This window comes from Apus apus, chromosome 2 (assembly GCF_020740795.1).
Source record: "Apus apus isolate bApuApu2 chromosome 2, bApuApu2.pri.cur, whole genome shotgun sequence".
NCBI classification, from domain to species: domain Eukaryota; kingdom Metazoa; phylum Chordata; class Aves; order Apodiformes; family Apodidae; genus Apus; species Apus apus.
The window spans coordinates 29,079,512-29,210,596 of record NC_067283.1 but is presented as its reverse complement, the minus strand read 5'-3'; the positions used below and the strand labels follow the sequence as shown (position 1 = coordinate 29,210,596).

At 37.8% G+C, this 131,085-nt stretch overlaps 1 protein-coding gene across 3 annotated transcripts; it reads left to right on the top strand.

The window, feature by feature from the left end:
- The first annotated feature begins 10,480 nt into the window (after nt 1-10,480).
- On the top strand, nt 10,481-77,894 carry ETV1 (ETS variant transcription factor 1). 3 transcript variants are annotated; one of them, XM_051611782.1, is made up of 13 exons: nt 10,482-10,628; nt 11,152-11,285; nt 12,068-12,155; nt 13,874-13,921; nt 23,815-23,868; nt 44,701-44,830; nt 46,415-46,600; nt 50,315-50,562; nt 63,369-63,437; nt 65,703-65,771; nt 68,742-68,911; nt 72,595-72,696; nt 75,175-77,894. In XM_051611782.1, the coding sequence occupies exons 2-13, from the start codon at nt 11,241-11,243 to the stop codon at nt 75,394-75,396; spliced, it is 1,431 nt and encodes a 476-aa protein (XP_051467742.1). In that variant the 5' UTR covers nt 10,482-10,628; nt 11,152-11,240; the 3' UTR covers nt 75,397-77,894. The 3 variants fall into 3 exon arrangements, with proteins under 3 accessions (XP_051467745.1, XP_051467742.1, XP_051467746.1); XM_051611785.1 differs by lacking the exons at nt 63,369-63,437; nt 65,703-65,771 and having other exon boundaries at nt 10,481-10,628; XM_051611786.1 differs by lacking the exons at nt 10,482-10,628; nt 11,152-11,285; nt 12,068-12,155; ... (4 more) ...; nt 50,315-50,562; nt 63,369-63,437 and adding an exon at nt 63,456-63,766.
- The last annotated feature ends 53,191 nt before the right edge of the window (nt 77,895-131,085 follow it).

Sequence of the window (131,085 nt, the reverse complement as noted above, 5' to 3'; positions counted from 1 at the left end):
CAACCATCCTTCCTTACTGTACCATAGACTGGAAACTGGGCCAGTATTCCTCTTTGTAGCCATTGGTCATTCCAGTTTGAAACTATGTAAATAACTGACTTTTCTTTGGGCAGTTCCAAAAACTTGAAAGGTGAATTTGTTTCAAAACAGCTAAAGTACTTTCTAAAATTCAGTAGTCAAAAATATCAATAAAATTTAAAACTATCACTTAGGGAATTTGAAATATTTCTATCTACTATTTTCAAACATTTTTTTAAAAGTGTCAAGTAAATTTCTAAAGGAAACATAATATTTTTAAGCATCAAAACAAAAAAATGTTTTGATTTGTTCAGATTTGGGTGGTTGGCTTTTTGAAAGGAATTGACTTTACGTATGTATCCGTGGCATACTTGTTGTCAGTAGTTTGAGCTCAGCTGCTTTATACATGGCTTTAGCAATTTACTCATAACTTGAGCTCTTGAGCACTGTCCAAGAATGTCCTAACAAACAGAGGAGTATCTTTCAAGTACATCATTTTTACTTCCTAAGGGTAGAATTGTGATTGCAATATTTGGGTTTTTTTAACAATCTTAGGTGTCTGTGTATATTGGTCCTTTGTGTATATTACTGCTTTATTTTATCTGTGTCATCCAAGGAAGTTTTACCAAAGATAACATCTTTATGATGATACCATGAATGTCCCTGGGAAGCAAAGATAATTTTAATTCTGTATCTTCTAGTTTTTGAAATTAATATTTTGACACTATATGAAGAGAACTTGACAATAAAGAATGCCATTCGGTCCAGAGAACGAGGCATTAAAATAATTTCTTCAACTTAGAAGACAGAAAGTGCTCCCTGGATGTTTTTTCTTTGACTTGTAGTCCAGTGCTAGCCCTCAAATGTTTGGTATGTATTTTTGCCAAGAATTACACTTTTAAAACATAACTTATTAATCAGACTTGATAAATCAACATTTCGAGAAAGAAAGCAAGAAAGTTCCATAATTCAAGTACAGGTTCTTTTGTATCTTCCCTGTGCAGAAAAAAATAAATTAAAAAATAAAAATAATTAAAAAATCACAGTGACTCAGGAGACTGTGCTTAGTAAATCTGAGCTTCCTTTGTAAGATGTGAATAGAAGGCAGCTTTCTTCTTTAGGCCATCATTGAAAGCATAGTGATGATAATAGAAAGAGTCAACAGAGTTTGTAACAGGAACATCCTGAATAAAAGTACCACATTTCAGAGTCTGTAACCTTAGATATAAGAAGTCTTACATTCTTATGGTTTAACTGAGGCAAATCCACAGTCTGAGGACTTCTATGCCTTTCTGAGCTTCTGTTCTTATTTGCACTGGATTCTAACTGAATGAAAAGATTTTTGGGTTGTTGTTGTTGTTGTTGTTTTTTAAATATAGCCTGGCCCTGTTCACAATGGGATTCCAGCATTTCCTGTTAGAATGTGATTTACCAGGAATTTAATTAATCTCCAGTTCAAACTGTACTGCAGGCCTCTAAAATTAAAAAGAAAAATAAACATAGCAATTAACATTGAAAGAGAGCTAAACTTAGCACTTGAAACTAAAATGACAAAATAAGAAAGATGAACCCAAACTAAAACTGAAGAAATTAATGCAAGCGAAGCCTATTATGTTCAAATCTGAATTTGATTACTGTATCTTAATTCTTAGGTTAAGAAATAAAATGGATCATTATATGAATGGCATAATGTAATTACATAATCTGAGTCCTGTCAAACATGAACTGCACCTTTCATCTTGCTGTTTTTCTTAGAGATGTTTATTTCTTCTCCTTCCCTCTTTCTCAACCAAGATGTGATTTCGAAACACAAGCAAATAAATGTCAATTCCTTCTGCCTCTCTTCTGCCATTCCATTTCTGAAATTCTGCCAAACAGAAAATTTCCATTTAGACTGACTGGCAATTGTTGAACTTATTTTTATTATTATTATTATTATTATTATTATTAATTTTTTATTATTTTAATTTTATTTTATTTTGACTCTCTTTTTCAAAAGTAGTGGAAACTTTGTGCAGCCCTTGTGTCTATGCATGATATTTTAAGAGCATCTGCTTCTGTGGATCTTTTTTACAATGGTATATTTTTTCCTGCAGACAATCTGAAAATGCCTCACAAAAAAATTTGTTACTTTTAAGTCTTGTTCTATGGTGTTTCCAAATTTGTATGTAGAGCAGGTACCACCCAACACTATGTGTTAACTATAGTTAACACTATGCCAACCTAAGGAATACTGAAACTGAGTAAAAAGCTACAGTAAAGAGTAAATAAGTGTCACAGTGGAAAACTTATTAAAATCTCTACTCCCTCTTCCTCCTTTAAAACAAAACAGAAGATTGTACAGACTTTGACTTTAAAATCTTTACTACTCAGTTACATTTTTTTATTATAAAAATGAGGAGGTACAATAATATGCACAATGAAATAGATGGAACACAATGGCTTATGAGAAATTCCTTATCTAAAAAAGACTTTTCATATTTACAGTAGAGTAATTTCTCCAGTCTGTGATGTCTTAGAAAGACCATGAAATGTCACTATGCTACAGGAATACAGAACTATGCTCTCCTTTTGTGGACAGTACACAGGCTGTTTGCTGATTAAGGCAGTGGACAGTTTTCAGAAGATGTATTTTAGTTATAGAACAAATTTTAAAAAGATAAAATAATGGAAAGTCACCAGTGAACACTTCTCCTAAAAAGCCTGAAACATTTCTATGGGGACCCATAGAAAGATATTTCTGAGAGAAAGATGCTCCTTTTCTGGGCAGCTTCCTTTAAGGTGCAGTCATCTAATCTTGTTTACTTCCCTGTGGTGAACTTCTAGCTGTAACAGCAGCAGTAGCATGAAGGGCTGCACCATATTTGTCCCATTTGGCCCACATATAAGAGGGCTTCAATCCCACCTCCTGCTCTCCAGTTCTTTTTTGTTTTGGTTTGGTGTTGTTTTTTTTTGAAATCAGGAAAATTTAAATATGTATTCTTCAAAATAAAATCCAACGTGAACCTGTAATTTAAAGAAAATGATGCCTTATTAAAACATGATACTTAAATGAAATTCCTAACATTCAAAAATTGCATGTTCTTCCCTTCTCCCTTCTTTTTCAAATACTGAAAGCTAATGATTTGCAAAGTTCCAAATGATGGTAACCTTATGCACTTTATGTGGAAGAAACTGTAAAATCAGAGCTGAGTTTGATGACCCAATACAGCTAGGTCAGAGAAGCAATGAAGTTCTTGAATATGACTGAAATCCTCCCAGCATGCAACATTTGTCCTTCTTATTGACCCTTGGTATACTCACAAGAGCCTCATTTTCCTTTTTCGAAAACAGGGTTAATTATGACTTCCCATCTTGCTAACAGATTTTGGGAGGTGCAAATGAAAGTTTTTGAGCACATTAAATTCACTGAATGAAAAGATCGCTTCCTGCTTCTAAATGTTCTGTGGCTGTTATGCCTTATAATTCTAAGGGATGAAATGTTATTGTGTTGATATATCCTCTGTGACATTTATTATTTCTGTGAAGACTTGCACAACTCACTCGGGCTGACTTTGGTCTCTGGTTCCTGTACATCTTATTCCATCTCTACCTATAACTTTAGGATCAATTTTTAGGTGATTTCTTCCCAATGACGAATTCACTTACCATATGGCTAAAGTAGTTGTTAGTCCTCATTCTAAACATTGATAAACATTAGCTTTTACCAGTCACTGCCTACCTGCATTTTTCTTTCCTCTGAACTTCATTTTTTCTTTTGGCATCTCCACCTGCACATGTCATCATGTAGTGCAACCAAGGACTAGCTCCTTAGCTGTTTCACCATCTTTCTCCAGTGTCTGTGCTTCTCAACCATCTTTCATAGAAGCACTCTGCTCTTTGGCTCTTTGCAATGTAGTTTACCCTTACTGTAGTACTGTCCACTCTAGCATTAATAGCCATACAAATAACAACAGAAGTCTGCAGTGCCACCCGTTTCCTACTTACTTTCTACTTTGTATGGGAAAAGTCCCCATAGAAAGCTCAGGAAACTCATACATTGTGCTCTTTCAAATGCTGCCTTAAAACTTCTGATTTAAAATGCTTCTGTCTGGCACAGATATAGGCAGTAGCTAGGTATGGCTTCTTTCATGACCTCTGCTTCTGAAGGATACCGGTTTTGGACAGGAGGGAGGGCACATTTTCATTTCTCTTTGATGAATGAACACAAATGCTCTATAGGGCAGAGACCAGCATCTTTATTCAGTACCTTCACAGGCACAGCAGGGCTCTGCTGCAAAGCTGGCATTCTCAGCAGCTAAAAATGACATAACATATTTGATATGGCAAACCGAACGTAATGTTTATGAACTGAGTATCCTTACAGAAGTTAACCTAGTCCTTTTCTCCTACATTAGCTACTCCATAACAAACACATGCTTACTACTGTCAATGGACACAACAAATTAATTCCTCACCTGAACACAAATGGCAACACATACCTCTCACCCTCTTGTCAGCAGAGCAGCTTCCTAATTAACTGGAGATTGGGCCAGGGTTTGTCTCTGAAACAGCATTTACAACAAATATGCTCGTCAAGTAATGTAATGGTTTACCTAAGCCTTTATTAATTGTTTCTGTTACTACGCCAGGTATTTGCCATTTAGAAAAGCATTAAGAAATTTTTATTTTTTTTTTTTTTCCTTTATCTAAATAATCTGTATCTGCTCTTCAGTATCTAGTTACCTTATGTACTTGGAGCTGGCCTTAGATTTTGTCCTTTTTCTTGACTTCAGTATTGTTTCTCTTGGAATACTCAGAAGTTGTATTCAGACATCTGGGTTTCAGAATGGTAGGCATGAAAAACTGAACGGTTAAGTCTTAATGTTTGTAGGTGTTTATGATTTCATGTGTATATGCAGCTCAATTTAGGAAGACTAGGATGCAAAGAGGAGTCAGAAATAGTTGACATATTAATAGTGAAGTACAAAAATGACAATACTATTATATAGTATCAACATAGCCATTGCCTGCTAATAGTAATAATTTTTATTATCACTGTAACTGTCAACATGCATTAATGAACATTTGTAGATGGAGGTCATGTTTTTGTACTAGCCCAGTTGATGCAGTTACTACAAAAAGAACAGAAACTTAAGGCCCTTCTTTTGGGTCCAAAAGCTTGTTTGGTTTTTTTGTCATAGCTCATGTAATAAACGGCATTGCTTTTCCTACAGACCCCTTGCTGCTATGCTAATATCTGTACTCAAGCTCTAAGCATGTCCAATAGTGATCTTGTGTAAGAGTCTGTAATTCTGCAAGGGCACTTCGTATCATCTTTGTGTCTTCTGGATTTGGGGCTGTCAGGAGGGCTTAAATCATGACCAAAGCTATTTAACACGTACTGAACAACTTCTAAAAAACACATTTTCCAGCAAACTTAGTAAACACAAACATTAAGCAGTTTTCTTCCTTTTGCTTCCTTCATATTTGTCTTAATCTATAACTGCACCAGATTTGAGGTTTTCCGCAACCCAAATGAACTATAGTTAGGAAGAAATTTCACATGATGTATGTGAAAGATTTTGAAGTGTTTGCATGATTCTTCGTTGGTATTCATAAGGGAGGACATGCAAATTGCAGCCATCTGTGAGGTTAGGAGTTGTGCAGAAGTTCTTTGACTGGCCTGATATCCAGATAATTTCTATGCTACATCCTTATCACCTAATTGTGGCTGGCCATTTTGTGAGTTTAACTGCAAGGAGAGCAAGCTGGGAACTTCACTGACCGTGCAAGAACCGATTTCAATTTATACTTCCATGTTTTTACTTGGTTTGTTCTTCCAGTGTCTCGTATTTTACAATATTACATCCTGGCCTAGTATCTTTTTTATTTGATTTTGATTTGCTCAGTTGGTCAGGAAATGAGCATTGCTTATACAGGATAGTGATGATTTACACCAGTCAATCACAATGTCATTTAACTTGCTTTTTGGTATTTTGTGGCAGAGGGCTTGCTTACTGCTTTAGTCATGATGGTATGCAGAGCTGAGCATTCTTTCCTGAGCATTGATTCACAGGTTTGGATGATCCACTTCTTCAGCAACTGTTACTGAAGTTACTATGTATGCGTAGCACAATTTTTGCCTTTCACTGACTCAGAAGGAGCTTTAAAAGAGTTGCCAGGCCTCCTTCCTGAAGTTTGTATAATAAGCTCTAAATTTGAAGTCTTAATTATGATGAAAGCTGAAAGTACTGTTAAAGTAAATTTACTTTTCACCTTTCTGCAATAAAAGATTTGTTTCAAATTTGGTTTCTTGAACTGTTTGTGAACATCTTAATTTTTGTTAATCTGGCTAGCATAATTTTCTATTACATAAATGTTTACTGAAACTGACCTTGCATTGCATTATCAGGTAAATACACATTTAAATGCAGTTACTTATGGAGGCCTTTAGGTTTGTGCAATGCTAGTTCAAATTACAATGATGTATCCAATGTGTTATTAATCCATACATTAAAACCAGTAAAATTGGGATTACTTATTTTGTGTTTTCTTTCCTTTTTTCTTTAAAGATGCTTGGTTTTATGTACTTTTAATTCCACATCTGATAATTTAGAATACGGATATAATAATTTCTTCCCACTGGTACTTTCCTTTTTTTCTAGTTTAAGGGTCAGTCCTGGATGCTGCGTTCGAAGAATAGATTTTACAAAAAGCCATGCTGTTGGGTATCTGCCCTATTCATTTCTCTGTAATTGTTTTTTCTTTTTGATTTTCCTATTATATGCTACTTTGTTGTATCCCAGTAGCATCATGATAAAATAAGCACTGTTAACCTGCTGAGAGTCAGCATCAGGAGGTTAATATGTGGTCAAGGGTTAATTTACCAGACAGAAATCTCATTAGGTTTTCAAGGTTTTCCTGTAGTCAGTCACAGCTGTTATTTTATTGAGTCTACTATAGACTATGTTTTAAAAGTTGCTGCTCAACAGTTGTTTGGGTTGATGGCATCCCTTTTGTTGTACATCAGGCCCATAGGTATAATTGTTTACCGGGGAAATGCCTGAAAGGAATGGTTAGGCTAAACCTTTTCAGAAAAATAAGTGAGATTTTTTTATTACTATTATTTAAGGTTATTCTGAAACTTATTTGCATATTACAGTTCAATTAAGACTATCATTTTTTGGAATAATTTACTTGGATGTAAGCATAATTTTAGGAAGGTGCCCAAAGGGTTTGCTTTTTCAGCACAAAGAAATTTTGAGTGTAATTCTTGGTCTTGTTATCAAGTACTTTCATTTCGTTTTTCATATTGAATTTAAATTTAATCACACTAGATTATGATGGTTTACTTTTTTAAAAATTTGAAAACATGGTTAAATTCTTCTCACATTTTCCAGGAGCAACTGTTGTTTACCAAACCTTCTCTGTGCTCTGTCTGTCTGGATTTACTTCAGTTTTTTATGTTACAGGAATTATTTGTAGTTCCATAGTGTGTAAAATTAAGCAAGAAATATATATGTCATTGTCCTCTTTCAGATTAAATGTGTGGAATATATATTGCCATTATAAAATAGAAATAATAGATAATTTTCAATATATAGTGAAGCTTTATAGTGTAATTGAACATGAGTCTTTTTAAAAGAAAACAAATGTCTTGCTTCAAAAACAGTACCATTAGAAAAGCTGATTTTTTAAGCCGTTTTTTCTAGTAAAATAAATTCAGCACATTTAAAAAAATATTTTCAATATGGTAAAAACTCTTCAATCTTTTAAAATAAAAAATAAATCAATTTTTAGGTTACTTTTTACTTCTATAAAAAGATTATTATTTTTAAAAACTGCTGTTTTCTGAAAACAGTGATTGAAGCATAAAAACTTTAATAACAAAGAACCAAAACAAAGTTACAAGAATTTTGAACAAACTTGCAAAATTACAAAATTATTACGGTGGCTACACCACCTTACATGTAAGACAGGTGTGACTGGTGATGGTACAAGACTGTATTTCTGCACACAGGCCATGGAGTTGGTTGCCAGTAGATATGTGAAGTGGGTTTTATTTATTTATTTATTTTTCCTGTAAGCATCTACCTCTTAATAGTTAATAAAGTTTCCCTGAGTACCACTCAGCACAGTGGATAAACAGAGTGGAGGATAAAGAGGGCTTCAAAATAGCTTTACTCTTCCTTTCCTCTCCAGCATGTGTGAAAGGGCCAGAGAGGGGGAAGAGGGAAGGAAGAGGCATGTGGTGTAAGGAGCAACAGCAAGCAATAGAGTGTGTCTCCTGCCAGGACACCTTTTAATGCATTGCTTCTTCTGGAATTACATGTTGACCTCCTCTGGCTCTGGGGTGCCAAATCTGTGGCCATGGGGGTGTGTGTGCTGGAAAGGTGGCCACAGTGCTGTGCTAGCAGCCTGTGATGTGCAGAGAAGCACATGATGGGATTCAGAGATGCAAATGTCACAGGTGATGCCTAACAGCTGATGGGCCTGAGGTCCCTTGGAAACTTCAGTTGGGGCTGGTTTAATAGCTGCCAGGGATGTCGTGAATCCAAACAACTGCTGAGCAGCAACTTTTACAACACACCAACAGTAATGAGTGCACTGTTTAAAGGTAAGCCAATCTATCACTGATTTTGATTTAGAAAGAGTACACAGTGAAGTCTGGTGCTTTAGGAGCTGGTTGACAAGTTGCTCATCAAAGTGGCATGGATGACTGGAGACAGAAGTTTCTTCACTTCTGCTGGTCCATGAGTTAAAGTGGTCACAGGCTCTCCAAGGACAGATCTGTAGCCATGGACTTTCCACAAGACATCATCATTGACTTGGCAGCTGCTCTAGTCTGGGTAGGAGTATAAATAAGAAAATGATGGCCTCATTATCCAGGAAATTTAATTTATACCTGGAGCATTTTGTAGAGTTTTATTTCCCTATTATGTCACAAAAGTGGCTTACAGGAGTAGCAACTCAGAAACTTGGCCAAGAACAGAATAAAATTATTATAGGTTTATGCAACATTTAGAATATATTTACTTTCTTGTAATTCCAAGTGTGCTGGGGTGCATTTGTGGAAACAGAAGCAGCAAGAACACAGAAAATAAACTGCTGGAAGTGGACATTTTCCCTGTTGAGGCAGTATGGGAAGGACAGAAGTGGTGGGAAGGCGATCCTTCCCCCTTCCTTGGTTGGATAGGACAAGTAGCAAGTGAGTATGAACAGTGAGATCAAAAGGAGGGGACAGAAAAAAAGGTTGTGGTTGAAAGTAATATGTGCCAGAATGGAGTGTAGTGAAACAGCTGTGATTTTCACAACATAGTATAGAAGAAGTAGTCTGAATGTTGTTAATACCACTGCAGGCATTTTATGCAAAAGTAGGTTTCTTCGGTTGCCTTTTCACCCCTAGCTATAAAGAAAACCCTCAGAAAGGTCTGAGGGCAAAGCTGGGCTTGCTAGCTTGGGGCTGTGCCTGTTAATTGTTTTAACTGTATCAGATCATAAAAATCTGAAACTTTGTATCTTACAGCAAGGCAGTGTCATGAATACCCACCTGATTCCTGTGATACCTGGAATTCAGTGCTCAAAGAGAGGACAACTACAGATGCTATATAAAACCACACAATCTGTTTTGCTGTATTTTGTCAGTGTAAGACAAAGCAGAGCTTTTGGGCACAGCCCTCCAACAGCAGCATAAAGAGAGAAGAGAGCTCACTTCCTTTGAGAAGTCCTCAGAAATCCTGAACTTGATAGGTCCTGGCACCACTGAACCAAAAAAAAAAACCAAACACCAAAACCCTAGATCCGGTGCCTGGATGCTGCCAATTCTGTCCACAAAACCTAGAAATTATGTCATCCTAGCAGAAATAACAATTGCTTTCTATGATTCATCTATAAAACCCCAAAACAATCGCGCAACCACTCTGGGATACCACTAGATCCTGACGGAGCGGGGCAGTCTCCGCCGATGTGGCTTGAGCCCCTGGCCGCACTCACCTTTTCCTCACCTCTGGGCTCCCGCGAAGTTTTGCGGGACTGCTCTTCCACCAGAGAAGGCGTCTGTTTGTGTGTGGTGGTGGGGGGGGATGAGGTGGGGGATGGTTTGTTTGCTTTTCGCAGTTAGGAAGGCGAAACTTTTAATTTTTGTTATTATTTTAAAATAAACTACGTGAGGGGAGGGGGTTGCCTTGCCAGCCGAGAGGTGTAAGGAACATAGTGTGCCCGCAGGAGGATCCCTGGATCCTCGTGGGGGCACGGCCGCGCATCCGAGTCGCGATTTCCCATCCCCCGCAAGGTCCCCCCTCCCTCCCGGCAGGAGCCAAGGGGAGAGCACAGACTTGCCCCTCGCGTTGGCAGCGGGGCCGGGGCGGGGGGCGGCGGGGCCGGGGCCGGGGCCGGGGCGGGCGGGCGGCGATCCGGCGATCCGGCGGGGGGCGCGGGGAGCCAATGGGCGGCGGGGATCCGCCGGCGCGGCTCTGGGGCCCCTGGAGGAGGAGGAGAGGAAAAACCACGGGATTGAGCTCTGTCAGTGGCGCTCGCTGCTTCCAAGGGGGAAGTGCCGTGGAATAATTAATGTTTTTATTAAATTTGGAGGGAATTTTTTGCAGCCGATCGCCGTGCGTGGCCTTCAGGTGGGTCTTCCCCGCAACTTTGTCCGCCGCCCCGCAGGATTGCGTGGTGGTGGGCTGCAGAAGGGTCCTGGGGGAGAAGGTGACTCGGTGCGTGGAGATGGGGGGGTTGTGGGGGGGGGGGGGGGTGGGGGGCGTGTGTGTGCGTGGCTGCTGCTGGCGGGCGCTGCCGCTGCCGCCGCCGCTCCGTGAGGTGCGCGGCGAGCTCCGCCGTTCGCCATTACGAGTTGAGCAGCACACGTTTGCCTGAGTCGGGGCTGCCACTTGCGCGGATCGCCCGAGGGATACGGCGGGGAGTGTAAATAAAACCCTGCCTCTCGCCTCGCTTTCTGCTGCTGCCTCGAAGTGCTTTTTGCTCCGTGTTTTCCTGGCAGAAGCGTGTAACCCAGGTGAAGGCAGAGAAGGGAGGGTTGTTTTTATGAATGGGACTCTTTGAGGTTAGTTAGCTATGCAAATGCAAGCAGTTCATTCATGATTTTTTTTTTTTTTTTTTTAAATCTAAAAGCCATCTTGTATTCCCCTCTAGGCTGATTGGAGTCCAGATCCCGAGGAAATCTCCAGATCAAATGCCCAGTAAATAAAACACTGAGCTAAGACTTGTGGAAGAGCTGCAGAATGGATGGATTTTATGACCAGCAAGTGCCTTACATGGTCACCAATGTGAGTGATCAAATCAAAGTTGTGTTTATAAACTTGACTCCGACTTATTTCTGTGGGGGAGTTCTGCAGACAAGAGTTATCTGCTTTGTTACTGCTCTAGGGACGACTCTTCGTCTGGGAGCTTTAGCCTGCAAGATTGAGCCTATCTTCGTAGTTATTTCAATAAAGCGTCATGTCCTTTAAAAGACAGTTTTGGGATGATTAAAAAATCATGCTCATGATTAGCAGATGAGAGAGGCGAGAGCAGCAGCAGCTGCAATCAAAGTTTCTGGCTGTGTTTGCTTGCAACACTCGGAAGAATGGAGTTGAGGCAAACGTTAACATTTTTTTCCTTTTTTTTTTTCCTTTCAGAACTTTGCAAACAATGTTATAAGTAACAAAAGGAAACAAGGCAGTCTATTATAATTTCATATCTGGGTTCTCCTGCTTAGCTTATGCAGAGAGGATTTATGTGGTATTGTGTAGGTTTGTGTACTTTATACGCTAAAAATACATGGTTGGTATTGTGTTACTGCTTGAGCACATATATGTATCTGTACAAGTAGATGTCTACATAGATAGCTAGAAATGTGTTGCATTTAGACACAGGGATCTTTTGGAGGATGTTAAGTGTGCTCAGCAGTATGTTTTGCTAGAAATCGGAGGCTGAAAGATGGTAATTTCCCAGTTTGAAAATGTAAAGAATTCGTGCCAGCTTTGAGTATTCTTGATTAAATAAAAAACCCACAACAAAACACAGAAAACTTCAGATTTCTAAAGTAACTGATCTTTCCTGTTTATAGAATCCGCGTGGGAGGAACTGTAATGAGAGACCAACAAATGTCAGGAAAAGAAAATTCATTAACAGAGACCTGGCTCATGATTCAGAAGGTGAGGGTTTGTTGTTCCCCCTCCTTTCCCCCTGCTTAATTACTAATGCAGAGAAGCTTCTTGAGAGATATTTATTTATTTATTTAGGAGATAAATATATCTAGAGCAGTCTGAACGAACAAGACAAGAGAATTGCATTTACTACTGCAAAACGAACTGGGAAAGGCAATAAACTGATCAAGTTGATATTCCTTACCGGACTTACCCTGTTGCATTTTAGGTACTGTTGCACATGTGACACAAGGATTTCATGCACCGAGGCCAAGCCTTTTCATGGCAACTGGCCTTTTCACCTTCAGGGCTTCCAGGTTCCTCCCCTCTTTTAACATCCTTTTCACTGGTGTGTGTGTTCACTGGTGGTAGCAAGAGCGAGAGTGCTGTTGGGGCAACATAGGTTTTTCCCTCTAGCTTTAATGTAGAGCTGGTAATCAGGCTCCTGTTGTGTGGTAGCCTGTTTCTGTTGCTGTGTAACACTGGTAGGGTTAAAAATCCTGGGAAATTTGATTATGGAAGTCTCCAAGTCTGGAGTGGATCAAGTTTTGGAGGGCCGAAGACGTGTAACTTGGTCCCATCAGTAGCCACACACGTGGTTGTAGCTGGAGAACTGCAGTCTAGCAATAGCTGCTAACACTTTTTTAGGTAACGTGGTCAGCATAGATGCTGCACCTACACACCTGTAAGTGTATTAGACATACAGGAAGGTACATACGGCCCTACAACTTACCCCTATGTAGAGAACACATTGATACACTTCTAAAAGTTTATTTTAGGGTGGTTTGAAAGGAAAAGAGTTTTCCAATTTTCAGTTAAATGATTTCCCAACATAAACATGAGGTATCAGCCCACAGGATAAATGAATAGCTCTGCCATATCAGTGTATGTAAATAGTTATCTATGTCAGCATTCATAAAAGAGGAAGTCTCTCTCAAAATACAGTAAATTAAAAATAAACCATTTGTCAGTTGAAATATCCTACTTAGTAAACAGAATTTTCATAACTGAGTTTCTGAGCTTTGCAAGTAAGCCAAATGCTGCTCTAGTTTACACCCATTAGCAATTGATTTCAATGAACTGCAAAAAAACCTAAAAAGATAAGCTGCTGCAGAACTCAGTCCGTGGAGAAAGTGGTTTCTCTTTAAAGAAGTACAGTGAGTACAGCATAGAGGAAATAGTGATGATTCTCTTGTCATACAAAGTAAAACATAGGGGGAAGTACAAAAGATTCCCATTTCTATTTGCTATTGCAGCATCTCAGGTCTTTTCTTCAGAGTTTTTATGATATTTACAACTCTACTAATAAAAATACTCAGTCATTGCTGGGTCAGAACATCCATTGAAGTCTAAGACAGATTTATCTGGAGCTGATACTGCAGGAGGAGGCCTGAATTGTATAAGGAGAAATAGTTCACCTGTAAGAAACATTATAATTTTAAAGTTTGCTATGTATTTTTGAATGAGCTTTTTATACTTAACTTGATTTAAGATTCTGGTTATTATTTCAAGAGTTGATAAAATAATACAGTAAGTAATTTTTTTTTATTAACAAGTGTATAAAAATCATTAACTGCAACCCGAAAATTTCTATTTTGTCTGTATGTTTGCCAAAATAGAATTCACATACATTGTTTTTTGGGAAAAAAATATTTTTGAGCATATGTTAATCTTATGAAGAGATTAAAGGTATGAGTCTTTTATCCATGTCTTCATCTTTTTTGCAGAACTCTTTCAAGATCTGAGCCAATTACAGGAGACATGGCTTGCAGAAGGTAAGGGAAAAAACTGCTTGTAAAAAGAGGAAAATCAACTCTGGAGGGAAAAAAAAAAAAAGTCCTGAACTTGCTGTCTTAATGTTCAGCCCAATTAATTGAGCTCTAAAAGAGCCACCTCATGTGTCATGCATACATTAGAGCCTCTGATGAGTTTGTCTTTGGGGACTCTGGGGCTGCTCTACCCAGTGTCATCACAAATTACCAGGAGAAATTGCTTCCAGCTCACAATCACATCTGCTTTTGGCAAGAACTAATGCACCAAGACTTCAAGTTCTAAGCCTCTGTTCAGATTTTAATTGCAATTGATCAGGTTTATATTATTGTACCTCGAGAGACTACATACAGCCAGAACTAGGCTTGCTGTTTCCTTTAGAGCAGCACATATAATTATTTGGTGTTCTGGTGGAGTACTTTTCTGATGGCAGAAATTAGTTTCTCTGGGTTCATCGGGACGGGATGCTTCAAGATTTAAGTGCAAGTGTCTTCTTTCCACCTTGTTCACAGCACAGAACAGTAGGTGTGTATGGAATACTTAAAAAGTATTATTTCTTTATTTCTTCCTTCCTTTCTCTCTTTCTTAAATTCTTTCTTCCCTTCTTTCCTTTTTTAAAAAATTTAATTTTATTTTTTTCTTCTCAGGAACCTTTAAATATTTTGCATGTTATTTTTGTCTTCATATTTGTAGTTGTGAGGTTGTGTACTTGGTGATTAGAATACTGACATCGGTCTGTTTTACACCTGCTTGTGCTTTTAAGTATTTCAGATAATCTTGCAGAGCACATGCTATTAAAGAGAGAAGGTTTAAGAACAATAATACAGAAATTTCAATTTAGAGTAGCTGTTGAGAGATTCATTTAACAATAACAAAAAAATGAACTGCTGCATTAAGAGAACTTTAATAAAATGCAGTCTAGCTTTCTGATTATTGAACTGTATTTGTTCTCTTCAGCAATATTTCCTGATTTTATTTCCTTTGATATTTACAATACTATTTATTTCAAGCATAAAGGTTTTAATGCATTATCTGTTTTTAATATTTCTGGTTGAAATTGTTACGTAAAATTCTGCATCTGAAATAAACATCATTTTTATGCTAGTTAACATAATCTCTCCAAATTTATCCTGATTTAAATGAACGTAAGTATTCACATATGTTTAATTTTTATCATGTACTGGACTATGCACAATTGTTTATAGAAGAGATGTTATGCTCTTTCTTAGGAAAGAAGGGATATTGGGGTGAACTGCTTGCTGCTGGTTTTCATAGAAAGAGGGAAATATTGCTGATGACTACTTGCCTACATTCTGTTTTTGTTTTAACAGCTTTATATATAATTTGTCAGGTTCTTAGCCTGTAAGTTGTGGGGTATTGGTTTATTTTGCAGATATTATTACTCTCCTAGCATTATTTTTAGCCTGTGTTTATTCAGTATATAATCAAAAAGTCCACTTGAAGTTAATAGATCAGAGGATATATTTTTATGAATTAATATGCTTCATTCCTACTAATTGAAACCAGAATGTCCTGTACTAAGGTCATTTTTGTAGTATAGTGATCAGATACAACTGTAACTGTCACCCTGTGGTAATTTTCCTATGTCTCTCCTTATTTTGTATCATCTCATTCATTCTAACAAGCCTGAAGTATGTTAAAATACTACTCCAAAGATACTGTGTTTTTTTTTTAATGAAGAACTTTTAGTTTGGGTTTTTTTTTACTGGCATGGATGTTTCTGTTTCTGGAAATGATTAAATTTCTTTGATCATAAGTCAGAAAAATACTGGGAGATTCATAATGCATGTGCAGATAATTTAAGTTTGAAAAATAATAGGAATTAAAAACTGATTTAATAATTTCTGCAGGTACATAAATTACCGTAATGGCAATTTTTATTCTGGAGGCACTGCTTATTTTAGACTAGAATGAATTGTTTGAGAGCCTTTTTTTCTCTTTAGCTGAGTCTATGTCTCTTAAACTTAGATAGGTTTTGAGACAGAAAGGTGTCTAGTCCTGTGTCAGGTAGGTTGAGGAACCTTTGTAAAAGCAGAATGCATCATCGGGTAAGTATTTAAAAATGGAAAAAAAAAGTTTCATGTAGCAGATGAGAATAAAACTGAATAATGTTATATTTTCCCATAGCGTATTACAAATAAATATTACAGATTTTTCAGTGTTCTAGAAATATTTCAAGAAATCTGTTTCAGGCCCTGCCATGGTTTTGCACACCTTTTCTAAAGGCTAAACTAAAACTGAAATAAAAAGATAAGAGGAGAAAATGCAATACTGAGCTATTAACGTGATCACAAATATTTATTAACACACCCAAAACCAACTTTTGGTGGTCTCTAGAATATACTGATGTTTGAGGATATTGTAGCTTTGCTGATATGTCTAAATGGATGAGCTTATCAGGAAACAGATTCTGAAATTAAACTTGTTTACCCATTGCTAGATAGGTCCATTTATGTTCTTCTGGACCTTCATAGGCTAGAAGTCTGCCAATTTGGCAGCATCAGTAATGTTTACATATTTCTTTTCATAATGCTCTGGAGCCAGGGAAATGACCATGAAATTTTAAAACATCTTGACCCTTTTTGAGAAAAGCAGTGGCAGCTGACCAGGTTTCTCCCACGAGCTCAGATCCCCACTGGGGAGTAACCAGGTCAAAAAAATCTACTTATGAGTTAGAGAAGAAAGTGAGTTGCATTTTGACAGGCAGAAAAATGCTTGTGAATTTTTTTGTTTTGCTTTTCCTGAAGCTATCCTTACTACATCACATATTTTAGCATGGAGATTTTTACAGTTAGTGATGCCCATGACAAGCTTGTGGTAAACAAGTGAACACAAAAGAAACGTATTCTTTTCCTGTTTAAAATAGTGGGAGGTTCACATGTATTAAAGAATTAATGTAAAATGTAAACAGTTCAGTAACCTCTTTAATATTTCATTACTTTGTAATTAACAAGCTGAATACAACTTACAGAAAACTTACCAATGTATTCTGCTAGCCACATACTGGATTTTAATGGAAATTAGTTTTGCTTCTTACTCTGTGTAGTATTAAATACATAAGAAGGAATCTGAATTATTTAGATGTAAAACTTCCTCTGAATAAGGTTCCCTCATGTCAATTGTTATATGGGACAGAACTATTTCCTGATGTCAGAAATTGAAAGTGTGAAGCCTTTAATAATTGCTTCAACATTCAAACTTGAAAGGAAATAGTTAAAATTGCCTGTTACTAACCAAGGCAAATATTATTCAGATACTAACTTTTAAAAAATATATTTAAATAACTTGATGGCAACATTTTGTCATGTTAATATTATAAAATTACTTCATTGATTCTGCATATTTGGAATCAGATAAGTTTTGGCAGATAGCAATTGTTCAGTGACTTCAAATATGGTTCAAATATTAATCTAATGTTATTCATCATGCTAGATTTTATTTCTCATTCTGGATTAAAAAGGAGAGAGAGAAAAAATTCTTAGTGAGTCAAAGTCTCCTTTCCGTGGTGAAAGCATTTGGTTTTGGGGGTGTAAGAGAGTAACAAAACCCCAAATTTTTATTGAAAATCACTCTTTTGGATGCTAGTTTCTTATACAGCGTGTTAAGAAAATGGAAGGTATCACAAGCAAAGACTTAATGAATTTAAGCACTAGATCTGCTTCTTAGAGCAGTAGATAATATGCTTCTTAGATAGTAATAAACTGAAAAATAAAATATAATGTTCTTTGGTTGTCTTGAAAAAATGCAAAAAGTTTTAAGTGAACAGTAAGTGGGTTGAAGTAATAGCTACAGATAATGGGTATATAGCTCTATTGCAGCTTAGCTAAATTGAGTGGATGGCTACTACAAGCTACTAGTATTTAAAAGCTACTCGGTGTCTGAAAGTAAGTTATTTCTCCCATGTAATTAACATCCAAATTTAGAATTAACTCTAGAAAATAAGTTTCTGTCCTCTTCCTTTGTGAAGGATGCAGCAGCATCATGATGTCTAAGCTAGTGATGACTTCAACTTTATTTCTTAAATGAGGAGGTATGAAAAGTAGTTTCTCATTCTCAAAGGATTATTTTTATTAAAGTATTAGACCTTCAAATATTACTCTTGTTAGAGTGGCTTCATTTAAACTGATGAAGATGTGTAGCAGCTTATGCTGCCTAACTATCTTTCTTCTGCCAAAAAGTTGTAAAATTTCCCCAGTGTAAGGCAAGTGCTATGTAGCTATATTCAAGAACTACTGACATTTTTATAGGAGCAAAAATAGCAAAGAAATGATCATTTAATACTTTCATGGCTGAAACCTGTCTCCTGGGGACACACACTCCAAAAGACAGTGAAAAGATTTTCATTTTAGAAATTGTAATGCAGATAATAGTTGTTGTTTTTTTTTTAATTTTATTTTTTAATTTTTGCTTGTTAATACTTACAACTCCTGATCCTACATACCTATCCACAAAAAAAAGGAAAAAAAATAGAATAGGCAAAATTGGGGGAAGGAAGGGAATGTTCTTTTAAAAAGGAACTAAAAAGAAATAAACCTGCCAGAAATGTAGAATTCTGAAAGTCTGTGTAGTAATAAACGTGCTAACATTTTTCTTGTTTGCTGGGGAAGCAGGTGCCTTTTACACAAAATAATTATTTTCAAAGGCATAGTACAGTTTGTGAACGATGAGGGATGTAGCAAAATGTTATATGCGAGTGTTCCTCTTAAGCTAACTTTTTTCTCATTTTTAGTATAGCAGCAAATGAAGAGCAGATTCTGCAAACCCATCCCCATATTCCTGGGGATTATTCACATAAGGAAGAATTTTGAGATCTGGAGCTAGTTTTGAACTGCCTTTATGTTTATTAGTCAGAGCATCTAACTTTATGTAAAAAGGGTTTTGGGTTGTTTTGACAGCAAATGCAGTACTTACAGGAAATAATATTTTTTACCGTCTTGAAATTTGTCACTGTTTTGCCTTCTGAATGCTCCTTTGTTAGAAACAGTTGTTCCCGTGGAGGAAAAAAAAAAGCAGTATGAAACAACCACCAGAGCAGGCCCCCCCCAATCTTTCAAGAATACTTAAAATTTATGCAGTCTTCCAGATATTCAGAAATGACAATTAAAGAAAACTCAATAGAATCATTACTGTTGAGGCCTGAAGTCTTATTTTAGCTGAAGCCAAAATACTACTGTTCATATATAATTCCCTGTCAATTTCAATTTCTTTTGCCACTTGGAATAAATAATTGATATTTTAAAATTAATTGCTCTTAGCTCTAAAAGTGAAGCATGATGTCAGAAAACACAGTACCACAGGAAGTGTTCTGCTATCCAAAATAAAGTTTTAAGAGAAGCAAGGAATTCTGCAGCTTATTGTTTTTCTGGGAAGTTTACATTTTTTAACAGGAACACCTTTCCCTGAAGTGCAGCTCAGTGTTTTGGAAGCAGTTTGTGACTGGTAGAAGGAAGAGTTAAATTTAAGCATGTTATAGTTCGCTTAACTTTTCATTTATTAAATACGTTCCTCAGCAGGTCTGTGCTGCATCTTGAGACAAAGCAGTGAAATCAGTGTGTTTATGCCTAAAGTTCAAGTTTACTTTGCTGTAGCTTTCTGGAAGGGTGTGACATGAAAAGCTTGTGGTTGGGGCCACATGGTTCATGCTGGACTGTGTTTTTGTGAATGGAGGCAGAACTCCAGTTCTGACTGCTTGTCTTGAGGAATTGCTTCGGAGATCAGCTGTCTCATTCACTGGCAGAAAGAATGACTCATACATCTTCTGCCTTGTTTGGCTCCAGGTCATTGTTACAGTGGATAGAGCTGGTTTTAATTAAATATTAACTCCTTTTGTCCTGGATGCTTGTTAATGGGGACTTTTTATTTTTGTTTGCTTGCAAAGAAAGCATGCTAAAAAGCCCTAGTTTTAAACATTTTTTTAATTATTATTCCAAATTGCTTTCCCTTTGCAAGATGAGCTATCAGTTCAGCTTTTCAAAAGCTTTTTAAAGCTTTAAAAACTACGAACAAGTATGAAGTATTTTTGTGCTGTGAATGTTTGCTTTTGACAAAGTAAGTGATTTCACTACCTACTCTGTAGGTAGTGAAACTGTAAAATCTAAACTGATAACATCCTCAATATCATCATTAACATTTCTGTACACTTCCCAAATCCTCTTGAGACACTGTAGCTATAATCAGAAGAAAAAGAAAACTTTTGTTAATAATCTAGACTGAGCTCGATGGCTTATGCTGCAGATGTCTACTTCAGGAGTCTGAGACTTGATGGCTTGAATGTGGAATGAACTAATGTAGCTGCTTCTGCTATTAGCAGTAAAAGCCACGTGCTTTATATCCTTCAAAACCTTTTATTAGTCTTTTGGATTATGCTTGCCTTCTCAAACCCCCATAATTAAGTAGCTCAGGGAAATACTCTCATGCAGTTACATGATCATTTCAGATATCTTTTTCAATTTTCCTCTGAATGGCAACATAAAACAAAATTTTGGTGATTTATGCAATTGTATCTTGTTAACAGAAGACCAGTGAAGATTTTAGGGCAACCTTGCTGAATTACAATATTTGTGGATAAAAGAAAAGAGAAAATGAATGGCATATGTAATAAAAATGTGCAGACGGCTGCAACACTTCAAGTTACATTTTCCTTTTGGACATCCAAGTTGAAATGTCTCTATCTGTCTGTTTAATTTGCTGTAAAGTCTCTCTGCAATTGCCCAAAATCCAAGTACAAAAGCCGTCTTCTCTTTGTGTACTGGGATGATGTATCCCAAGTATTTGCCCTCTCACAACAAGATTCTTGTGGAAGAAGTCTATGTGCTAGGCTGATGATAGTTGCTTGCGTTTCTGCAATGTGATCATGTGTGACTTTCAGTTCTACTAGTTTAAAAATAATGTCAGATTAAAGAAAGGAATAATTTAAGCTCTCATTTCCAACAGATAGTGGGTCCTTTTAATTTCGTTGTGTAGACTTATGGGCTCGTTTCTGAGGTACTGATGCTACTAAAATTAGATTCCAGTAGGAAATTTATGTTCCTAGGTTGAACATTTTGGATGTTGCTATTTGTTTTGTTTATATTTGGCAGGGTTTTAAACACTTCTTAACTTGTATTCCTTTTCTACAGAAGCTTTTAAGGGTAAGTCAATATTGTATTTAAAATAAATTTTGACAGCATAGTCTCCACCTATTTCTAGAGTACTGATAAAGTGATACGCCTTTATCTCTGTTAAATGTACCTTCATAAATTTTGGAGATCCATGAATTAAATATATTTTTCTTGTTTACTCCAGACCAAGTCAGGTGTAATGACAGTATCTCTAAAGTAATACGCTGGATTTCCATGAGAATACAACCGGATGTATTTCTTTTTTTCTTATTCTTTGGCTGGGAAAACGAGACCTCATTTACTGATATGTACATATATCTCTACAACAGATTTGTTTTGGAGTAAGTCAAGTTAAACTGATAAAATCAGAACAAAGCATCGATAAAGCAGTCTGGTGCACGGAGTATGCTCTAGAAAGTTATATAAGATTGCTGTCCTAGTTCCGCAATCACCAAATGCAGCCTCCTAATTTCAACAAGAGGGTTTTTTTTTTCTTTTAGCTTTTTTCAGATATCTTGGAGTCACAAATTCACACACACACACACACATATATATATAAATACACACACACAAGCATGTGTATGTATAAAAAATTAGTCATACTAGCCTCCTTGCTGCATTTGGAAATGATAGGTGGCTTAAGAAAAGTGTGTGGGATGATTCTTGTGTAAACAATAAATTACTTGATACAATTACTTTGACTCTAAATGTACTCACAAACCCTTCAAAAACAATTGGAAATGTCAGAAATCCTTAGGAACTGATTTTTAAGTGGGATACCTTGATTTCATAGCTGGATTCTTCTGTGGCAGTCAAATATTTGGCGTTTTTACAAGGAAAATGCCTAGCACTCACATGCAGTGAGTTGCATGAAATGTCAGAAATTTCAGTGTTAGTATTTAGGCTCATACTGTTCCTGCCTTAATTTCGGGTAAAAGTCTTGTGGTTTCTCTGAAGGAAAAAGAAATTTAGTGCATCAAAAACACTGGGAATATTTGGTTTTGTAAAATACATGTTTTATACAACTTCAAACTTTGAAGAGCTAATGCCGCAGAGGTAGTTTTCTTCTGGAAGGATAGGTTATTAAAAAAAGAACAACAAAGCAACAATAGCTGTAGTTTTTTTTTGTTTTTTTTTTTTGTTTGTTTTTTTTCCAGGGTAGTGCTAATTACATGTTCTGTAATTGTCTCACTCACAGTTCTCAAATCTGTGTTTGCAGATTTCCCAAGGTCATTTGTTCTTAAGGGTTATTTGCTGCAGTTAAGACAGTAGGCCTTTTAACATTTATTTTCAAAACAAGATCAATTTTTTTTTTTTTTTTTTTTTTTTGGTATAATAAGCCTGATTCTGAGCTCTTTACCCAGGAAAAAAAACAACCTCTTGGTTAAGTAATTGGAAATTTCCTGAGTAAGGAGTGGAGATCTGGTCCGTGAACAGTACTGTAGTGCACATTCAAAATACTTGAGAGTAATTACAATGAAATACGTATTTTTAATTTAAACAAATTCTGATAAAACTAGTAGCAATTGCGCACACATAGAAGGGGAACTTAAGCTTCCCAAATTCTGTCCTGAATAGCATTAAAGTTACCTTATATCATGTAATGTGTTTAATGGTTTGATAGTCTCTGTTTTGATAAATTACTGTATAACCAGTATTTACCTCTGAATCTTGTTGGGTAACCAGATCATGGCAGATGTTAACTTTTAATTTAGATCATGTGAATTATTTGCTTAAGTTTAGACAAGAACTGTGTAAATAGAAATATTTTCTAACTGATAATTTTGTGCAATTTTATTGTCATGATTCTAGTTAGTGGATGTTGAGGACAATAGGCCAAAGTCCAGAGATGGTAAGCTGGATCTCTCTGTCGTTGTCCGAGGATGCCGCTTCTCAGTGCAACACTCTGCAGTTATTAGAATGTATTCACCTATAATAAACGTTCAGTGCTATTTCAGATTAAATGATTTAAATGAGTTTACAACACAGTTTGCGAGATGGCTAGTGTCTTAGATATACAATGAAAAGGAATTGTGGTACCACAGATGCAAAATTATGTTATCAACAGACTGTGAAATTACTGTATTTTATAGCTCAGGTTTGTGGTGCAAGTTTCCTAAAAGTGAAGATCTTGCACAAGCTGAATAGACCTTAATAACAATTTTATTTTTTTATATATTTTTTTTCCAATATTTGAAAAGTTCTTATTGAACCAGGAATTCTGTGGTCTGGTAAAGTAGTTCTTTTTTTTGAGTATTTAAAACAGTTACAAAAACCCCCTACTGTATTGGCTGACAGCCATGAAAAATTGGAATCGCTTTTAAGTAAGATGAAGGTGTGGTAGTTTGGGGTTAAAGATGCGTAAGTGTTAAACAATAGGATTTGGTTTTATGCAGACTTTCTGTGCAGATATTTTGAAAACGAGCACTGATGGGTTTTGCCAGTGGCATGGTAGGTCCAGATGCTCATGCATGGAGTGAGGCAGGGCCAGTGCCAGTGTCACCCTTCACATCCTTCCATCCCCATCGCTCTGTGCTGGGGCTGCTTTGGGCTCGCACTGCTCCGCACAGCTTAACCCCAGGGTTTATCTGATATTGAAATGATGCGCTTGCCTGATTTTCATACCCAACATTGATTTAATCTTGGCTGTGCTTCAAATTAAGCACAAGAGTCTTTATTTATGCTTTAATGGCTTCTTTTAATTCTTTCCTTGTTTTTTGTTTTTTGTTTTTTTTTTGTTTGTTTGTTTGTTTGTTTGTTTGTTTTCCTTTCTTCAGCTCAGGTACCTGACAATGACGAGCAGTTTGTGCCAGACTATCAGGCTGAAAGTTGTAAGTATAGTACGAATCATCACTTTCTCAAAAATATATATTTGTATATTTATATTTGGGTCTTCATATTTGTTACTTATTGTGTCATCTGTGGTCATATGATACCTGCTTTTGCCGGTTGGTGACATCAGCGCAATGAGTAGATAAAGTAAGTGGTGATTTGATGTGCAGCCAAATGAAGTGGTTCGGGCTGAAGGGTATAACCTTTAGCAGGGGGCCCTGTCCTGCAATTCCCACCCCCCAGCCGCAGGGAAGCAAGGTAAAAGTCATGTTGTGGAGGGAGTTTCTGTTGGTAGAGTCAGGAGAGGAGAGTGAGCCAGTTTGGATCAGATACTGAGGGACATAGAAGGGCAGCTGTGGTGAGCAGAATTTGTGCTGCTTGGTACATTTTTTGTGTAAATAAATAAAATTTTCCACATAATCAATCAACCACAGCCACAACTGAAGCACTTCTAAGTTGTCTTAGCATGTGACATTTTGTTGCTCAAGCAAAATTTTCCTTTGAATGAATGGGAGGAAGCAGGAATTACTTTAAGCTGGATGCTTTGCATTGTTTGCTACTTTACTTCACATGTGCCCCAACTTTCTTTTTTTTAGCCTGTAGCCCTCAAATCTTGCCTTTATGGGCTGAAGTGCTATTACTCTGTTAAATGCTGGCTCTCCTTCTCTGTACCTACTGTTACATGGTTTTGGAAGGTTGCAAGGGTGTGGTAAAAAAATGGTATGAGAAACATCTGGTGAAGTCACAGACTTCTTGAAGCTTCTTTATGCATCTTTCTTCCGCATGGCAAGGCTTAAGCTCTCTATCATCAGAGGTCTCTTCTACACCGTGTCTGCAGATTATAGTGGGGCACATGGTAGCTCTTCTGTTTTGCTAAATAACTTAAATAATTTACTCTATCAAAGTGAATTGCTGCAGTTCACTAAAACAGACAGCTGTTAAATACAGCATTCATGTACTGAAATGTTAGGATTAAAATTAGGAAGATTAGAAATAATTTAATTGAAATAGTCCTTCACCCAAAATGCAAATTCAGACCTATGAGTTTCCTTACAAATCTCATAAAGGATTTTTTTCAGTAATTTAGAAACTGTTTTAAGAATTTATTAAGAGTATTAGTACCAACATTTTTTTTTGGGATAAAAAAAATAATCTCCTGGACTCTGATAGTATACCTGCACAGAAACATTTTTTTGTTTGTTGTTTTATCTTAAAGTTACTTTACTATATACCAACTAACTATCAGGGTCATTTGTAAGCCTTTAAAATTGCCCTTTGTAACATTTTTTCTCTCCACCTCTGGCTTCAAAGACATTAAAAAAAAATTATTAAATTATAATATGAAAGCCAAACCTATAAGTTGAAAATCAGATATGTTATCCTACATAGGGAGCTGTGTCCAAATAGAGTAATGTATGCATACATCCTTTGTGTGAGAGTACAAAGTTCAGTTAGGGCTTCTATTAACCCACAATTATCGTTACACAACAAGTCAATGATTCTTGGAAAATAATTTGTGAACTGTGAATGAAAAGCTCCATTGAAGCTGGTCACTGCTTTTGGTGATAAAGAAATTCTCCTAATATGGCTTTTATTAATGCTGTTGTATTTCAAAGTCCCTGAGCCACAGCTTACACACTATTATCAAAGGAACATTTATTTCTTCATTTCAGTTGGTTTCTTTATCTTAAGTAAAGGTCAGGAGAGCTTCCTGGAGAGTTACTCTGGCAAAGGTTATGGAGTTTCAGACACACGCTTGGATTTAATGTGTGTAGCTGTGGGCTCTGTGAAACAGGAATGGAGATCAACATAACCAAAACCATGGGGAAATTACTGCTGCAGAAGTAGCATAATTGTGACTGTTTTCTCTAGGATTCAAACCTGCCTTCAAACTCTATTATAATGACTTACTATATATAATCTAGAAATCTGTACAGTGCTCACCCTGTTACTGGCAGCAGCCTGGCAGGAGCACTTGCCTTCCCTCCCCTCCCCCCAGACCCCCCCACCCGCCTCCTGCAAAACATGGGAGAGGATGGGCAAGCCTTCATTATTTCAGTATTTAATACACTTAATTTAGCCAAAAATGGCAAAGGACAGAAGCGTAAACTGGTGAGTGGCAGAGGTTACAGCTGCTTTCCAGTTTAGGGGAAGCCAAACTGTGGTCAGCCACCTCATTTAAATTTGCTGCACAAATTTCATTTATGGAGCTGTCTCTAGGCAGGGTGTATGTGTGTGATTTGCAGAATATGCAAAGGAAATTGAAGTGCTCCATTGAAACAGTCTGCAGTCCAGGTACAAAAATTAGTGACATTTCATTGCTTTAAATTGAAGTAGATTTGTCATCTTAAATGGAAACTTGTAAAATCAAATAAACTTGTAACATTCTTGCACCTGTAAGAAACTTCAGTAACAGCAGCAGGGCTGGAAAGCTGTGGTTAAAACTTTCTTGGCTAGAAATCACCACCTCAGTCAACTCTTGAAGCAAAGATGTGGAAGGTAGTGGTGGAACTGATACTGCCAAGAACATGTGCTTTTTCCTAGTGCTGAGCAGGATTAAATGCTTCTTAAAGTGCCATGGGTTTTGCGTTTCTGTTCTGCAATAATGATTTTAACTAGTGAAACTGCACTGGTATTAGTAGCTAAGGGAAACATTTAGTTTAGATTAGATATACAGTCCACTTTATCCACTTAGGGATTGCACTTCAGAGCTTGCTTGGGACCATGAATATTTCAATTATGAGTTCCTATTAAACTTCAATCAGTTTTCAAAAAGCAAACATAATATATATATTTATAGTTAGGTGTGGGCTTTAGATACTGTGAGTGAGATCAACAGCTAGTGTAACTTCATGCGATATTATTGATGTTCCTGGAATTACGCATATTTCTACTAGCTGAGGATCCAGCTTGTCAAGTTTCCCCTTAATGCTTTAAACTTCACTTTATTTGTTTAAAGTAGAATTTATTTTGTTACTCCATTATGTCTTCTGGACATAATGGGCCCCTCCTGCCATACTAATCTTAGAAATGTCTGCACTTCCAAACCTTTGTTGTTTTGTCACAACGTCCAAAGCCCCATCTTGTCCATCTTGTATTACCTTTTATTAAATATTTTTTAAACTTTGAATACTTTTCACAAAGAACTTTTTTGTAGTTCTCTCAGAGTGAGTGGAATGAAGAGTAAGTAACAACTAGCCTGTTCAGATGAAATTTGAAAAACAGCTAGCAGTTTAGTTTCTTGTAACCTTCTGCTTTCTGCAACAACTGAACTGTGTGAGTTCTAAGGGAGAAAAATGTGTATAAAAATATTTTTTTGGCTTGCAGTTATTCTGGAAAAATATCACAATTGCACATTAAATAGTGTAATTTTCTTACTCTTTCATTGCCATTCTCAAAAGAAAGAAAAATTCCACAGAGAGGGAGGAATCATTTCTACAGGCATTTACTTGGAAATTCAGCAGGTTGCTTTTGGCCCGTTCTGAATCTGCCTCTATACATCAGCTGACCTGTTTGCTATAGATTCAAGTGGCTTCCTAATGACTCTTATTTTAGCAATTACATGAAAAGCTGTGCAAAGCAAAAATTGAAAATAAGTTTCTCCAAAAAGGTACATGCCTTTTTTGGTAAAGATCAGCACTCTGTGAGAGACATTTTTTCAAAATTCTTAAGACTTAGTTAAGCTGTTTTTTTGTCTTTATAAAGTCAGTATACACGTGTCGAGAAGGGTGACCTGTGTTAACTTGCTCAGATAAGGTTTCCTATTGTTTCAAGTCCATTTTCATATACTGAGGAGGAGCCAGATCCTGAACTGGTTGTAATCAGTGGCAAGGCTTTCAGATACTGTAGTGCAGCAAGGGCTTTCCATTCCAGGAGTAAAAATGAAAAAAGTGTTCAGTTTGCTCGAAGTCAATAGCTGTTGAGGTGAAGATTGCTTGCTCCCATTGTTTGGATGGTTTCTATGACAGACACAAGAGGAAGTAGGTAGGATTTGCTGATGTTTAAAGGATGTAGTTGGCAGAGAAAACTTGGTATTGTCAACAATATGCTGATTTGTAATTCGACCTCAGTACAATTGGTTATAAATGGGGATTACCCTGCACCAGACTAGATTGACTGGTGTCTTAATAGCGTAATCGTGTTTTGTTTTAATAATATGTATTTGCAGTGGTCTGTTCTTCTACAGTTTGTTTTTTCTTCTTTTTCCCTAAAATGTAGGTTACTCATTTAAATTTTGTTATAAACTCTAGCTTTTTACTTTGTATTTGTTACTGAATTTCTGCTAATGAAGAACTGTGCTATGCTTTACTTTCTTGATGGGTTTCCTTCCTTCTCTTTAACTTTGTTTTACTGTATTCTTTCCTTGAGCATCAGTCTTAAACACTGCCAAGAGGTAAATGTTAATGTTAGACCACAGCTGTTGACAGTAAATGGGAAGGGCTGGTTGTAAAATCTGTGCTCCTTTGTGTCTGATTAAACTTTTAAAATAGGAAAAATACTTTTTTAGTAGTGATTTTGTAGCTGATCTTTCATGACCTTTATTCTTTCTCTTAGCTTTTTTTTTTTTTTTTCCTCCAGGTTTAGCAAAGGAGTTCTTTCAGTGTAGATGCTAGGAGCCTTAAATTATTCAGGGATGTGCTTTTTAGATGCGCTGGCTTGCAATCTTTAAAAGCCTGTTAAAGGAGATTCTTTACATAGGCTTCAGGTAGCTGTATCCTTCTGTCATTTTAACTAATGGCTTAGGATATTCCAAATGCAGTTTAAATGAGGAAAAGCTTTAATATTTATTTGCATGTTTGCCGCATCACAAAATAATAATGTGTTTGGTTTTTTTTTTATTTTTTCCCCTCCCAGTATCAGGTGAAAATTGCTGTTTGTTTTTCCTTTCTCTTCCTTTCTCTGACTTAAATTTCAAAAGCAAATTTCAGAACTAGAAGAGCATTTCCTGTTTGTGTTAGTATAGCAAGAGCCTGTGAGCATTGGTAGAGGTTAAGTTTCCTTTATTTTTACTTATTTTGGGGAAAGAAAACCCCACACGATTAAAACAAGATAGAACACACCAGAATAACGTAAGTTCTGATGGACCTACTGAAGTAAAAGGGAGACCTGTTTACTGGGTTTGTTTTTGTTTATGATACAGAATAGTTTAATTTTGCAGCTTCTAGAAAAAAAAATAATTAGTGGGCTGAAAAAACCGACATTTTTTAATGTGATGATTCACTACATAGGCAGCTGGTAGTCATGTCTTGATAGTGCACAGTGTTCTAGAAATTGCAGTAGGTAGTGCTTAGGTTTTCTGTGTGTGGCAACAAACTGCGGACACGAGTGTGTTTTCAGAGTGTTGTTGGGTGTTTTGTGTGCGTGGGGTTTTTTTTGTTTTGTTTTCGTGGGGTTTTTTATTGCTTTTTTTGTTTTGTTTTTGTTTTGTTTTGTTTTGTTTGGTTGGTTCGTTTGTTGCTGTCTTTTTTTAGCGTCTGCGTGGCTGGAATCACCTTTTCGTCAAGTATAGCTCTGCAGGCTGGTACTACAACTGGTAGTTCGACAGATGGCCCACAAAGTGATGCTAGGTGTTCTTGGTGCTTAGCATAATCCCTGGTAGGGCTTTCTGTTGCAGGTATGTTTTGTTTCCTGCCACTTGTCTTGAAGATACTTTCTTTCATAGGTCAGACGTTGACAAATACAGGGACATTTACTTATTTATTTTGGTGCATGCCCGACTGTGACAAATTCTTTCTAAAGGGCTTTGAGGTGCTGTGTGTGGTTTTTTCCTGCCCTTAATTTTGCATGACCTCGGGCATGTTGCTTAACATCTTTGTTTCTCAGTTTGAAGTAGGTACAGAAATGCATGTATCACTGCTGTGAAATAGACAGCTTTCTTAACGATCACTTATCTAGAGATCTCAAAAGCATTTTACAAAGAGAATCCAATGCAATTGCTGTTGTTAGAGCTGGAGAGGTCAGACTGAAGACTCGATGCTGACCACCTTATCTCCCCATCATAGTTGCCTTAGATAGCTTCACTTCTTTCATTGTGTCCCTGAGCACTTGTTTCCTTTGTTTAAATGTTTAAAGCAGGACTAAAACGGTTACCAGCTGTTAACTTCCTTTTTTTTTTTTTTTTTTTTTTACCTTTTCATTCAAAAGAACTTCGGAATTGGTGTCTTTCAGCGAACTTTGTGGGCTTATTTATTACTTGTGATCGTAATAGCAGAGAATTTGAGGCTTTGCTTTTAATAAACAATTTCTATTTGTTTGCTTTTCTGCTTGTATTTTTATAGTAAATTTCCAGCTTTGAAGTTGTAAGAGCTTTAGGTTCTTCCGGATTGTGGTACTGGCACACAGGTTGTGTAAATACTGGTGGTAGCAGTAGCACTGTGAAACAAATGACAAGAGCCCATCGAGCTTTTGATTTTAAAAACTTTTAAAGTAGAAGATATTCCTTTCAGAGTGTCCTGCATGCTGTGGTTCGAATTTTATTGCTAATGAAAAGTTACCTCGGGGCATCCCAGCAGAGACAGCAGCCACATTATGCAAATATGGTTTAGCTTCACGACGCTGCTGTGAACCTGACGGTCTCCAGCCCTGTGGGGCATGGAGGAGCTCAAGCAGCTGGACAGGGCACTTCTTGGGGGGGGGGGGGGGTGTCTCCTTGTCTGTCCCCGGCCTTCCATTGGCGTGTCCCTGCTTGGCCAAGCTGGCTTAGTTTCTTTCCTCATAGCCCCATCCTCGTTTGCTGTTTTATTGCAGATTAAAGGCTTGGGTTGCATGTGGAGGTTATCAGCTAATGAATAAACTTCAGTCATCCTGTCCTGTGATAAATCTGTCTCATAGATCAAAGATGAAGCTTGTAGACCTTTTTTCTTTCAAATGGTAATTTCTTAAGGCTGTCAGATCAGCTTCCTAAGGTCTCTTTACATAAAAACAAAAACATTAAACATATTTTATTCAAAATGTTGAATTTTCAGTTTTGAAAAAACCTATTTCCTCTCTGAGGACGCCTTCCCTCCTCCATTCCCCACAAGGATTCTGTGAAGATTCCATCTGTGGAAATATGGGCAAAACTCGCATTATAACTTACAGTCACAGTATTTTCTCAACACTACAGTTATTTTTCTCTTTTAGAACAGACAGTTGTTCAGGAGTATGTATACGTATCAGAGCATCTGTTCAGTTCCAGTTGTATTAAACAAAGTATGCAGAAGCTTGTTTCAACTGTATTTTCACGATGAAACCAGACAAGGCAGATTGAAGGGTCCTCATGATTCTATTTTGATACATAACTGTCATTCTCCTTAAACTGCTTTCCATGCAGTGATTTTGCAAAATATGTTTTGTATTCCAAGAGTAGCCTAAATAATGTTTTGAAAATCCATAAACTCTGGGATGGTGTACAATAAGGAGGCAGTCTGTAAGCTGACTCCACTTCTGTTTATTTCTTAGGTTTCTTTAGGTAAAACATATTTACAGTCTATGATTTTTTTTTTTGTCTTTCTACTTCTGCTTGCTGTCTCAGCAACTGAAGACAGAACTCAGGCTCTTCCACAGACTGCCCTGAAGTTTTCAAAGCGTACAGCAGGAAAAAAAGGGGAGGAGAGTGTGACAGTCCTCAAAACATCAGTTAAGCATTGGAGAGTCTGTGACACATTTATGTCATGTAGGACTGCTACTGCTAGCCCTCTGTGAGCATACAGGAAAAATAGCCCTTGATTCAGGTTCTGTGTCCTTTTTTTTGGTCCTGTGCATTTCACTACTGGGAAAGAATTACGGTGGAGCAACTTAATAAGCTGCAAAATATGCATAAATTATGATATTTCTTAATTGTTTTCATTTTTAGAAGTTGTCATTGTTTTTTCTAAGAATGATCTAAACCTGGTCTAAACTGGTAAATGGAAAACTGATTACTTTTTCAAGGCATATGTTCCAGTCTCTTCCCTGAGAAAGATTCTTTTCCTGTCTCTTATTCTTCATGTTCATGTTCTCCTTGTCTTCAATACTAATGTGTACTCTTACCTGCTCCTGGATTATAGTTTGACCTTGATGAGGTGAATAGTGATGTGAACTGTCTTGGTAAAGGATATCTGTATTTTTACATATCTAAGCTGAGGATTGTGCATGTTAGAAAAGGGTGAATGGTTAGCAACTTTATTTCTGGTTGTCTCTTTTCCCGTGGCTGTTTATGAACTTATTCAGCAAATGTGGCTGCCAGTAAGTTAATGTAGTGAAGTATTTTTTAGCAGTGACATTTACTGCCAAGTTCTGCAGTCACTGAATAGGAAGGTTACTGAATGGCCAGGTTTTTGTCTTTATATATTTTGAGTCGTCATCAAGGACATTTGAAAAATTACATGTGCAAAAACAATTCCCAGCCTTGCTAATTTGATCCTCTTTGCTCAAATGTTGTTTCCTTTCTGCTTCTACTGTATACCTAAAAAAGATAAACAGTTGAATTTTTTTAATACCCTCATCTTTTGCTGAGACTGAGTGCAATGTTTTGTTATTAAACCTTGCATAAATAAAATTTTACATGTCCAAAGCACTAACATAAATGGAGACAAAAAAGACTTTAAAAAATGCCAGTATTCAGTGAAGACCCAAAGTTTTAAGCATTTGGGATTAGAATTTGGGAGCTGGTTTTATTCAAGTGTATGTACACAGTGTTATACTAAGGGTGTATATAGGCATATTTTATTTATACGTTTGTGTGTGTATATGCATACATGCATATAAGAAATACACCATGTAAATATCAGTCTTCCTGATTGCATGCATGTGTGAAATCATCATGAAACTTGAGGAGCAATTGGCTTAAAAAAAAAAGAGTGCAGTGTGAGTATTGGTAATGTATGTTCAGTTGGGAGTCCTGTATACAGTAAGAATGCTTTAAGTAGCGGCTCCAGAAGCCTTAAATATCTGCGCTGTGAACCAGAGCCTGGTTGCAGGTGGTCAAAATTCCACAGGCTCCAGAATGTGCACTTTGCTAAGAGTCTTTGAATATTATGCTACTTATTTAAGTCCTGACTTTATGTTCCCAGACGTAACCACTTTTGACAATGGCTTCTTTGTTTCCCTGTTGAATCAGCGATAAAACTTGGGAGCTGAATTTTATTGACTTATTTCAACGCCCTGCACCTTTTCCAGTGGAGACTGTGGTTTTTGCAGTGTTTTTTGGTAGTGAATTAAAGATTTAGATTTCAGCTTTGCCTTAATTAACTATAAACTAGGTATGTTAGAGTTGCCTTACTGGTGAGCATTTGTGAAACTTCAACATTGAAGCATGAAGGACACACATGTTTGGACCCGTGACAGTCTCATTCTTCCAACAAAGTGAACAAGAATTCTCTTAGCTACCCTGTGTTAGTCTGTCGTTGTTTTATGAATGTATATATATATTTACTGTTAAAGGCAAAATAAAATTAAAAATAATCTTCTCAAAGTACAATTTTTTCCTTTTAGTGACTGTAATTGAGAGTTGCTAAAATAAATACAAATTGCAAATAATCTTTTAAGTTAGTTATTTAGTTCATGCTACAGAGCTCATTGTGTAGTCCATTTCATTATTTATTGGCTTCTCTTGCTTTTGCTTTTTCTTGAGTAGCTAACTGATAGACAGGCACAATTATCCTCTAGGATAATCTTTTATCATGATACTCTTATTATGAGAATATTCCTGTTCTTATAGGGAAGCAAACTGACACACTTGTGAAGAATGTCTGAAGGTAGGCTCCTAAGACTGAGCTACTTCAAACTAGAAGCAGCCTTCTGACACCACTTGTTTAGGTTATGAAAAACAAAATGTCAGAACCAGAGATTAAATCCAGTTTCTTTCATGTTTTGTCCAGATGCAAGTACAAGATCAGCAGCCTTCTCATCCATAGCTGGCTATTGGCTCTTTTCAGGAACATGTCAGAAAGGAACAAGGAAAAAAAAAACCCTAATAAAAATCTAGATTGATATAACTTGACACTTTCCCGTAAGAGGGGAAAGTGAGATAGAATCACAGAACTATTCAAGTTGGAAAATACCCTCGGGATCACTGAGTCCAACCATCATCCCTACTCTACAAAGTTCTCCCCTAAACTATATCCACCAACACCACATCCAAACAACCCTTAAACACATCCAGGGATGGTGACTCAACCACTTCCCTGAGCAGCCTATTCCAGTGTCTAACAACACATCCAGGGATGGTGACTCAACCACTTCCCTGAGCAGCCTATTCCAGTGTCTAACTACTCTTTCTGTGAATTTTTTTTTTCCTAATGTCCAGTCTAAACCTCCCCTGTTGCAGCTTGAAGCCATTCCCTCTTGTTCTGTTGCTAATTACCTGTGAAAAGAGACCAGCATCAACCTCTCTGCAATGACCTTTCAGGTAGTTGTAGAGACTGATGAGTTCTCCCCTCAGCCTTCTCTTCCTCAAGTGAAACATTTCCAGCTCCTTCAGGCATTCTTCATAAGATTTATTCTCTAGGCCCTTCACCAGCTTCATTGCCCTCCTCTGTACTGTAGCATCTCAGTATCTTTCCTGAATTGAGGTGCTCAAAAATGGATGCAATACTCCATGTGTGGCCTCACCAGTGCTGAGGTAGCATCAGTTCTTGTTCATTTTCTGCTGTGGGCATGCTTTTAGAAAGATCAAGTTGATTATACCTTTAAAACAATAAGTAGAAAAAAATATGAAATAGTTTGTTTTGAAGCTTATTGTTAGTTCTGGCAAAAATCCTTGTTATAATTTCAAAAGTTTTCTTCATATTTCTGTTTCTACATACCCCTTTAAAATCCAGACCTAAAACCCTGAAACTGCAGGTTTGCCTGAAGTGGAAAGTACACGCGTGTGTAAAACGTTGGGATATTATCTCACTTGGATATTTTAGTAATGGAAGTTACATAGTACTTAGCCATTGCCTCTTACAATTTAAATTAAATTTTGGAAATTGCTACAAATGGAAATCCTGTCCTCAGAAGAGCACACAGACCCTGATTTAGTGGCCAGGTCATATTTTTGCATTTAATTTTATTGATAATTGCCAGGTAGGAATCCAATCTTAAGTTTTCTCCCAGGCTTGGTTTTACATTAGGACTTTCCACTTTAGCAGGAGCTCTAAAGGTGGATCGCCTCTCCTTGCACCATGCCTGGGACCCTTTGGAACCACATACACTATAGGTAACCGTAGGAACAAATGCTACTAATGTCCCAGGATTTTAACATGGAAAGCTAATTCAGATGAAGAACAACCCTGTTTCTCTGTGGGGTCCTGGAGAGTGCACATCCAGTATAGAGGAACTAAAAAGTCTTTAGATTCCACCCCCCCAACTCATATGCTATTCATGAATTTGAGATCAATTGCAACTGAACCCAGCTGGTTTACTTTATATTTGGTAACTGCTTCCTCCTTCAGAGAGCCATAAGCCTCTGTTTATTTTGGGGGCAGGGGGAGAGAGAGAGCTCTTCCTCCTGCCTCACCTACTCTCCTCAGGCATCAAAGAAGCCAGTTTGCTTCTCCTAGTTTAATCCTCACTTCTTCCCTCCCAGTAGTGTTCTGCAAATTTCCTTGTATTCTTCTCAGAGTTACCCAGTGTCTGTGGTATTTGTCAGCAGGTTAACTTTTGCCCTGGAGGTACTGCTGGGAGGCAGAACCCCTCTGGCAGTGTGTTCCCCTGGGCTGCCTGCAATTGTGGGTCTCATACAGCCGGACAGGTAACTGGCTGGAAAGGCAGGAGAGAGCACTGCGTGAAGGGGACATCAATCAGAATAAAGCAGTGCCAGTCACAGCATTTCTGTGAGATTGCTGCCTTCAAAGGCTAAGAAACTGTGTCAGTAAATGCGGCTCCCACTCCATGAAAATACATTCTAGACAATCCTTAACTAGAAGGTGAAATCTTCTGGGGATGCAGGAGAAGAGGGATCAGCTAACCAAAGTTGTGTAAAACCATTCCTTTACTTGGGGGTAGAAGAGTAGAGACAGTCTTCTAAACTCGTGTGGCAGTTGAGCCTGTTAGCAGCTGCCCAAATATACTATCAATTTAGACCAAACGACTTACAGTATCCTAACAAGGTGTTTACTAGCAGCCTTCTGAAAAGTTTGCCTTGCAATTGACCGGTCGTTCAGAACAGGGGGGAGGTTAACTTTTATTGGTATTTAATGAAAGCTCTCATCTTTCCTCTTCCTTCTCTAGCCATGTAGCTTAACCTTTTGGGTAGACTTAAATTTTTGCTATACTGAACATACTTACAGACTTCAGTTTTCAACTAGTGCAGTCCTTTTAAATTAGAAGCCAAGTGGCTACAGCTATGTGAATTATCTCAGTGGTGCCTTCAGCACCAGGTGTACCCTAAGTAACTCTAATGAGTATTTTAGAAATTGCCACTGCACAGACAAGCAGATGAGGAACATCTTGCACTAAAAATGGGAATTTATAGCATTGAACGAATTATTAAGCTGTATGTACAGGTGCAACCTGTAATATTGTGCTCCTTCCACATTGGCTGGGAACCTCTCCACATCTCAGGAAGGCTGCATCAGTTGTGGAAGGGAGGTCTTGGGTTATCTGCCCAGAGATAGCTAAACTGGGAAAAATTATCAGTGTCTTAATACACAAGGTTTATAAAAACACATTTCAGTGAAAGAATGACATTTATTTCCATTTGTGAAGATGCATCTAGAAGAATGTATTTGCTGAACAGGAGCAGGAGTGTCATATTTAGGCGACAAATAGGCTGTGCTATAGGGAAGTGGCATATGTCTGCATTATAATGATGATTTTTTTGGTCACTTTTCCCCATATACAAATGCCCTCATATAAACCTGCTTTATGGATAGTGACGTGCCAGAGGTGTAGTGAACCTCTGTTCTCTATTTCAACATTTTTTTTGGCCTTGCCTGTTATTCTTAAAAGCTTTATGTTAGTGCCAAATCATAGTAAAGATAAGGAAAAATTATAGTGGATACAGAGAATTAACATAATCTAGAGATTAACAGGTGATTCATTTAACTTAATCCTTGTTTTTTGTGTTTCAGTCACTGATCTGTAATGCTTTTTGCTTTGAAAAACCCAAAACACACACACAAAAGCAAAATCAACAAAACAGGAAAGGAAAGGAAAAAACCTCTTACTGTAAAACAAGAGAAAGTTATTTTAACAAATAATGCTTGTTAATACAGATGTATTACTGCAGATTTTAAGGTCCAGAATTTCCCTATAGCAGTACCACGAAAATGTGCTGTTATTTTCCATCTTGAAACTCTATAATACTAAACAGGATAAATTCCAGCTTTCAGTGCAGTTCATCCTCACCTGCTTGCTACTTTTCCCTAAATCAAATTGAGAATCAATATTTTTTTCTACTTGTCTTCATGTCATCTGAGAACAATCCATGTAGACTTTGAGGATAAAATCCCGCATTTTGGGCTGCCTTTTGTTCTTCACCCCTTCTCACCCCCTGAGGATTTAAAAAACTATACTATTATGTAGCATTTGTGCAATACAGTGTACAAGTAGACTGTTCATTGACATGCACAGTATTGTATGCTTTAGGCTGGAAGAGAAAATAAGCAATTTGTTTCATTTTGAAGAGCGAGTTCTAACTGTTATTAAAGTGCATTTGTAGTTGCATATTTTCCAGTAAAGGTGACAGATTACTTCAAAGCTGGTATTTTCTTTTTGTTAAGCAAGGTTCTCAAATAGATCCATCTTGCCTCTGTATTCTATTCTTGCCAGTTGGCTTTGAAAGCTAGTTCTGGGGCTCATCATTCAGAACTAGCTTCCAAAAAATGAGGTCCCATGCTGTTTCTATCTATTGAGCTGGTAGGGGCTGGAAGGATCTGATCTGAAGCCAAGGCAAAGGCTGAACTGATGGAATCTTATCTAACAGGTTTGCCAAGTGCTGCCCAGTCATGGAAGTTCCACTTTCTGAGAAGGAGCACTGGGTGAAGGGTGGCAGAGCATTCACTGTGGTCCTCAAATTTCCTTCCCTGGACTTTAGAGCCAGGCCACTGCATAGGAAAGAACTAGCCTCTTGTTGAATGCATTTTTACATATTTATGTCCTTTTACTCTCTTCTGCATGCTGCTTTCCCATTTTCTCCCCATGTATGCATCTGAAGAAGAAACAGCCTACTGCCCTCTGCTATGGTATTATGCTTGTTTTGCGTATGCATAATTTGTCATTGCAGTGGCACATGTGCACATTCAGTAGGCTTAATTCCATTTGACTGTGTGTGCACACAAAAACCCACACAGAGACTCTGCTTCAGGTGAGTGGTCACCACTCAAATGGGACTAGATGGAGGCCAGTTGTCTCTAGGTCAGAATTCAGTGTGTTAAGCAAGTTCTAGTTTTCTAGATGCAACCATAAAATGGAGAATAATACCAAGGTCATGCACTTCTTCAAAAAAACTACTTGACAGGATTGTTAGATTCCTGCCCCTCCTCCCCCCTTTTTTAGCAGCTTTCACTTCTGAGATAGTGAAAGCTCTTGTCTATGTTCAGTTTTTATATAAACTGCCATGATAGTCTGAAACCACAATGATCATATGCATCTGTGTATCAGATACCAAATTTGTCACAAGCTTCTTCCAATATCTGTCAGAGAGCAGGACCTAAATGAAATCCAGTTGACTGGAGCTCAGCTAAGATCTGATAGAGGTGACTTTGATAGATCAAATTGTTGAGGAACTTGGTGGAGTCTGTGTAGATATAATCTGTTCAGCCACTTTTAAATCAGTGCACAGTCTTCAAGTCTTGCTCGTTTTTGCAGCTGTTGCAGTGGTCAGAAACAAAAGGGGTTTTTTTGCTATTGTCTAGGCAAGAGATTGCCTAGGGTGAAAACAATTTCAGATCTTGCCTCAGTCATCCATGCTTAAAGTGACTTCTGTCTTCAGCTGTTTCAGTAGTCTGTCTGTATAGGCTTTGATTCAAAATAATTTGAAACAGTTTAGCTGGAAAGACTCAGTTACCAGCCTTTACTGTCTTTCCATCCTCCTAACCTCTCTTCATCTGTCACCTCTCCAACATGATGTTTTTATTTCAGTTTTTGTAGTATACTAGGCTGCATGTCACATTCAGCTGCAGCAGGAGTAACTTCCAGAGTATGAAGGTATGATCAGCTGGGTCTAGTAGCTGCTTCAGTTAATTCCTCTTGTCCATCCCAAAGATTACAGGTAAAATTTCTCATCTTAATATATAGAAGAATTAAATGGAAAGAGCACCCTGCTTTCACATAATTTTGTCTTTTAATCAGATACTTATTAGATGGTCACTGAAATTCAGAGTGTAGCTATGTACAAAGGTCTCAAATAATAATGATCTAGAAATAAATAATAAAGAAATACCCTCCAGAATCCAGGTGGCTATTTGTCTCATAAGTTAAATATGCATTTTTTAACCATCCTGAAAATATATATAAAGCTTGCATTTCCACCTATAAACTATTTAGTTTTGCAGCTCATTACTTCAGATTTGCAAATACCAACACTGAATGTATGGTTCAAATGGTAAGTAACTGTAGGAGAAGTAGAGCATTTCAGGCCTCGTATGAACCCACAGTGTTGTGTTTCAATTTTCTTTACGTGTCTACTGATAAGAGTACCTAGGTCATTACTATCACCTGAGAAGTAACCAGCACTTTACCCTCCTAGATGGACTGTTCAATAAATTGTTTGTTTATTTAAAGTAGATTTTTTTTTTTATTAAAATGCCTACCTGTTGTACTTACACCATAAATAATTGGTGTGAATCATCAGGTGAGTGCTGTTAACTTATAGTGAGCGAGGAAAAGAGCAAAAACAGGAATTAGAGTCCCTGTCCTTAAGTGTATTTCAGTTTGCGTTTTGATAGCAGTTTAGAAATGTTATCGCCTGTTTTGTCACAGACATAATTCACATCTTTCTTCAGGCACTGTAAACAAGAGAAATGGTTTAATGGCTCCATAAAAGGCACTCTGTGCTGATAGCTGAGATTAGACCCTTTAGTAATGGATTTTTGTGTGTTGGGGGGAGGGGAGGGCTTGGCAGAGGTAAATGTACTGGAAAAGAATCTTGGAGAGACTCTGATGTATCTGAAGTGCCTGCTGCATTTCTGTGTGTATTGGGAGATAGATTTAAAGTGTGACAGTATTGGCTTTATCAGCACAGGGGCCTTCTCTTGCCTTTGAAATTTTACCAAGTACTAAGCTGGGTCACCTCAATCAGTCTAGCACCTGGTGTTGTGATGGTATTAAATATTTTTTACATCTTCTGCCTTCTTGTCTTGCTGTTAAGAAGGTCAAATCCCCTCTATTTGAGTGTGTTACAGATATCTCTCTAAACTTACATTGCATATTAACAGTTTTGCTTAAATTGATCCTAAACATTTATCGGGATTACATAAAAAAAAAAAAAATCAGGTTTAGAGGATGATTCGAGAGCATAAATGTGAAAAGCTGTTCAGAACATGCAGCAGAAATGTTGAGGGCATGACTTACTATGATTCCCCATTACTTCCTTTTCTCTGCAGGTACAGAGTCCTTGAACTTAGTGTATGTGAATGTAGCATTACTTAAGAGATGCTGGAGTTCACTAGCACAAGCAAGGGTGCTGCTGTCAGTTGATTTTATACCATATAGTAATTTTTTTTTTTTTCCTACAAGTGCTGATAATAAGACATCTTTGTCTTTTTGGTCACTGGAGTCACGATTGCCTATGTTAGCCAATTTCATTGAATTATCAGTAATACTTAAAAATGTTTAAATCAATTTTTCAAAAAATAATATTTTGTGTTCTGGGCAGGAATCTGAAGTTTGAAAATTACAAAATAACTTTTTGCTCAAAAGAGAAATGACTTGCAATTTCACACAAAATATTCCTCATTTCTTCTTTGTCTTGAATAACCATCTGTTGAAAAATATTTTAAACAATTGCTTTTGTATTTGATGCAGTGCATTTCTGGTTCTTTCTCGAAATAAGTGATTCAGTTGTATCTGTACGGATTTGGTACTTTCCCTGTTTCTCTGGCTACAAAGTATATAAATAATTCTCCTCTAAGACTGTTTGGATCTTAAACTGGGTATTATAATGAACAAAATGTTTGGGGATTAGGCTGTTGACAGATAACAAAGGAGAACAACACTTCAAAATCGGGGGCAGCAGATTTCACTTTGTGTTTGCATGTTCTGTGCTAGTTTACTTCCGTGGTTTATTGTTTTGTATAAAATCCAGCTCTGTAGAAGAGCACATTATAAATAACGTACAAGCCCTCTTACTCTGCAGAAACAGATATATTTATGCACAGGAAATGTGCATACAGTAATGTATTATACCTTCATCAATTTGCTGCAGATGGTAGCAGTTGTCCTGCTTGCCTCTTATCTGCATGTTGACTTCTGAGGAGCTCTAGACAGGGTCTGCAAATTGAGTTCATTCTGATACCGATAAGCCTGACTTTCTACAGTAGTTGAGATGAGTTGTTGAAGCCATCCATCTATATACACGTTGTAAGATTGTTTACCTTTCAAGTTCGAGGGTAGTTATCTCTAAGTAATCACTCGGGATGAAATCTTGGCCCTTGGTCACTTCTTAATAAGATCGTTATTAAGGCAGAGTGCCCGTTGCTTTAATAGGGTTCATCCTCTGTTCTGGGGTTAAGTAAAATGAGTTTGCCATCAGAAAGAAAGATGTGTTGAAGAGCTAGTTGTTTGAAATGTCATTTTGTTAATTCGGATGTGTTGGTAGCTTGGTATGCTGCACTAAAATTAGATTTTATAAATAAGCAACCTTGCTCTCCTCAAAAGAAAAAGGATTGAAAATGTAATATATAATCCAGTTTAGCAAAGCGGTGTATGTGTAAAATCTATTTGAATAGGTGCACTATAAAGTGAGTATCACACAAAAAGGAAGAGTGACAGGTAGAGGGTTTTAGTGGTGATACAAGAACTGTTTGGAATGGTAGAAATTTTGTTAAAATAAATCTGTCATCTTCAGCCACAATTAATACTTGGTTTGAAAGGTCGAGTAGCCTTCAGGAAAGTTGTTGTGCCCCCCCCCCCCCCCCCCCCCAATATAGTAAGTATTTTTCTCAGGTTGTTTGTTTTCCGTTCTGCCTCTAAAAGTGTACACTTAAGGAGTTACAGATGAAGCTTAGCCTGGTGATTGTGTCAGGGGACTGCCCAAGGAAGACTTCAAATTTTACAGCTACATTATCTTTCTGGCTGTAGTTAAGATAAAGATCTAATATAGAATCACTTTGGACTGTAATACTTTCCCTAAATGAAATGAAGGCGTTAACCTACTTGATTTGATACACTTACAAAGCTGGGAGGAAAGTGAGGTAAACTTTAATTAAAACTACAGCATAGATGCCTTCCAGCACTGAGCCCTGTACCTTGCTAGGACTGTACGGTAAGCAAAATAAAATGTACCTCACAGCGGAGGCAGCAGGCTGGAGCCGTGTTCAGTGAAAGTAATTTAATTAGTGTTGATCATGACTCCAGATGATGGTGATTTGATAAGGAATAATTTAGTACTTAACAGCCTTTTACATGCACCAACTCCATGTGGGAAGGTAAAGCAAATTGCACAAAATGAATGTGCTGCTTTCGCTTGTGCCTGTGCCAGTGAGCTGGAAAACTGCCTGTTAGCAGACGTTCAGGCTCTCAGTGCTGTGATGAAATACCAAGCAAGTTCTCCACACAGGGATGTGGTGTGGGAGTCTCTGTTCTCCCGTTATTTAAAAATAAATAAGGGAAGTAATTTTTCATAACAGATTAACTCCGAGGAAGTAGCAAATTTAAAGTTAAAAAAAAAAAAAAAAAATAGAGCAGCCTGTGGCCTTTGTGTGAATATGTGATACTGGCTTTAAAAAAGAGTCGTGTTGCAGTTGTGTTTGAATTCCCTGATTCTAGTCAGAGGTTGCTTACCTTTGCATCCGAGCCACCATCCTGGAGTTGTGGGGCCCATCATACACATTAAATGTGTGCATTTTCTGACCAAGACAGGCAAGGAGAGTCAGCAGTAAAAGTTCACTAGCAAAAAACTGAAACAAACTCCTGGATGTCAGCCTGCTTTGCGATTTAACAATGGAAAGTTGACTGGGTTGCATTTTACTGTATTATTAGATTTGAGAACCTTTATTCAAGAAGTCCATATGTTTTTTAGTTCAGACAGTTTGTTCAGAAAGAGTTCTTGTGATGTTCATCAGTTTTCATCTCTGTTTCTTGAGTTACTGTGCTGTGCATATGTATTTGTGTACCTGTTTTATGGTCTGCTTCTCCTTTGTAATCTCTTCAGGTAACTGAATGTTGTTATTCTTCAAATATAGTAGCTGGATAGCAATTTTGGAAACAATTCTTGAGAGTTTTGTGAAATATGTGGCAAAATAACAGTGCTATCTTGCAGATGTCTCAGCTGAAAGGCAATAGTAGAAGCTTTCATGTAACAGGGTACGAGGGGACCCGTTTGTGAAAGAGTTCTCTGAATGTTATGCAACCATGGGAAAATGCATGGTGAGAATCTGGAATCCAGATCCTACAGATACTTATAAATCAGAGTTTATTGGTTTTGATGCTCACTTCTTGGACAGCATTTCATTTTCCTCCCCTTCCCCACTGAACGTGTGTGTGTGTGCAGGTGCCTTAGTATCAGAAAATATGTAGTATGTTAAGAAATTGTTTTTCCTAAGTTGAGGTGCAAGGGAAGGGGCAAGGTGCTACTGGATAGCACATAATAATGGCCTGATTTGGTAATGAGGTTCTTCAACCGGGACTGCTGTGTGTAGATGGATTTCCATGGCGGCACAAGTGTCTGTGTCAGGCTGGAGCATGATGTTAAAATTGTGGTATTTTGATGATAACATAAAAAATCAGTAATAAAATCAATCTTCAAACTCCAGGCTTCTCGGGTTCAAAAATGTATTTACAACCTCATTTTATTTAAAACTTGAAGGGTGTGTTTTCAAGCTGTTACTTACCTGTCTTTTAGTCCTTTGTCCTCCTAGACACTTCCTTCAGATTTGTCTGTGTCAGCTGAACCTTGAATTTTCTTCTGCTTTAATTTTGATTAAGTTTGGATATGAAACAAGGAAAGTTGGATAGTTTAAACTAGTATGCTGGTTAACCTTGTCTTTACCTTTGGCCTTGTGCTTCCAATTAATGCTACATTTCTGTCACACTCCTTCTGTTCTTTTTACCTTTTAAAAAGTATGAGCATTTTTTTTTTCTCAGTTTGTGTCTATATCACGTTTACAATTGGTGAAGCCAGGATTTTATCTCGCATATTTTTGAGAAAAATTACTGAAACCATTTCTTGTGTGGTTTTTCAGATGTTACTTATAACTAAAGGTGGATATAATAGTCTATTTTATTAAGTTTCACTGCAAATTTTCAGGCATTATGTGGGACAAAAAGATTGCCATCATATATTTGAGGCGGATATACGCGATATTTATTTTTTAATAATTTGTGTGTCTCTCTTTGAAGTGAACTATTACTGCATTTATAGCTAAAAGCTACCTCACTAATATTCCTTAGAAACATTTGGTTCCTGGGAAGTATTTTGCATCTGACAACATTTACAGTAGTTAAGCCAAATGTGAGTGGGCTGTTATTTTCCTGCTAATGAGATGGGATCCTGGCCATCATTCTATTAAACAATAAAAGTGCTAATAGCCAATGTGAAGGATCTCTGGTGTCTATTTTTCAGTTGACACCCGAATAAATATTTGAAATGTTTACTTCCTATATTGTTTTTAGTATTACAATGGTTTAATTAATCATGTGCTTAATTAACAGTGTCTAGCTTACTTGAGAAAGCTAATTGTTAATATTGTACTTGGGTTTTAATTACATTTTCTTTCTCTTTCCAGTGGCTTTTCATGGTCTCCCTGTGAAAATCAAGAAGGAACCCCATAGCCCATGTTCAGAACTTGGCTCTGCTTGCAGTCAAGAGCAACCTTTCAAGTTCAGTTATGGGGAAAAGTGCCTGTACAATGTCAGGTAAAGCAATCGAGCATGTTTGCAGTGAGAAGTGCTGATTTTAATGAGGACTGACTAAAGAGTAATAAAATTATAATAGAAATCTTATAGAAGTTACCTCTTCAGCAGATAACAGGCTGATGAGATACTGCATTTAGCTGATAGAACACTGATGGAATTGTTTACAGTTGTATCAAACACTTACATAACCATTTTAAAGCGGTGTTTTTCATCAAAATGCATGTTCTCCATTCCTTCTCCATGGGAGATAGCCAGAGTTAAAAAAAACAGGGTTCAAGCATGAAATAGAAGGAAGCAGTGTCTTGTTTTCTGCTAGTTATGATGAAAGTACTTTCAAAATGCAATATACACATTAGGAGAGAGAGAGATACCTGTGTAACAGGCAAGAGAATGTCAGGTCTGAGCAACACGTTAGATAATTGACAAAGTTTTGCAGATGTTACGTGTGTATTCATGGGTGAATACAACTTAAAATAGCATTTAATTAGACTCTGCATCTTTGTTACCTATTTACAAGTAAACTGTTTTCTTTCATAGGGATAAATAATAAAAGCTTTATTTATTTGTGGGTAGTGGAGGGGTTTGATACCACTGCATTCTTGATTGACTTTCTTTTGGTTTCCAGATACATGTCACTCCTTCCTCTAGTGTCAGCAGTCAATGGTTTCTTATTGACATTCCAGTGTATTTTAGAATCTTTAGTCTAGCTTTTGAGTTTTTATTCTCATTAATGTACTACCAAGACTGTTAGCACATTTCACTTTTTTAGGCTTGAAAGGGGAAAAAAACCAAAACAAACAAAAACTGCCACCTTTGCCCATCATAGAGGAGTGATTTTGATTTTAAAAATCAAATACATACATGGGTGGATTTGATGGGTGCTAGAGGACCTGACACAAAAATATGCAAGTTTGTGCTTATATCTACCTAATGTCTGCATTATTCCTGTTTAGAAAGAGGGATGATCAAAGTGTGCCCAAGTCCTTTCCTGATATGGGACACCTTTGGAAATAGCATCTATGTATTTGTAGGACCAGCACTTTATTTTTGGGAGAGAGGAGCGAAAAGACCAAACCTGTTGGAGAGGCTGACATCCTAGTATGGGTAGCTAAGTCAACATACCATTGTTTTTCTGGATCAGATCCCTTCCTTCTAGCTGTCTCATTTTACTGTCTCATTTTGTGGTTTGTGCAAGCCCTAAAAAAAGAATCTTGACAGGCATTGCTGGCTCTTTGTGCTCTAGTCCAGGTGCTTCTACTTTTATGTATTTTGTATATCTGCTGTTAAAATGTTACCATAAGACTGCATCCTTTAAAAAATCGTTTCTGTGCCCCAGAGAAGAAAATGCTGTGTTGAACCACTTGCCTTTAACATGTTTTATTCTGTGCTCTTCGCAATGTAAAGTAGAGAATTCCTCTACTCCGAACTGGTTAAGGAAATAACTGTAATAAAAAGCTTATAAATGTGATAGTTGTTTTGGTTTTTTGGGTGTTTTTTGTTTGTTTGTTTGTTTTTTTCTGGATGTAGATGCTACTCTTTTTAAAGAAAATAACCTATCCTTCTGTCTTCTTGTCTTACTGATAGTGCCTATGATCAGAAGCCACAAGTGGGAATGAGGCCCTCCAACCCACCAACGCCATCCAGCACTCCTGTGTCACCACTGCATCATGCTTCCCCAAACACAGCTCAGACTCCTAAACCTGACCGGGTTTTCCCTACCCATCTCCCTCCATCCCAGTCCATTCAAGATAACTTCCCCATGGACCACAGGTAAAACATAAAACATGAGAGGGACCCATGCAGAAGGCATTTCAGTTGTAGTTGCAAGTCTCTCATAATAGCGTAGCGCTGGCTTCCTGCCCACAACTATTCCCTTTTGCATTAGGAGATAAAGGTGAAAGCCAGCGAGGGTCAGAGCATCAGGAATACATGTGTTTGATGAAAGGCTGGCACCTGACTTGATGGACTTCAGTAGTGGCAGAATTTTAATGACCTGCTTCTTCTGTCTTGTGAGTGTGATTACAGGGTGCTAGATATTCTCATCTAGATTCCCTTTGCCACAAAGGCTTGGAGCAGATGATCTTTCAAGATCCCTTCCAATCTGGGCTATTCTGTGATTCACTTGAGGCTAGTAAGCCCTATGAGGTATTGAAGTCACTAGTAGGCGTAATTCTGGCTGGTAAGTGGCCATGTTATAGTGGTACTGCTTCAGAGTATTCTTTGGAAGGGTGGATCATTTTTCCAACCCCTTTTGAAATACAGCATTTCAAACAAAGATGCCAACATAAATGGTGCTTAAATAATATAAGTCTGAGTAAAAGCCACAAGAGCTAGAATCTAGAGTTAAAGCTTAAACTGTCCTTAAGTCACCCTGGTTTGTTTTGATATGTTAGAAATCCCCATACAAATTACTATCTTAGCTCAGTTTTGCAACAGATATGCTCAGTGGATTTGCCTGATTTTTGGCACCAAACACTTGTGGAATTCTATTTATCTTAATCTTTATTATACCATCCTGTTTTTGGCTGCTGTGTTGTGCAATTGCTCTGAACATTTAAAATTTCAGCTGTATGTAGAGTGATACATTTGTTCAGAAACTTGAGTTGGTGCTTAAACATTAGCAAATTAAGAAGCAGTTGTTGGGAATGTGATTTGCCTGCTTCTACTGTAGTAAGGGGCTGTTATCTCCAGAGATTTGTGCAGATCACTTCTGAAGGGGGTTACTAAGGTTTATATTGCGGATTTTTGCTCTGATGAGATAGTTTCAAATATCACCCAGGGTTCTCTACAAGCCTTCCTGGCAGTGAAGAAACACTGAATTGGCCTCTTCAGCTGCTGTAGTCACTGTCTTTTCTCTCTTCATGGATTGTGGTCTAACCACACAGGCCCCCAATGAAGCCAAGCAGTGGTTTTGATTACAGGATGGTGTATAAACGTGTTTCTGTGTATACACCAAAGTCAAGTTGCCAGGAGACTGAAATCTGCAGAAGCTAAATTGCTTCTGTGTAGAGAGCAGTAATAAAATTTTTTAGGTGAAAAATAAATATATATGTATATGTATATTTTTTAGAGCAACTTGTAAGGACAGTACTGAAGCTGTATGTCAGCCCTAATTTGAGTATTTATAGATATTTTCATACAACTTAGTATATTTTTCTATACCCATAACACTTACTCTGCACAAGCTTTGTAGGCTCTTTATATAATTTCCCCCTCTCCCCGTCTTTGATATTCCTGTTCTTTAGGGCATTTTGCTCTAATGCTTCTCTTCTGTGATAAACATCATGTGTTCCTGTGAAGTCTGAAACAGCTGACGCATTCAAAAAAATCTAGTTTTTATCCTTTTAAAAGAGAGATACAACTGTGTCTTCTCACTTCAGTTGTTTAAATCAACTGTTCACTTCGTATTTTTATGAAATTCAAATCATCCTGATTTACGAGGTGATATGCTGCTACAGTGAATGTATTCAAAAAATGTAATTTAAACAAATGACCTACCTTTCTAAGTTCATATTTAAATCTATAAGTTAAGGCATTTTTCTTTGGAACATACATTGGTGGCATAAGATAGTGTTAGTATCTGGACCATAGAGCCCATGCATCTTCATACAGGACATGAATATATGAACGATAAGTGGTCCTAACAAGTACCAATAGGAATAAAATCCACTTGTATAAACAAATGGCTTGATTCCATACAAAGCTTCCAGTACAACAAGTATTATTAACTTCCTTTGAGGCTTTGTGAGTGAGCCTGTTTCTTATTTTAACTTCAAGTTGCAATTTTCTGATTCACTCCTTGACAGTTCTTAATGATAATTTCTGCTTCTTTTTTTGGCTAATGAAAAAAGGAAAAGAGGGAAATGAATGCAGTGCCAGTCAGCCTAACTGTTTCATAATACATTTGAGTTTCTAAGTTTATTTTCTGCAGGTGTAGGTGGAATTGCAAAGCCCAATGTTACAGTGCAGTATGCTCTCTACTGCAAAATATTTACAACAGCATTAAAAAAATTAATTTTGTCTCCACTACTACACTGTGATAGTTTCTGTCTCTGTAACTCCCACAGTATTTGTAATTAAGCTATGACAGTAAACAGTTGTCAGACCAAGTTCACAACAGCATTATGGCAAATGTTAGTGAAGTTGAAATTGTTTCAGAAACCTGTAATATGTGTGAGTTGGTAGTCAAGGATTGCATTGCCTGTGAAATCAAACCCTTGCATTCTTCTTCACTCACCCAGTTTTCTCCAAGAGAATGTCTGCTTTTGCTTGCGTAAAGTGAAGTCAGTTTAGATCCAAAGTACAAGAAGCTGAAGAATGATTAGTTCGTGACTTTTTTTTATTATTTTTTTTAATGTGACAGTGAGAAACTTGCAGAAAAAGACACAGGCTTTTTTTTTTTTTTTTTTTTTACGCTTTAAGAAAAAAATGTGTGTCTTATTCATGATGAGTGATAACAGGACTGGTAAGCAGTTTGTTGCAACAACATTGCATCTGCTGTGGATTAGTGGAGACACAATATTACTACAGTGGTGGTTACCATTACTGTGGTAATCTGCAGGAGATGACAGGAAGAGTTTGTGCAGTTCATTGGGGCATGATAGGAAAATAGCATTCTTGTGTTCTTCTCTGTGCTTCTGAACCTGCAGATATCCAAGTGATTACCTTCAGGCCTGTTTAGTTCAGGTAGATATGTTCTATGGAATAAAGAACAAGCATAGGTTCTTGAGCAATGTTGCATGTAAATGAAATTAATTTAAAACTGAATTATCATATTTTATGCCAACCGAAGAGCATTTGAGAGTAGTGGATAGCAGTGTGGCTTGTATGGATGAGTTCTTTCATGTAGAAATGACCAAAGGAACAAGGTAAGGCAGGAGGTGAATTCTTAGGCATTATTTCTTTTAGCAAAAATTTCCATGACTCCTTTTTCTAGGGTGCTTGCATTCCCTTCCCATTAGAGCTGAAATGCACTGCCAGCCTTGCAGTTACATCTCCCATGACCCTATCCGCTGGAGGACAGAACTGTAGACTTTCACCCTGGAATGACTCCAGATTTTACAGCAGACAATACTCTTTATTCAAAATGTTTATGGTCAGAATGGTTTCCCTGTAGCAGTAAGAATGGTAGAACAGAGAACTCTACCTAAGCCTCCTTTGTGTTACTATGGTGGGATGTCAGTCTTTCTACTGGTTTGAAGCTGGTGCCTTTCCTGTTTGCCTCTTCTGTTGAGAGAAGATACTGCAAGTAAAGAGGATGATGGTGGGGACAGGTCTTAGAGCTACTAGTAGGAGGTGGGATTTTTTGTTTGTTTGTTGGTGTTCTGTAATGCAGTTGGTCCTGGTGGGAGTACTTGGCATGATCATAAGCAAAATGTTTGCTACTGAGAAAGCGATACAGCCACTAATCATGACCTGTGAAGATCTTTGGGAAATGGAATGTAGCTCAAGTCCTTTACATGACCTCTCTAACTTGTGTCCTAGATTTCGCCGCCAGCTCTCTGAACCTTGCAATTCTTTCCCACCTTTGCCTGCAATGCCAAGGGAAGGACGTCCAGTATATCAGCGCCAGATGTCTGAGCCAAACATCCCTTTCCCACCTCAAGGTTTTAAGCAGGAGTACCATGATCCAGTTTATGAACACAACGCTATGGTTGGCAGTGCAGCCAGTCAAAATTTCCCCCCTGCTCTGATGATAAAACAGGAACCTAGAGATTTTGCATATGATTCAGGTAGGTGAGACTCTCCTTTAGTTCTGCACAGTAAAGTAATAAATGAGTCCAAGCCAGTGCTATGATGTTTTGATTCTATGAACTGAAACTTGCTCCTTTGGCTTTGAAGTCTCCCAGGGTAATTAATGTCTGAGACACCTTACAAAATAGTAAGATTGCTCTATAATACAATGTGACTTGCACCACCATTATTGCTTTGTAAAGGATTTTATTTTCTAGAACTCTCTGTCCAGAAAGTGCATAGGTTAAAGAAGCTGGAAAGAAAAACATGGGTGCAAAATTGAGCTTTGCTGAAGAGGAGGCTTGTTCTGTACTGTCTCGTCTCTGATCTCTGAATTTGTGTGCTCCATTTTACGACCTCTTTCTTTTGTCTGCCAGAAATAGAGGACTCTTTCTCCTCTTGCATGCACTACTTTAAATCAGGAGTAACTCCACTGAAGTGGGGTTTATACAGCTATAAAACCAATGAGGGAGAAGAATCGGCCAAATTGGTGTCAGCTTCTCAGTTTGTGCATACTGCTGTGTTTTGTGGAAGCACATAATCTGTGATGCCAGGTTGCTGATGTAGAGAATACACCGTTACTATTAATAATTTTTGTTATGATTGTGCTTATAGGGCAATTGGAATGGAGCCTTATTGCTCTGGACAGTACAAAACAGAGGAGGTGGTGGTGGAGCCTGTTCTTAGTAGCAATAGAAAAAATAAAAACATAAATCAAGAGAATAACATTGTAAATGTTTGCCATTTTCTAAACATAATATAAATATTATACTCAGGGAAAAGAGAGAACTAGTGAAGCAAAAAAGTAGTTTAGTAATGTGTATCAAGTGACAACAAGAGGGAAGCTGAAAGGGTGGTATGGTGAGAAGCTGAGATTAGAACAGCATAGAGTGGGGTGGGGCAAGGAGTTGATCAGTATATGAGCTAAGCAGATGCAATCAAAATATGTTTTCCAGTTCTGGTATGATTTCTGCAGCTCGTCTTCCGTCCCTGCCTCTGTCCTGCTTTGTGTATGCCACAGTGGTGAAAGGAAGGGATTTCAATGAGTCCTTACTAGACTTCTGGAGGAGGGTACATGGGTTTTTACATATGCTTGCGGAGCTGGGCAGAGGGAGTTGGTGGACTTGTCTGACTTCGGTCTGACTCTTTTTTTTCTGGGTGTCATAGTACCTGCAGTGCTTTCCTGCTGGTTCAGTCTCTGGCTAGATGTGGTTGCAGTTTATTTCCCACAGGCTACATGGCAGCTGAGTTGAGGTCTCCTTTGAAAGTTTAGCTCATGACAAGCTAACTTGCACTTTGATACAGTGGAGAACTGTTTTTTATCATCTTTTCTGTAGCTAACTTAACATTGCCTACTTAGTGGGGTATTTTGGGGTATCCTTAATGCAAAGTGCTTGGTTTAGTGTTCATCTCTATATTAGAGCAGGGAAATTGGGTAAGTAGAGCAGCTTTCTCCTTTCTTATTCTTGACAAACAAAGAACCAATCCTTAAGTAAGTTTAAGTTAGGCCTGTACGAGGAGGGGACAAGGGCTGAAATATTTCTCCAAGTTGAAATAATAGGACAAGATATAAATGAGTTCAGATTACAAGGATCAGATCTAGAACTCAGACTGTTCATTGATGATGGTTCTGAGATATGTGGCTTTGGCATTTAGTCTTGCAGAGCAGCATGGGAGAGACTGTCTCCATAGTTGATGTGGCAATGGGTAATAAACGGAGGACAGCAGCTTCAGGCACTGCCAGTCCCTTCCAGGCTTCACAGGCATGGTTATTCATCCTGCTAAATTAATGGCTGAAAAAAGGCCCTTTTGTAAGCATGCTTCATATTTGGCTAGGAAGTGGGATCTCCTTATTACATACTACTACTTTAAATCTAGGTTGGCTGCTAGCATTCATTTTTCTCTGGAATAATTTTTATGCAAAAAAGCTGGAAATTTTATTCCAAAAGGAAGATGTGCAAACTTGTATCCAGTCTTGTCATGCCTTTTTTTTTTTTTGTGCCAAGGAGAGCAGCATTCCACTTAATAGTAATAAAGTTCAAGCAAAATTGTTGTTTCTTTTGTAGATGAATAATTAGTTTTAAAAAAATGTAATAGCTGTGTAATCAGTGGTCATGAAAAATTAATCTGTTGGTATCAGGAAGTACTTTTATTGGCCTCAGAATCACTGCATTTAAGTTGACACATCTGTACACTCTGTAAATTGCAGTCAACAACTGTGGTCTGTTGATATTTTGTCTTGTTACCATCTGTTCTCTAGAAACCATCATTTTCCATTCTTGCTAAGAGTACATTAAATAACCCCTTAGGAAACATAATGTATTTGTCACTGAATCCTTGATTTCATTTTTCACCTATGGATGTTCAGGGAAGAAGGAATGCCAGAGTGAAAAGTCTCTTTTGTGTGTATTTTATTGCAGCTCAGATAAGAATATAGAAACATATTTTAAAAGTCCAGTGTAATACACCAAGGTATTCCTTGTGGGATGTTTATGAAAGATCCCCATAAAAGTTCATTGCTTTTGTGCACTATACTTTAATACTTTGTGGGAAGTGGGTGAATGAAAAGCATTATTATGGAATGATTATAACTCTATTAAAACATGACATTAATTATGACATGGGAAATGGCAGATCAATTAGTTGTAATTGTAATTGCAGGTATGCAATTTCTACTGCAGAATGTTTGAGATAATGGAAAAAGAAAAATGTCAACAAAGTACAAGCTCATCCTTATCCGTCCACACTTCTATAAGTCACAGTGCATCATACATGTTCAATCAGACCTTGTTTTCTGCCATGGATTTTTTTTTTCCGTGGCTGCCAGTCAGATGCATTTAGAACTTGTCGCTGTATCTCGCAACTTTTAAGCACAAAGATGCAGCCAAGGCCATAGACATCTTTGAGATTTTGCATAATTAATGAGTATTGGGAATAATCGTCCAAGGGAAGTGTTGGATTCCCCTTTGTTGAACAGTTTTAAGACTCAGCTTGATAGGGTGCTGGGCCATCTCATTTAAACTACGCTATTACCTAGAAAGGTTGGACTTGATGGTCTTTGAGGTCCCTTCCAACCTAGCTTTCTAATATTCTATACTCCAGAAGGCTTCCCGAGACCTTTGTTTACAAGTAGTAATAGTGGGCATTCCTTTCCAGTTAGCACTTCTAGAATTCCATTCATATATTTGGGTACTTTGTAGAAAAAGGACAAACTTGAGATACCATATCTATTCTGAGCTTAATTTTTAAGGAGGATCTTTGCAGGCTTGATCCTCGCTACTTAATGTAGTGTATTTACAAATATACTAAGGTGTGACAGTAGCATGTATCAATACTAAAAATCTAGTTTAAAAACGACATCTTAAATTAAATTTTATATTTTGTTTTGGTCAATTAAAATAGTTATTTTCGTTGGAAAGTTATTTTGTGACCGTGTCTTTGGGAACTTTGAAACTTTTGAGAGATAAGTAGAGGAGGAATTGTTGCTTGCATATACGTATTACTGATTGCAAGCAATTTGTTAATTTGTCTATTGTTATCTAGATAGATTCAGTCTTTCCTGAGCAGGTTAGAGGCTTTAGTAGTGCTGTTTTCACAGATGAATTTCAGGGTAACCTCAGGATTAATACACTTGAATGGACCTTAGAAAACTTTTATTCTCTCCCTGTCATCTCTAAAGTTTTCTTTCAAGATACTAGTCACATCACTTAAAGAATGAACTACCCAGACAGAATTACTAGCGTCCATGTCTTGCTTTCTGATTTGCTCATCCCTTTAATTCCTGAGCTCTCACAAGCAATAAATATCTTTTGTTGGTATATGAGAATGGGTGGGGAATTGACCCTCTGTTAAAAGAGATGAGTAGAGACAGAGGGGTGTATCAGATATATATACCTGTTTATTTTGGATACCCAATTAGGACTGGACAATTTGTAAAGAACATTATGTATTACATATGTTCAAAGCTTAGCTCCTAGGGACTTAGTCTTTCTAGATGAGGAAGTATGAGAACATGGGATTAGGATCCCTGCGTAAGGATTAAAAAACCAAGAAATGTGTAATATGAAAAATCTGGCAGAAGCAATGTGATTTCTTTGGAAAACTTCACTGGGACTGGAGTGGGATTGGGGGCCTAAAATGAACCATTCAGCTCTGTTAATCTTGAGCTCATCTTTTACTTTTTTGAATGTTTTCCTTGTTAAGTACACAACTTCCAGCCTCTTTAAGAAATGAAGCAGGACCTCCACCTGCAAAGCTGTGTACAATATGTGTCTTCCTGAAACAGTTTTGATCTGTGCGCTGAAGAGACAGGAGTGCTAAAGCAAAAGGTTGCGTCATAACGCATTTGCAACGAAGGATTTATATCGTGGTTGCCCAGGAAGTTGTAATTATGACACTTCTTAAACTCTTAAGTTTGCTCTTACAAGTGGTTATGTTGGTAGTATTCTACCATCCATGTTATAAATGAGTGTTCACCCAATGACTTGCAACAGAATAAAAAACAAGAGCCCTTTGAAATACCTGATGTGGTATGCTGTGAAAAGCAATGTGAGTAAAAGTGAGCTTTAGGGTTCTAGTAGTACATTCTTCCCTGGAGATCAGGGAGATCAGCTGACATGTCCTTAAATTTGGGATTTTGCAAACCAGCATAAGAGGATATATTGAATTAAAATTTAAAGGAGAAAAAAATAATTCTTAGAAGTATATTTATTTGCAGATTGCTTTTTTTTTTCCTTTTTTTTTTTTTTCCTTTTTTTTAAAGAACAGTTGGATCTTCTGTTGTACTTCTTGGAGGTAAAGTTTAGATAGTTGAAGATGCTAGTATGAAGGAAAAAAGGAAATCTTAGCTGTCAGTCAGAATCAGAGCACGTTTACTTTTCCCAGGATATTCTCTAGAGCATTGACCATTGCAGCATTTAGAATGCCACAACACATGGTGCTTCTACTACTGTCTTTAATTATATTGGCTAATTTTTGTACAGTGCTTTGAAAATGTAAAGCACTGCATGAGTGCTAAGTATTATTACTACAGTTATTCCTCTGGGAGATTATTTCACAGACTAATAGATTTCACAGTTAAGAAATATTTCTAGATTGTAAGCCTAAATTCTTTATTTGATTGGTTCCATTTCCTTGCTCTTAGCTACACCTCCTCAGCTCATCCTAAACAATTTCTTGGTGTTAAGCTGCCCCCTCTAAATCTCTGTAGACAGTCAACATGTGTACTCTTAGTCTGTCTGTGTGACCCGTTAAGATCTTGCTTCATAAATCTCCATCTGCTTAATATATTCCTCAAATTCTCTCTAGGTTTTCTTTTTGTTTCCTTTTTTTTTTTTCCTCTTTTTTTTTTTTTTTTTTTTTCCCCTTTTCGATCAGGCTGCAAGTATTTGCAGTATTTTTGAACACAGTTTTATAAAATGCTCTGTGAAGCAGAACTGACTCCATCCTTTTTCTGGATACACTGCTTCAGTACGCAGATCTCAAAACTGCATCTCCTTATGTTGTTAAAGAAATTCATCTACACAGCAATACAATTTTTCTCAATAAAAATCTGTCTGGCATAAAGGCAGGGGGGGAGAAGAGATAGTATTTTGCTCTTGAGTTCAGTAGGTTTAAGAACTACTCTGTTTTGCTTCTGCAGTTTTCCTGAGTCTCATTTCTGAGGTGTAAAATATTTCACCGTCTTGCTTTGGGAGCTTGTCTTTGCTCTGTTGCTTCAGTGAGTGAGAGTGGATTTTGTTCACTACTTAAGCTGCACTTCACTTTGGACTTGCTCTTAAAACACATAAACACAAATCTGCTGTTGGATGATGTGACAGTAGAAAATAACAGAATCAGAAGGGGAAACTTGGACTTCAGAAGATTGCTATGAAAGGCAGAATTTTAACTTTACAGTTGCTTCCCATCTAGCTGATTCCTCTGTTCACTAATTCTGTCTGAAGGAAATCCGTGGTTAGCATAGAATTAATTTTGTATTATTATCTTGGCGAACAAAGGAAAACCTGAATACCAAGTTAATGTGAACATATAGGCAGGAGACCATACATCTATTTTTTCTTTCAAAGCAGACAATATGATCTGAAAAATTGTCCTGCAGTCCCTTTTTTTTCTAAGAAAGGGATAAATATCCTCTAAATCTAGAGTTACAGTAAGTGGCACTGGCTAATGATTTGATTTGAGGATTGAGAGCACAGTCTGGATTTACTCTTTGTGCATTAACGCAGGTCAAATGGACACAGTCTGCATTTTAAATCAGTAATGGAAGGCTGAAGCCTGCCTTAAACCAATCACATCAGCCTTACCCAAGACCGATTGATCCCGAGAGACTGAGCCCTGCGAGCATAGCTTTTGTATGAATGGACTCTGTGCAGCCTGAAGTTTCATTCATAAAATGGATGCTGAAGGAAAAAAAAAAAAAGCCCCACACACGCCAAACCCTGGAATGTCCATTTATACGGAGCTGAAGGGTGTAGTGTTCCCTCAGCTGCTGCTTTTGCCAGTTGCCTTAAAGTAATGATTAATGCTCCTTGGCCCTGCCTGCCTGTAACCTGACACCATTTATGGCCTTGGTGTGTTTCTAATGTATAGTGAATGAGAAGGCTACATTCTCAAATCAGAAACATAAACAGGAACTGGTTGGTCTGAATTCCATTCAAATATGTCACTTCAGCCGTGCAGTGTTTGTCCAACTTCGATTTTACAGGCAGGCGATGGGGCGGGGGAGAAAAAGCAACACAGACTTTTTTTTTTTTTTGGAGTAAAATTACCAACAAATGAGCGAGAGACAGAGAGAAAAAACTGCTGTCTTTGGTTGAATTCGAAGGGTAGCGATGTTTAAAATACATTTTACAGTTACTGAGGTTAATAAAAGCAAATACATGATTTTAAAGTATGCTCAAAAGATCAGCTCCATGTGGGATTTCAATTCAGACCTGAATGTATGAGCCTTTGTTTTCCTGTTCTGCTGTATAAAAAGTTACACATCGCCTAGACAGGCTGTTGACATCTGGTCTCAAAAAATGCATTAGATGTTGTCATAGATCTAAAAACCAAAGTTGTGGAAAGGAAGCTGTTAGCTTAAGGTTTTCTTTCTGTATGTGTGTAATAATTCCACTTAGACATGAGCTGGTGGGACCAAATTTAGTTCTCTGATAGGTTTTTCTCAAGTGAGGTATAAGAAATTAACAGATTTCAGTTAGCTGTACTTAGAAGGGAATATCTAAGAGTGCACATAATTGTAGATATTTTTTTTCCTAGGTAGGAAGCCTAGTGACAGAAGAACAAAACCATCCATTCTGAATGTTTTTAAATTGCATGATGATTTAGGAAAAGAATTCTTAATTTTTAGGTTGAATTTTAGAAAATATGGTGACATTATTTTCACCCATGCAGCTGTAGTGCACCTACATTTTTCATGCTGAACCTATTAATGCAAAAAAAATGCTGACTTTTGTATTGCTAGGATTTTACTAATTTGTAGGACTCTGTTGTAATTACATAGCTTCTGAGGGGATAGTGCTTTTAAAGATGGTTTAACTAAAACCTGATCCACCAGCATCTGAGTTGTGAAATATGCTTAAGCTATTCCTGTACAGGGAAATTGTCATTAGTTTTAGTATTTCTACCTGAATGTCTCTTTTTGGAGAGTCATATGTTTTTAATCTAAATGTGTTCTGCAGGTTTAAAAATCATAGGTTTCACCATCAAAGAGTAATTTGGTACTTCTCCCTGCAAAACACAGATCAAGGATCTTTCTTAGTGATACCTAGTGCCTGATCTAGTTTGAAGAACTGCCTTTGTTACCTAAAAAGCCTTGTCTGTTTTCTAGTGATTTCAGTGTTGCTCTTCACTCTTGAGCTGGTCAGAGCTTCTCAGTAGTGATAAACAGCTGCTTTCCACCAAGAGGCTAAATGTTTTAGTGGTGGATGAAGTTCCCATTTGTAAAGAGTTTGTCAGTGCCCTTGCAAATCTATGTACAGAAAAGTTACTTGCAGGGTGACTGAGATGTTACTAAGTTTCAGGCCAGGAGTCTGATGTGTTCTAGCTCAGACATTTTCTTTTAAAAAGACTACCTTTGTTTCTGCACTTTTTACTCTGGTAAAAAACTCTCCTGCTGCACCAACCACTTAAGTACTGGAGAAGTGCTGGCACAAGGAAGTAGTTGGCGATGCTCTGTAAGACACTGAAGGGAGGGCTGGCATAGAATCATGGAATGGTTTGGGTTGGAAGTGGCCTTCAGGATCATCTAGTTCCAAACCCCCTGCCGTGGGCAGGGACACCTCCCACTAGACCAGGTTGCTGAGAGCCTCATCCAACCTGGCCTTGAACGCTTCCAGGGAGCGGGCAGCCACAACTGCCCTGAGCAACAACCTGCAGTGTCTCACCAGCCTCAGAGTGAATATTTTCTTCCTAATATCTAATCTGAATCTACCCTCTTGCAATTTAAAACCATTATGCCTTTTCCTATCACTACAAGCCCTTGTAAAAAGTCCCTCCCCAAGTTTCTTGTTGGCCCCCTTCAGAAGGCCAACTGTAATGTCTCCCTGGAGCCTTCACTTCTCCAGGCTCAAAAATGCCATCTCTCTCAGCCTGTCTTAATAGGAGAGGATTCATAGATCAGTCCTCTGATCATCTTTTTTGCCTTCCTCAGGACTCACTCCAAGAGCTCCATGCCCTACCTGTGTTGGGGACTCCAGAACTGGACACAATACTTGAGGTGGTGGTCTCAGTGTGTGTAGCACAGGGTCAGGCTGATGTGTGTGAGTGGCACCTGAGAGCTAGGTTGGTCAAAGCTACCCGAGGAGCTTTTGCACACCCTTCTGTGTCCAGTAGCACAAAGGGAAAGAATCGGCATGAGCTCTATTTCTTGCCTATGAGAAGACAAGTGGCACAGTGCATTAAAGTCTTTTTATAGATATACCAATTCTGAATTGCTGAAGTAGGAGCCAAAGCCTGTGTAATTACTTTTCAGACAAAACGGACAATTGAGGAGGATATGGTGTAAGTTCGATGACAGGACTGGCTGTATCCACTGGGAACTTCTTCTGTTTTTAATGTGACGTAGTTGGTAATAAAGCGTACATTGGAGAAGTACACGGGCAAACCGTAAGAAAGTTCCAGTTTTAGTGTCATCATTTTATTTTATGCCTATACCCAGTGAGACCTCATAGCGACCTTCCAGTATCTGAAGAAGACCCACAGGAACGCTGGGGAGGGACTTTTTACAAGGGCTTGTACTAAGAGGAAAAGGGGTAATGGATTAAAAATGGAGGAGATTTAGGTTAGACATTAGGAAGAAATTATTTAGTGTGAGGATGGTAAGGCACTGGAACAGGTTGCCAGAGAAGTTGTGGAAGCCCCATCCCTGGAAGTGTTCAAGTGTAGGTTAGATGGGGCTTTCAACTCACACTATTCTATGATTCTACAATTCCAGATAGAGAAAGACAAGTTTCATGTATGCATTGAAGTGTTTGATTAATTCATGTGACTTTGAGATGTATTCTAGTGGCTGGATTTATGGGCTAAGGACAAATGTATGTGATCCAACAAGGCCAAGTGCCAGGTCCTGCATTTGAGTCACAACGACCCCATGCAACACTGCAGGCTTGAGGAGTAGTGGCTGGAAAGCTGCTTGGTGGAAAAGATCCCATCCTGAGATGGGATTGATAAAATAAACTAAAAAGTAATTCAGAGTTAGAGTGTAATGTAACATCATGTCCTTAGTTAGGAAGGCTATGTAAAGTCAGAACCGCAGGAACAGCTGAAGAATGAATCCTGGTTCAGGTTTCCAGTTCCTGCTGTGCTCTTCTTCATTCAGGAGAAGACAGCCACTTCATCCCATTGCCTGCTGAAGTTTTGTCTTCCCTCTGTCTCATCTGGCTAAGGACGCGGGCTGAAATTCTTTGTTTCTGCACAGTGTATGATTGTGGGTCTGAAAACTAGTCCTTAGTGGATTTAAGGATTCCTTATCCACTTAAAGTTACACAGGGCTGAGACAACTTAACCCTTTACGTTCTGATATGGTAATTAATACAAAACATTTCCTTACCAAGGGGCGACTCGTGTCCTACTCAATAAGGAAACCTAGAACCTGCACCTGCTAAAATCAGTCTTGAGAGGCTGTTTTTTCTACTTCGATGTATTGTGATTAAGGCACAGCAGACCTTATTTCCAGTGTTTTTCCCTGTATCATTGCCAGGTGAGAAGGAATTTCTGCAGTGTTTAGATTACATGCAATTTTAGAATAAGACCTGGAAAAAAATGCTTTTGAACCAATATGATAAGACCAATACTGATTGCTTTAAGATGATTACTGTGTTGCTGTTAACAAGAGGAGCAATGACCTCTTATGTATTCCAAATTAATAATAAAATTAATTTTTTTCTGTCTCCATATTTTTAGTTAGGTTTTTTTAAGGAGACTCTCCTATTCTTGAGATGATGAAACTTTTCAATGTGATTTACTTTATTAGAAGTCTGAAATAAGCTTATTATGTCTCCTAAATCCATGCCCATTTTTCTTCAAAGACTAAAAATTGCTAAAAGGTGATAGAATCAGTCATCTCAAACACTTGGATCTTGCCCTGGACATATTTTATGCTTAATTCTCTCTGTATTTATTGTCTTGAAACAATGCTTTAAGGAAAAGAAAACATATAATTGCTCTGTAATTTCTGCACTAAAATGTTTTCTTTTGAAGTAGCTCCGCTTAGCTAGTAAAAATACTTCTGGGTCTTAGGCAAGCATTTAGTACAATTTAAAACTGCAATGCTAAATTTCATTGGTTGTACTTTTTATTAGATAAGGTAGAAATGAAAGCAGCAGGCAATTTAATTAGCAGTAATTTTTCTGGGCAAGTCATTACTTTGATGAACTTCAGAGCAATGTTTATGGCTCCTAATTAACCGTGTTAGTCATTTGATTGAATAATCACTTTGGAAATGTTTCTACAATTTGATTAGAGTCTGACCCACTCTGATAGTCATAAATTAACTGATAGCACTTTAGGATAACAAGACTCTGGTTACTTTATGAGAAATAAACTCTTCCTCGCTGTATTTTTTGGTCCTCTGTGGACTGTTTAAGCACAAGCTAACCAGAAGATGAAGCAATGTTGGTACAAACAATGCTTGCCTTGAAAAGACTCCAGATGTTAATTATAACTGACTTAGGAGCATGGGAGATGAAACCCCAGATTGGCTAACAGCACAACTTCTTCTTGGATATGTGCATAATTCTTTATTCTGTATACTCTGCTGTATCACTTTGCAAGAGTGGAGTTCATGAGTCAAAAAGGCTTTTGCTGCCAACACTAGTGAATTTTTACCTAAAATAGAAAATAGCATCTGTTTCAGTTCTCCAGCTTCCTCCTTTTTTTTTAATTTTTTTAACGTAGATTTTTCCATTCTCCTTAAAATTCAATCTACTTGGTAACATGAGTGATTCCTTGCAGGTGAACCACTACTTGTAGCCTTGACTTTCTCATCTACAGAGCTGTACTTGACTCAGGTGATCGCTGAGTCACTTATTCCTGTGGTTGCTCAGAATAGCTGCCTAAGACGTTAGAGATTCTCAAGGCCTGAGCAGGCAGGCACTGAGCATTTCATCTAGAGGGGAGGTAATGAAGAGTTTGGCACAGATATGCAAGGGAGACTATGGATTGTTAGAGAAAACTTATTATTACTGCCCTGTGTTTCACTTGTTTTGTAAAGTCAGTGTAAAACCTCATTTTCTTATCCTGCCAGATCTTTGTTACTCATCACTAGTCAGTGAACAGTGAAATTTGGAATCACAGTCTGAAAGTCTGTAGGCAGTGTTGGAAAAATAATGTCTGCTCTTTTGACCTCTGTTTGCATCTCTTAAAAAGAGTTACAAGTTACTGGTAACAGATTGCATAGCTTAGGGTAGGAGTTTATCACAAGATCAAATAGACTTGTTAGGCTAGACTTTTGATATCCAAGAAGTGAGCTAAACATGGTCTAGAAGGGCAAACATTTATGGTGTACTTCTGTTTGCAAGTCCCTGTGCACAGGATGTGGCTACTTGGGAACAGTGCAAGACATGGGGGAAAAATAGAAAGACTTTTAAAGAACATCATTAATTCTGTTTGTTTTTGTTCATTCTTACAGATTTGAGTAGAAGTGGGGAACAGCAAATAAATGTCTGTATTACTTAGAATATATGCATTATGTTTTTCTGTGTGTCTTTTTTTTCTTTAAGGATGTACAAGGAGAGGGTGAAGTTGTTGCATCCAGAATCCTAGATTAAATGCTTAGCAATCACAGAAAATATCGTTAACCCTTCAAATCCTTATCCAGAGTCTAAAAGCAATATCCTACTTTAAAATCACTCTGACATTCCTTGTATTTAATGTAAAGTTTATAAGTCTCCAGTGTGATTGACAGACTTTCTGTGTAATTGATTAAAAATGTTAGATCAAATTAGTTATACATCAAGATGTACAAGCACAAGGTTTGAAATATCCGTACTATCTTGTGTGGATTTTCTGGTCTGTGAATGGTCTAAAGTGTAATTGTCATGGGAGTCAGCTTTTAGCAAATTTGATAAATTTGAGTTTGAGTTCAAAAGTCTGTGTTAGATGGGATCTGTGATCCTCACATTATGTTTTTCTCCTCCACCATGCCTTGTGCCTGCTGCTCTGAAACGCTAACTGTGTGTTGACAGGTTCCCCCTTGCTGTAACTTCCATCCTTTTTGTTGCTCTTCTGCCTGCAGCCTGTCTCGTTGATAACCTGCACGCTTTTAATTCCAGACAGTCTTTTGACTAGCGTTGTCTTTTCCTTTCAGAAGTGCCTAGCTGCCATTCCATTTACATGAGGCAAGAAGGCTTCCTGGCTCACCCAAACAGAACAGAAGTTAAGTTTCCTATTATGTATCACCTTTGTACAACAGAAACATAAAAAAATTTTTAAAGCCTGGAGGGATTTGGGATTCACTGTTTTAATTCTGCTGCTGGGAATATGCACATCACCTTTCTTCCCCTTCCCAGTCTTCTGACTTTTTTTGTAGCTTCCTTTAGTGCCAAATGTTGCTCAGGGTAGAAGTAATTTTATTATGAATTTACTCATTCTGCTTTTCAAAGCCTCTAGCAGTTGAAAGGAAGAGATGTTTAAAAATTTGTCCATTTCATCTGTTCTGTTTCAGTGGTATTTTCCAGGCTATTGATGTGACAGGCACAGATAACTGTTAAGTAATCCATTTTGTATTTTAAATTCAGTGAAGGTGTTTGGCTTTTCCTTTTGTTATGATTTTTGGAATGTTTTGGTGCTTCTTAGGTCCAAATTGTACACCTATGAGATACCAAAACTCCCAATGACTTAATAAGGCAGCGCTTAGATTGTCAAAATGAATAATTCTGGGTAAAAACTCTTTGTATAGATTAAAATTAAGAAAGCGAACAGAATGAAGAAAAAATGACCACTGAAAGAGAGGCTGTGCCCTTTGCTTTCCTGCTTTGGTGCATCTTTCTTGTCAATATAGGATTACTTTTTTTTTTTCTTGGGATTTTTTTGCTTTTCTTCTAAGAGGCAAATTTCACAAACATGAGGTAAATTTTTTTGAAATTGAAGAGAGTTTAGACAGATGCACGAATCCAGGTCCTCTAGTAAGACTTCATTCACTAGTGAAAAGACACAACTGGAAAGATAACAAATCTGGCTAAAAGCCCAACTGCTTCTGGGGTGGAATAAAGGCAGAAAATAAAAATAAAAGTAAGGTTTAACAAGGGGAGTGAAGCAGGAGATGGAAATTTTTAACAGTCTTGGTATATGCAATTCTATGAATTACAGAAGCTTGATAAGGGAAGTGAAAGACATCAGGGAAAAATCCACAAACTGCAGGGCTAAGGTCAACAGATTTGAGGTTTAATCACAGCACAGGTAGGGGAAAAACCATCCTTAGCCATGTTATGCACTGTTAAGTATTTGAAAGTGGTAAAATTGTTATGATGTAGAAAAAACAGTGATGTTTCCGTATTTGGAAATCAGTCAACATGCTTTTATGTAATAAAGGTCATGTCAAATCTGATTCTATTCTTTGCTGAGATTAAAAGTTTGATTGATAAAGATAATTGTATCTTTAGATACAAGTTAGACTTTTTATGGCATTCAGTTTGCCACCTCGTTACATTCTGATTAAGGAGTTAGCACAAAGCAGTATCAATAAAGTACACATTAAATACATTAAGACCTGGCCAACTGACAGATCTATAACTGGCTGTCACTGGGCAATCATCTCTGAATGGATTGTTTCTATTACAGTTCTGTAGGAATTGATATCAGGAGTGTTGCTATTCAACATTTTCAGTAAAGATACGGACCAAAGTTAATAGATAACTTTATGGCATAAAGATAGGCAGAGTGGTAAAAAACGGGCAGGACAGGGCAGTTACACAAAGTCATTTGAGTTGTTGGTAATCTGGGCACATTAAACAAAATGTCTTTTTAATGTGCTGAATGTAGATCAGGCCTTTAGAACCAGGGAAGAGTATATGGGAAAAAATTATTTTGAAATGGGCCTCCTCCTGGGCTTCAGTGGGAAACCAGCCCAACTAAGCATTGCAACTGTATAGCAAAAAGGCCTTCTGTAATATTTGCACAGTCAAAAGGATGGTCACAGGGAGACAGGAGAGGAGATGTTTCATCTCGCTAAGTAGCACTGGTGAGTCTAAAGCTGATATGCAATACAATTCGGGTTAAGCAAAACACTGAAATAAAACTGAGAAGTAGGAGTGTGTACAGAAGGGAGCGCTAGGATCAATACAGGACTGCAGACAGTGTGTTTTAAGGACAAAAATTGAATTTTACAGAATGAAGGGGAATGACTTCTATGAGTGTGAGGAGGAAATACCAAGTAGGACTTCCTCAGTCTTGCAGGGAGAAGACCCCAGAAGCTAATGGTTAAAAGTCAAAGCCATGCTAGCTCAAACAGGAAATGAGACAAACATTTAAAAATAAATCATAGAAAAAAATGGGTGCTTTTTCATTTTTGCAGGTGGAAGTTAACAGTCTTTTTGGAATGCACACATTAATTAAGCACCCCTGTACCGAGGCCAAGATGTTGCAATTGGGCAGTGTGTAAAGGATGTGGGATATCAATCTGATTCCTCTCTTTAAATTACAGGCTGTATGTATGAAAAGGGACCTAGGCAGTTTTATGATGACACTTGCGTTGTTCCAGAGAAGTTTGACGGTATGTATGACACATCTTTTTTTCTTGTGTGGGAAGATGAAAAAGGAACAGATGAGGGATTTTTCTCTGTTGCTAATCAAAAAAAGCTTGGTAACATTCCAGTTTAGGATTTCTTAACACACCATTTGTGGTGTGCCCAACCAAAGCTGACCTTTGTCTCTTGAAACCAAAGTCTCCTTTTCAACAGGGGATCATTCAGCTTTTGCCAGAGAAAGATGCTGTATCCAGAGTTGTGGCAGAGGAGCTCAGTTCCTGTACTGTTGAGAAGTAATAGGATTTCCATTGCACTGGTGATCACATATTGCTTGTTGTTTGAGATTTAATGAAAGCTGTTCTTATAATTAACAAAATGGTGGAGAAAGCAGCAGCTTCGGTTTTACTGAGGATTAAGCTTCTCGTCTTACTGTCTGTGAAGTGATGTGTGAAGAGGGGGGAGTGAGTGTATAGGGCGTTTTTGTGTTTGTGTCAGTGTATTTGCACTATGCTAAATGTTGTACTAGTGGTTTATTTTTCAGTGGAATTGATAACTAATCAATGACCTTTTCACAGTGCTACCCATTAGAACAGATTTTTTTGAAGCAGGATTCTGAGGTCAATTAAAATAAATGGCCCAAATTATCCTCAGTTACTCTGATGTAAAATCAGTTTCCTGGTGTAACTCAGTTGATTTCAGATTTATTTCATTATAGACAAAGTAGATGGACTCCATTTCTTGCCAGTGACTCTGTTAGTCTGCAACTTTGGGAAGTAATTTGGAGACCAATTAATTAAATTTGCTAGAGTGGCTTCTTTGTGTTAGCGTACTTATGTCTAGCTTTATTTATTTTAGCAGGAAAGGTTAGATAATTCCTGATAAACTTGTGAACAGCTCTCTGCTCATAGCTAGAAGTAGAGCTGGAGACGTCTTGGGGTTTTTCTTCTTTATTTTGTTTGTTTTCCCCTGAGAATCACTTCTATGGATACAAAACTATTGTGTGTCTAGCAGCATTCGTTGTATTTGCTGAAGAATGGGATACTCTAAAATGAAATAGGAATAGCAAGAAATGAATAGAGATTTTAAAATAATATTAGACCTAACTGGAGATTACTCAGTCCAGTATTGTATTGTCACTGGATTGGCACATTCACTGAAAGAGTGATTTATTGGAAATGTACTTTATACCCTGGCTTTTGAATGTATGCTTTTTTCTTTCTATTTTTTTTTCCTTTTTAATGCACATCATGTTTTATCCTTTCCCAAAAATGATTGTGGACCTGATCTGTTTTCAGTACCCGTGGCAAATTCATATTTACATTTAGAGGAATGGGATCGGACCCTGTACTATAAGAAGTTAAAACTCTTCAAGAGTAGTGTATATCCGTGTCTGTCTTGAAAATCCTTTTTGTTTGTTTGAGCTTTGTACAGGGAAGGGATGAAAATGGAAAAGAAATACAAATAAAATAAAAGAAATATATGTGTGGAAATATTTGAGTGATTACAAAGCAAGCAGTCTGCTAGCTTCTATGACTGTCCGTTGAGAGAACACCTTGTACTCTAGAAGACTGATGTTGTGATCCAAATAGGTGTGTTTATACTTGTAGCATTATTACTTTAGAGAAAGAGACAGCGGATGTGTCATCATGTTGTAGCCAGTAAAGTAGAAGTGGGATAAACCCAGGGCTCGTCTTGATATTTCAGAAGTAGATTCTCAGCTGCTTTGCTTGGAATCAAAGATCAGCACAGGCAGACAATCTGATCCTCTGTGATAGTGCACTTGCTATTTGCGTATAGCTCAGCTATTATTAACAGAAAAATCCTGTCCTTGAAAATGAAGGCCTTTCAGAACTGGAACTTGAACCCCACATAAACCAAAAAGCCTTGTGTTGATTTATTTGTTTTCCACAGCTATTGACTCAATTTTCTTTCCTGATTACAAAAGGAAGCGCTCCATTTTTAATATTATTATTTTTACTTTCACTACACAAAGCCGTTCTGTAATGGCCATCAGAGCATCCTAGTGCAGTTCAATGTAAAGTCCTGGCTTTCCATATTAAACAAGTCATGCTGCTTATTGGAGAGTAGTTCTGTGCTGGTAGTTGAAATGAGTTTTACCAGCATATCAAGGATTGCTCTCATTGTGTGCAACAAAAAATGCTCTCTGCTTCAACATCAGTTCCTTCAGCTGTTCTGTTTGCATGAGTTACATAGAATGGTTAGGATTTAAAAACAACAGAGACACAGTGTGGATGTAGCAGGATGGTCTTTCACTGGCAGTTTGTGAAACAGCTAACAGAATATTATTACTGTTGTTTAAAAGCTTCTTCAGGATTTGAAATTTTAGAAAAAATAATTTGCTGCTTTTCATGGGGAATACTAATCTAATATGTGGATACGAGTAAAAGTATTATGTGCTTATATGCAATTCCAGTATGCCACTGAGGAACTTGCATATCTGCAGGATTTGCATACCTATACATAAAGCACATGCTGTTTAAGACCAAAGTCAAATACGTTGTCAAATTTTCCTCAGAAGCATTTGCATGCAAAATAAGTTTCACTTAATAGGGTTTTGCAGCTTCATGAAGCATACATTGCATTTCCAAAACTGGGGCTTGTGCAAAGTATTGAGTACAGACGCAGTACTTCAGACATCGGAGTTGCTTACAAAAATAGTTCATGCTTTTTCAGATAGAGAATATTACAGAATGGTTTGCAAGTGTGATTTGCATGTATCAGAAGTAAATGGGGATGGGCTTAGGGAGGCTTTCATAAATCACGACTGAATTTAGGTATTTCTTAGTATATTAACATGTTATTTGTAAGGGTGATTTAACAGCATACAGGGGAATGTTGCATTTGTGGGTGGCTGGGTAGTAAGAATTCTTTCCCTCTGTTTTATTAACCCTAACAATTCCTTTGCCAATTTACCTGATGCACTGAGGGCTGTTTTTCACACATTGCTCATCTAATGTTGTTGTTATTTTGTGCAGGTGATGTCAAACAGGAGCCAGGCATGTACCGTGAGGGACCCACGTATCAGCGTCGAGGTTCGCTTCAGCTGTGGCAGTTCTTAGTAGCTCTTCTTGATGACCCATCAAACTCTCACTTCATAGCATGGACTGGCCGAGGCATGGAATTCAAGCTGATTGAGCCGGAGGAGGTATGTTAGACAACGTGCCCCAACACTCACTGCCTCATCTTGCAAACTTGATAATGCTCCTTCAGACTTAGGCCTGGTTTTCCTTCAATATTTTGCTTCAGTGGCACTTTGGCAGAAAAGACTGGCATGGGAATTGGTTAAGTTAGGACAGAGGTGTTGTTAAGCATAGTCTTAACTTCCTAGTCCCACAAAATAATAAAAATACTGCAAGTACTAGAGTTACAAAACACTCATCATTAATTGTGGGGCCTTGATTTTTCAAAACCACTTCACAGATAGAGCTGTGTTCCAAAATCCTTTGAAAACTTGTGCCTGAATAGTCTTTCAACACCAAATATTCTTCAGTGTGAAGATGTGGGAACTTGGAACTTTTGGGCTGTAAAGACCTCAAGTATGACAGGTGGCAAATGAGGAGGTTAAGCTTGTTAGGCAGTAAAATTCCATAAAAATTCTATAACCCCCCCCCCCCCCCTTTTCAAGTCTTCTTCAGAGTCTTCCTGCTTATCTGTATTTTTAGATTATTGCATGCTTAGATCCTAGGTTTGCAAACACTCATGCACATGCGCAGCTCTTCTGTACCTTGAAGGACTCATAGGGTAGATAAAATTATTTGCATTCATGAACATCTGCTGAAGCATAACTTAGATCACTAGTATGATAAACAGGAATACATTGAACATTTTATTATGTATACTTTTTTGGTCTAGGTAGCACAAAATATCCTGTGTTCTAAACAGGCATGGAGAATGTGAGAAAAATCTAGTGTGCATAGATTTTATTGTGATACTGATGTTGGTGACTTGATTAGGGTTGTCAAAAAGCATCATCATTCTGGTAAACTCTATTGCCCCTGGACAGGGTTGGGTAATGGAGGAGATAGCAGCAAATTTTCCATCAGAATCCCCTCTGAGTTAGAGCCAAGTAGGAAAATTCAGTGTGTGAAGCTGCTTCTGTATTCCACCAGCTATTTCTGCTGTTTGCCATCCTTCTACTGGCATAAGCAATCTGAAAGTTTTCTTCCATTGAAGTTCCATGGTCTGCCAGCAGCCTAAAGACTGATAAGAGTAGTTGGGGATGGCAGCAGGACTGATGTCCCTTTCCTTCCTGACATGGTCTGGATGAGGGGGAGGTTGCTGCAAGGACCCATGTACTGGCTCTTGTTTGTCCAAGCATCGCCCTCACTAGTGATCGTCACTGTGGTAGATCCTGGGGATTTGACCACAGAAGAGTCTTATTTGGTTTGATAATGGAACTTTGCTGGCACGTGTGCACCTTAGGAGGTTACATGGACTTCTTAGTTGTGTGACCTGGCCCAGAACAAAGTGAAATCTTTGACTGATTTTGCTGCCTGAGATATCTAATTTCCCCTCCTGCCCCAGTCTCATTATTTTTTACTCTTCTAGTTTTGTCTTGTCTTTAAGTTATGTCCAAATCTTTTCAAGATAAAAGAGATACATTGAAAAATGGTTCTCAGCAGATGGTGCAAAAACTGGAGTTTATTATCTAAGGAAGGGAAAGTAGCAAAACAAACCCCTAAGATTTCCTTACTGTGTAACTCCCTGAAGAACTGGGTATTCTGATTTAGTTTAATCAGATCATCTGCTTTTGTGAATTTGTAGCTCTTGCTTTTTGTTTTTGAGCAGCATTGTATCCAAGATCTGGAAGAGGCAGGCTACTTGAAACTTGTCTCCCTCCTGTGTGCTCTAAAGGAGTACAAAACACCCTAAGTTGCATATGAATGTCATGGATCTGACATAAACTGTGGATTAAAATAAGAATAGCCTATGGGAAGTTGCACAATTATGTTGGTTGCCAAATGTAAATCGAAGGGAAGTCAAAGAGCTTGTGACAGGTTAGGATGTCAATCATGTGACCTTTCCATCCTGTGCCTTTCTGGAGGTTTATGCCCTTGTAGAAAGGGTGACAACAAAAATGAATATGTATTAGCTCCTTAAGCACTATATAGTTCCTTTGGAAAGTAGATAACTGTGAACTGTGGAGGCTAAGAATTGGGTGTATGTCCGTTTCAGCTGTCTTGTCACAGGGGCAGCAGCCTTCAGCAGGAAGGTGGAGTGGAAGGCTAGAAGCCTTAATCCCTTTCACAGAGGAAGACTTCATAAATGCTGTGCAGTTCAGGGACAGGAAGACTTGCTTACCAAGACTATCTCTGGACCTGCTTGCTTATTTGGAAATGCTTACCACACAATGTAGCATATTTTCAACTATTATTTTGTTGTAGTTATCTTTGCTGTGTATTTATTTATTATGCAAGCATTGTTATGTTGGGGACTTTTAGGACTCTGACTAAAGCAGAAAAAAATTGATAGGAATAAACACAGAGAGAAATAGGTATTTGTAACAAAGATGAATAGGCAAATCAAGTTACACATCTGGGCCAAATCTACAGCTGGAATAAAGTGGCACGATTTCAGGTATGTTTCAATACATCTATAACATAGCTGAAGTTAGCAAAGTCATGGTAATTTACAGAAGCCTGAAAAGCTGCACCACTGAAAGGAAATAATGCTTTCAGAAGAAATTTTTAAATTATTGTCCAGATTGAGATCAAAGTAATGGTTTCTGCTGTTGTTATTTAGTCCCCTTCAATTCTCAGTGCTTCATGTCATCTGTGGTTTGCATCAAAAGGCTTCAGACACCTATGCGAAAATTTCGTAGAACTGTGGTCAGAGAAGCTGCTTGGCTGCTCTCTCCTTTTTCCACAGCTGTATGCATATGCACCTCTCAAATAATTTTATAAAATGTGCTTTAAAAAGTTCATCAGCTCTGACTTTTTTTCCCTCTGGTGACATGATATTAATTTGTACAGCCAGTGAATGAAATGTCACCAGCAGCCAATTATAATTTCAGGTGGGGAATAAGCAGTTAAGCTCTTTAAACAAAAGGTCTCTTTGTCCAGAACTAGCTTTGGCAATAAAACAGGAAGTGTAAAAGCAAGTAGAAATCATAAGTCAGAGTAGAAGGTGTGTTGTTCTCTACAGAATGGCTTCACGAGTTGCTTGCAACTCACGTATTTTTTAAGGGAAATCACACAACTGCAACTATGAGTGTTCTGTCCCATCCTTCATACTACCATAAAGTTCTTCCAAGCGATTACCTTGCCTCCTTTTATAATCTATTTTCTCTGCTGAATTAATGTTCATGACTGGGAGTTGGCTTTTGCCTTCTATCTCCCAATAATCTCAACATCGCTCTCATTCCAAGTACACTGTGGATTAGTTCATGAACTACGTGTGTATGTGTGTGTGTTTAACACAACATAGTGTTCTGACAGCAAGGAAAACAGAGGAATAGTACAATTATCCACAGTATTAAACTAAATAAGTTTTCCTCTTTTGTGAAAGTTTTGATAAATGTTTTTTGTCTATCATCTCTTTATCAGGCTATATTTTTTCATTTGTTTGTTTCATTAAAAACAAGCAAAAAAACCTTTCAATCGTTCGCTGCATTTGCAAGTAACCCTGCTTCCAGTTTAATGGATGACTTGATGTCCAATTAAAAATCATAGGAGTACATGAGAAATTCAGGTCATGCCAACCTTTTCTAACGTGTTTGTGTTCCACCTGCAGTGTTCCCCCTCCTCCATTCCCAAATAAAGTCTCTGATTATAAGATCTGCTTGTTAAGTGCATTTAACAAATCAATGCTAATCCATTTTTGTGGCAGGTGGCACGTCGCTGGGGGATTCAGAAAAATAGGCCAGCTATGAACTATGATAAACTTAGCCGATCTCTTCGCTACTATTACGAAAAGGGAATCATGCAAAAGGTGAGTAGCTGCTTTTGTATTAAATTTCGTTAGGGTTACATGTTGATCCATAAGTCAGTTTATGAGGAGTACTTGTAAGTACATTCTTAGGTTGGTTTTTCCTCTGTTGAGACAAACACTAAGCTTTTTCACCTACCAGGTTCAGTATATGCATCAAGATATTTTTTCTATGTAAAAAATGTCTGTGGTTTTAGTTCACTCAATGCATGTCATGATTATAGGGAAAGAGGTAGCATTCAAAAATATCCAAAAGAGCTTCCTGGCACCTGGGAAAGGAAAACAGAGTATGGTATGAATAATGTTTTGCAGATCTAAATGAGCTAGCTCCCCCGCTCTTGAGTACTTCGGTAAATGCAAGATAGGGGAGAAAAATTATACCTATTAGCATACCAAATACTTCAATATTTTACCAATAGTGTTGTAATCATATAATTTTTAAGTGGAACTTAATATTTTATAATAGCCTGAATTATGAGAAATATTTAACAATAATTTATGGATAACAGCCTGGTCTTGCTGACAGTATTCAACCCATCCTTCTACTGTGGCTTGCTGATTTACATGTATCTTTTAAAATCTTGATATGTAGTACTATGTAGATTCACTGAGGAAACAATAGGGGAGACCTTGCTGCTGTATCTACAAAGCTGGCAGGTGTGATCAAAGATAATAACGAACACCTTGTGCTGTAAAACTTGTTCCATATCTTTTAACATTAGTTTTTTGACCTGTGATGACTAACATGTTTAAACCTGCCAGTTGCCAGTTCCATGAATGGAAATAATGCTCTCAGCTCAAGTTACTGGGCAATTTTTCCAGTAGGTTTGGCAAAGTTACAGTTTGGAGTTGCCTGTTACCAGTTCTCTTGCTTTGATTGAGACTTTTGTAGTGCTGTCCTTTTTCACTATCTAGGAGTCAGCTGGGACACCCGTCTGGACTAGTATTGGCTTATGGAACTTCAGAAGCACAGTGCATCACCTGTTTTTGTGTGTCACATAACTGCATTGAGTCTTTGTAAAGTGGACTGGAGACTGGGTATAATGGGGAGAATCAGAAGCGCTTGATTTTGCTGGGTGGTGCTTCAGGCAGAGACCTCGTAGGTCACAGCTCAGCTGCACAGGCAATTGTGCTGGCACAGTTCAAAAGCAGCACAGAGGCAAGAATAAGTAGTAAAGAGAGTTAAAGTAGTTGAAAATATGGGGGTGAGGCTTCCATAAGGCTGATTATACTGCCCAACCCATGCATACATTTAATGTAGGAAATTTATAAGTACTTCTGACAGCTTACTTGTTACCTCTTATGCTAGTACTTTATCATCTACAGCAATGTATTTAATGCATTTTGCCCTGAGATCACCCTGTCTGAGCAGTTTAGGGTATGTTTAAAACTACTAGTGATTGTAAATTCATAGCAGGTTTCCTTACTGCAAGGCCTGTATGCACATTTTTCCTCCTTTTTTTTAACTCTAGCAATGATAACAGGTTATCCCAATGCCCAATTTCTGAATGCAGCCTTCAGTGTGTCAAACTTACTGGCATTAATTTGATGAAAAAAATTCTACTGCAGATATAGCCTCTACCAAAACTTTACATGATTTGTAGAATAAATAAGCTGAAAATTTAAGGAGATGCTTCAGACTATCTTACACTCATAAGAACAGAGTTAAGTTTGCAACACTTTTGTCACCTTCATTTACTCACTCCCAACGCAGTTGCAAGAAGCAGACATGATAATTATTTTAATAATCTGTTAGCATGCAACATGGTTCATATTTTTTAACAGAATTCTTTAAATAAGGTTCTTGAGAAGACATTATATCGACCTTTTCTTTTATATAAAAAAGGCAATAATTCTGTATTGCGTTTATCGTTCTTTAGATTTTAGCACATAGACATTAGTGTTACTTCTGAATAAAGGAAAACTGTAGGATCTTTGGACAAATTGCCCCTCCATAAGCAAATCCAAATGTCCCAGCTTTGCATGAGCAATTGCTAAGTACATATTAGCCTACGTATTTGCTTACGCTGTCCCTGTACAATCAGCATGCACTATAACTAAGTGCTTTTGTACTTAAGTATGAATCAATCTGCGTAAAGTGAAATTCAGATCTCTGTTATGCAATATGATTCTTTTTTCCACTTTGCACACAGTGTTGGACTTAGTAATTTTATTTTGCCACTGTAGTGACAATTTGTTTACATTTCCCAATACGAGCAGTTCCACTTGTGATTAGGTAAAGGAAATGATAGCAAACAAATGTTTAGAAGTAGAATACCTAGTCCATCACATGTGGCAAAATCAAGAGTGTTCTGCACAGTCTGCTTCTGCAGGTCCCCATTGTCTTCGCTAGGTTCTAGGTTTGCCTTACCAGTTCTGCTGCCATGTTATTAATTGTGTAATGAAGGTGACTGTTGAACTTGGAGTTGCAAAACCACGAGGCCTTACACTGCACCTTTTTCTCTCTTCTGTTTTTCTAAGGTGGCTGGAGAAAGATACGTCTACAAGTTTGTTTGCGACCCTGAAGCGCTTTTCTCCATGGCTTTTCCAGACAACCAGCGCCCCTTACTGAAGACTGACATGGAGCGCCACATCAATGAGGAGGACACTGTGCCTCTGTCCCACTTTGATGAGAGCATGGTCTACATGCAGGACGGTGGTTGCTGCAACACCCACCCCTACAATGAAGGCTATGTCTATTAACAACAGTGACAGTGAAGGGGATGTTTTCCCCTCCCTTAGGCTTCTCCTCTTTCACAAGACCCAGAGGAAAGCTGAATCGACTTCAGTTTGTTTTTTAAATAGTACACTAAAAGGGGCTTTTCCTGTTGCATTACTCCTATGGTCTGCCATGGACAGCGCACTTTATTTGAAAGGGGAGGGTTGGAACCTAAACGTTATTCTGTGTAACAGGAGGAAAAGGGTGGGTTTCCTTTTTACTTAAGTTTGGGAAGGGAACATACAGGTTTTAAGTACAAAAAAGCTATATCATGTCTGTTCTGTTTCCTATCAGCATAAGATATTGTACATTTTCTCTGGGTATCCGTAGTACAGTTAATTCTCATTGTGCAGAATAACCACTCGATACCAGCACAGCATGCCTAGGACGTTTGTTTCTTGCCATTCTTAATTGTCTTCTGCAGTTATAAAAGAGAAGCAAAGCATATACCACAGCATTTAATTTAGAAGCTTGCAGTGGCAGACCTTGCACCTTGCTTCTGAAAACAACCAGATACCTGGACAAAACCCCTGACTTCAAAGTGCAAGCCGTATGCCATATCTGGTGCCATATTCCTATACACATATGGCCCATGCTATGGCTTCGACCTTTCAACATCCATTTGAGGATAGTAATTACATGTGCCAGGCTTTCTGATGATCATGTCAGCATTAAATACAGGATCATGATCAGGAGGGAGAACACATTTTGTATCCTTCCATTTCCTTTGGAACATAAATAAGTTATTTAATCAATAGGAATTAACTGTACTAAGTCACATATCTAATTATGCTGTTTAGACACAGCAAGCACTCCTTGAGAAAAATATCCAATACACTAAATAGGTACTTTAGTAATTTTTAGACACGGTACCCATTAATATGCATTTAAACCTTTTACTGCTGTGTTATGTTGATAACATATATAAATACTAGATAATGCTAATGCTTCTGCTGCTGTCTTTTTCTGTACTATTCTCTTTGATGCTGAATTTACTATGACCATTTATAAGCAATGCTGTAACTACAGGTAGCATTTCAGGACAAAATAGATGACTTGAACCATTTATTGCTTAGAAGATAGCTTACGCCATAGCTGTGCTATAAGCAGCTTTTACGTGCATCCACAAATGACTAGTAAGCTTCAGCTTGCTAAGGAAAGCTCTGCAGAACCTTTTGTAATTTTTGGTGGAACGGAGACTTAGACAAAACTGTCAAAGAATACCATGGAGTCGCTGTATGACGTTGTAGTGCTGGCACTGATGTTACCAATCAACTTGTTTTGGACACTAAATGTAAATGTGATCAGATATGTTCAGAAGACAATTTAAATTTAGAGGGGGTTTTTTGGTTGTTATTTTTTAAAATGGTTTTGTTTTTGTGCGGCGTAATCTTGAACACAAGCCACTCATGCAATCCTGTATGTAAAATGAAAAAAAAAAAAAAAGAGCCCTGTCAAAAACCCAAAAGTTTTAAATATTTATGAGCCCCTTTTCTGAAATATATTTCATAGTTTGAAGGGAGGGTGAGGAGGTAAGATCTGGATTTCTTTTTTTGCCCAGTGAAATTTAAGTAGGTGCTACATGGACTACCTAATTTTCCTATATTCCCAAGAAGTAGGGAGGAAAATGAATGCATAACCTTGAAGAAACAAGAATAATTTTCATCATAATGGATGGATTTGAAAGAAATTCCTAAGTGGTTAGTTAATTTTCCATCCTCTGTCAGCTAAGACAGTAGTTAGCAATGAGTATTTTAGTATGCAATTATGCAATCAAAAGTAAAGAAGTCATGGTCACTAGAAACCACTGGTGCATAAAAAACGTTTGGTCAGGTATTTAATTTACTCAGATTCATAAGACAACATATTTTATGGGAGTGTATATATGCCTTAACATGTCACCTATTGCTGTCATTCTTAAGTCTCAGTGGCACTTAAATTTTTAGTGATCGACCCAGAATCAGAAGTCTAAAATTGCAGAATTAGAAAAAAGGAAAAGGAAAAAGGTTAATTAAGATTGTTTTAAAGAAATGCGGCTTACATTGAAATAAGGTTTAAATGAAACATGCTTTGATGAAAAGTCCTTGGATTGGTTTTGGTTCTTTAATGTCAGCACGGAGCGCCTCTTGCCTGTGGCAGGATATGGGTATTTGGGAAAGGGGTTAGTCAAAAAAGGAAAAAAAAAATATTGGAAAAAAATGCATCAAATGTGTAATATTTAAGAAGAAATATATATATATCTGTATATGGTAGTGACTCACTGAACAAAACAAGCAATCAAACCAACATTACATAATCTCTCAGCAAATTATAAAACAGTCTTTCACTGAACTGGTTAACCCTTTTTAAAATGTACCTAAGAGGTTTATTTAAAGTGTTTTTATTCCACTTTTTGTTTGGGTTGTTGTTTTTTTTTTGTTTTGTTTGTTTGTTTTGTTTTGTTTGGGGTTTTCAGGTAGAATAATAAATCTGGCAGCTGATATCTGCAAGATTGTTGTGTATTGGATTCCTAACCATTTGGAATGGAGAGGCCCCTGCAGTAAGATTATTTTGGAAGAGGAGATGATGGTCTGTTCCCTGTGCCTAAAATGGCTTCCTGCAAAATGTGACAAAAAGAAAAAAAGAGAAGTGAGGAGTATGTACAGTTCATGTGTATGTATATATGAGTTAATAGCTGGGAGAGAGACTGCCAAAGCATCGTATTTGACTGACAAAAGGGAAGAGGATGGTCCATGTAAATTTAGAGAAAGATTGATTGCAGCTAAACCCACACATTTTCAAAGGGCGTTTTAAAACCCTGCTGAATGAGAGTGTGGGGCATTTGGGGCTGGGGTGGGGTGCTGGGGTTTTCATTTAGTTGATTAAGGTTTTTCTGGTTTTATTTTCAAGCTGTGCCACAAGTGGAGAACATAAGCTTCACCACTGGTTTTTGGAGGAGCTAAATTGAGTTAGTTTGTGCATGTTTGCTTGTGCATCTTTTTTCTGCCCTGAGCAGTAGGCAGGCCAGGGTAGTGCAACTGTGAAACAAATCTGGGAAGCATTGCTGCGTGGTACGGCTGTAAGTGCTCAGGTTTCCTTTGTCGTGACAGTTCAGTTGTACCAGTAGCTGAATGGAGGTGAAATTAAATAAGTACTTGGCAGATCCCCTTTGGAATCCATTTGAGAGAGTTAAGATTACAGGTTTAGGACAATTAACAAATTTTGCTTTCGAGATATGATTTTCCATGACAGAGAGATTGAGCCTTTTCTCTCCAAGGTCACATTAATATGACTTTCCCACACCAACTACAGTTCAAATCGTAACACTACATGCACTGAAAGCATGAATTTCATATGCTAGTCAGACCATATCTGCCTGCTTTACTTACAGTTAGCTGCTGTGGTAACTAGGGGAAATTGTGATACATTAACATTAAGGATCATTTTCTCTGGTAATTCCCTGTGAAGAGCCTTTGGCTCAGAATCTTTTTGTATTTGGGATACTCTAATCCCTGGGACTATTCCCAAGGGATTAATGCTTAGCGTTCTGTTCTTGACATCTGACTGGTTTGGGCTGCAAGTCCATCCTCACAGGACAACATAATCTAGTAAATGTTTTTGCCTTGTTTGTGGTTTTTTGTTTGTTTGTTTTTAATAGCAGGAAATAGATCAATGTGTGCAAAAGGTATTATGAGGAAGTCTTTGAATTGTTAATGGCTGTACTTTCTCTGAAGCGCATTAGCTTCAGTTCACATACTACAGGTAAACAGCATCCATGAACAGCCGTATTTGGTGCTCACAGTAGCACTGAGGACTTTTCTGAATAACCTCCTTCAAAGATGTTTTGGGAGTCTTAATTAATATGGTATCTTGCACTCTTAAGAATCATCACTGTGAAGTAGCCCACTTGGATCTATCTGTAAGTGCGTTCAAGATAATATCTCAGTTTTTTCACTGGTTGTTTGGGGTTGTTTTTTTTGTTGTTGTGTGTGGGGTTTTTTGGTGTTATTGGAGGCTACTCTGCTTGAAAAGGAGGTAGTAGCAGAGAGCAGGTGCCTGTGCCTCAAAGTCCTGTTCAAAGTCCCCTGCATTTTGCTAAGATAACAGGCTGAGAACTGAAGCATCTGCAGTACATCATTGAGTCCTGCCCTCCTTGCTGTCTTGCAGAAGAGGGAAACTGCAGAGCATTGTCTTCTGTTGCTTCTGCTAGAGCAGTGGGAATCTCTGGCAGAGCAGGGGAATGGAAAGCTGGGGGAAGTAGCATTTTAAAACTAAAAGATTACCCAGAGGATGTCTGTAGGATCCCTAAAAATCATAACTGCATCAGCAAAGCACTGTACCTTACCACTGAGCATTTGTGACTGCATAGGAGGGTAAAGTTAACTTCAGGAGGCCAAAATACTGGTTTCCTCTTTGAACATCAATTTAATTTATGTGGGAAGGAAATATCTGTGCCATCTTATGTAATAGTCTGAAAATGCCTCTGAAGAGTCTTGTTGACATTTTCCCAAAGAGCTATATTTGTGTGAATATGACACAAGAAGCCACCAAAAGAAGTAGTTAAGCTCCAAGAAGGTATCCATATATTGTGTTCCCCAAAACTATGGTGTTATTTATCCTGGAAATGTATCATGTCATTAATACTGCTGCAGTATTATCCTTAATACATACTTTTCCTGGACTGACATAAAAAATACACAGCATACCCTGAAGGTTTTTTTTGGGAAATGAGCTTTGTGTTCTTAATAGATCTTACAGAAAGCTACCCCTGGGGCAGGGTCACAATCAAACATTTGAATCTGGTAAGCCATATTCTATGTCTTTGCTCTTGCAAAGCTCTGTGGGCATATCTGCCCATGTCTGTGCTTTTTAGTTGCATGGTAGAGAGGTAATTACAGCTGTTGTTTGGTTGGGGTTTGCGTTTCTTTTTGTGTCTGTGTTAGTCTTTAAGTAGTTATGATTCATTTTGTTTCAGAAGAAATGTCTGTATGCATCTCTTTCCACGCTCCAGGTAACCTGGTACATACTTGGGGTCCAAAATAGCATTTCTGCTCTGTAATCCTCAGAACAGTCTTTGGCAGTTCCTTGCTGCTGCACTAAAATGAGAGATGATTTCACTGTTTTCTTTCCCCCCTCCCCTCCATTATAGGACTCAAATGATCTATCTGAAGATAGTTTAAACCCATTCTTCACTCACCCATAATATTTTAGTGAACAATGTGCTTGTTCATTAGCTCAGTGACTCTACAGAAGCTCAGGTACAGAGAGTTGAGTGGTTTAGATGTACTGCAAAGGGCTCTCTGTGGTGGCTTTCAGTTAAAGCCTTGCATGGGGAGTGGCATATGGCTACACGACCTAAATAGAGGCAGAAGGAGGTGTTTCTGCAGAAATGTCAGCTCCTCAGAGCTTGAGATGTTTGCTGAAGTATGCAGCCAAGGCTGCTGCCTGGCTGGCTAGGGAGAGCCTGCCCTGGAAGACCTGGCGCAGAGCTCTGTGTGCATGTAGAAAGCCAGAGAGAGTGTGATCCCAGCATGCCTGGGTGAGGCACAGAGATGGGAAAAGTCTGTCAGGGGCAATCTGGCCCTACTAACTGCCTAATCCAGAGCTGATTCGTACAGGAAGGAGGAGGTTGTATGACCAATATAGTAAATCGCAGGGATAATTATTTGAAAGACATGCTGCAGGAGAATCATAAGAAATTACAGAGAGTAATAAACTCTGTAAACAGCAGTGATTTTTAAGACCCCAGTGCTTGTGGGAGTGCTTCAGGAAAAGGAAGAGAAAGTAAAACACAGAAAGGGACAATAATATTAGATGAGAACACCAGGAGTCAAATCATGAACTGCATTAGGGGACCTGGAAGATTGCAGTGTTTTAGATAAGAAAGGGACTAAGATAAGTACAGAGTCAGTAAACTGAGATAAGAGCAGGAGAGAGAAGGTAATTGGAGACAGTGCACTTTGTGGTCAGTGGGCCAAATGTCTTAGGCTAACAGAGATGTACCAGGGATGTGTTTGGCCCCAGCAGGATATCCCTAAGGACAGGAATATCAGAACTGACTTTTGAATGGTTGTTGATAATTTAGTGAAACCATCTGCACAGTGTTTGGTAGCTGTTAAAAGAACAAACAAGATACTGGAATATGCAGAGAGTGTTCTGGGCTATAAACATAGTGACTTTATTATCCCACTATATTTAAAAAAAAAAAAAAAAAAAAAGAAAAGTAAAGAATACTTTACAGGACAATGGGTCAGACTGTGGGTTTGTGTAAATCAACTTGGTTTACTTGAAGTCTGCCAAGGAGCTTTATGGTAACAGAGTCTGTAGCCTATTTTTTAGTAATGTGTCCAGTGTGCTATATACACAGGACACTTACACTTGTTACATTTTTCAGAAAGATATAAAAATTATCAAGACCTGGAGCACAGCATGAGACCAATAGTAGAAGATTAAATTAAACAAAAATATACATGTTCTGAATTTTACTGATATAACTAACTTGTTCCATTTTTGTATAAAGCTGTCTGCTGGAGCTTTATACGTCCTTTTAATTTTTACAGTGGTCTTTTGTGACCAGTGCTGGCAGAGTGTACATGCTGGACTCCCTGCTGGAAGTAGCTCAGGATTGGTCTCTGCAAAGGAGGCTGGGATTTGTAGGGTCAGGCTGATTTCCCAGCAGTTCAAGATGATCAAGTGGACATTTAGAAGGCTTAAAAGAGGGCACTAAGCTTCCAAACATTCTGGGCACTAGCAAATTTCAGGTGCATTGTAGATTTAGCCGCAAAGGCTGGACTTGGAAAGTAATTTCATCCATTCCTCTGCTGCATATTACAAGCCTCTGTGAACCCAACCCTAGGTGTATAGGATATCTAAGGGCCTCCACAAAATTCTTCAAAGCTGATTGGCTGAACCAGGGCTTCTCTGCTTCCTTCAGGAATTAAACATGGGAGACAAAATGAGTGAAGGCCAAGATCTGTATCTACAGAGAAATAACATGAAGAATGAAGTATTATTATTTTACAGTTTCAGTGTTTGCAGGAGGGAGTTCATAGGACCTGCAGTTGTGAAATGTTTCTTTAGAGCCTGGAATAGATGGCTACACTCAGAAAAGGCCCTGTTAGTGTGCCTGCTCAGTTTTCTAGCTTTCATGAGGCTTTTTTTGGTGTTTAGTCCTTTCTAATATGTAGAGGAGTATTCTGCTCAGTAACAGGTTACCTTTTAGGCACTCTAGTGCTCTGCTTTATAGTACCTAAAGTTTTTTTGTGAATCTAGCCTTAATGACTAAAGAAGTAGTGCCATATAAGGAAGGTCAGCTCCTGGAACTGTGCAGTCCATTAAACTGAGTAGTTTCTATGATCATGGTCTAGCCTTGGGAAAGTGATGTAGCTTGGCTATGGCAAAACCAGTCCTTGAACCTCAACTTGACTTATGAATGCTTCATGCTAACTAAATGCCAGAAAAGAAGCTCCACACATCTGTAACCATTTCTTGCCCCTCTGACCATTTCTACAGTTCTGATTCCAACATCTAGAGTTATGGGAGACCTAGAAAGATACTGAGAGATATCAAGAATAAGTAAGTTTACAAATTACTTTAATTATCACAAACTTAAAAGGATCCTACTTAAGACAGATAGTGGAGAAGATGTAAAAGGGCATCTAAAACATCATTGATTGTTTGGAGAAGAATAGGAAATAAAAATTTACTGACTCTAATAGTCTTGAACAAATTAAGAAAAATGTTTAGACAAATTAATGAAAGAAATGGCCAACAGCAATTCTTTACTATGATGATAGAGTTGAACTCTCCAAATCAGGAAATCCCTAATACAGAGACTATCAGATATTCAGAGAACATGCCAGACTCACTCTATTCCCATGCTCTCTTTCTAAACACTAATGCTGGCCTATCCTGGGATGGGTGGTCCTGAAAGTGAGTGTTATTTGAAATGAAGGCACAAAGTTCTGGTAGCACAAGGTGGTATTCCGTATCCTGCATTTTGTTTAGGTCCTGTGATTGAACTAAAAGAGATGTAGCACAACTGGCTTATGTAGTTTGGGTGTTATTACACTAAGTCTATAAATTTGAACCTGCAATACTTTGCCTCTGGGATTTATTTTCCTTGCTGAGAAATGCACCCTTTACAAAGAGCTATTGTTGACTTGCGCGTGATTACTAAGCTGCTGACACTGAGGTTGGGTTTATTTTTAAAGGGAGAAGAGAAATATTGCCACATCTGTGTTTAACTGAAAACTGCATGTCTTTCAAAAAAGAAGAAACAAACACCCCAAAAAAAACCAATTAAAAATCCCAAAAAAACCCAAATCAAAACAAAAAACCCACAAGAAAAAATTGACCAATTAGTGAGTAATATGCCCATTTTATATCCCTGCCACTTAACACCTAATATTTCACCATCAAATTTTCTGTCTGTGTGGCATTTTTGCATATAGCAAGCTAAGGCCATGTAGTAACATAAAGGGTTGAAGAAAGACTCAAAAGTTATAGCCCCTGAAATAAGGGGAGAGGGAAAAAACCCCACTAATGAATGTCTTTCCCTTCTCATATTGCCTGTAACTCTACCAATAACATATTCCATATTGCTCTAAGTTCCATCCTCAACAGATAACATTAAGCAGTACATATCCTAATTTCATCAGACTTGGAGTCTTGCTTAAAACCTTAGGTGACTTCATGCATTTATATCAGTTGTATCAACAGACCAGTGCATCTGACTCTCTGAAAGCAGGTGCGGATCCACACGGAGATTTCTTAAGAAAAGATAGTTTGGATTTTGATAGGGTGGTTATGACAAACGGAAACAGAGAAAACCCCAAATCTCTCACGTAAAATAACAGTATTTCCAGAGCTTTTTCTATGTGGTGTCTTTCATCAGTAATATTTTTGGAAGACAAAAAGGCAGGCTTGTTTTGCTGATTTGTGTTACTCAGGCATGACTCTGTGCATGAACTGTAATGGGGAGTCAGTATTTCTGAAAATCTATGAAAGAGGATCTAGACAGAGAAGCGTGACCTGCTGACTCATTGTCCCAAAGTGGTATCTGTCTAAAATATCATTGCAAGTGTGAACTGAATTCTCATTCAAGCCCTAAATGGGACAGACAGCAGTTCCATACATCATGAGGACAAAGTGTCACATACGTCTGTATCAAGTAGGGAAGAGTAAAGCAAGAATTCTGAGACCATTAAACAGAAGAAGATTATAGCCCTCAGTCTTCCTGCAAATTGGCAACTGCAAGCTGTAAATTGTAACTTACAAAAGTAAAAATCAGCTCAGAATGACTTGCTCAGATAACTTTAATACTAGGGCATCAAATGAGTTCAGCTTCTGTTAAACTGCATGCCCAGGATCTCCTTTCTATCTAGAGGCTTAAGTTAACTAGAGCAAATGAGTTTTTGTGCTATATTTAGTCATCTCAAATTTGTTAAGAAGAAGTTAATCTGGAACGTTCAGCCACATGTTAAAGAAAAGGTAGTCACATTTAAAAATGCACCTCTAAATTGTTAAGATTAAGAAAATGAGAATCAGTACATAGACAGCAGCATTGTTGTTAAAGAAAAGGGTCCAGAGGGGCTTATGGACCAAGAAAGACAAGGCAGTTCAATATCTCGGTTTTTCAATGTTTCTGTGGGTATGAGGTAGCACGCTTTTTTTGCCTTTTTTTTTTTTTTTTTTTTTTTTGGGGGGGGGGGACCTCTAATTTATGAGGGAAAAATAAGTTCTCCTTAAAAATCAAACTTCCTGATATTTTTCTTGATTATTTTTGTTGAAAGATGAAATATAGATTTAAACCTTGTCTTGGTATAGGAGTTAGGGTGGACCACAAACCTAGTGGCAGAATTTATTACTCCCCTCCACTCTCCCAAGGGAAGATAAAAGGAGAATAAGGAAGAGAGACTAAAGGGTTGAAATTGAAACTGGAACAAATTTACTGTAACACAGAAAGGGAGTAACACATGGGAGGAAGAACAGATACATAAACTTCTATACAGATATATGGAAAACTGATCTCAATGATCACAGGAATAGATGGAGAGTCCCTTGCAGCAAGGCTGCTTCAGGAGGGGCGTCCATGGCTCCTCACAGCATCCTGTAGAGTTGGCTTTTGGAGAGCACATGGCAAGTTGAAGAACCTCTGAGCAGCAGCAGCAGCAAGGAAGAAAAGCACAGGAAAATGGGGGCTGAGTTTCTGGTTCTCCTGACTTTATTTATAGAGTATGGTAGGAAGTGGGAGGAAATACTCCCTCTTTGTTCTGACCCTCCTGGTCCTTCAGGACCCCAAAGACCCTCTCTCTTGTTCCTCTTGTGGGTGTTAACCTGCTGGGACCACTTAAATCATAAGAAAGTTAAGCCTGTGGCCCCCTCTTTACTGAATAGGGTTGATGCTATTCCATACTTACAGAATACATCATGGAGAAGTGTGGTACAATGTTTTTATCGACATGGATGTATTACCATGCTTAAGCTTCTTGTTATTTTTTCCAAGCTCTTAATTTGTGAAGGCAGAAGAACATTTTACAGCTCCTGCCCCCAAAATATAAAAAACTTTTATAGAAACATTCCTAATCAACTTTTATTTTCTCTGAGTTTCATATGCTTGAAAAAAAAAAAAGCAAAAAAAAAAGCACTATTCTTCAAATGTTTTGAAATTTTTTAATAATGGCACAGGTTTCATCATTTGCTGATGAAGTTAATGTCTTTGATGGAAGGTCTCAAGTCTTGACAAAGGATTGGAAAGTTACACCAAAATAGAGGGTCTTAGAGTAGCAGCACAGATGTGTTAGCTAGTATTTGTGCACTCACACACGTATTCAAAGTTCTTCTTTCACAAAAAATTATCAATACTTTTAGACATTTATAAGATAAAAGGAGATGGTTCCTGTCTTGCCTGAACAACTTTTAGAAGCTGAGCTAACGTGATCTAATCTATCTCAATTTGTTTTCTTGCTCCATTTTGCTGAAAAAAAGAAAATTATCTTAGTCTCTCTTGTGAGTTTCTCTGAGCCCAAGATATCTGATGAAATCTAGAGGTTCCCCAGCAGTAGGCCTGTCCAAACTTTTTGCAGTTCCATTATGGCTGTGGAAATGGAGAGAAAGGCAACAGGAAGGAAGAAACCTTTCCCCTGAGGAAAATAGAGGTTTTGAGAGTTATTTTAGTTCGAAATGTCATAATCTATTTTCTGTGGAAAAACTCAGAAACAACCACCTCATATTATAAATTTCTCATCATAAGACTACAGGAAGCCCTGAAAATGGCTTGAGAATATAGGCTTTGAGAACTTAAAATTGTATTTTCCCTATCTGAAAATATCAGTGTCTAAAAGCCTACTAAGATGTCAATTATCACATTCTGGATGGTTTTCTAGATGTAGAAAAATGTTTTTAAAAAGGATCTGAGCTTTAACCAAAATTTTACATTTTGATCTTCAGTCTGTTGTAAATTTGGAAGGAAAATCCAGATTTTTTGGTAAAAGGAGGGAAACTTTATCAGAAAATAAAAGAAAGGAAGATTAAGTTTTCTAGGGTTCTGGAATGTGAGATTGCCTGATGGAGCAGCAAAAAGAAAGTTAAAAATGCATGGATAATTACCGTTGACATATAGCTTTGTGATTTACTACATGGGTACTATTCATGTACATAGACTCTATAGGCACTTTATATAATAGCCATGTAATTAATGTATACATTATTAATATATAAGTGCTTCTATTAAGAGATGTCATTAATGATCCTGCCATCCTGAAGCTGTAAGATACAACTTAGTGTGATCCCCATAAGGCATTTTTCCAGTCTGTCGGAAATAGACAGAAAAGCTGGAGTAAATTCTTCCTAGTACGTAAAATCTACTAATAAAACTGTGTGATATTTCAGAAGCAGCCACAGGCTGATTTTTGGCAGGGCAGGTAGAAAATATATGGAAGTGGATCAAGGAGGACTTAATATAAAGTGTCAACAGTCCGATCTCTAGATACAGACTAGAGGAACAACTTGTTGTTTCTCCTTTGTCCAGTTCCAAAATGGATATGGAAATTAGAAAAGGACTGAGAAGCAACTCTAAGGGAAGACTTGACATATTCCTGTTACTGCCATAAGATGATCCATTTATTTGCTGCAAGTTTCTGTATCACAATAGAAGAATTTTCAGCTTCCCCTGAGAATTGTAAAGCAGAAGGTCTTCACAAGACTTCAAGAAAAAGAACAATTAGTCAATTGAAGGTTAAGTATAGTAATTATGACAGGTAGCAGAGACTTTAGGAGTGCAAATATAATAAACTGTCTCAAAAGAAGCTGGAGAGAAGAATATTTAGTCTCAATATTTTAAATATACACAACTCAAATACTTTCTCTGAGTCTGCCTTAGTGTCTACAGACTTGATGTCCCTCTGCCTTTTTTATACCTGTATGTGATGTATGGTTTCCTGAATGTGTGAACATTCTCTGTGCAGGTGGAAGCCTCAGCTGTAAAAGGGTGGAGATTAAGGGCCAAACACAAATCAGAAGGATCCGTTCTTGTCAACATTTGCTGGCAGCAGAACTCCACTTAGTGGCTTGGTAAGATCTCCAGCTTTTCAGAGTGGTGTTATGAATTTTTTCTGTACAGTTTAGATAAAACTGTTGAATTCAACAGTACTTGGCCCAAGATATCCTTACTCTACCTCATTATCATATGGATGAAGCTAATCTTGTATGCCTTATTGGTTTTTTGTGTTAACTTGCTATGATGACACTGATTCATCCTGCCTCTGCCCTTTCTTTATACATTTATTCCTGTGTAGAGAGTGTGAATCCACCAAGGTCAAACCAATCATCATAAATGCAAATGAAGATAAAAAGTAAAGAACTGGGCTGTGACATCCAGTTGTTTACTGTCTTCTCCATGCAAATCCCAGTGTTTTGCTTCCTCTGTGGCATTTTTTGAGCTGTAACAGGCTATTAGTTATTTTTATTCAGTATCTCTGTCACCACCAGAACACTGTAATCTGCTGTTTCTTCTTTTCAAATGAGAAAAGTCCTTTTTTTCTTTTTATCCCATGTACTTCACTTGGCTTGGGTTCGTCTACCATATTTTACACTTTTGCATTGTGAAAATCTCCTATTCAGGAAGCTAAGGCAGATATATCGACTCGTATGGGTTTCTTACAGAGAGTACTGTGGCAGAGAAACAATACAAAATGCAAGTATCTTTAATATTTGATCTTAGTGTATGAAATATGTGAGCATAAACCCGACTATAATACAAGGATATTATGCATATTAAATATATCTTCCTTGCTGAAACATATGGACAGAGCCATTTCAAACCCTTACTTGGTTTGCCAGATCAAGAGAAAGAATGTTTGTCTTTAACTTGTGACCCAGGCAGCCTGGGTTGTGTTTACAACACTGCTGATCTCCTTTTGCAAAGGTCCTTATTTCTCTGTTACCCCTAGTGAGAAACAAGGTTCTACTGCCCTTGTAAAGTGCTTTGAGATTGACGGATAAAAATATTTGGTGGCAGCAAGAGTGGATGCTATTGACAGGTTATATCAGTCTTTGATGTTCAACTTGCAAATTTTCAGTCCTGTCTACTACCTTTGGATCACGTGTTTCTTCTTAAAGCACAAAACCCCTAAAATATCTAAAACCTAACATTGTGTTTCAGGTCTCAGAATTTTTTGGACATCAGGCCACCTGAAATTACATTTGAGGGAAACTGAAGTATATACTTTATATATATATATATTATTATTTTTTTTTTTATAGAGCCTCATTTTACCAGTTTTTTTCTTGCCTATCGTTAGAGTCATAACAGTGTTTCTTCACTGAAGCAGTTCCTGCTTACACCTAAAGTACTACTGGGGAGCAGCTCCCTAAGGAAATATTAAGTATCTATTTTGTGACTAATACGTTATAAAGATTGCAAGAGAAGGATAAAAATATGTTTGCATCAGAGATGGTGGGACGAGCCAATTCCTTTCCTAGCACGTGTTTCAGCACATGATTAGCCTTCAGCCATGTAGCAAGTTATTTTAGAGGACATTACCTCACTAAAAGTCACTCAACCTCTGTTGAGTTGAGGTCACTTGTATACTTTGGAGATACAGGATCATGAAAAATATAAGCAATTGCCTGAGGTTTTCCATATTCCTAAGCAGTTATGAGCTTCCTAACTGCACTGAGTGCTATACAATTTTTCCTTAAATTATGGGATCAGAAAGTGTATTTCCTGTGTTACAGATACATACTGAGATATGGGTGAGGAACAGTCCCATTAGGATTCATTTGATCTAGAGCTGAATACAACCTCATCCAGTCCAGTGGCTGTACACTGAATGCAATTTCCTACTTCTTCACACAGGTGTCTAAGGAATTCTTCTGAGGGGGGTTATAGGACCCTCTTAAGGAGCATTCAGACAAAGCTACTGCACTGATTCCCAGCCCCACTTTGCTTGCCCGCTCTGGAATTAAGCAGTCCCACAGAGTTTGTTTCCCAGACAGCAGCTCCTTCCTAGACTGGAGGTCAAGAAAGCTGGCTGGAGTTTGGTGGGGAGGGACATAAGAACTGTAGAAAGTTCAGTGCTGTGTTTTGTCTCAGCAGCAGCTTCACGCCACTTTGTGATGTAAGAATTTTTGGGAGACAAGCACTCCACTCTAATGGTTTTGTTTTTTTACTAGGAGGTTGTTCTGTCCTTGTCCAATTTGCATGGTTTTTATTCATAAAGAAAGGGAAATTAGGACAATTATTTGTTTTTCATTCTTACTTTTTTAGTAAATTAATTCAGTAGTTAATAAAAATAGGTACTAAAGATCTGTTAGGTGATCCATCCAAATCCCAATGACCTTTCTTTGAACATGAGCTACCAGAAGTACACGGCTCATGTGAGACCTCAAATTTTACTTTTGCAGCTAATGCCAGAGCTTAAACTCTGTTCTCCTAAGGCTGAAAGGCTAATGTACTAATTTACAGTGTCATGCAGCTGCCTATTTGATTGAGTTTTCTTTTTGTCTCACAGAAGGTTAATTTCCATAAAAAGGATTTTGATTTGACTGGGCTTGTTTGGACAAGATTTTATGGGATTTGGTTTCAGTCATGGTGTTTGATGTCTCATTGCATAAAGAAATACAGCACAAGGACAGAGACTACTGTTTAATTTTTCACTAAACAAGACTATCAGGTGTCTTTTTGTATTAAATGTGTGTGCAGGTATGTTTTCCTGGGCTACTGCAGTATTTTCCTGTGTCTAACACTTAACAGCATTATGTTAACCTAGAGCTCTTAATCACTCCAGTTTTTGTTGTGTTTATTTTCAAGGAATATGTAGCAGAAGATAACACTGATTGAACTAGATGATAGGTCGTAGGAAGCAAATAGTTGCACTTATTAGGTTCTGAGTTCTCGTTTATCCAAGGAAAAGACTTGATTGCTAGAAAGTCATTGCCGAAGATCTCCACATCCATGGGTTTAAAGTGTGGTGGTAGGCACACAACAACCCAAACAAAACAAAACAAATTTAAAGCAGTTGATAGATATACATTTGATCACTGCACTGCTCTTGAAGAAGTCAGTTTCTAACAGTTGATTTGTAAGTCAAGCTAATAACATTGATTAATAATAGAAGAAAGTGAAAGAACCTGTTGATTGTCATTACTCACAGTCCTTCGGTGTAGAACAAAAATTCCCATCAAGAACCTGTAACATAACTAAAGTAGAGGAAAGAAAAATCTCAAAGCAGTAAACAAATTAATCTTCTTTAACTACTGGATAAAATCCAAGTTGAGCTCTATCTTTAAAACCTTGCTGAATTTAAGGCCATCTGCAGGGGGGTAACTGATAGCAGCATTTGCCCCTGCAACTCATTTAGAAATACATCTTCATTTGGCACAATTCAGCAGAGATGAAAGGCAGCAGCGCTTTGAGAGCTTTACTGAGCAAAAAGGTTTAAAGCAGCTGGCAAGCATCATAAGATATTGTTGTACCAGTTTGTATTGATTGTGCTGGAGGGCACCTCCTCGTGGAAGAGGATTGATTTTTGTGTGCTTTCACAAAGAGATTTTAATAGTCTTTGTGCTTACTGTCATGTCACAAAGGCCCACAAGCAAGATGTGTCTGATACCACAACTTTAAATGATCAGCCCCACAGCCTCCAATAAGCATGAATTAATACTGTATAAAAACATCTCCAATGCAGTTACACTGAAAGCCAATTTTATAAGTTATAAGGTCAAATTCTGTACTCATGCAACAGCAAAAAAATACATAAATCAGTGCCATCCAGTAATTCAATTAGCTCAGCTTCAGATAGAGATTAAGAAAAAAAGAGTACTCAGTTTCTGATTCTTTGTTAAGGTCAATTTTTTTCTAAAACTCATGAAAATGTGAAGGCTGTTAATTGCAATCATTTGAGTCACTGGATAGAAAATAATTCCTAGAGTTTTATTCTTGTATTCCTTTACTGAGAAGTGTCATGCCTCTATCATTTACTGAGGTAAAAATTCACAGAGAAGAAATTACTAGCTACTTTTTCAAATTTGAGCAGAAAAGAGCTGAAGAGAGAGTGTGGTTTTGTGCCTTATGTATGTAGACATGGTCAAATAATGATAACGTTCCTAAAGGTTTATCATAGATGACTGATACTATTGTCTATACAACAGCCACCTATACATTAGGATACGTCTCTGTATAGAAAACTCCTGTAGAAATTAGCAGATTTAAAACATTATGTTTCTACTAACCTTAATGTAATATTAAAATAGTTTTAATGTAATGGAACATAAAATACTGCATATAGATTTTTAAAACCCCATATTTTCAATAATAGGATAAGTACAGTAATCTTCAAAGGGTGTGTCAGAAAAATTTCTGTTCACTTCTATTTCACTTTTCCATAAGATGAGGAAATCCTTTGTTTTTAAGTCCACATCCAAGTTACCAGCAGGTGCCAGCTCTGTTGGGTTGCAGTGAAACATCTGCTCTAGCTGAACAAAGGCAATGATTGTTGCAGATGCTCCAAAGAGTAAGTGGTGTATTTATGGTTGTCTCATGACTGCAGTAGGTGATGCTCCTGCCCTGAGTCAGTAGTAACCACTGGAATTGCTGGGCTGCTGCAGGTGCCATCTTACAGTCACGGGTGTGCTCATGGTGCATGCCATGAAGTACTGAGTACTGTATCACAGCTACATGCCAGCCCAGATATAAAATTCTCTCCTACTTCCGTTCCTCCTGTAGTTGAAATTTCCACCTTCTTACTTCATGTATCTTATTGTAGGCCTGGAACAGAAACCATGGTTTTGCCACAGAGTCAACAGGTAGTGCAATTTTCCTATCTTTGCTGATCTGATTTGGCTTTTAGAAGCAGCATTGACAATGCACATGCCTAAATTAGTTGCCCAAAGTCAGATAGGGAAATATTCTCTGCTGCTTTATTTTTTGTTTTGTCTTAGCAGTTCTCACAAAAGCCTTTTGAATTTTCTGGAGGTGTATATGTGAGTTGGAGCCATTATAATGCAAATTAGAGATTAAGCCCAAGTCAACATGGAGGTAAATAAAATTAATAGAACTAGTTGTGCTGACATCCATAGTAGGTTGATCTGACTTAATAAGATTTATGAAATAAAAGCTGTTTTTTATTGTATATTCATGCAGTATTTTGTGAAGTGGGGTCTGGAATCTGTTTTTTACTGCTGTTGCACCAAAAATAGCAGTGATGTAATGTACTTTGCAAATACTGAGCTTTACTGTGGAACCTACAGCTGTAGCTTCTAACTTTTTCTAGTTTGTAACTTAATTGTAACTCTCCCTGCATATTCACACAAGGAAAGCTCAATTGCTAAAGTGTTGGAAAAAGTAAAGAGCAAAAGAAATGAGAAGATGGAAAATGTTGGATGGTTCTTAAGAAACAAAGATGAATTCTATTCAACATAAATTAAATAAACCTTCATTTAGCTGCTTGTTTCTATAGAACATTGAAGATGTGGGAGTGGACAGAAATAAAGTGTCTGTTTTTCACTGAAATACAGATCTGGAAGATTTCAAGGCAAATCATACTATGGTCATTATCGGAACCATCAACCCTATTTTTTCCAGAACAAATATGCAAAGAAAAGATTGCTTCTTTTGTACAATACTGATCAGAAAAACAGAAAAAAGAGTAGAGAAAATAGGGAAGACAGACAAAGAGAGACTGAGTAACATGACTTTGTGAATCAGCAAGTATTGGCAGTGCTCCTTAAACTCTTAACCAGCTGGAAAAAGTTGGCTCTGACTCTAAGCTTGGGTACAGAATATTTATATTCTGCAGGATAGCAGAATAAAAAAGAAAATAAATTAACTAATTGCATGAAGATGAAAAAAAGTCATAAGAATAGCTAATATACATATAAAATTCTTTATTTATATACTTTATGTTGTATATTCTATCTTTTGGAAAAGCTGAACAACTAGTATCTCCACCAAGGATGCAAATCTTCATTTCTGATGTAAGATGATGGTAGGGCTTTCATTACAGTGCAGTTTTCATCTGTCCTTCAGCAACTTTTTTGAGGAACGCAAGGATAAATTCCTTTGAAAGAGACTAGCTGAACAGTAGAAGAGTATAAAATTATGAGATGTTTTCATATTTTTCCCATGCAAACCTTGCATGAGAACATTCTGCCTCAGAGTTAATTTTGAAAGCTGTTGTTTTGTGTATGTGTGTATGCATACATATAAAATAAATAAATAAATAAATAAATATATGACACAACCCAATACGTTTTTAAAAGGAAGACACAATGTAAAAACAATGCTGACATTTTGGTATAAAAGCAATCAGATGCAGAGCATTTTACATAATTAAAACAGAGGATCTTAAAAGTAAGGTTAAGATGTTCAAGTATCATTCCTGATCACAGAAGCTTATAAATACAGCTCTTTAGGGACAGAAAAATACTGTACACAGGTTTTCTCACCCAGCTCTCAGTTACGTGACTATTTCATTCAATATGCATTCTACTGTTTTTAAAAATATCAGTATTTAACTTCCAGCTTTGCCTTTAAAAACAATGCTGAGTAACTGAGAAAATATTCCTGTGCAAATATAATGTTTTATTCTTAGTATTCTTGTGAAATATGTAATGAGAACTAAGTTGTTGTGATTGTATAGTTGATACTGCATAGAATTTAGGAGCTACTATTGCATGTCTCAGATAGATATAGAATGTTTCTCATCAAACATTTAATGTGCTCTTGTACAGAATAAAAAAAAATCCCTAGCTACCTCTTTCTAGTCCCTCTGCACCATTAGAGTTACAGGTGGGTTGTGGTTGTAGACCTTGCAAAGATCTGTTTGTGTATCAGCAGATACGTTTCTCTGACAAGTAGATGGAGAGATGGCAATTACAAGTCAATCATCTGAGAAAAGATGAGAAATGAAAGAGCCCAAGGGCTCAGTTCTTAACCCAGAATCATGAGCATGTATGGTTGGTTTGCTGTGTTCCTTGTTAAACTCCTCTGGTTGCTCGATGTTATGAATGATGCAGTATGTTTTCATACTTAACTGTGGAATCAGATCCTAAACTTTATTTTCACGTTGCTCTGAGGGATGTATAGATGTGGTGTTTAGGAACATGGTTTAAGCATTGGACTTGGTAGAGTTAGGGTACTGGTTGGTAGAGTTAGGTTATGGTTGGACTTGATGATCTTAAAGTCTTTTCAAACTGGAATGATTCTCTGATTCTGTGAATTTATATAGGTGACTTTTATTTAATGTTTATCAGGGGAAACTATGCTTAAAATTTTTTGTCAGATATTTGTCTTAAGGACTAAAGACATCTTGGAAAAAAAGAACAAGCTACAGTGCTGTATGCCCAGACACCTGTCTGTTCAGGGATGGCCATCACATTCATTATTCTGTGCTCAATTTATCTGTCTACAAAATGGGAGTAATTGCACTGATCTGATATTCCCCAAAGAATAATATTATTATTAAGCATAGCAATTGATTATACAGCCTTCTATGAAAACTTAGGTTTTCCAGAAATGGTTTCATTGGATGTTGAGGGAAGAGCACCTAAGCACCCAAGAAATACTGAAAACTCAATAAATTTTATTAAGCTGGTGACTGAGTTTTGGAGCATGTTTGTGGACATCCATAGGACACATATAAGTGTATGACCACATGGGAAGGCAGAGGACTGACGAGTAGAGGGTGAACAGAGGAACATGTATACTTCCCTAGAGATTATCAAGGCAGAAACAAAGGGAAGCAGCTAGTGGAGTGGAGGGAAAGTAAACAGAAGGAGGAAAGGATAATTCTGTGACTAAAACCATAGGAAGAATAAAGGATGTTGGAGAAGGAATAGAGGTAAGGAGAACATCTAGAAAAAGCTAAGAATGGAGAGAAATGGTGAGACATAGGTGAAAAAGAGTCAGATACATATGAACAAGAACTCCATACTAATAATTTCTTTCTGAACTATCTGGCCTTGCAGCAGCTTGTACACAGAAGTCCTCACCTACCGTAGAAGAATATGATGTGATGTAATGAAAAGCAAATATGGTTCTAAATGGGTAAAGGAAGATATCATCAGAAATTTAAAACCATCAGTCCCAATGCTGTGTGGTGCTATGTTGGTTATGTGCTTCCAAAAGGACCTGTAACTATGGCAAATGCACAGAAAGGAATACTCAGTACTGGCTTTTTGAGAATGGTCATGCAACTGGAGAGTGTTATGTGCCAAAAGATTTGAATGAGTACAGGGGTTACAGCAAAAGGGCATATAGTGAGCACCTGTAAATACTTTCTGTGGTTCTAGGCAGCACCTAGTACCTCAAACTGCTTCTTGTTCTTGTTCTCAAACTGGTTCTTGTTCCTTGGTTCCCAGCTTCGGTCCTATGTGGCCTGTAGCATCTATTTAGGATGCTGATGGCATGAGTGACATTTTTGAGGTGATGTATTCACCACTCTCTTCTTGTGAAAATGAGAAATGCTTCATAATATGACTCATGCAATGTTAGGAGGCTTTTGGCATTATCATCAGCAAGTTTTACTAACTTCCATTTTTGTGGTAGATTTAGTTGTATAAAAGCTAAAAACAGAGTAGGACAGTGGTTAATGGTGGAGGAATTCTGCAGTTGTGCAACATGTATGGTTTTTCAGGTGAGTCAGTCATGGTGGAATAGTGTCAGTGAAATACTGCTGAAAGCCGCTTGAGACAAAAATATGCTGAAATGACAGGAGTTCAAATAGGATTTGAAAAAGAGAAATATTGAAATGCTGAAAGTTATTAGAAGTTGCTTCTAGCTAAATGAGATGGATTTGATCTCAAAAGTATATAATTGGAAAGTATAAACCAGCAATATTAACCTATTTTTTTTTTCCCACACTTTGAATAACTGTGGAGTATTTGGAGGGGTGGAGGGGGGAAGGAAGGTGTTATATTTATTTGGACCGTGGGAACTAATTTGTAACTAAAATACTGATGATATTTTTATGCTCATTAGCTCCTACAATTTCAAAGGAAGATTAAGCTTTCTACAGAACCCATAAACATTCAGTTTGTTGTAACTACAGTTTTAATGGTTGAAAACCAGGCTCATCCATCTGTTGGAGACCAGCAAAAAATATACCTTGAGTTACCTGTATAAGCTGCTTTCTCTGTTAAGTGTAGTTCAAAATAGGCACAACAAGAACTGATAAATGCTGCTCATTTTTTAGGCAGGATGTCAAATTTAGGGTAAATGATGCTAAAAAATATTGTAAAATGATCCCTAGCCTCTGTCAGTGCAATAAAATGATCACAGCAGTTTTTTTTCTCATCAAAGCAGATGGCTTTAATGATTTTTCAAGCCATGCTTAATTCATCTGCAAACAAGAGATCAGTTTGCAAATGTGTACTGAAAGAGAGAGATGTTACTGTTCATAAATGCTCTGCAAGTTTGTTTTGCCCCATCATTAGTGGCAAATGGTGTTTACTTAAGGTAAATCATTTTTGTGAACTGTTTCAGAGTCAGTGTTGCAGTTGCAATAAATTACCTGTAAAATGAAATGAGCATCACCTGGTAAATGTGACTAGTGCAATTGACTTGATGGAATAAGTAAAATTATCTATTTTCTTTTGAATTAAAATTGCATATAGAAATGATTGCCATCTTTCCCAAATACTTGTTCAAGTTGCACTGTAAAACAATTTTTTTCTTCATGATTTTCTATTGTGAATTTGTTATTGCTGTTAAGCTGTTCTTTAACACCAGGCAGAGAAAAACACATGATCAATTCACATGCAGGTTCATGTTTTGAAAATAACTTGATTTTTGTCTAGCGTCAGAAGTCAGAGAAGAACAATTGAAGAACCAGTCTGTATTTGGGAATTTACAGGAAGGAAAGATTTAAAATACAGAGATTAAACAAAGATCTTGATTCTGGGTTCTTTATGTCTATAGAAGAGGAAATTCAGGTATTTCAAAAATTGTATAATTCTTTCATTTACATAGTGACTGAAATATTACTGGAAAAGAAGTTATGTTTTTGTTTAATGAAACAATGGATGTATTTCTGAACACTGAGACTTAGTTCTGAAGAGGCTTTCTTCCATTAAAAGCTCTAGATTTTTCAATAACTCTGTTGCTCCAGGCCATAACGAAACTGAAAGTTTTGTTTCTGTCTACATATATATATACCAAAACTCTGAAAAATGTTTTCTTTTCCAGAACAGGCATTTATCACTTATAGATGTGAGTAATGTACCCAATTAGGCCACACAAGACTTGTTTGCTTTCTAAACAGATTTACTTGAAGTTAAAATATGTCTCATGATTTTTGATTGATGGCTTGCCAGCTAAACCATTTAAAATGTAGCAAGAATAGACAAAGGTGTTGGGATGACACTGACTATAATAAATAACATGAGATATGTGTTAAGAAAACTGTGAAATTAGATATTGAAGAGCATTGATGCTTGGGGTTGTAGATGTTCTTGATTTAAAAATGGAATTATAAACAAAAGAAAGTTATATTAAACCATGTAAAAATTAGTTAGTTGCAGGTGGCATTCCTGATATAATTATTGTATGTTTCTCTATAATGCTAATCTTGGACAGCCTACATGTTTGCATTTAAACCTCATAAACATGTTGTAACAATTATGCAATTAACACAAATAATTTGGTTCCTTTCTATGTCATATTCTGTAATCTCCTGAGTCACTCCCATCCAAGGGTACTGCAAAAAGCTGTGGTCTCTACTCCTCCCAGGACAGAAACGGAAGCTTAGAGCTTTGTCTACATAAAGACTTCGGGTGTGCAGAACACAGCTAATCTCAGAGGTGAGGAGATGACTAAATCAGTAGCTACACAAAAAGGATTTACTGACCACCCGCATTTCAACTGGTGGTTATGCAAAAAAGCCTCTTCTGATTTCACAGGACAGATTATTCAGACCTTAGTTTGTAGTCCTGATAAGATCAGCAGTAAGAGATACACAAGGTTTATATGCAATATAAACATTTCATTAGGTAGACAACAGAAGAGGTATCTTCCAAATAACCTTCTCATTTTACTGTTAGAAAGAATATTTTAAAATAATCCTTATTTCAAAACCTTGCTGATATAACATTATTCATTATGTCAGTTGTCTGGGAGGAAGATAGCAAGTCCCTGCATGCAAAGTTGTGACATTTTTGAGTCACAGCAATTAGTTCAGTTATCTAACACAATACAAGTGAAAACAAGAGTGATGGGCCAGAACAGGAATAATCCACAACATGCTTTTCAATTCAGATGGGGTGTCAGGGTTATAAAGATTGCATTCAAGATGTCAGCAACAGTGTTAGAGAGCATAATTTAGCAGCGACGTTCATGCCTAATGCCAGGAAAGCAGCTGGCATCCTACAAGAAGTACACTTGAATAGAACAGAGTTCAAGACATTCAAGACCTTTCTGAGAGGTGAAAACCTAGATGAGAATGCAGCTTCAGAGTATAAATGGAGGATCTGTCTAGCACTGTGCTGTTAGTATTCTGTGAAAAAAAAAACAACAACCACCAAGCAACAACAAAAAACACAGTTGGAAGGTGGGAGGAGGGGATTCTGCTAAACTCTGAGTTTCAGTAATAAGACTTCACTAAGAAAAGTGTAGCTTAACTAAATTTAACATACATTCTAGAAGAGCAATCAAATCATATAGCCAGAGCTTCAGTGAATAATTCATGTGAAACCTGATGAGATAAAAGGACTGACATGAGAGAACACCATAAATAACATACTGTAAAAAGACTGAAGACCAAAGTTCTACTCTTTCATCAGGAGATATAAAGCAACATCCCCCTTTGGAAATGCTGGTTCTTCTTTGCTCAATCTGCTCAACTTGCATTTCACAGTTTTTAGTAAGGAAACTGACAGGGGACAAGTTTCCCAGCAGACAAATTTAGTATTGCTAACTTTCTACTAACTCTAATTCTTGCCAATTCTCTAATTTTCTCAAATTGATATTTTGCTGAACAGCATAATAAATATGGAACCTTCTTTCTGTTCCCATTTACTGTGAACACCACAACAATCTCTCCTGGCTGATCTATAATCCACATGACACCTTTAACCATTTCTTCTCTTCAGTTTGCACATCTCTTCCTCTTTGTCTGAGTCTCACTGCTTTTCTGATCTTCTAGGTTTTGGAAGAGAGATGAAAAAGACACATGCACATGCTGAACAGAAAATCACTTTGTTCAGAAAAATGAACTTTCTACAAAAGATGAATGGAAGTGAATCAACATTTTAAAAGTAGTGATAATCCAACACTGCAATGGAACTAATGTCTGTAGTGTATCTGCTGCATTGCCTAGAAGCCCGTCCCTGTCTCTTCCACCCTACAGCTGTGTTACTTTATCTGGAAGGTTAGGTTGTGTTATTATGACTAGGACATTCTAGGTTATTTGTACTTCCCCGTGTTTCTCCTCTCCTCTCCTCTCCTCTCCTCTCCTCTCCTCTCCTCTCCTCTCCTCTCCTCTCCTCTCCTCTCCTCTCCTCTCCTCTCCTCTCCTCTCCTCTCCTCTCCTCTCCTCTCCTCTCCTCTCCTCTCCTCTCCTCTCCTCTCCTCTCCTCTCCTCTCCTCTCCTCTCCTCTCCTCTCCTCTCCTCTCTCCAAAAACCCCTGGGAGACCTTTTGTTGCTATAGGCTAAACTGCAGCAGGGACAATCTCTGTTATTCCTTCTAATCAAAAAGGACATCTATGCTAGTGTAGTTTACCACAATGCCACGCTGAAAAAGCTTGTAAACATTGTAGATGTGTTGTGTGATGGTGAACGTGCACTCTTTCCCAAGCATCTGCCTTGTCAACATACTTATGACTACCTGTGAGGATGGGTGTGGTCCCTTGTTTCCTTTGTAAAGAAACACTGATATATGGGCAGTAACTGAGCATCTGTGACTTCAGCAGGTTCCTTTGATGTAAATAATCAGAAGATCAGGATAGCTGGTGGCCCACTGAGTGTGTTTCCACTGGTGGGAAACAGTCAGCTGAAGACCACAGTGAATCACAAACTATGCAGGTGCAGTATCCATGTGGGTTAAATATAAAGTTAAATATAGACATGTGCTTTACTGGACCAAAGACACGATGCTTAGCACTATGCAAATCCAAAGCATTTATAACATTAAAACTAGATTTAGTCATGCTATTTTCCATTAACATGTTAATTCTGCTGAAAAATGCAGATGTCACAAAAAAGAAAAAGAAGTACTTTTTTTGCAGGCAGAAAAAGAATAAAAACTACATATTTCATTATGGTGTGATAAGTTATAATATCTTAATTCAACAGGTTTTTTTCTTTTGTTAAATTAAATCAAATTAATTTCTTTTCAGATAAATTTAATATTTAATAGCAGTTTCTTTTTAAGCTTTATAGGAGCAATAGTTCAAGCAACTCACTTTTATGTTGCCTGGGTGGTTTAGAGCATTGTCTTGTCCATGTTGAAAAGTGGAATTCTACATATCCCAGCTGCTTACACCACCTTTGGAAATCCAAAAAGAGCAGAACAGTATCACATGGCTCTGTGAGACATAATCAAACTAGACACACAGTTTCATAGAAGAAAAAAAAAAATATCTTTCAGCTTCACTTATACATGTTATAATGCAGTATCATAAAGAAATGAAGTTTGATGCTGAAATGACCAGAAGCAAATAACTTCATCTTTACTGCCATGAAATAATATTTTTTTTTGCTGTATGTGTGGTTATGTTGAAAGTTATCAACCCAGTTTGGAATCATGTTAAATGTTGACATATGGCTGTTGCCTATGCAGCATCTCCCCACTCCTAGTTAGCTCTCAAACCTTTTTGTACTGATGTCCTGGTTTGAGCCAGGATTAAACCAGTTTTCTTTTTACTGATTTTTTTTTTTTCCTTCAGTGAACACTGTTAAGCAGCAAGTTTTCCAGCTAGTGGACTGATAACGCTGGAAAGTTTATGTTACTGCTGAGAGACCAAGGACACTTTGATCTGCTTGTTGAAGCCACTGCTTTGGTTACTAAAGGAGCAGAAGAGTTGTATGTACAACCCTCCCGCAGGGAGCAGCAGATTAGACAGGGAGCAAATTTGGTGAACGAGAGTATTCTATACCATATATAATTCAGGGATCATGGAAGTCAAACCTCTTCCTTCCTTCCTTCTTCTTCTTTTCTTCTCTTCCTTTCAAAGCCAGTGTCCAGGGAGGACTCCATCTATCCATCACTGTTGCTCCCTAGGCCCGTGCATTCCTGACCCTCATAACTCTCCCCTTAGCTCCTGTCTGCTCTGCTGCTCTCTCTGGGTCATTTTGGAGTTGTTCACGTGGTAAAGAGAGTGCCCTGGGAGTTGCTGGGGGAGGGGGAAGCAATAGGGTTTTGCAGATTCCCTCATACTTGTATATAATTTCTTATCATTAGTATTTAATTAGAGCTGTCTAGGTTAGTTTTCAAACCAGAAAGTGTTTCTCCTAGTTCTCTCTCTCCTTTCCTGACCGGGGTGTGAGAGGGAGGGGATCAAGGGTATTGTTGTTGCTGGTTTAATTGTCGATGCTGAGCCAAACTGTGACAACTGGTCTGTCAAAGCCACTGCTAGTGAGCATTTTCCAAACCAGCCTCCCACAGCCTATTTGGGCTGCTATGGTGGGCCAGTGTCTGGTTCACTGCAGTGTAGTGGTAAGCCACAATGTCCCAAGAGAAACTGGACTTTCTGGAATGCAAAACTGGCACTTGTCATTTAACCTCTTTCTTGTGTGTTGAGTTGAACAGCTCTGCCAGCCCCAAGGAGAAGAGCCAGAAACTAATCTTGATTAACCGTTGTATTCATTCACCTGGTAGTTTCCTCAGCTGATACTTCTTTTTTTGACTGTGAAGTTATTTCCTAGGCATTATATTTATAATGCATGTAATGTCCCCTACTGGTGGTTTATTCGTGGAGTACGGTGGTACAAATTAGAAGCGGAAAATATTAGTCCTAGACATGTCTCTGAATTTTATCGAGCAATTGTTTCTCTTGCCTACAGGCACTGATTCATTACAACGCAATCCAAAAAACAGCCTTGGATTTCAAATAAGTAACTGAGGTCAGAAATTTGGCATGAAATGCTTAAACCAATAGTGGAGGAAATTACTTTATTACAGAGTTAGGCTGATATTTTCAGAGGCAAGAATAACTCCCATTAACATTGTTGGCAATCACACAGCCTAATCCCAAGCACGTAACTTAGAAAACTTCCCCCTGTGTGGACAAGTGTTCTCAATGAGTTTCTAAATATATAGAAGCCTCAAAAGCCCATAGTCTCTATGTTTTGTTGTTAGAGTCTACAGTTAACTCCCAAAGGTGGGACTCCAGCATAGCAGCAAGCAGCATTTTTACTAGGCCAACAACATTCAGCAAAGAAACATTAACATGTGTATATTATACGTTCTTATTTTTACACATAATTTTCATTATTCCTTTTTAGCTCAATTCCCAATAGATGTCTGAAGCACCATTTCTCTAATCTCTACTGACTAAGAGAACATGCAGTAGATTAGGCAGTAAGAATGATTACCAAGTGCGGGGCCCCTGCTGTTAAACTCAAATGACAAGCTCATCATGAGCTCTGTTTCTGATGTTCAGCTGCTTTACTTCATTATTCTCCAAGAAGCAAAGTTGGCAAGCCACCACTCTGCTCTGAGAACAGTCACAACATACCAAGAAAAGTCAAGGCTTAAATAATGATTTTCAGAGCACAAAAGGTTCCAGCAAAATGTTTTTGTGGTTAGTATTTTCTGATTGTAACTTTCAAAGACAGTATGAAAACTACTTATAAAATAACAGCAGCAACAGCAACAAGTTGCAGTGAACTATAATGTTGTGTTACAATATCCATTCACTGTAGCTCCAAGAATCTGTCTGAAATCTGAATGCAAGTCAAGCTTGCAGTACTGCCACGTCTTGGAGTTCACAAACCAGAAGGTCCTTGTTGAACGATTTTGTTCTTGAATAATAAAAAATTGCAAAAGCTGTTAACATGTCAGAAAAAAGCTTAAGCAAGAACCTAATACCTGGCTATATCCTGAAGCAGTTCCCACTTCTCAAGGAGGAGAGGGTATTAATTTATTTACTCTTTTGATATTGTGATTGCTATTAATTCTCTTTGGATAAAATTCAGCCCCTCACTCTGCACAGCTTCCAAGCTGTCTGTTGACAAAATTTGAGCCAGAAAAACTGACAACTCCTCCACATTTATTGTCTTCTGGTTTGGGGGCTTCAATCTGTATACATTCATATGTAGCTATATTCGGCATCTTTCAGTGGCTCCTGAAACACTGGTCTGCTTTTTGCTGGCAGACAACCCTGGTATTCAATTACCGTAATTTCTTCCGGGGAGGGAAAAATTGGAAGAGAGACAGTAATGTCTGCAAAGTGAATAAATAAATAAATAAATGAAATGCACAGATCACTCTTCTGAAATCTTCACTGTGCTCTGTCTTCGTTCAAGCAATGAAAACTATGTGAGCCATGACTGATGGATATGCTCCCTCTAGTATCTGGCAACATGGTTGCACTCATTTTAATATGAAGACCAACATAAAGATACCAGAAATGGTAGTGCTCAGAATTCCAGCTTCCTCCAAGGATACGGGGATTGCTGGTCTGATAAGACCTGGTTGGCACCAGATCTCTTGGGGGAGTGATGGAAAACCAGTTCTGAAGCTGTGTGTTTTCTCTTTGGTTGGTGTTTTAGGAGGGAAGAAGAAATGAAATAGCTACAAGGAGCTGATAAAACCTGACAGAAGCAGATCTGGTATGGACTACAGAGCTAAACTAGATGGTGACATGACACAGGGGTGGAGACCTAGAGAGCAGTGGTGTGTTGTTAGTGTTGTTGTCTGGGTTTGGCCAGGATAACAGGCTATTTGGTCTTGATAGGGTGAAAGACAAATATTTGGAGTGAGATAATATTTATCTGAGAAAGACAAATAGGGTGTGGTTGATGAGTTACGTATGAAAGAAGATAGGAAATCTGTGTAAGTCATGCAGGACAGGTGGGTTGGCCAGGGAAAATGGAGGAAAAGCAGTTGGCAGTTGGGAGGACAGAGAAGATAAAATAGTGTGCGGAAAGAGGGCAAGTGGATATCTTTATGGGGAAGGGAATGCAAAAATACAGGAGTTTCCAATATTTTTAACTCTATTGGGAGAAAAAGGTAATAGTAACCAGAGAAGGAAGGTATTGCCGTGGCTGATTAAGCTATCTTCCTGCAAATTCTTTGATAAAAAGATAGGACTCCAATAATGTGTATTTTTGTTTTTTATATATATATTTTTTTTTGTTTGGGGGTTTTGTTTTGTGGAGTTTTTTGTATTGCGATTGTCTGGGGTTTTGTTTGTTTGTTTTGTTTTTTCCTAGATAAGCCATTTCGAGATTAATTTTCCATTGCTACTCCAAAGAAACGTAGTTTTTTGAAGATTCTGGGAAATACAGAAAGTCTGAATGGTCCACTCACAGTAGGTTTTAGCCATGTTGTTCTAGAGAGGATGTAATATTTTTAGACTAGGAGAAACTGGTACTACACCTTACTAAAACTTCTGAAATCCTCTCATTGCAGTCTTCATTAGTTTGATAGCTTCACCCTCTACAGAGGTAACTTAAGAAAGAACTGTATAACCAAAGAAAGTCAGTTCTCTGGCACCAAAGTTAGATGAAGTATTTACTACATATCTGAGGCAAGAAAGAGTCTCTTTAGTGATCTTGGTTTTTTTATCTTATTGTCAGTGTAACTTTTGTGTTTCTCCCATTCCCCTCTCTATCTGTTACTGAAGCAGCAGGCTGTACCCTAACATGTGCAATTAATTGCTGGGAACTCACGGGTATCCTCAAAAGCTTTGGTCTGAGTAGGTATTTACCCCATTGATCAAACTGATGTTTCACAGCAGTATACAGCAAGCCAAGGCCACAGGCTTGCCTATCTTTCCCCCAGGCTTTAAAAAGAAAGTGTTCTGCTGGCTTAGCTCCATGAACCAGCTCACTGTGAGATCACAGAAACTCTGGCACAGGTGAGAAGGAGGGAGTGAAACTCTAGAGCCAGGGCAGAAATGAGGGGGGGACAGGACTATGGTACTTAGAATGTATAGAGTCCTATATATTTGGCATAATGGGGAGAATTGAAATACTGTTGAAAAAGATTAAGTACAGATTATTCTCATCTTGGTACGTGTTGATGAAGAGCTGATTCCTCTCTCAGTCCATAAAGTGCCTCTGGCACATAAACAAGGCAAATAGCCAAATGTCTTTACTGAATTTTAATAGTAGTCTACTGTAACTGCAGGGTGAGGTAGAACAACAGTATAAATAACAATCATATTGCTAGCTAGGTGTTTCCTATCCAAATGTGCTACCTTCTTTGGTTAATACCCTTAGGTTAAGAATTTTTCCTTCATAAATTATGGACAAATTGAAGCTAAAGTGTCTTCTCTCATTTCATGTCATGCTCAACCACAAGAGTCAAACTAAGTTACTCTAGTGACTTCAGAAGTAACAAACTATGTTATTAATGTAATTGAGCAAACATTGTAAGAATATAAAAATGAATTACAACAAAGTGATTGTTGAATTTGCTGTTTCAGCTGTTTTGGATTTTATCAGGAGAAATGTGTGTATCTTTTCTCTCATACCACTTATATTCCAAATTTTTTTCCCACCTGTTCTTTCCATTTAGAAACATCATTATTTCAACCACATCACTTGTCTACGTAGAGCCCTATATAGGTACTGAATTGTGAAGGGTTACTTGAAAAGCTCACACTATAATTGCCTGAAGTATTTAAAAAACCAAAAAGGAAGGGGAAAAAAAAAAGCTTACAGTAAGGTAACGTTAATTGCAGAGTGTCAAGCCTGCTGTCTTTACAACAAAATAAATATTATTTCAGTTACTGTATGTCAAAGAGGAATAATCCCTCTGCAAATAAGCATTTGTTTTAGGCTGTCCAAAATCTGATAATCAACATAAAATTTGCAACATTCATTATTATTATGCTTAAAGATAAAGGGGCCATTTTGAACCAATTAAACCACTGAAATGCCTTGTTATGATTAGCGTATCGATATCACAACTGCCTTTGCATCCTGTAGTATTACGAGATACTTTATAAATCCTGAGGCTTAATGATCCATGCTGTTGTTCACTGTGTGCCTGACCAAGGGGACTGTATACTACCTTATTCATATAAGTAAGACAGGTAGAATAATTACACTAGTCTCTCTCACTACACCATTGTAATCCCTTCAGGTATAACCTACCTGCAGGGAACTAAAGCTGGCAGTGCATCAGTTTGGCTCAATCCTGTGCAGATGCTGCACAGTTATAGGGGAAGGAAAACCATCACTTTATGCATCAGTCCTGTAATTATAAGAGCTGTTAGAAATGTAAAAGAGGAGGATGCAGTAAAGCTGATACATGCAACCACAAAGCATGGGTGTAGAGACAATCGGGCTCTTTCAAAAGTGGATGCCATAGGAGGTTTTTATATGATTTGGTCCTCTTATAGTCTCTCCATTAAGCACAGTGAAACACTGATGCAGTATATGATGTGTAGTTTTGTGCTTTTGGTCTTTCATGATGCTAAACTGCCTTTAAGAAGATTAGTGTAATTTTGGCTTGTGTGATACTGCAGTGTATTGAGATTCACATGCATTGTCTTTCTATGGGACGATATTTTTTTCTTTTACTATGCACTTCCTCATACCAGTGTTCAGGCATCATATGTCTTAGGTAGACTTGTCTTAAGCCTCCATAAACAAAATTAATATTTACCTCCTTCCTTATTTGTGCAAAGGATGAGAAGCAGGAACCTGACAAGGTTCAGGACTCTCCAGCTAATGGATGAAGGGGAAAGTTAACAAGTTAGGCTATGGAAAATTGGCCTAGCTGCTTGTGTTGTTTCTGGCAGAATAAGAGGATAGGGTGGGGGACTTGTGCTTTCTAATGATCCCTCCTCTCCAGAAATCACAACTCATATACTCCGAGCACTTTGTAAGTGGCAAGTCCCTTGCTTTCTTGGGACTCAACATAAACAGAAGAGGCAGTGGAGTCATGGCTGCTCCAGTCTGTTGCTGCAGTTCTGTGCCTAGATCTAATCTTCTTTATAGTGTCAGAGTTCTGTAGTAACACCACCTTTTTCATATTTTTGATGTCTTTGATAATTTTACTGACCTGCCAGTCTTCTTGGCCAGATCCTCAAAGAAGAATATATGCCACCTCACTTTGAATTCATTGAAGATTAGATACCTCAATGCAGACTGGGCACACAAATAGATTTGAGGACTGAATGCATATTCCCTTTGCTGTGTACCCTTTGCTGGGCATCCCTTGCAAGCGATCCCTATTTCTCTACGGTAGAGGCTTCAGCTATGTGTTATCCCACAGTGTTTACACATTTCAGACAGCCTTAGGGTCTTTTACTGCAAGGTACTTCAGATTGAGCAGAAAGCAGTTAGTTTAGATTTAGGTCAGGCCTAGATGTCAGGAGGGGTACATACATTTATGCAAATTCCTGCATTTGAGTAATGAATAGGTAGGGATGATGATTTCAGATAGTTACCAGCCTCTTCTGAGTGATGTGAAAGATACTCTGTGTTCTGTATGGTATTGTACTGGGTACCTGAAAAAGCCAGTTGGACTAGGTTGTGCTTTTAGTTCCTGCCTGTCTGTATGTAAGGTGCATCAGGATGACATTCAGTGTCACTTAAAATTATATTTTTTGACATCTGTGGAGGTGCCCAAGAGAAGAGCTACCAACTTCCATCTGAAAGATCTAGGGGTAGCAAATATTTTGAAGGAATGACCTTCAATTCTGTGCTTCATTCCCCCTGTTGGTTTTGTGCGAAGGGATACGGTTTAGTGGTAGACATGTTAGGGTAGGGTAGTGGTTGGACTCAGTGATCTTGAAGGTCTTTTCCAACCAGAGTGATACTGTGATACAGCCTAGGCCTAGGGGAGGTTGCCTATTTTGCATGTAACAATGTATCTGTGAACTTGGATTTACTTAGGCCCTGGCCTAAGTGTACTGTCCAGACAGAGAAACTCAGGACAAGGGGAGGGAAGGATGGGTAACACACTGTGAGTAGCTAACAAGTGGAGAGAAAAAGGTGCAGAATAACTGCAATTCTTTACAGCTACAAAACCATCTGAAATGGTGAATGAACTTCCAAATATTTGTAAAGCTGTTACTGTTACAAGCAGGATTTGTTACAGTGAAATAGAAGCACACAAGCAAATCAACTCTCTTGCTTTTAAACATTCAGATTTTCATTGGTAGGATTAAACTTTCTTCTTTGTAACCAGCTGATCCTCAGACACCAAGCTAAGTCTTTCTGGCTTCTATTCTCTCTCTTTTGCTTTCTCCCCTCCTCTCTCCCTAGTTTCTCGCTCCGCCACTTGGCTGTCTCATACTGTGTTGCTGGTTGCTGAGGTGCCGCTTCACCTTCTGCAACGTTGCTTGATCTTTGATTTCCTGTGAAGCACAATGAATCTTACATTAGAGTGTGCAGAGTCAGGTGGTGCACCATCTGTTCCCAGGCTCCAAAAACACTGAGTAACAGAGAGCAACAGAAAGCAACAGCTACACCAGTTTCATCAGAATATTCATATTCACACAGTAACAAACATGCAGATGACTGTTTTAAAGCACAGAAAAGCATTTAGGTTTTGAACAGTTACCTACTAAGAGTAGTATGTTGTGAGTTTTTAAATGTAATTAAAAAAACATTTAATATTAATTAACATGGCTCAGTCATAAAATATGATAACTGATTCATACTACTTAGGTGATTTGATGTTATGGAGACCATGTGACATAGACTGCAAAGTAGCATTAATTTAACTGTATTTAATAGCAGCGTGCATGCAGTGACCAAAAGATAACTGGAACAGCTGCAAAACTACGGTACTAACATATTCAAGCACAAGCAATGAAGATCAGTGAATCTTTAGCGACTAACATATGATATTACCTTTTTAAAAAAAAGTGCACTAATATTCTGTAAAGAAAGCACTATATACCTGATGCCGTTAGAAACCTCTGCACTACCTTACTAAACATTGATTATGAATCACAGGCTGCAATTGTTTGAACTATATGTTTTCTTAACTGCGGTTTGATTGGCCCAAAAAGAAATACCTTGAGTGCCTTAGAAAATGCTTATTGGTTGAGAAAAATTCAGCTATAGAATCAAAGTTGCTAAGACATATGCTTCTAATTCTTTAATGTTCCTCTCCATATTAATGCTGGAACAGCTTTAGTCAGATTTACAGGAGCCCAAAATTGCTTTAGCTGCTTTGCTAAACATTGTGATTATTACAGAAAAAACTAGAAGAAAGATTTATCACATTTTTAGAAACCATTTAAAAAGCTTCATTGATCTTCCTGCACTTTAACTTTCCAACATGCTTGTTTGAAGCACTATGTGACAAGGGTAAAATAAATGTTCAAAAAAGAGTGCTTCTACCAAAAAATGAGGAAATCAGGGAAAAAAGAAACAGGGTTGTTTGACACTGTTATATCAATACTCTCTCTAATGTCCTCCATCTCTCAATATACAGCACTGAAAATACAGTGTATCTCATGACTAGGTTTAACTGTTCTAAATTATGTTTATGATCTGATGAATGATCTTGAGAAAGTTACTATGAACTATAGTTTATCCACATATGAGTAGGGACAATGTTGGTGATTTTGTATATAGAGAAACTTTGACTCAGAAATGTTCACTTATTTTACAACCATGCATTTATCTTGCTTTATAATTTCCTTGAAGGATTACATATATGTAGCTGCTGTCCACATTTAGAGTTGTATAATCCTATGATACAAAAGTATACTAATATTTGTATTATTTTACTTACGTGCATATACATGTATGTGCTATAAGGATTATATATAATGTGTATAAATACATATACAGGTAGACAAATGTATAAAACCCTCTTGTAATGAAATAAGGCACAGCTGTAAAACATTTGGAGATGTCTGTATCACAGATATTGTACTACCACAAAAAATTAAAAATAAAATCCTGACTGAAAAAAAAGCTGAGCCCCTCACTGTTGCAAATAGGGCAATGTGGGAAAAAGTCAGATGGTTTAAAAAGCTGACACAAACATAGACTGTGGGCTTGGCAAATGTTGGAAGCAAAATTGATTTTGCATTGTCTGAGTTTGGAATGACTTATGTTTAGATCTAGCTCTTAGTGTGCAGAGGAGCTAAAACCTTTAGCAGTTAGGGATAAACACAGTATGTGAAAGTAAAATGTGTTAGGAAAAAAAACAACATTTAAATTAGACATTACTTATGATTTTCAGCTTGGGCAAATCTCAACACCCAGCTCGCTCAGCCCTATGCTTCATGTCTAATCGGAATGATCAATTTAAAAGTTTTCTCATTGCTTAATGCACAGGGATGTACTAGATCAATGAGGCTTAGAAGTCCTGCAGTCAGATGTCATAAACTTTTAACGTTTGGTAATTGAGCTGTAAGAGATGCTTCCTTCTCATTCTTCTCCTTGAAGCCTTCAGAGACATGTGTCAGTTTATTCTTTGCCTCTTCATTGTTTATTTGAATGTCAGAGAGTCTGACCCTACGTTCACTGACCAGAACAGCTGTGCTTCCATTAAAATAATTGGATTTGACTGCACTGTTACTCCTTCAGATGCTAGGAAGCACAGGCTCTGGTCTAAAAACAGTCTGCTGAGACAGAGTTTGGGCTGTAGATTTGACCATACTCCCACTGGAGGTCTATGGCAGAGCCAGAAATCAGTGGCAAAACAGGGCTCTATTAAGGTGACTGGGGCCTTATTTCTGTACTTCATATGTAATGTCAGTTTCAGGCTGGGTAATGATCCTTCTTGTAGGTTAAGAAATGGACACCCCCTCCCCTGCCAAGTCACACATTTATGCACATAGGGTGACCATGCAACATTTGTCTCGTGCAATTGTGGCCAAGTTTTGAACTGATCCTGCTGGCACCCTCTATCAGATATAAGAAGAACTTGCTGAACAACAAAATGATGACTAGACTGTTACTGTTCTCTTACAGTTAGTCTCATAAACAGTCAATTTAAGTTTAACTAAACTTACTACTTTTTTCTTCTACAGAGAGTGCAAGGGGTGTGTGAAACTAAACAGTTGTCTGTAAGTACAAAAAGTAGTTCTGAGGGTGGAAAAAACCATTATCCTTCTGTTCCTTCAATGTGCTTTGGGATGTCAGCTTCTGTTCAGGAACTCCTGGGATGGTGTCATGTCAGCAATTGCTATGGACTGGCCTGAACTGGGGTGCAGATAGAACTGGGGAGGAGCTTTGTGCAAAGACCAGCCTGTTGCCAGAGTATTGCCATAGAAAGCACCAGAAACTGAGTATATGCTTCAAGGAGAACAAGGACCAAGTTGGGAGGGGGAGCTGGGTTGGTGTGGGATTGGACTCAATGTACATATCTGTTTAGATTTAAAATTTTAACCATACAATCTTTTTCTCTGCTGCTTTTAAAAATTTCATTATCTATTGCAATACACACCTAAATTAAAATTAATGCTGACCCATTGACTTGAATAGGTGATGGCTCTGCGTTTCAGGGAGCTGAATTTGCCTGTGTTCACATTTCCTTCAATTACAATGACAGCGGTTTTAATTTAGACTAATATTATCTGGTACATATTTATCTTTCTGCTGCCAAGTAGGATCTCCATGGAGAACCTGAGATATTATGACATAATTAGTAGAGATAATTTCCAAAGTGCCAGAAATGAATAAAGTTGCAGGCAATCCCTTCTCGAATTTACTTGCCAATTATTTTAATTTTTTTTTGCTAGAATATGTTATGATTTCCATGTTCAATATTTATGCAAAACAAAAAAGTACTTACCAGTAGCACGAATAGTATTCCTAATATTATACTTTTTAATGAATTCATTAATCAATTAGCACTAATAGTGTTAAATAATGTTTATTGTTTTGTGAGTGTATTAATGTATTAAAGGCAGTTTATTAAAGCAAGTGGCAGTGAAGGATTTTGAGGCCCACATATCATTGAAATAGATGTTGCCCATCTGCCTCTTAAATACACCGTGGAAACTTGCAATGATAAAATGCTACCTGAAATTATCCCACAACTGAAAGGCTGTCATGTACCAGATTTCAGAAGGTTGCTTGATACAAAATGCTAGCAGTCTCTATCACTATGTACCAGGCTCTAAGCCCTAGGTGAGATTTCACTGGACTGAACGTGTTCGGTCTGAAATGACGGAATGATACTGAGTCACGATTTAATATGTATTTTCTTTTAGTCACACCACGGCAAGGATCAATCCCACTCAGTACGAGATTTCTGAAAGCAGAAATTCTCACTAGGATCTATGCACTAATAACTACATTTATACAAACACAGGTTGACAACTGGCTTCTCATTTACAAGAGCAGTCAAAAAAATTTTATTTACTTCTTTTGAGTAGATGAAGGCAAATGTTTGATATCACCCTCATATTTTGAAAAATCACATATGTTGTTCATTCTGCTATAAATAACTCCTTAAAAATGTTAACCTCATTTTGTACTCTACCGCTTGTGCTTAAGGAGAAAAATGCATTTTGGTTCAAGCCTACTTGTGAATATATATCAGTCAATGGTTTTATACACAGTTGGCAAGCAACCTTATTTGTCAAGATACATTTCCTTTATCCCAAGCTAATAACTAGTTTCATTTGCCTGAGCTTCAGAAGGAATGTGCAAGGCTGACACAGATTTTTGCCTTTCCTGACTGAAAACAGGCAGGCGAAAAAAACCCACAGTAGTTTTTAGAAAAATCCTAATTGGATGGTGTTAGTTTTCCTGAAGAGAAGTCTCGCTCCATTTGTAAGACAGCTGATTTTGACCTCTTTTTTGACATGCCATATGATCTTTGAAGAAGATACCACATGTCTTGAAATTGATAGCGAAGTATAAAACCTATAACACTGCTTTACTGGGGGCTGAATTAAAGCGTCAATGTGCAATACACTGACAATGCCTAATAACTTTTTAGCTATGTATATTCTTATGCCTTCAAATGTGAGTGGTAGCTTACCTGTCAGCAAGAAGGCTACCATATGAGTCAATATCCTTTGTTGCTGAAAATACCTACAGATAAGTTGGACTATTTTAACCCAGTTTGATTAGTGTATTTGAATAGTAAGTGGGTTTCTTTTTTAAGAAATTAAATTATACAGATGCCTTTTGATCCTTGTACATATTTATTAGTGATGTTTGACAAATAACTTATTTTCACTGTAATTGCCTGATTTGTTTCAATGACTCAGGAATCTGAATTAACACTTGCAACCCTCTTAGAAAGAATAGTGTTTGATATGAAAGAGGACAAAAAAATAATTTTTTCACCATTTAGTAAAGAGTTACAGAATGCTTTAGATTTGTGTGAATCTGATAATTGTATAAGCTGAATAATTTTTTGAGCATGAGCTTAATTTGGTGTTCAAATAGAAGAACATGGACTCTCCATTCCCATTTACCTACCAGCAGCTGAGCTGAATGTAAACTGGAAATACAGACATATCATATTTAGGATACAAGAAACAATAGCAGGAAAAAAATTGGTCAAACTCTTAAACTTGACTGTGGTTCTGGGAACTTACTGCTTTTCAGGAATACTGATATTACTCAGGTTTCCTTATAAGAAGTGGAATGACCCAAGAGTCCTACATGCTTGCATGTACGTAAGTATTTCGTTCAATATAAACAAGACATAAAGTAGGATCATTTCCCAGATATTGTATGGCCAGTGAAGCAAGTTGTTTTGCATTAAAACTGTTTACACAGCTGTTGACATCTCTATACAGCACCACCACCAAAAGAAAACACCCTTCTTCTCAAACACAGGTAAAGTTATACCATTTTTCTACTTGTCCTCTTGGTGCATGGCATACCTTCTAGACCAGCAAGAAAGTACATTTTCATGTGAAAAACCATCTGCAGGTTACAACAAATGTTTAGGTGGAAGTGTCTTAAGAAATTTGTACCACAGGATACAGATTCACAGAAAAGGCAAATAATATAAAAATGTAATAGTATCTGAAAAAATAGTGCTGGCTTTTTCACGAAGAGTGTATTATTGCAGGTAAATTCTCCCTAAATTCATAAGCTTTCAACATCTCCACATGTCCTGCTGAACTCTGCCTAATGATGTATTTTTTTTGTTCTTTGCAGACTACCTTTAATTGGAAAATTGTTTAATAAATCCTCACATTTTTATCACATCAAAGAGAGACATAGCGTGTGTAAATATTCATTACCACTTCATGTTTAAAACCACTTTTATAAATTAACTTCATAACCTTTAGAGAACAGGAAGAGACAGGAAGCCTGGATGTAACAGAGACAGTGCATAGAAAAAATGGAATTAAAAAAAATGCAACTCAACACAGTCATTTGAAAACGTGCTTAGAAAAATTTTGATTGTGTCTAGTAGTAGAAAGGAGCTTCATGTTAGCTCTCTTACAGGAGAAGAGGAATTATAGTCTTGAGCTGTCAAACTCACTCTTCTGTCTGTAGAAGTAGTTTTGTCCACTGGCTTACTATAACTTTAAGGTCGCTGTGGATCTAACTCTTGTGGGTATTTAATAACCACAAGCAATGGTACACAGTAGAAAAGTTCAGCTGTCCCAGGCAAGCAGCAGATAGCTCTGCATGCTGCCCACCTCTCAGACTTGCATACTAAGCAGTAGTCATCTATGATTCTAGTGACAGCATGTCTTAGTCCAAATTTTGACAATGCAGTCTGCTCTTAATGTAAAATGGTGTTAAGATAGCTTTCTTAACTCATTTCTTCAGTCCTTCAGGTGATCAAATCGCTCCTTTCTCTGCATTTTTCCCACATTTGTTATGCAAGGCTTGCACTGCTTGTCCTCACACTAAATGTTCTCCAGAGGCTGTCTCCACCCCACTATATCCTCCCTATTCACAGCTGAGTCTTCACTCCTTGTATCTTCCATCACCTTTGAGCTTTCTCTCCCTCTGTTCAAGCTGGAAAAAATCTCCCTGTAACTACATACACAGCTACTTTACTACCCACCTTTCACTCCCTCCTCAAAAAACTTTTCTATGGGGCTGTAAATCTCAGTAAACAGCTGACAACAATTATGATGTGAATGTGCTTTGAGCCCTATCAGTCTAAATGACCAATATCGTCTCATTTTTTCCTTGTATTTCCCCATGTGTTTGTATGTACCTGTTGTCTCTTATCACACACTTCAGGTACATCTCTGTAACATTTAGAGAGCTAGCTGTGGAATAGAGAGAAAATACCTGAAATAAGTTGAAGTGGAATGCATTGATCATGAGCAGTAGTCTCATGTGCATTAGAGACATGTCCTTAAACTGTAAACTCATTGAAGCTGAGCCTGCTTTTTGGCAGTAATAGCACATCTTCAGTTTGTGCATAGGTCTCCTAAATACAAAGACAATGCAAATAATTACTAATAATGCCAAGAAAAAAAACATCCTGTTACCAGACGAGCTGATTAGCAGCTGAAGTGAAAGTAGAAGTCTTGTCTGCATGAAGTGGTGAGAAGCAAGAAAATAAAATATCCTGTATCACTTTGTACCAGCCCTCTCCAAGACTTGCTTGTTCTAACACTTAACAGCATATGCACATCATGCAATTTCTTCTGTTTTAATTAGAGATCTGTGAGGAGTGAATTCTCTGGAGGTAAAATCTTCTGCTTATCCTACTCACTAATTATCTACTTTTTCTTTGAACAGATATTTGATATTAGAATCTACTGTTCTTGAGAAGGAAAAAAAGTTATTCTGACCTTTGATGTGACATAGTGCATAGTGAATGAATATAGAGAACATGATGAAATGCAGTTAGGTTGGTCTTTGGAGTGCTCAGATATACAGCACATAAATAAAAATAATTATATAAGGAATCATGAGAGATTGCTAACTTTTTTAAGAAAAAAAAAGCGTAACATAAATATAGTTATAAGCCGCTAGATACTGTTATTTGCAAACCAGTGAGGTTTACTTTCCTAGCTAGTTTGCTTTATTTAGTTTTTTGCTGAAAAAATTGCCAATTTTTTTTACAATACAGTGGGGCATTTTTTCCTCTGTTTAAATATTATATGAGAAATACTTCAGGTGCTGCTGAGCCTTAAAAGAACTCATGCAAAAGTTAAGAAGGTTGAAGGGCAAAAATGATTTTGGCAAAGAGTAAAAAGAATGGTCAATATTAGGAAAACGATGGTACTGGACAGTAGCAAGGATTAGCAGCAACTAGGTGCTACTGTTCAGATGCTATCTGTCCACTTTGAAGATGTTAATATTTCCACTTTTTCCTTTGCAGTGCTACTGGATGAATCAGATTTGACTGTTGCTGTAAGAAGTATTTTTATGGGGATCCTTGCTGCAGTATAGCAGGTAGGACTACAATGTTGTTGTATTATAAATTCTTCTTCTGAGAAAGCTGAAACAAGAAGGTAGTACTAATTGTGGCCAGTCACCAGTTTGTCAGTTCCAGTCAGATTAAACAGCCCACTGTTTTGCCTTGGCTGTAGAAGTTGTGCTTGCTCTGCCCTCAGCCACACTCTACTCAGCCCTGTGTGGCACTGAGGGAGGTGGGAGGAAGTAGGCACCCCTGGGGCTCTGGGGCTGGGGCAGCTCCTGGAGCTGCTAATTTGATGCCCCCTCAGGCTGAGTAGGCCTTGGTCCCTCTTCACTCTCCTCTGGGAATGCCTCTAATCGCTAAGCTATTACATGTGGTTCCTCCTTTGGATTTATTTTTGAAATAAAACAATGAGGTCTGCTCAAAGAGCAATTGCTAAAGCTTCCCACAGGAGAGGATTTGGAGCTGAGGGTCCCGAGTGGAAAGGGAGTGTCTGTCTGCTCACAGCCTGGACTTAGGAATTGAAATTCCAGAGGAGAGAAGGGATTGCAGACATGATTGGCATTTCCTATTAGCTAAACATAGGAGATTCCCAGCTCTTTAGGAAGCTTCCCTTCACTCTATGATTTGTTTGGGAGCATATTTGAAGGTGCCTATTTTTTCACCTGAATACCTCTGAGAAGTTAGGCATCTAACTCAGGTCTTGGGACTCCAGATGAGGGGTTAGGGGCACCTGGCTCTAGCAATAGGGTGAATAGTAGCAACAGATTCTTGCTCTAGGTCATGCTTTCTACTTTCAATTTGATTTATTTATTATCTCAGCTCTGATAAAATTGTGAGTCACTTCAAAGGACTCAGGAAGAGGACATTGGGATACAGCAAAGTTTTAGTTTCATTTTTTAGACAGTATCAGATTGTTCTTACTGTTGTGGTTTGAGCCCAACATGACAACAAAGGAACAGCCCCATGGCTGCTCACTCAACTCCCCCCACACACACACTCTGGGATGAAGAGGACAAAGCTCATGGGTTGAGACAAAGGACAAGGAGGGTTCTTCACTGATTAAGGTCCCAGGCAAAACAGACTCAACTTGGGGAAAAAATAGTAATCCCCGGTTCAAGAGGGACAGAGATTTACTTGAAAGAGTCCAATGGAGAGCTAGAAGGATGATTAACAGACTGGAACATCTGTCTTATGAGGAAAGGCTCTGAGACCTGTTTAGTCTAGGGAGGACTGAGAGTGGGTCTTATTAATGTATATAAAGATCTGAAAGGTGGATGTCAAGAAGGAAGGTCCAATCTCTTTTCAGTCATGTCCTGTGATAGGACAAGGGGCAAAGGATGCAAACTAGAACACTGGAAGTTCCACCTCAACATGAGGAAAAACTTCTTTATTGTAGGGGTTACAGAACACTTGGAACAGGCTGACCAGAGTGGTTGCGGAGTCTCCTTCTCTGGATACTTTCAAGACCCATCTGGGTGCATTTCTGTGTGACCTGCCCTAGGTTCTGCGGTGGTCCTGCTGTGGCAGGGGGGCTGGACTTGGTGATCTCCAGAGGCCCCTTCCAACCCCTACCATTCTGTGATTCTGTGGAGGCATCAAAGAAATACTGTAAAGTACTAGAGAAGGAGTATTTTCCTTTAGACAAAAACAGATATATATAAAATAAAACAAACTTGGTCACTTGAATAAATCCCATGATACTTTCACAGTAGTAGGAGTATTAATTACAAAATCCCAGCATATTTTCATTCCTCACTTTTTCCATATAGATGATCTTGCATCTGGAATTTGGACTTGTATTTGCCTGCACCTGGAGATAAGCAGGTCTAGAAACCCCAGCAAGCCAGACTGAATTTTCAGAGGTGCTAGTTTGCATCATTGGCATATAGAAAAATCATAGCTTCCAGAGAACTGGGACAGTTAATGACATTTGTACAGACAAGGACACTTCATCTGATAAAATGTAGATATCTAAATTCAAAAGAGGGAGTCAGAGAGTCTACTTTCCATCACTGCCTAACTCTAATGGCCAGAATGAAAATAGATAAGTGGGACAGCAAATCTTTAGCTTATTGATTAAGGACACTGACATGGTGCGTGCGAGGTCTGGATTTTGATCTGTGTTCACTGGACTGTTTATGCCTTGTTACATTCAATGGTCTGACTGAATAACAAATGGACAAATGAGACCAGACCATGAGAACAAGCCCTGTTCTTCTGCTTGAATAGGCACTGCCAAAGACCACCAAGAACCACTACTGCCCTGGGGTTCCTAAAGGGCTGCCTGCCCCCAGTGGGGCAGCACAGCTGCTGTGAGGGGTCCCAGCACCTTTAGAAATCTGCAGTCCTTTATGGAGTCTTCCTTCTGGAGGTGGAGATGTACACCTGAACCCCTCAAAGAATACTGATGGAAGTGAAACACAATTTCATTTACTTATAGGCAGGACTGTTATGAAAAAGATTTGCTGTGCTGTGAGAAGAGACAGAATTATCAGTAATTTTTTATTAGCCAGAAGGGTGGTTCTGAGTGCTGCTGTAACTCAACAGGGTCTGGCCTCTTGATCTTGAAAGGTTCAAAAATAAAACCGAGAAAGTTTGAGCCATAACATTATACCCAGGTCTTGGTCCCCTAGTGAGTTTGCAGGAGCATAGTTCCCTGCCTTGCAAACTACCTGCCTGTCTTCAGAAGTGATACAGGGAGAAGGGCATTTGCATATGTGCTCTGGCTTACCCTCCTGGAGTGAGGGGGCAATGGGATGCCTACATTTCATTTATTATTGTGGCTTTGAGTATCCCTAGGTATTAAACCTGAGGCTACCTCTACATTTCAGTTGGGGTTTAGAAAGCTGAGACCTAGAATAATACTTAATCTTGTGACTGGAAACACTGTAGCCTATAATAGCCAATTTATCTTTTCTAAGTTTACCTCATGTTAGAGCCAGATTGCCTTAAGGTACATAAAATTATCTCTATATCTGTCTGACGTCTGCAGCCTGACATGCTTAGTTGTGGAATCCTCCACAGACTTAACTAATTCAGTCATGAACAGCAGATAAGATGAAACATGAATGACTATTTTTGTAATAACATTATTATTAAAAAATTCAAATTTCAGAAATCCTTTTGTGATGCTGGCCCAACTATTCTTACAAAAACTACTTTGATAGAGAACCTTTTTTACCACAGAAGAACTTTCAGAAGCAGAAAAATTTCAGAAAAGGTTGGCAGACAAAAAAATGCTGACTCTTTGATATCCTGGATTAGAAATCCTGTTATTTGGTATCATGTCAGTTACCATGTTACTGGCAGCAATCACAGGCAATACATCTAAATTTCCTTCTTTCTTTCTGTCTCAAAGGCTATCATTCGTTTGGGTACCTATTCATGCATAATACGATAGCCCAGGGGTGCAATTAAATTTAGCATCTACAGAACTTAGTATGAAAAAAAACATTGACAGTACCATGTGCTTAATGGAAGGTTGTGCGATATCACCTTTACTGAGGAAATTAGCCATGGACGCAAATATATTAATTAAATGATAATTTCCTAATTAAGTGAGTTATATTTGTTGATTATACATTCTACTATTCTGTCACAGTCCCAACTGTTTCAAATGTTTGGAGGGCTGCCTAGTAGGAAAGGTGTTCAGTTCTGGGGAAGGATGTAGCATAGATAACTCTCAAAGAAAGGTAAGCGGAATTGAGATTCATTGTTATGCTGCTTAACATAGAAACTTGATTTACTAGTTTCCTAAGATGATGTGGAAGAGACATTCTATAATTTAGGCTAATACAAGAAGCAGCAATAACAGTTTGTGAAAATAAAGAAAACTCATCTAGCACTGCTAAAATTTCAAATTTTACTCTAAGATTAAACATTGTTTTATTGGCTTATCTCTCTTTTGCTTATTAATGACAGCAAAAATTAAGTCCCAGCTCACTCAGTCTAGAGGTCCTTTGCGAGATAATAAAATAGAATGATGAATAGAAAAATGATGCAGGGATGATTTCCTACTTCTGCTAATGAAGAAAGGGCCATGGTCGTGGTCTTTGAAGATGATTCTTCCTGATTCAGAAGCTCCAGGGTCCTTGTTTTCGTCGTGTAAAATAAGCAGTTCTGGTGCACAATGTCCTTCTAGGTGTAAGATCAACCTTTCTGACAATTTTCAAAATGTTTTACAAATGCATCTGTTTTAGGCATAACAGAGATGGAAGAACAGAGAAGAGAACCGTCATCCAAATAATCTAAAATTACCTCTCCTGTTTTTTTTTTTTTTACCAGGAGACAAGGAGTCTTCTTACCTCAGGAAGAGGTTTTTCTCCACCATCCTGTTGCAGGCACTAAAGAGGTAAAGTTTGTCGGAACCACCCCCATTTTCCAGCTGCTGCCACAATCTGTAAGAGGAAGGTCCAGCCATATGAATTTACCTTCTTCTTTCCTTTCTTGAGGCATAGGAGGCCACAGAGAGGACTGCTTGTTAATATCCTAGGTGGACATGGTAGGACTAGTAATTTCTTGCTCTTTTGGGTTATTGGAAGTAACAAAAATAATCGTTTGCAAGGGTATTGGGAAGATATAAAAAAACCCCACAACCAAACAACTCAAGCTGTATATTGAACTAGTGCAAATACATTGTAATAACAATTTTAATTATTTAAAAATAAATTAAGATTCAGTCATCTTTTGAAGGACTAAGGATAAATCAAAGATGTCATACAATGTAGTGATACTTCTAACTCAACTTTCTTTCTTTTTTTTTCAAATGAAGAAAAAATTGGTTAGCATTACTGTAAGGGCCAGATAGAGTTCTTAACTTGAGTAAAGTTTGAAATACAAAGACTTAAGTAAATGATATGGTAAATTCTTGTAAATGTTCATGCTCCTAATCTGCACACTTCATAATAAACACACAAAAAGACATTCACTTCTCAGCAAGGATTTGATGTTTTAGTATTATAGTATGAGTTTGAGTTACAAAGAATTTGTTAGCTTTACCAGTTGTAATACAGAACGTTTAGTTTGTGTTAGCATTATAATGATTAGATGGCCTCATACATTGTATTATTATACTACATTATTGAATTCTATCATGTATTATGATAAATTATATGCATGTTACACATGTAATTGATTACTGTAAACAGTAATAAAAATATTACAGTTTGCTTTTTTTAAAAAAAATATTTCCTTTTTCTTATTTTACATAATTATTTCCCAGCCATTAAATGCAGGTGTACTGAGAAACTTCATCTCCTTCCCTGTGAATCCCTCTCCACCTTTAGCTAATGAAATTGTTAGACCATGGAGATGGATAGGTGCAGAGGTTAATGGTGACTAGTCGCTCACGCTTTTGCCTTTCCTTTCTTATGAGAAATATGGGAGGTCACTTAGGAGCTGTGGTTCCCATTGACCTAAGCAGACATGGTATGACTAGTAATTCCTTGCCCTATTTAGTTATTTTTGATAGCTGTGCTGTAGGTCTAAGCTACTAGCTTGGATACTGGAGAGATTTTCAGAAGTAAGATGAGAACAAATTAATCTGATGAATTCTCACAGGTAAGTTTGAAAATCATACCATTAAAGTTTGGCAATTTTTTTTTGCAATATAAGTACGAACTGATTTACCTGTGTAAAACTCAATTGTGGTGCTGTTATGAGACACTATTATTTGCTTTAATCCAGAATATGCTTCTTCCCAACCTAAAACATTTTGATTCTGGTGGCTCAGATGTTAGACAGAGACTTGAGTCCTTCCTCTACTTTTACCTGATTTCAGCTGTTTATTATTATTAATAATAATTCAAATAATTTGAAGAGAGGTAAAACCTGAAATATTTCTCTGGTGCTTCCATGTAAATTGCTCACTTATCCATTACAGTCAGTCTCTCAATTCTCAAAAATAACTAAAATAGTAATGAAAAAGTTTCAGAATTATTCTTCGTGACTTTCACATAAAGTTAATTAGAAAATATCATGCTATGATTATATGTGATGTAAAAAACCAGATGCTTCTGTCCACCATAAAAAAAAAAAAATACTTCAATAGCTCTACTTAAAATTGATGACAGCAGCAGTAACATTCAGTTCAGGCTAAGCTTTTCCAGTAGGAGTGACATTTTGAAAATACAAACAGAATATTTGGTGATGTAGGGAAGAAATTTGCTGAAATACAATGCACCACGTGGTGAAGTTTCAAATGCACAAGGCCAAAGAACATCAAGAAGTCTTAGTGGTCATCATCTCTCGAGAACCCAATGCTGATGGCTTGCTGTTAATGTATGTTCTCTGCTAGAGAAGCTATAAATAACAATCACAATCTTACGTCCCATATTTTACACTGAAAGAGGTTGTCATAAGACAACCTATTCAGTCAAAATGCCCTGAGCCTCCATACTGCTTGGAAAGCATTTTGACCATTTTGGTAGAAGATAGCGTAGAAAATGTGCCTAATGGTGTCAGTAACTTTCCACATGTGATTGGAAAAATAACCTAGAAAAAGTCTGGTTTGTTGTGTTAGCAAGGTGCATTTTTTTGTTACTGAATGAAAATTAGCCTCTGTTGGTTCCAGGATGGGAAAGCCCCTTCAAGGGCTCCATTGCAAATTTCATGCCAAATGCGTTAGTGCTCTTAGGGATCTATTCAGCTGAAATTATACACTGGCTTTTACAGATCTGGCTTTTGTACCTAGATGAGCCATTCAGCAGGAAGACCAAAGAGGACAAAAATGCATCTTTGTTGAAATAAGATACTGTTTCTCTGGCTGTGCTGTGTATGCGTGTGCATTGATACATGCATGCTACCTTTTATCAGTGATCCAGGAATCAGAGCATTGCAGAAGAAATGGTGTTCCCAGGTATCTACAGGAAACGTGGCTTAATTAAAAAACAAAAAACCAAAAAGATGACTCTTCTTTAGCTAATTTATTGATGATATATTCCTTTAACCATTGGCACAGAAGCTCAGCACAGACACTCTCATTCCCACATACTTGGATAAGAGGCTGACCTATTGTACTCAAACGTGATGCACATACTGATTCTCACGATGCCAACACTCATGCCCATCTGCTAGGATGGCACCTTGCCCACTGCAAAGGTGGGATGCCATTCTCAAGAGGCCTAGGTGACAATTGCTTATAGATTTAAAAGGATAGTTCAGATAATACAAAAATTGACACTTCCTTTGTGCATGTCCTTTCTCATGCCACAACATAGTCCAAATGTTGTTTGTCTGCACCAGGCAATATTTTCCTATTTATGCCTTACAGAGGGTATAAACAGAAATATGTTTTTTGAAATCATTAATAGACAAAATTCCAGACAGAAAAAAACCTCAGACCTAAAAATGTTGCTAGGTAGAGTCAACAACCATGAGGTAGGAACTTTCCCAAAGTTCCCCTGCTTTTAAAAAGAAACAGTTAGGGAACTAGTGAAGGCAAAAAAAGCCAAGAAACAAGTATCTGGAGAAGGGGGAGAACCACCACACTCACTACTGGGACCTGAAGCTTCATGCAGCTGTGTCTCTCCCTTCTCAGCTTTCCTTGCTTTATTTTGGAAAATGCAGTTTATTTCAAATCAAAGTGGTTGCACACAAAGCTCAGTATGCAATCAGTCAGATTTGAAAAAAGACTCTGTATGTACCAAAATACATGCCCATATTCCTCTCTGTGTGAAATAAAAAATAACTGGACTGGGGGAAGAATATGATTCTCAGATGGTTTAAGCTTATTTCACGTTTTTCTTTTGGCTTAGTCAGTGTTTAAGGATAGGACATTTCAGTTTACTAATTTTTTTTATACATCCAAAGTCTTCTGATTCTTTCTAGAAGCAAGCAAATACAGTGCTTTGATAGTAGGTGTCTGGATATTGACTAAATTTGTATAAAGAACACCCTTCTGTGGGAAACACATGGGTGATGGCAGTGGGAAATCCCACAGTTTAGGGCTCTGCTGGAGGTGTTATAACCTAACACGGGTTAAAGGGTCCTGGAGAAGGAAAAGTAGGAAAGACAGCACTGGTAAAAGTGAAGTGAGGCAGAGTTAGATTAATCTTGTTGCTGAGTTTAATCTATTTAACAAAAAAACATCTCTTCAAGTTGTCATCCAGATCACTTCTTATCCAGTTCAGTATCATTGGATTTCAGTCCCCAGAGTGGGTCCGGTGTGTTTGACTGCCCAGCCACTGCTGAGGGAAGAGTGACATCCCACAGAGCATCAATGACTTTTGAAGGAGTGTCCACTGCTTAGCAGGAGCACATCTACCAGGGCCTGGGGCACACTATCATGGCCACTGCTTGTGTCAGACGTGTCACTTCTGAAATCTGAGGGTGCACAGCTCTTCCTCAGTATCACACTGTTGATGAGAGTTTTTTATTTTAAAACCTATTTTGCAATGAGTTTTTGTCAAGTGAGTGTGTTATACTTTTCACAATGAATGCAGGAAGTGTTGCAAATCTTCAGGCTGAGTATTTTAACTTAGGATTTAGTTTACACAGACACATACATTCCTGTACCAATTTATTTTAAAGTAGGCAGAGCAAACTTTCTGTGGTGTGGCTTTTAGAATAAATGTTGAGAAGTTTGCACTGCACTTTAACAGAACAACATCCTTAAAACTCCAGTACCTTAAGCCTTAGCCTTTAGTCTTCACAGAATCACAGAATGTTGGGTATGGAAGACACCTCCAAAGATCATTGAGTCCAACGCCCCTGCCAGAGCAGGACCAAAATCTAGGGCAGATCACTCAGAAAGGCATCCAGACAGGTCTTGAAAGTCTTCAGAGAAGGAGACTCCACAACCTGTCTGGGGAGCCTGTTCCAGTGCTCTATAACACTCACAGTAAAGAAGGTCTTCCTCATGTTGAGGTGGAACTTCCTGTGCTCAAGTTTGAATCCATTTCCCCTCATCCTATCACAGGGCACAAGTGAAAAGAGGTTGTCCCTGCCTTCTTGATGTCCAGCCCTGTTGTATTTATAGACATTATTTAGATCCCCCTTCAGTCCTCTCCTCTCTAGACTGGAAAGCCCCTGGTCTCTTAGCCTTTCCTTGTAAGGCAGTTGTTCCAGTGCCTTAATTATCCTCTTAGCCCTCTGTTGGACTCTTTCGATTAGATCCCTGTACCTCTTGAACTGGGGAGTCCAGAACTGAACACAAGTCCTTCACTCAGGTCTATGCTGGAACATGAAAGTAGAATCCCAAATGGCCAGTCTGTAAAGATACTCTGGCTATAACTTCAGCAAAGAGGATGAGGCATACCTTATCTCTAGATAGGAATCTTTCACATGTGACACAGAAATGGAGAACAGGTCACATATCTGAACCAGCAGGGAAAAATTCTGTAATATTTTTAAATCTTGCTAAGAACTTAATTCTGTTTGGATAGTTTCAGAAACAAGTCTAGATTCCTTCTTGCCCTCTGTTAATCACATTGTACACTTCCCATTTTCTAATTTTGAAAATTAGTAGATGTGTTTTTGGAATGGTTGCCGTGATCAGACATTAGCACACATTATTGAGCTCAATACAGGGTTAACTAGATGAAGAGTAATAGCTTGTGATTTACAGAGGTCAGACTAATGCTTCCTTCTGGCCATCAAACTTTATGAATCCGATTTTCTCTGAAAGGTTTTTGTCTCCTCAGAACATTATTTATAAAATAAACTAACTGGAATCAGAAAGTTTGAAAAGAAACTGCCTACATCTCATTTCTGTTTCCACTGCCTATCTTGGCTGTAGCACAACCAAGATACAGAAAATAATCTGCACATTAAACATGTATGCTTAGCTAATTTTACAAATAGCTTTGAGGTTGTATTTGTTATGTCTGGCTTATATATAATGAATGGGTTTATTTTCCATTCTTTCTTCCTCTTTGTTTTCCTGCAAAGCAGAGACTGCACAAGTGGCCTATACCCTCAATCAATGGTGTCTGCACAATTAACTACTAGAAAAGAGCCAAGCCCACTAGGTAGCTGACAGCTGCTTGAATTTAGGCTGACACCTTTAAACAGGAATAGAGATAGCAAACGTAGCTGATGCTGGGATGTCTCCATGGGGAATACGGTAGGTTAGCTAGCTCAGGATGTAACTTCAGTTGCATAAATAAAAACTAATGAGCATTTTATGGGCCTGATCCTTAGCAGCACCAGGCTGGCATCATCTCCAGATCTCACTGAATATGTGGGCAAGGTGAAGATAGCTGTGTTATTCTTACTATTTCCTAACAATTTGTGCTTTTGTGGATCAGGTCAGTAATTTTTTAAGTCCACTTTATGGAGCTAATAGGAGGAGAGCCTTTCAGTTGCTTAATTACATAGAGAGAGGAAGAAAAACAGACAATGGACAAAAAGAGGATAGAAATTGCTGCACTGTCTAACCACAGTGAAGTAGAACTGCAGGTCTGAATTGAAGAGCAATAGTTTGTGACTGGATAAACTTCAGAAAGAACTTAGACGTTAGCATGAAATTTCAGTAGACCTTCCTTCCTTCCTTCCTTCCTTCCTTCCTTCCTTCCTTCCTTCCTTCCTTCCTTCCTTCCTTCCTTCCTTCCTTCCTTCCTTCCTTCCTTCCTTCCTTCCTTCCTTCCTTCCTTCCTCTTTCTTTCTTTCTTTCTTTCTTTCTTTCTTTCTTTCTTTCTTTCTTTCTTTCTTTCTTTCTTTCTTTCTTTCTTTCTTTCTTTCTTTCTTTCTTTCTTTCTTTCTTTCTTTCTTTCTTTCTTTCTTTCTTTCTTTCTTTCTTTCTTTCTTTCTTTCTTTCTTTCTTTCTTTCTTTCTTTCTCTTTCTTTCTCTTTCTTTCTTTCTTTCTTTCTTTCTTTCTTTCTTTCTTTCTTTCTTTCTTTCTTTCTTTCTTTCTTTCTTTCTTTCTTTCTTTCTTTCTTTCTTTCTTTCTTTCTTTCTTTCTTTCTTTCTTTCTTTCTTTCTTTCTTTCTTTCTTTCTTTCTTTCTTTTCTCTCTCTCTCTCTCTCACTCCTTACCTCTTAGTTCACAGTTTATTCAGTAAAGAGTTCTTAGCTGAAAACTTTAAGTGTAAAGGAAGATGGTGCCAGATGTATCTTTTATGTAATGGATATTTTCAGCACCTAATGAGAGATGTAGTGACAGACATTAAAGGCAACAGAGTTACTTACACCTAAAAGGACCAGCTCAAGTCACTGTGCTGTCATTTTAACCTTTCTGATACTTCATTCAAATTAATCTTCTCAAGATTTAGCTACAATTTCCTGGGTAGTTATGATACATGCAATGCTGAGTTAGGAACTAGAATATAATTATTTATCTAACAACTATATATAACATATCATGCCAAGGATACAAGCATTGAAATGATACAGAAGAAGTAGCCTTTGCCATGAGGGTTTTCTGTTTTAAGGAAACAAGACAGTTTAAGAAAGAGAGGAAAAGAAATACCAACATCCCCAACTGAGAGAATGGAAGGCAAGACACAGAGAGAGATTTTGAGCATTCAGCACATGGCCATGCAGAAATAGGTGGCAGCTATAGGATTTATATCAGATATCCTGACTTTCCATCCAACCCAGATCTATAATTATTAATTTCATCTGAAAAATATGCCAGCATGTGCTGCATCTGGTAGTAAGCTGAGGATGTAGATCTTTATACAAGAAGTTTGCTCTCACTGTTGGCATACAACATGATTTCAGCAGAGCTAAATTCTGAATTTTCTTCAAAATTCTTAAAAAAATGAAAGAATGGCATCTGTTACTGACTGACAGCAAATTTTCATGGCCTACAGATTCAATCCTTATTTACAACAAAAGTTGCTTGGCTTCGTTGTTGTTGTGTTTTGGTTTTTATTTTTGGTTTTTGTTTGTTTGGGTTTTTCTAGGTTTTTTTAGGAGTGTATGAGTGAATATATCTGAATAACTTACTTGGTAATCAGGGACATAACCAAAATCTATATTGTAGTTACCCTAGCAGTTCATAGCCATGACTAAATTTGCTAGTCCTCAGAATTTTTGGCACAAAATAGCGTTAGACTTATACTGATTAGTGAGCTTTGGTGTTGGGCACAAAAAACAAACTAAGAGGTTGTAATCAATATTGAAAAAAAATAGATTTCCAAACCACAACAACTGCTCAAAAATGTTTTTTATTTATCCAAAAAGCATAATTTTTACATGCAGCTTAGCGTTCTAAATGCTGTAATATCCATAATTAGGTGCATTAGTCTTAAAGCTATAGTTAATGGAAGTACTATGTTAAATCACATCTCACGTTTGCTTTGTAAATGAAAACCCAGAAACAACTGTTATTTGGCTGAGTGATAGAAACATGTATAGAGGAGGAGGGTGTTTAGTATGCATGTGGTTGGCTGACTATTTGCTTTCTTACATAGTCGCACTTACCTTTGTTGAGTCTAGATCTTCTCTCCTTTTGTTGGTATGAATGTATGTATGTATGTATGTATGTGTATATGTAACAGAAAAAGCTGTGAAAAGATAAAAATGGTTGTAGCAATACCTGATCATTTATGTTTTAGAAAATAGTTCTTTAAAGCAATAAATTTGATTGTGGTGCTAACACAATAAAGAGGAAGACTCATGAACAGGAAGACTCAATGGGGGCTAATGATAAGGCAATTAGCCTAGGACTTTGGAAAGTTGGACTCAGCTCCCTGCTCTGCTACTAAGAGTTGACACTGTGCTGGGCAAGATAAATGTCTCTCTGCCATCAGGGTATAATAGCAGGAGATGGGGACAACAGGCTGCATAATGTTGACAGGGGATGAGGACCAGGCACTGTGGTGTGGGAGGGTGCACAAAGTAGGAGGCAAAGGACTGATGATGGGATTTGGACAGCTACTCAGACCATGTGGCTCCTTATTTGTTCTTACCGCAAAATGCAGGACAACACTTCAATTTTTACTTTGGGAATTATTACAGCTAGTTCTGGGATAATTATCTAAGTGAAAATAATTATTATTGCCATGTAATGTCAGTAAGAAAGGCATTTCCCTTTCATGCCCTCACCCCATTAATTACATCCTTAGAAATGTTTTGCAAAGGTAGTAGTGGTGAGAAGCAAGATGCAGCTCTTTTCTAGAAGCTCTTTTTGACACCTCAAGCAGCTTCCTGGCCTGCTGAATGCTGCTTCTTCACTGCCACCCTGTGAGGCTGGTTGTGAGTGGCAGGACACTTGACTCCTGCACAGCCTGCAACACAGCTCTCTCCTGCCCTGAATTGTCTGATGAAACCATGTTTACCACCCCCATGCTGAGAAAAGCACAGGAAATACTTCATCTCCGTTCTCAGCACTGGTGGAGGAGGTCAGGTTGCTAGAGGAGAGAAAAAGTAGAAGTGGTAGCCAAAGGGGACAAGGGTCCTGGCTCTCTATCCGTGTACTGGTTTATGTGTCTGTTGGAGCTGTAGCCTGGTAGGAGCGTAGCAGACTTTAAGGCTGCAAGAAGTGATCTGCCTCTGCAGCCATGAGGAGACACTTGAATTAATTTGTGGATAAACGGAATGGAAGGAAATGGGGTATTCAAAGGTCATGATTTTCCAAGTTAGGTTTCTAAAGGTTTGCATCCAAATCTGTTCTAAGCGATCCAAGTAAAGCCATTACAGCTTGAGTCACTGCTTTCTGCAAGAGTCATGGTAGCAACTCATGCTTTAAAATATCACAGGGAAAACATTTCCTTGTTTAAGATACGTCTTGGGCAAAAAAGCTTATGCTTTTCTTCTAGGATATATTTACAAAATAGACTAAGATTTCTACATTTTGGTCTTATAGATTCTTGAAAATGTATATATTGAGCCAAAAATATAGAAAACTGGCTTTT

Bases quoted from the DNA above. Each gene is read 5' to 3' on its own strand.
- ETV1 (XM_051611782.1), top strand. From the start codon at position 11,241: ATGGATGGATTTTATGACCAGCAAGTGCCTTACATGGTCACCAAT. The intron at 13,922-23,814 runs GTAAGGGAAAAA...TCCTTTCTTCAG, and splicing joins GGAGACATGGCTTGCAGAAG to CTCAGGTACCTGACAATGAC. The intron at 50,563-63,368 runs GTAGGTGAGACT...TTTTCCTTTCAG, and splicing joins AGATTTTGCATATGATTCAG to AAGTGCCTAGCTGCCATTCC.